The sequence below is a fragment of the Varanus komodoensis genome, unplaced genomic scaffold (assembly GCF_004798865.1).
Source record: "Varanus komodoensis strain SLA01 unplaced genomic scaffold, ASM479886v1 scaffold4, whole genome shotgun sequence".
NCBI lineage: Eukaryota > Metazoa > Chordata > Lepidosauria > Squamata > Varanidae > Varanus > Varanus komodoensis.
In genome coordinates this window covers 57,883,669-58,027,847 of record NW_025335941.1, presented here as the reverse complement: position 1 = coordinate 58,027,847, position 144,179 = coordinate 57,883,669, and positions in this window count along the sequence as shown.

Genomic DNA, 144,179 nt, shown 5'->3' with positions numbered 1-144,179 from the left:
CAGCTTTGTACACTTTTTTAAAAAAATGAAGGATTCCATTGTGAGATTCAGAGAAGAGCTAAATTTACAGGAAAAGTGAGTTTCAGTTCATGCTTAAGTTCAACACTGAGAAACAAGGGAAGGTTTCTGAACTGAAGGAATGTCTCCCTCCCACTTACACAGGTTCTTCCTTTGGTTCACGCACTGAACCAGGAACACATCACTTTGTGGGTGAGCTTTAGAACTGCATCCTGGAACATCATTCTTGGCAGTAAAGGATTCTTTGGCTTTGGATTGACCCTGCCCACCACAGGGAACATTGGACCTTCCTGGGCAGGGAGGATTTTAAAAGGCTTCCTTCTCTCATGGAGACTTCAGGTGAGCAACAGGACCCTCCTGTCTCTGACGTGCTTTCGTTCCGACTGCTGGCTTGGTCCCCTGGCTCCCACTCCTGGCTCACCTCTAACAGTGCAGGCACAGCGCTACCACAGCATGTCCACATGTGCAGCAGGTCCTACCTGGTACTTAACGTGGAGTGTAGCGTAGCACCTCTTTCACTTTATGCATCCACACTGAATAATTGTGGGTGTCAGGGATGGGACTTGTCCAGGGGTCAGGGGCAGGTAAACTCTTCCTGCAGTAGTTCCACTCCTACTGGATGGCTGGATCCAGAAGCCGGTGATGGGGGGTGTTATGCTTCCCCTTGGACTCTCCAGTACCGGGGTCCTCAGGGGGTTGGTCTTGTCACCCATCCTATTTAGCATTGGCTGAAACCACTGAATCGGACTATTTAGAGGTTTGGAGGGCAATATAATCAGTAGGCACAGCTCCATCTCCCCTTCTCTTCTTCAGCAGGTGAAGTTATGGATGCACTACGCTGGTGTCTGGCCACAATGATAGAATGGATGCCAACCAATGAACCAAGCTCAATGCATACAAGGCTGACATGCTGATACTTCTGAAATGATGGAGGAAATTCAGTCTGGGTGGGGTTACACACCTCTTGAAGGAGCAGGTGTGTACCTGAGACATCCTCCTTGAGCTGTTTTTGTCATTTGAGGCCCAGGTGGCCTCAATGGCTTCTACGAGCTTAGTCTGGTGGCCCAGATAAGGCCCTATCTAAGCAGCAATAGCCCAGTCTCACTAACCTACATTCTGGTAATCTCTGCACTAGATTACTGCAATGCCATTGATGACAGTTTAGAAACAGTGGCTTGTGCAAAATGGAATATCCAGTTTAATAATGGGGACTAGAAGTCCTGAACATGGAGCACTAATGCTGACCTGCTTGGATTGGCTGCCACTATGATTCTGAGCCCAGTTCAAGTCCAAGTCTGAGCCTGATTTAACCTACAAAGCCCTATTTGCCTTGGGATCACAGTGTCTGCTGGAATGCTTCTCTCTGCAATAGTCTAACCAGACACAACAGTCCAGATCTGAAACCTGTGTCCAATTGCCCCCTCTGAGAGACACTTGGTTAGTGGCAAGAAGAAGCAGGGCCTTCTCAGTGGCAGCCCCCCCCCCCCACTCACACACACACTCTGCTGTCATGGGACAAGTTACCCACTGAAGCTTGATTGGCACCAACTCTAATATTTTTTCCGGGGCACATGCATACTAACCTTTATGATAGGGTATTTAATAAGTGTTAATATTATATTGGGGAATTATATGAGTTTCTTAACAGTTCTTGTGATTTAGTCTGTGTTAGCTATTGTAGCTTTTAAAATTTGGCTTTAAATTGTGTACTGTAATATTTATGATGGTTTTACTGTTGCTTGAATTTTCTATTGTAATTTTATTGGATTTTACATGCTGCTGTAAACCACGCAGAGAGATTTAGCTATTGGGTGGTATGGGAATATAGTTAATAATACTAATAATAACACCAAGAACAACAGATCAAAGCCTGAGTGTGTGCGTGTGTGTTTTTTTCTTTTTTAAGAAGGTGAATTTCCGTTGTAGCAGATCGATCCTTGTTTCATTTTATTTCCATTCCCCTAGGGTGCTGGTGTCAAGAATGTCTTTCTCAGCCCTCTTCTTTCTGGAATTAATCCATATTTTTTGCAGGGAAGATGGACACACTGGAAACAGTCCCTGAAATGAGCTGTCCTGAAAAGCTACTAGAACTGCCAGCTTCTGTCCAGGATTTTCCATCTGAGAAAAACCAAAACAGAATCTTCTGTCTAAGGCCAAGAAACCAGTTGGACTCCTTGTGTAGCTCACTGTAGAATTTCACCCAGAAATTCTATTTAATGAATAGAAAATTACACAGAAGATGGAGGGTTTGTGATAAGCTGGGCTAAGCTGATTACACTCACCTCCATTAGAGTCGGATATGTTGATTTGAAAAAAAGAAAGGTATTCTGAAAGCAAAATAGTTTCATTTCTTTAAAAAATCTGAAATGAAAGCACAAAGAGGAAAATCTTCCTCCAAAGTAGAGTCTGGAGTAAAATCAATTTCAGTATAAGCCTCTTATTAAACACTATTTTGGCAGCAACATCATCTGCCCCCTTTCCCCCCTGAAATAGGACACCTGCTTATTTTAATCCTGCTGAAAGGGAATTTTCTACATGGACTATGATCTTTCTGAAGAATTAAATTGACTTGCCATTTCCAAACCAACATCTCCTCAACTGGGTTGCTTGAAATATAGGTATGACATGCCATGGTGGCTTTTTCCCATTGCTGTCCTGTTGTGCTGTCTGAACCCAGTGATGGTATTCCACTGTGGTCAGTTTGAGCTATACAATAAGAAACAATGGTTTGTTCACTGTTTGTCCATACCACCATGGCTTGCCATGCTCTCCGAACCCAGGATTGTGGTTTCCACACTCCTGATTTGCAAGTAAATTCTTTGGAAAGAGCATCCGCTCTAGGAGCTGCTCCAGTCAACCAGCCTCTGAGTGGAGACCAATACGAAAGGGTCAGGCAACATAAACAGGAAGCAGTGCAGCTTGAAATTAAATTCCAGGCAGAGTGACTGATGGCATATGTGCCAATAAGGAGGGTAATGACTGGGAAGAATGGAAACGGAACCCATGGTAAGGTAGAAACCACTTGATCACCTGTCAGTTTGATCATGGTAAAAAACTGTCAACCATGGAAACTACTGGAGGTTGCTCATCATGTGACATGAACTTAATCCCAGTGTTGATGTCTTGTTTTGAAGGTTCAAAGCCTCATGTACCCCAGTGCCTGCAGCTCCCTGCAGCATCAGGATCACAACTTTGTATGCTTCTTCTTCTGCTCCTTTGCCCTACAATTTCTTGCCTGTCTTCGGACTATGTCAACATTCATACCACTTTCCCAACCATCATTTGGCGAATCGATTGTAATTTCTTTCCATATTATCTTTGGAAAGGATAACGTTCCTTGTCACAATTTATGATGCGGAAGAGGGGATGAAGATGCAGCAGATTCCTCAGGCAAGGAACCACATTTAAGTTCATGTGGGCTGCCTGAACAAAATGCAGTTGGCTTCAGATGAGTCCCTATTGCACTTTGGATACATGATATACAATTTGCAAATCACAGTGATATACACTGTGTATATAGGATCTCAGTGAAATCTGATATATTTATTGATCTATCTAGTGATATAAAAGAACAGATTACTGGAAACCAGGATGCTGGTGTAATTTGGGCTTTGACTCAAGGGGCTGTAATAAAGGCATGGGATGCAGGATGATCAAACAAGAAGAGAAGAGCATATCATAAAAGCAGGCTGGATTCAGAGCATCTAGCACAGCATTTACAAACCACTCAAGCACGCCCGGTTTGCAATCCCAAAATCAAATGCAAACAGGAGCACGTGTTTTCCAAAACCCTTCACAAATTCCTGTCTTTTGTTCATGCTCCCCAAACTGCTTATCTAGTTTCTCAAAAATTGCAACTTTCTCAAAGAAAGCCAAATTTTAAATCATCAGGCGAATGTTTGCAAGTATGGGATGTTCTGCAAATGCAGAAGTTGTTTGCTTAACTTTCATACTGGATAGCTGTTTGTTTGGTGCAATGTTTCCATTTGCCCAGAATAACGCTGATCAGAGACACAAGCGCAAAGGGAAAAGAGATGCACAGCAAGATGATGTTTGGAGAACTTCAGTAAGTTCAAACATCTCTGGTTTGCCCATCCTTGGCCTTCAGTCCTTTAACTTCCTCAAATGTTATAACACCAGTAATATAAAGATTAAGAAAAATAAATGCATAGAAAATGTGCACATCAGGGAACATTGTAGGACATTCACCTTATGGGGAAACAGTGTACACAAAAGTTCATTAAAGAAGAGGCTTGCATAAACAAATCTGTATTAGGGAATATTGTGAGCAAAACTGTTATGAAATTCTGTGTGCTGAAAAGGTGCACAAAATGCACATGGACTTTAACATTTTACAGAATATGGAACAGAGAAATTCATGCACCCACTGCATTGCTTGCTGTTCTTGTAGCAAGTGCTCGGCCTTTTGGCTAAGATCAAGTGTAGTGTGTGTCTCACAAGTGCCCAAAATGGAAGGGAAATTGTTTTCCTTGATGTAACATATGGCTTACTCCTTAAGGGTGTTGCCACAAGCAATTCAAGCCTGGAGTCAACTAGATTGAACACAGAACACATTGACTGGTCTGAAGCCTTCACTGTAGAGCTGGTCTGTTCCACACCACCATTGCACTCTGTAACCATGTCCAGAAATTGTTCTATGGCTGCTAGAAAGTGCCTGCATTTCTAGGTTCCTCTCCACATCTATAGTTGGGGACAGAGCTCCATCCTTAGAGAAGGCGTGACTGTAGATGTCTGTCCCATTCAACCTCACCATCCCATGACAGCTTCTTCTCCTTAAGGTGAGACTGTGTTCTTAGGAAAGCACAGGATGGATGTGGGCCAGAGGACAGGGATGGAAGAGACCATGGATCCTCTAGACTTGTTCCCATGCTTGCAAGGTTAGGCAGGCTAGATGTTATAAGAAGTGCTATTTTAGAGAGCAGAGAAGCAAGACCAGCCTACTTCAGTTATCACATCAAGGTGGCAAGATCCTGGAAGGTCTTAGGACTGATGAACCTTCCAGCATCTGATATTGGGACCTTCCTTCATGTGGGCATGTAGCCCACAGCATCGTGTCCACAATCAAGTTGGACAAAACCAGATGAGTGCCTACGGTCTTTTAGTCTACATACTATTTCAAAAAGTCTTCACTTCTTCAACGGATCAATATTTTTCCAATCTGATAGGAACTGATCTGATTGGCACCACCTAGATGAATATGTACACCATAATTAGCTCTCCATTGACTATTCCAGTTTCAAGATGTTCCAGCTTGATTCCCAAGACCCATTACTCTGCGTATTTTCAGAAAAAATGCAATTAGAAAACTACATTTTAATACATGGCTTTGTATCTTTTGAAAAATCAGATTAATGTGAATATAGGAAAGAACATACCAATGTGTAGAGGGCTGTGGAAATGATGCAGATTCCAAATATAAAGTTATGTCCATTCCTAGCTGACACTTTATCAACATCTTTTTTCAATGTTTAGCTTTAGCATGTTTTCCAGTAAAATAGTCAAAACCTACTTGCACCTTTTCTTTCCATGGCCAGGGCACAGTGCTTTTTGTTCCGTTTAAAACAATTTGCTCTCTTGTGTTTTTTTTTTTTTTGTATCCCAAAAGAACCTTGAGACTTGGTGTGAGAAGGTTCTTTCTATTCTGAGTTCACAATTTCTCGTATTTTCATCCACACTTTAAAAAATCAATTGGCTCAACCCCAAAACCTGACTGGAAGAATTAAGGCCTTAATCCACATTTAGAATGTATTGATACCTCAGTTTGTTACGGCCTCACAGACAACTGGGGAGTTACCTCAGGGAATGGCCTTCACCGCCAAAACCCTGTCACATTTTGGCTGTTTACAATCTTTCTGAAGGCAGATTTTATCCGCCAGCCCCCTTCCCCACAAAGATAAATTGATTCCTACGAATAAACCCAATTCTACCTTTGTGATCTGTTCTGTCAACTTTTATTTAGCAGTATGAAATGCCTTCCAGAACAAAGTGAGTTTGACAAAATGGCTTCATGTGACTCAGAAAGGACCCTGTGCCCAGACTAACATTTTGCTCAAGGACAGCTACTTTGAAGTGTTTGTATTATCAAGAATTTTACACATTCCCCCCTGTGTAGCAATCTAGGTGAATGTTCCCTTTAGAGCTGAGGAATGAGTCTGGATGTTTTATTCTTTATTAAATGTGGTAGTTGGATTATATGGTTGCTCTGAGTAAGAAATCTGGGTGCTTCCTTTGAAAGGAATGCTTTTGCTTCAAAATAATCACAATGTAATTTAAAATTGGAAATAATTTGTATCAAAACTTGAACCAATAGTCAATAAAACAACTCCAAAGGTGGTGGTGAGGGGGACAGGAGTTAGAAGAAAGCTCAGGTACTTTCAGGAAGGCGTATTGTGGATATTGAGACCCCTATCCTATGGCTTTTCAACAGTGCCTGTAGGTAGAGATGCAAGGCATTCTTCTGGGAGTGGGAACCCATTGGATTTCTTGGGCTCAGCTCCCTGGACTCTCATCAGCTTTGTAGTGGTCCTGAGTCCAAATTCCCAGTAAATATGGCTCGCATTTCTGGGTTACTTGCCAGGAATCCGGTTCCACATGCCCTACAAGGAGTACCATTCCTGGTAGCAGCAAGTAGGGAAAAAAGTTGGCACCCTGCATGCAGTTCCTCTCTCTTGCAACCTGCAGCTTCTCCTGACCGGAAGGTGCTGGTCACATGACCACAGGTCTGCAGGTGTTTGCAGATTTCCTCTCAGCTAGGGTTGTTTTACAAGACTGGGCTGAGGAGCAAGGCAGAAGAAGCAAGTCAGTGGGTTATGGAGGAACAGATTCCAAAAGAGTTTGTTCCAACCATATTTGTGGGGCCATAGCATTGCTTGGAGTCCCAGTGTTGAGGTTCTGTGACACCAGAGTGGGAGATCTAATGAAGAAACCCCTTTCTATCCCTCCATAAGTGGCATGGAAAGAAGCATAGCAGCATCACCCCTGAAAGGTGCAGCTGGGCCTCAGAGGGAGAGGAAAGGTGTTGTGAGGCTGGCTTTCCGTGATTGCCCTTCATCTCCGAAGCACCAGAAAGACTTTTTGCAAAGCAGATCTTCACTGGCACTTTCCAGTTTCAGGATGAAGTAACTCTAAAGGCCCTCTAGTAGGCTGGACCACCTCTGCACATGTCAGCAATGATTGTAGAACCTTCTCTCCAGAACCCATTCTTTCACTCACTCTAGGTGGCCTCCACTTTTGAAGGAGTAGCCAGGAAGAGTGGCACAAGAACTCTCCAGGTTGGAACCTGAGGGTAGAGACCTGAGGGAGTTTCAAAGGCCTGTGCTTCTGCCTGGTCTCCCAAAACTCCCATCTCTGCTGTCTCAAGGTCCTCTTCATCATTCCAGCCCTGATGTCCCTGCAAGATCTGCCAAGAATGGTGATCTATTCCACTCACTACCAAAGGGGCATGGTGGGGACAAGGTACAGAAAAGTCTGGGCCCGCAGACTTAATCAGGTTCCACTCAGCAGCCCATCCTCCTTCTCTGCCCTTTTCCTGAACTGAAGGTAGATGGTTAAAATGGCCACCTAGGGAAAAGTCCCACCTTGAGGTACCATGGTGAGGAAGATGCCTGCCGCTGCTTCCTCCCCACATCAAGGCCATGGGACATAGACCTGCAACCTCAGGCTGTTTTCACAATGGCAGTTACAAGACCAGTGAGATTTGAGGCCTAGTATTATGGAACAACCTTGCAGTTCGAAAGCATGCAAATGCAAGTAGATAAAAACGTACTACTTCGGTGGGAAGGTAACAGTGTTCTGTGCACTTCAGTGTTTAGTCATGCCAGCCACATGATCACGGAACCAGACAAACGCTGGCTCCCTTGACTAGGAAATGGAGATGAGCACCGCCACCTAGAGTCAGGCATGACTGAACTTAACATCAAGGGGAAACCTTTACCTTTACCTTATTATGGAACAGTATAGATAGAGACCAAGACACTGAGTTTGCTCCTGGCCATGGAAGCATCCCCAGAGCAGAGTTCTGTTTGTAATATTTTTCTGCCAGCTGAATAAGGAGAGGGATTGAGATGCAATCCCTCCTTTCTACCTCAAATCTGTGCCACAGTCCCTCCAGGAGCTCCACAGTTCCTCCAAGAACTCTAGACTACTTTGGAAAGGCAGATGCCTATCATGGCAATCCTCATAAGCTAACCATACCCCTAAGAGGAGTCTGAAAATGCAGAGAACCAGAGAACCTTCAGCAAGCCCTTCTGGATTAGGCAAGGGGCTGTCTACTCCAGCATTCTTCTCATACCATGCCCAACCAACATGGGAAACCCACAGAAAAGGACATCGCATGCCCCTGCAACCTGTGGCACTGGAGCTGCCATGGACCCATCACATCTGGTAGCGATGGAGAACTTTCCCCCCCATGGATTTGATCCATCCCCTTTCAAAGCCCTCCAAATGGGTGGCCATCACTACCTCTTGTGGGAATGAAGCCCATCATTGAACTATGTGTTGTTTGACAAAGTTCTCCCTTTGGTTTATCCGGAAACTCCCACTAGGCTCATCCATTACCTCCACGCCAAGCATAATTTTGTACACCTCTGTCTTGTCTCTCCTCACTCCCCCATTTTTCTAAGTGAAGCAATCTCAGCTCATCCAAGTGACTCCAAGCCCTTGATCCATTTAGTTGCCCTTCTTGGCACTGCAGTAGCCATTTAATGTATGGCAGGGGTCTCAAACTCGCGGCCCGCGGGCCAATTGCCGGGATGGGCGGGGCACGCGGCCTTCAAGGCACCAGCGGCGCCCAGGCCGGCCTCCGAATGAGCGGCCGACCGCCACCACGGTGGTGGAATACTTGATGCGGCCCAGCCGCACCCAGACTCTACTTCCAGCGGCCCCCAGGTAAGTTGAGTTTGAGACCCCTGATGTATGGAGATGGGGATTCTATATTTTGAGTGTGATTGCACCAAAGAGAATGGATTGATCCTTCTCTCTCTCTCATCCTTTCTGTGCATGTCTGTTACAAGAACCAGGCAACTGTAAAAAAATTGCTCTCTCTCTCTCTCTCTCTCTCTTTCTCTCTCTCTCTCACACACACACACACAGATTCACACACAACACAGGATTACTTCTTATGTCATATCCTATTTTTTTCCTGCAAGGAACCCAAAGCAGCTTCCATAATCCTCCCCCCATGCCTGCCCCCCACCCCCGACACACATTGCATTTCCACAAAAACCTTTGGGCTATCTTAGACTGAGAATCCTGACACGCCAAAGCCTCCCAGTGAGCTTCACAGTGGACTGGGAACCAGAACCCGGATCCTGAGCTCCAGGCCAACACTGTAAGCACCCTGCCACACCGGCTCTTATGCTCACCTGAAAGCAATAGAAGAGCGAGCTGACAGGGAATTCTGAGGGGATCAATGAGGGAAGTGAGATCATTTTTTGCTCATCAAAATGACTGAGAGCCAGTGTGGCGTAACCCAAACCTCTCCTCCATAGAGGCTCTTAGAGCCTTGCGATATGCTGTTTCCATCTTTCCTGGTATGGTGGTCATAAATATAGATTTTTGACCAGTTTGGATCAAATTAAAAACACAGATATGCCTTGTGGTAGAAGACATGGATTCATACTGTATGAAATGAAGGGATGTTAAAAAGATCATTTTGTTGACATTGACCTCCCTGAAGATAGGTAAGATCAGGTTATAGCACCTTCGCTTCATAAACAGCACACACAAACTCTGAATGTGAGTTTGTAGGTGATTAACCTAGGTAGCTAAGATCTAAGTAGTGCCCATTGAATGGAAACCATTAATTAAAAGCAGAAGCCATTAAATGGAATCCATGTATCACATTCAGAAAACCACTCAGTTTGCACAAATTGTTAAAGCAGCACTTAAACAAGGTATTTGCAACTCAGGATCACGCCGGTGTAAATGAGAGTGTTGCATTATCTGTAGTTACCTCCATGAAATGGCTTCATTTAGGAGCGCAGTTATTAGCAGAACTTATTGCATTAGACAATCAATAACATGCACTTCCACTAATGTGATTTATTTAATTGAATGCAAAACAAAACAAAACACAAAGCACATCATACACAATATGTGCAGCGGGGTGGGGTGGAGGACAGGTCTACAGTGGACCTAAGAAAAAGATCCCATCAACTCAGATCTGTGATTCTAACCTGATAGCAGCTTGATTTATAGCCACGAGGACCTGATCCAGCCAAGGACCCTTTGATGCAAGGATCCTTGGGAAGAAACAAAAGCTTTCTAGCCAAAGATGATATACAATCGATTGAACGCAGAGGTGAAATGTGGAATATAAGCAGAGTATAAACAAGGAAAAGAGCCTCTGCCCTTCCCTTTTATGTGTCCTAATAGTTCCCAGAATAGGTCAGGGGATGCTCTGCCAGCATCCAAAGGTGCCTGGCAAGAGATTGTTTCAATACCTTTCTCTAGGCTAAGAATGAAGGAGAATGCCTCTTGCCAGGCATTCTAAGCCATTCCTCTTCCCCACTCTTGCAGTCTCTGGGGATGTACAAGGTTCTCTCTCCTGTCCTGGAACAAAGCAGTTTCAGTAAAATGAACAGCACTCTTCTCACTGGAAAAGCAGGTCTTCTTCACAGAGTTGTTGGGGAAGGCAACTTCAAGGCCATGATCTCAGGGGAACTCCTGAACCAGTTAAAGGCCAGGAGGCCTTGGCTTGCTTTTGAGAAATTGACTTTAGGACACTGGGGAACTTCCTTACACCCCTGTCAAGTCTCCGTACTATCTTCACCATGCTGCCATGAACAACCTGAATAATACAGGTTATTGTAAGACAATTTAACCCACCTGCACATAGTCACCCAGATTTACTGCAGATTCCAGTTGAACAAACAAAGGGCACTCTCATGTTGACAGAAACCAGTACTTTTGGGTCAACCGATTCTGGAGTCCTGCTGCATATGCCCTTGAGAGCCAGTGTGGTGTAGTGGTGAAGAGCATGGGACTGGGACTCAGATGACCTGGGTTCTAGTCCCCGCTCAGCCATGGAGCCAACTGGGTGACTTTGGGCCAGTCACAGACTCTCAGCCCAACCTACCTCACAGGGTGGTTGTTGTGGGGATAAGATGGATGATGCAAGCTGCCTTGAGCCCTTTGTAGGAAAAGGCAGGATATAAATTGAAAAATATAAATAAATAAATAAATAAATAAATAAATAAATAATCTGGAAGAAAATTTGTAAGCTTTATTCCACTCTCATCTCTGGATTTTTCTCCTTGGTAATTTTCATTTCCCAGCATTCCAAACCACCATGGATGGCATCCATGGAATATCACAGCCACCCATGGGGATGCAAATCAAAATGTTTAGCTTAAATATATTTTAAATTAGCTTACTGTTAGTCTGTCATTCACACACACACAATTCCTTATGACTGAAATCAACAAACATGTAACTGGATGGATTCTCTGACTATCCCCCCGGTCCACCCCCTAACTATGGGATACATCATCCACAGGAAGAAAAAGATCCCAAAGCAAGGCTGATGCTTTCTGGGTACACATGTGCTCAACACTGAAACTTTGTGTGAAAACAGGAAGTGTTGTGGGAACACAAGAGCATCCTTCTTTCTAATACTGAAGGGCTCTGTCCTCATGGTGAGATTTCCAAAGTCTGTGGTTTGGGCTCAGGATGCTTAGCTCAGATCCAGTACTATCCCTCAGTCTTAGCCAGTTCCTCTCTGTAAATTTGGACATCTGGAAATAGCAACTTGGCTGGATAACTGTACTGGTTTTAAATATAAAATAAAATAAAACCTGTCTGGTTTTAAAGAGAAAACACGAAACACATTTTTATGGCATCCTAGATTTCCAAACGAGCTTGTAGGACATTACTATGATGAGCCCAGCACTATAATGAAATTCAGAAGCATAGTCAGCAGAATTGTCCCTTGCTCACGGCTGCAAAATGCATTCATATGGAAATAAAAGAGAATTAGCCCCCACTTCGCTACTATGTGAAGCTTTTGAAAACAAACAGATGCTTAACAAGCACAGTGCAAACAAGGACCAGAGGAAGTGACTTTATTTCATTGTGAAATTGTCCCTGTTTTTTGTGATAAAAGGTCTTAGGAGATTTATGGAACAATGTGCCCAAGGCTTTGAATGAGCTCAATAGGGAATACTATGAGTGTAATTTAGCAATGTATAGAGAGTTTGTTTTTGCTTGCAAAACATGCCATGTTTGCCACTTGGAGTGTGATTGTGATCATGAACATGTTTGTCAAAAATATCTGCAAATTGCTGAATATGTGCTTGTATTTGATTTGCACCAATTTCCTAAATGTATGCAAATTTCCTCTGTAGACCAACTCAGCCCCCCTTCAGTTTATGGAAGAAATTTGCGCCAAGGTAGGAAATTTGCACAAATCAGATAGGAAAAAGTTGCATAAATGTCATGCTGAAGCACTGCACAATTGATGCATCCTTCCTGTTTGCCAGATGCAAGCAGTGATCCCAAATGCAAACAGGAATTGGACAGTAAGGGGATGTTTGGCGAATCCTGGAGATTTGAAGCACAACTCATTTGTTCTTCCCTAGTAAAACTTAGTTACAGAGTAAAAAAACCAATCCAAGCCCAAGCCCAAGCCCAAGCCCAAGCCCAGCGCCCAGTGCCCAGCGCCCAGCGCCCAATGCCAAACCCCAAGGCCCAAGCCCAAGCCAAGCCAAGCCAAAGCCAAAGCCAAAACACAAAGTTGCTCCTGAAAATAGCATTGCAACATTGAGTTTTCCCTTGTGATGTGTTGCCCACCCCAGGACCTATGCAAGAAATTATGAGATGGGATATTATCCACACAGTGAGCTTTGGGGCTTTGCCAGCCAGTGATGTGGTATGGAGAATCTTCCTGTGCAATAATCCCTGACCACGTTGTTCTCTGGGGAGACCTCGATGTTGAGCTCCTGTTTTCAGCAGCAGCTCCGCGTCTTCCACAACAGGGAATCTGAGCCTAAATGTCAGGGAAAGCTTCATGTGGGTCTGTGGAGAGAATGGAATGAAACTATTGCTTTTTCTTACACAGACTGTCCAAATGGCACATCACAGTACAGAGCTTTAGAACTTCTTGGGTCAATGAAGAAATCCTCAAGATCAGAATATGAGCAATAGAGCAAAAATAGGTTTTCCTTCTATAGAGCAACTCTGAATAGCAATGTTCTCTCTCTCTCTCTTTCTCCCTTTCTCTCTTGTTTTGTAAATATGCAAAGTAAGAACTTGCAGAATAAATCAGTAATACTAGAATGGGCTCCAGTTCTATCAGCATGGCAAGGTGGCCTCCACCAGCACAAAATTTGTCACAAAATTTAGTGTCGGTCAGTCATGTAGATGATTAGGCTCCAACTGTTACAAGGCCATGGAACAAACAGCACCCTGTGAACATGTCTGCAGCCAGCTAATCTTTGAATTTATGCACTGCTTTTTATATTTTATCACAAAGCCTTACCTCACACAGAGAGCCTGTTTTCTTCCTGCCAATTCCTAATGAAAGAACTCAGTGTGGGAAATGTTGCTTCAGTCTCTACTCCTTACTGAAATCCACTCCCCAGACTCTTGCATGTGGAGCCAAAAGCTGATCATGGATAAACAGCGTCTATCTCAGGGATTAAAAAGATTCCAAATTGCACAATGCAGATATTGAGAGAATCAGACCATGCAAGACTCATCAATTGAATGTGATTGCAAGTCCAGGATAATATGTAATGATTGCCTTCTACAAGGCATGCCCCCACTAAGTGCTATTAAAATCTAAGGTAAGGAGGTCTTTCTCAAGTGGCTTCTTGAATCAAGACAAGGAGCTAAGAGAAACAGGGACTTCTCAGTGGTTGCCTCTCATGTGGACATTTTTTCTGGCAAGACAAATTATGCTACAACTTTCCCAAGGAAATTATGTTTCTGTCAGTATGATCATGGACATATCTTCTCAGAAATAATGTCCTTGGGGTCCATTGCAGCTCACTCCCAGGTAAACCCAGCCTCAGATGTGCTCCAGCTTTCTTTATATGCATTCTTCACTAGCTTTCATGGTCTTTCTCATTGTATTGTATTGTCTGGACTGCTGCTTACACCATTTCTGGGCCCTTTTAGCTACAACAGGAATCCTCAACCTAGAAGCATCCAGGAGATTTGGACTGCCTCTCCCATCATCCCCAGCTGGCATGGCCAAGGGTCGCAGATGATGGGATCTGTAGTCCAAAACATTAGAAGAGTACCAGGTTGGCGAAGGCTTGATTATAATATGACAAAAATTATTTTTAATAAAATTAATTAAAAAGTCATATATTAGTCTGGGTGTTAGAATTTTCAGAGCAGAATACGAAATTTTAAAAGAATACGAGATTTTAAAAGAAATGAAATGAATGCAGGAGAAGGTCAAAATGGCAGATTCCTCTATCTGTCATTTCCTTTTACTGTGTTCATTCCATTGCATTCTATACCATCCAGTGGCTGAAACTCTCTGAGCAATTCACAACAAATTGTAGCACATGCAAACTAATAAACATAGCTAAAAATACAATATTTATTTATTTATTGTAGAGGTTTATACAAAGGCACCTCGGTCCACAAACACTGCAGTTCACAACCAAATCAGGTTGCAAACAGAAATTTTGGAAAAATTTTGTCTCTGTTCGCGAACTCCGCATGGGGTGATTACCATGATTGCGGCCATCTTCCCTGCATGAGCACTCCAAACAATAGCGTTCTCTCCGCCCAACACAAGTGGAAGCCATGAGGGAGCACTCACCTCAGTCGAGGCCTCCCTGGCTCCTTGCCGCCACCCTGCTTCTGAGCTGGAGGAAGGTCCCCTTGCAGGGGTTCCCCCGGCTCTGGGAGGGTGGGCAGGTGCAGGGGGCCGGAGGGGGGTAAGGGCTGCTTTCCACGGGCCGTGGAGAGGGGAGGCGAGGGACGGGGCCGCAGCTGACCAAGTGGGGCGCCTGTCGCCTCTCCCTGCCGTGGGGGGAAGAAGCCTGGGGCTACTCGGAGACAGTGGCTTGCCCTGAGAAGCCACAGCAGAGGCACAGGAGCTGTGGCCCCACTCCCGCTCCACCGTGGCCAGTCTGCCCCTGGGCTCTGTGAGGCGGCTGTGGCTTGGCCCGCAGCCCGGGGATGTGGCTCATATTTTTGTCATTTTTTAAAAAAATGTATGTATGTATTTATTTAGAACTTTTATATGTTATCCATTACGTATAACATAAAGTTATGGTTCAGAATGGATTAACCTTCTTTACATTGACCCTTATGGGGAAATTTGACTTGGTTCATGACCAATTTGGGTTGTGACCCGAATCGTGGAAAAAATTAAGTTCACGAACCGAGGTATCACTCTGTACTGTTCCCTCTGAGCATTGCTCTCAGAAAAGGTTATAGCTCATTATAAACATTAAAACAAGATAACAAGAGAATAAAATACTGCATAACATTCTAATATACAAAATATTTTGAGATAACTAAAACCGGACCTGTAAAAATGCCTGACACATCCCATCATATGCCATGAAATACTTGGGAGTAGAAATGACAACCCTGGTGCCAGGAGGGCTTTGGAGGGGACACCATTCCATAATACCACTGAGAAGTTGGATGGGGTGGATGAGGGCCAATAAACTGAAGCTCAATCCAGAAAAGACGGAGGTCCTGTTGGTTGGTGGATCGGGCTTCGGAGAGGGTGAATTGAACGTAGTCCTGAATGGGGTTGCACTCCCTCTCAGGGACAAGGTCCGCAGCCTGGGGGTGCTCCTCGACCCAGAGCTTTCATTGGAAGCTCAGGTGACAGCGGTGGCGAGGAGCACTTTCCTTCAGCTTCAGCTGATTCATCAGCTGCACCCCTACCTGGAGTAGGACTGCCTGGTGACAGTGACACATGCATTGGTGACTTCCCGAATTGACTTCTGTAATGCACTCTACATGGGGCTACCCTTGAAGATGGTCCGGATACTTCAATTGGTTCAAAATAGAGCTGCCAGGCTGCTGATGGGGACTGGGCGTTATGGTCACATGACTCCAGTCCTCCGTCAGCTTCACTGGCTTCCCATTGACGTCCAGGCCCAATTCAAGGTGTTGGTGATGACCTATAAAGCCCTAAACGGCTTGGGTCCTGGTTACCTGAAGGAGCGCTTACATCCATATATGCCCAGCCACCCCCTGAGATCGGCGGGAGAGGCCCTTCTCCGGGAACCCTCCGTGAAAGAAATTAGGAGGATAGGTACTCGGAGGAGGGCTTTCTCTGTGGTGGCGCCCAGTCTATGGAATGCGCTCCCCAGAGAGGTCCGCCTGGTGCTGTCATTATTTGTTTTTCAGCGCCAGGCAAAGACCTTTTTATTCAAATGTCATTTTAATTGTTAATAGTGTTTATTCATTTTATTCTTTGGCCAGGGTGACTTAATTTATACTGTCAATTTATATTAATTTAAGGAAGTTTATTTATGGATGTGAGCTGCCCCGAGGCTTCGACGAATGGGGCGTCATAGAAGTCTCCTAAATAAATAAACAAACAAACAAACAAACAAACAAACAAATAAATAAGTGCTTCTGCCTTGTTGGCACCTTCAGAGTCATGCCAATTTCTCTTATACTCAGGTTTCCAAGTCCAAATGTCTCTTTGTATTTGGAAAATCTGTAGCTGTTACTACTTCTGTGTCATATCTCCACCAGTTTTCCACAGAATTGGATCAAACCTGGGAGGATTATACCAAACATGGGCATTTTTCAAAGGTGTCCTTTGGTTAGAAGAAAATCTGTGAAGTCCTTCTGTGCCTTTACAAAGCACATGGTGAGAACGAGCACCACAAAGACAGCTGTCTGAATGTGAGCTTCTTTATATCTAAGATGCATGGAAGGGGCTGAGTTGTGCAGGAGGAGGATGTCAGGCTAATGCTATCACCTTGCGAGAAGCTGAAAGAGAGAAGTTTTTGAAAGAAACCTTGATCTAAATTTAGCCAGATGCCCCTTGTTCCCTGTGCAAAGTTCAGCATCTAGGGAGAAAGTTTTTAAAAAGGAATTTTCCTCTCAAGCGCTTAGGAGAAATAAAAAGACAAGAGAGAGAGAGAAAGCAGGCAGGCAGGCAGGCTGGCAGGCAAGACAGACAGACAGACCGACAGACCGACCGACCGACTGACTGACCGACCGACTAACCAGAAGGATAACAGTGATTTGTCTTTGTCTGTGGTGAACCAGCCACTCACTTGGAAATGCGAAATCCATTGTCAGGATTATGTTTGAGGGCTACAATCATACTTTTGAGGCAACTGACCAGGAACATTGGGGATTAGGACAATTAAGTGGGCACTTGTATCCATTCATGGAAATGGGATTTGTGTGTGTGTGTGGGGGGGGGGGTAATGCCCTCTTTTTGTCCATGTCCTCCTTCAGTTTTCCATATACACTCTCTGTTGTGCTGTACACAAAGGGAACCATTCACTTAGGCATGAGAGAGGGCAACTTGGATTTCTTCTGCATTCATCCAAATCCTGAGGTAACTGTTCGATGTTTTTCATTAATTCAGATCAAAATGGCACTCTATTTTTTTTGATTAAAAAAAAATCAAATCCTAATCTGAACATTCCTGAAGACTCATGGTTCGGAGGAAGAGAGTCACGTTCGAAAAGCGTGTGCTGCCATTACCGTCACCAAGCATGGTGGTGAAGAAATCATGTTTCATGACTGGCTTTGGACTAGGTCTGAAAGAAAAGAGCTATTTTTGAAGTTTGGGGAGAAAGCCTTGGGGAGTTTACTCATCACACACCCTGAGTTCTTTTGTTTTTAGTCACATTAAGTGCAGTACTGATGTCAGAAGAATCTTGCAGTTATTTATTATTATAATTTATTATTAAATTAAATAAATTTTATTTAATGCTGCTATTATTGTGGTTGTGGTTGTGAGTATGAGTATGAGTATGAGGAGTATGAGTATGATTACTATTGTTACTATTATTATTAAATACATTTATATTTCACATAGAAACATAGAATAGTAGAGTTGGAAGGGGCCAAGAAGGCCATCAGGTCCAACCCCCTGGTCTCACCAATTTACACCGTCCCACTCAGATGGCTGTCCAGTTTCTTTTTGGATGTCTCTAGTGTGGGAGAGCCCACCACCTCTCTAGGCACCTGGTTCTGCTGTCCTATTGTTCTGGCAGTGAGGAAGCTTTTCCTGATATCTAGCCTAAATCTGGGTTGTCACTGGTTGAATTGGTTATTTCACGTCCTACACTCTGGTATCAGCAAGAAGAGATCTTGACCTTCCTCTTTGTGACAGCCTTTGAGGTACTTCTAGAGGGATAACATGATCCCCCTCAGTCTTCTCTTCTCAAGGCTGAACATGCCCAGTTCTCTCAGTCTCTCCTCATAGGGCAGTGCTTTCAAACCCTGGATCATTTTTCTTGCCCTCCTCTGGATGTTTTCTAACAAGTTAATAGTCCAACAGGACTCGCTGAGCAGGTTACAAAACATACATAATCAAAACAGTAAGACAATAATATATGTGATGTGACAATAAATCAATAGTATAAAACAAACACTACTACTGACATAATTCATAACAATATAATGTACAGCTGAGAGTTTATACAGTAACATGAGAGTCAAAAACAATATAAAGTTAAAAGTCTAAAACATTCTAAAATATAATTCCAATTAAAATTTATAATTTACATAAAATAAAATCAGTTATTGAAATATCTTGAAAATAATGTTGCTTTTGGGGCTGAAAAGGTTGTAAAGAAGGTGCTAGATGAACTGCTGTTGGAAGGTTATTTCATAACTGGGGGCAACCACTGAGAAGGCCCCTCTTCTGTACTCGATCCCCCATACCTACTTGCAGGATGCCTCTGAACCCAATCTTAGGGGTTGGGTAAGTACATATGGGAACAAGCAGTCCTTCAAATAACCTGGACCCAAGCCAGGTTACTTGTAAAACAAACACTTTTGTTTGACCCAGGGATCAACTGGCAGCTAACAAAGTTGGTATAATATTGGTGCAATGTCAGCAGGTGAGCTTGCTTGATCAGCGGCTGCTTCACCTTATTTTGTACCATGTAAAGTTACCAGATTGTCTTCAAGGGCAGCCCCACATGAAGTGCATTGCAGTAGTCCAGTCGAGAAGTTACAGAAACATGGGTGACTGTGACAAGGCTGTGTCTATCCAGGTAGGATCAAAGTTGATTAATTAATCACAGCTGAAAGAAAGTACGCCTGAACTATTTTAAAGAACAAGCCCTCACAAAACTCATTTTAAATGCATTTTGATATGCTTTTTGGGGCACATAGGTGGGTAGATTAACTAGGCTAGTCTACAAGGCGCAGAACAGCTCAGTTTGTTTTCCCAAGTTTCAAAATGCTTCAGCAACCAGATTCCCAGAGAACTTTCATCAACTGTGGTTCCTAAATAATGCATTTTCTGCAGTTTGCCATCAAAAACCTTGCCTACAGATAAATTCTTCATTTCATGTTTGTTAGTTTGATTTGCTCTTGCTAATTGAATCTCTTTCTGTCCACACTGTTGTAATTTTTTATTGAAAGTCATTGTACATTCCGACTGACGGGCGAGTTGTTCTCTGTTGAGGCCTGGCAGCATCACAGAGAGTGCTGGGAAACTAAACAATAGCCCATCAGCCTTGTAAAAAGAGAATCTTTATGTGGAACATGCAATCATCCAATTGAGGAAATGCGGAAGTCAGTGACAGGCATTCATTGTGTCAGCTTTTCAATCTACAGACAATTGTCAATCATTCCATCAGAGTGACAAGTCTGGGATCAAATTATGACACAGCCAAACTTTGGGGAACCCAATTTCATTCTGCTTAACTTTGAAGTTACATCAGAAATAAGATTACAGATAGCGATGGTTGAGAAATGTGTTCCACTTACGGTTATCACGGTTGTTTCTCGTAGTTACCATATATGCCTGGTCATGCCACCAAATTTCCTAATTAGTAGGCTCAGTGGTCAGGTTAACCATTTTTAATGCTTATCTTTGCATTTAGTTTGGCTTGGTGCATTGCACTAGAATAATAGATTCATAGAACAGTAGAGTTGGAAGGGACCAGATGGCCATCAGGTTCAACCCCCTGGTATTGCAGGTACCAATTTACACCAACGCACTCAGATGGCTGTCCAGTTTTGTTTTGTTTTTTTTTTTTTGGAATATCTCTAGTGCAGGAGAGTCTACAACTGCTCTAGGCAGCAGGTTCCACTGTCGTATTGCCCTGACAGTGAGGAAATTCTTCCTGGTGATTACTCTAAATCTGGTTTCTTTTACCTTAAGTTCATCGTTCTGTGTCTTGCACTCCAGAATGAACGAGATCCTGTCCTTCCTCTTATGATAGCCTTTAAGGTACTTGCAGAGTGCTATCCTGTTTCCACTCAGTCTTCTCTTCCTGACCCTGAACTTGCCCATTCCTCTCAGTCTTTCCTCATAGGGCTTTGCCCCCAGTCCCTGAATCATCCTTGTTGCCCTCCTCTGTAATCTTCCTAGCTTTTGCGCATCTTTTTAAAACTTAGGTGCCCAGAACTGACACAGGGCTCCAGATAAGGTGTGAATAGTGCTGAGTATCGTGGAACTAGTACTTCTCATGTTTTGCTGATGATGCTTCAGTTAATGCAGCCCGAAATAGCATTAGCCCTTTTTGCAGCTGCATCACCTTTCTGGCTTGTGATCTACATTGTAGCACATCCTAAATTCCACCCCTAAATTTCCAGTTGTCCCACTGCCTAGACAATCCCCTCTTTCTGGTAGCTTGCAAACTTCACATGACATCAGCATGCAGACAGGCCACATGAAAAGCAACCAGTCAGCAAGGGCTGCATAATGTTCTGACAGATTACATCCTGCCACTCTATGTGAATCCAGACCATAACTTCTAGGTATCATCTTGAAATTGTGCATGTACAAAGACTCCAAAAAAAAAAAGGGACAAAAATTCATAGGAATGAAGATCTTTTATTGATCACATAAATTAAAACATGAATCTGTGTAAATAATGGATTCACTCATGGTAAGTTTATTCATCACTACATATAGAAATTATTTATTAGTTAATTTCTGTACTGCCAAATAGATGGGTCTCACTGGATCATTTACAACAACAACAGCAACCGTATCTTGCAACCCCTGCTTTTTTTAATCAAAAAGCCAGGAGAAGTTTGCATTCCAAAACCCACCTTTTTGCAAGTTTTCCAATGCAGCTTGTCTCAAGGAAAGCACTAAAATGTTGACGCAGACTGCACAAAATCTGCCTGTTTGAGGAAACTGCACAAAACAATGTTCCAGAAATGTCAGTATTTACAGGGAAATATGTCTTTTAAGATACACACAGAAATCCATGCATTAATATGTACATCAAGCTGTACATTACAACATTACAAGAAGCAAGAATTTCTGTGTTTTATTTTTTTAAATCAAACCTGACAATCTCAGAGAGGTGAGATTGTCAGAATTCTCAATCAGTAATCACACATGTCAAAAGTGCCTAGATCTGAAAAATGTATAGAAGTGTTTAAATTTGTCCCTGGATAACACCTGAGTTCTTTTAGCCTGTTTAGCATTACTACATACTCTGTAACCTCCTGTTAGGATTATTGTGAGGTGTTACATATAAAACTGTTTTTGCAAATGGCCCAGAAACTTCACTTTGTCTGTAAAGATGCAGATGAATGGCTAACTGAAGCTGGCCCAGGTGATCAAATTGTGTCGGAAACTCGCCTATTCCAGAACCTGGTTGGAATGCTAGCTTTGCTTCATTATTTAACGCTACCTGTATTACCCCATTTTTCTGCAAGTAACACGAGTTAGCCCATATAAGCCCAGTTTTATGCCTTGTTTTTTCATGTCTGCATTTTGTGTTTTAAACGTATTGCACACCATCCAGAGGCCTTTAGTTATTGAACAGGTTCAAAGTAAAGTAAATACATAAACACATCAGAAATTCTTGGTCAATAGCATGAATTACATAGAAACAGAGCGAGTCAGAAGGGGTCTCCCGGGCCATCTAGTCTGACCCCCGGCTCCAGCCGGCTTCTCTCATGACATGACCACCATGTGCATGTCTAGCCTATCTTTGAACACCCTCACTGATGGGGCCTCAACCACCTACCATGGAAGCCCACTCCATACCCTCAGGGTCATAACTATCAGGAAGTGCTTCCTGGCATCTAAATTGAACCTTGGTTCCCTGAGCTTTGCTCCATTGGAGCTTGTCCTGCTCTCCTCTGCAGGGAGAACAGGTCTTACCACCACATCAGATTTTGTCTCCAACCTTCTTCTTCCCTGGAAAACTCCAGTTTAGGTTTACATTCATATCAGTGCTCATTTGGAAATGTGGGATGCATTTCAGTTCAAAAGAGGCACTCCTGTCTTTAGGGCACATCCACATTTGAAGTGGGATCTGTTTCTTCAGCCCTCACAGCAAACACTGCTTGCAGTCCTTGCTTAGACCCCGAGAACAATAACGCTGCTAGCACTCTCAGCAGGAAGGGATTTTAGAAGTGTGAATTGTGCTTGCATGGATGAAATAAGATGCTTTGAAACATTGCAGTATCGAAACAATGCTGCTGTCTCACAGGACCAAACAATCAGTCCACACGGCACCCTGGGATCCATGCTAAATAACACGGTGGACATGGATACAGCTCTCTGGCGTACTGTTATTCAGCATCCATATCATGAAGTTGCTTCACAGGAAGGATATGAAAAATTAAAGGGCAAAGCCAAAGTGAATTTCCTGCTGATTCAGCCTCTGAGTGGATTACCAACACTGGCAAAACTGACTCCATAGATGTACAAATAGCTGGGCAGAGAAATCATCTCTTCTTTCAATAATAATTTATGAAACAACAAAAAGTTGATACTCTGAAGCTCAGTAATTTATAGTGGAAAGTCTGCTATAGCATGGTACATTTTTGCTGCCTAAAGCATATGTCATTCCCTGTAGGATGGATTTTTTTTTTAAAAGACAGGGAAGAGCATCCAAACCAGAAGAAGTTTTGAAAACACAAATTACAGCTTCAACATAAGCTCAGAGAAGGAGATTCAATCACAATTGTGTAAATTTAATTCAGGGCAACATAACATGGCTCAAAGAAATTTCAGTTATCAAAGGCAGTTCCATCAAAAAAAGGGGGCTACAGGTTTTTAAAAAGATAAGCCCATTTTTCAAAAAGTCCAATTTGACTATCAAAGCCACATAGAGGTATTCTATAATTAGGGACATGCTAGTATAAATAAGAAAGTATTCTCCAACTCTTGTCAGTCATTATGTAATCCAGATTATGGACTCTTTCCTTCAGAAGAAGGAAGTACCAAGAGAGTCTTCCTAGTACCATATATCTATATATCCTTTTGTTTCTCAGTACAATCATTCAAAGCATGTACTTCAACTAGGTTTGGGACAACCCTCCCTGGAATCTTTCCCTCTTCTGTCTGGCTGAGTCCCAGTCCTGAACTCTTAACCACCACACCACACTGGGTCTCCATATTTGTCTCTAATTTTGTCCTCAGTAACATATAAAAAGAGTTGTGAGACTTCTTGTCAATTTCCCTATTTGCTTCTTGAATATCACACCTAATTTATAATATGTAAAAAAGGGAAATAGGCCATTTCCTATAATAGCCATATGTTTATGGACTAATTTTCCCAAGAATGATTACCTGACTGTACCTGGTTCCATCACTGGCATCTTTTTGGTACCAGGCCAAGAGGTATTTATTTTTTTCAGGAACTTGTACAAAGAGGAACACTGAATCCTGGCTTAGCTGTTGTGGATTGCTTTTGAAGACCATAAAAGCAGTCCATGACAATTGGACCATGGGCAATGTCCAGATCTTCCTTAGGAGAAAGCATTTCAAAATAAGGGCCTGCTGCAGAAAAAGGACACTTTTCAAACTGATCCACACCTCCCTGGCCCCACCGCCCAGCTTCTGTGGGAAGGGACATACAGAGAAGGACTTCAGGTATCCAGTAAAGGTCATGCAGAGATAATCTCTTCTTGAGGTGTTCCATGGCATTTAGCTGACTCTGAGGGCAGATGGATGTGATCCAAATTATGCCCCCCAAGGCCACCAGAACTGCATTCTCCTAATCACCACCACCATCCCCATCATCCTGCCTCTTCCCAGAGATTCTCAAAGAAGTGTCTGACCGCTGCTTGGTATCCCAGAATTCTCTCTCTTCCTTTTCATGTTTCCATGTATTTCTCCAGCATCTGGTGGCTCCCTTGCTTGCCTGAGGTTGGTTTTTTGTGGGGGATATTTCTAGGACACTGTTTTCTGCTCTGCACTGTCTTTGACCAATTCAACCAATGTAGAGAAAAAGGAGGCAGAAGAGAAAGAGTCGCACTCTGACTCTGAGGTGGATTCCCATGAACAGAGACTTTAAGCACAACCTAAATGAGTATGGCTTTAGATTCCTTGCCAAAAGACTGCTAGCCCAGCACAAAGGGGTCGTGGGAATATTACTGGGTGAGCTTTTTTATATGGAAGCGGAGATTCCTCATGGGAACTAAGTGTACACTCTAAAAATGGCTAAGAATCCTTTGCAATGGGAAGGAGTTCCACATTCCTCTTACATAGTTCGATGGACAAATCTCTTAATTTCAATTTCTCATTTTTGCATTCTTAAGTTCAGTTCACCTCCAAACTTTGTTTGTTTGCTTCAAATTTAAGCTCTGTTCATCTAGAACATTCCAGTTCTTTAAAAAAGCATGAAATATGTATTTTTCCTGATGCATAGATTTTAGTACTTTTCCTACTGTGCACATTTTGTTTCCAGTTTTACTAATATGTGTTCTACTGTTATGCATGTGTTTTTGTGCACTCTTCCAAAATGTATAAATTTTTGTACGCATTCTTTTATTGGAAAATAATATTGGGAAAATTGTAGAAGTGTTTCGGTTCACATTTCTTGCAAGTATAGGTGATTTTGCATTCAAATGCAAGCCAAACAAATGCTTTTCTTATCCTGAAGCAGAAAAGCTGACAGAGAGAGGGTCTCCTGAAGAAAGGATGTTTGGAAACTACTGCTGTAGGATTTAACAAACTTATAAACACACAAACATACGCTGAACTTTCCAAACAGAGAACAAGCTGACCATGAAGGACGTTTCACACTGGTGGAAATGGTCAGTTATGACACCCTGTGCCTCCCAACTAAAAATTGGCTTTGAAACAATGATGAAGGGTTCTTTTGTTTCCCTTCGAGTTCACCTTGTGACCTGTGATAAAGGTTTTTCTTTTCAATCCACTCTCTAATACAAAAAAGCACTTTGGGGAAGCAGACTGAGCCAAGGAGTTGACCTTTTGTTTCGGCTGCTGAGGGAAACAGCAAAGAGCTAGAAGTAGATGCTTGCGATCAATGATAAGGACCAATTTGCTCCCTGCAAAAGTCCTGAGCTTTCCTTCTCAGCACTGAAACTGGAGATTGAAATCTTGGAACTGTTGTTTAGAAGAAAAAAGACAATCTTCTCATTCGGCCAGCTGAAGAAACATATTAAAAAGAAAAGAAGAACCTTAGAACCCATCTTGAAGAACATAAAACATAACAAAAACAAGTTTCAGGAAATCAAATTCACAGATGACCTGTAGGGCTCCATGTTACTGGAGCATTTAGAAATAAAAGGATCACCTTGTAGCATTAGTGTTAAGGTCTATTTAGTCTAGCATTTTGCTTCTAGCACATGCATCCTAAGAAAGCTATAAAGGAGAAGGTTTTGCCTACAGAATTTTGCATTCATAGTATATGACATCTGAAAGGGAAACTTCCAATTAATGAGGGTTGAAGCATGGAGAAGGGATGAGCTTCCCAGAACTCAGAGTTCTCAGGGGTATAGTTCATGGTGCTGTCTTTAGCCTCAATTCCCTCTGGCTCAACAGAGATCTCAGAAGATAGTGAGCTTTCATCTGGTAACTCATCATCTACTACTGAAAAGCTCTCTAGGCCTTGTATGTAGCTTTGTTGTATTCCTTAGTCTTAGAAGGCAAGCCTTCACTGGAGTCCTAATTGCTTCCATGCTGCAGGACCTGGCAACAATACAGTTAGTCCTGTTCTATTCCTGAGAAAACAGAATTTGTTTTGAAGCCAAATGTGTCTGTAAGTTGGAACATGTATAGTCGGCTGTCCACATTCGTGGGGGTTAGTGGTGCAGGATCCCTGCAAAAGTGGAAAACTGTGAATATCTCTGGTGCCTACCCACCCAAATTCACCAGCACCTCCTCTTTGCAGCAAGGAAATGCCAAAGAGATGGATGGCGCAGGAAGGCATGCTTCGGAGGCCTTTCTCTCTGCCCTTTCACTTCCTCTCTCTCTATGATGATGACCATTTTTCAGTGTTAATCATCATCATCATAAATAGGCTTTAGGGCAATTTATTTATAAGTGTGTTGTTTGTAACTCAGATGTTTGTAACCCAGGGACTGCCTGAAGTTCTCTTACAAGTTGACAGTTCCTCAGAAAGGGAGGAGTTAATGGCAAGCCCAGACCTGCCAGCCTTCTCAAGTTGCAGAAGGCATCTGACCACTGCTGTGACAGCAGCTCTTTGTAACTGATCTTCAGCCATTGGACTGTCCAGGGTCCTACAGACTGTGCCTGCTGGGAATCTACATTGCTTGACCTACCTGACCTGGTTATATCATTGGGTAAGTTAACTTGCAATGATTTGGCTTTTCCAGCCAAGAAACTGCAACCCAGTCTTGCTAGGACAGAACTGATGCAACCATGTTAGATGAATTTGAATCTTGGGTCTACTTTAAAGTAAAAGATGGGAAAAAACTCATAGCTGCTACCCACAGAGTTGCAGTGTTTTGGTAATCATTTGTCTATGTGTCATTTAATTTTGTCTGGGCAGTTCACGTAGTCAGTCGGCAAAAACTGTGTTTTGTTGAAACAGGTCAAACACACGCTACAAGTTTAAGCCTATCCTAATCCATCCAAGCTTTCTAGACATGCCGGGTCTTGGGTAAGAGGCTGAACAATAGACAAAACCTGTGTTAAAGATATAGATTAAGAATGAGGGTACTTGGAGGATGAGTTCCAATCTATTTCTCTTGAATACCACAACAGACGTGGCTATCAGCAGATTCACACATGAATGTTGAATTCCTTGGGAGCTGCGATATTATGCAATGATTTAATGCCCAAGTGGACTTCGCCAGAACAGCCAAAATAAAAGTGTCATATCACTTCACACAACATGCTTTTTAATTGTTCACACATTCAGCAGTTACTGGGAAATTCCAGCTAATGGGCCGACTGAATCTTGCCTTGAATTTCAATATGGACCATCCAGGGTGAATGAGCAGAAGGCCAGCTCATCGAAGTTATCTGAAATCTATCTTGAAGCTTGTTCCTACTGTAATATGTATATGATTGTGAATTTTGGTTGTTGTTGTCTTTGCAAGAAAATGTGTACCTGTGCATGTGTATTTCTGAATGTCCTCATCAGTTGTGCACATCTTTAAAACAGATCCATTCTTCTCCATGGGTTGAAATGTATTTGCGTGCATATTTCAAAAGTATTCCCTTTTCATCCACAGTTCCAAATGTGCACATGCTGTTGATTGCATTTAATTTGTTTTAGACCACAAAGTGCAATGCCCACTTGGAAATGGACGTCCTTTGTAGTATTTACATGCTTTCTTTCTGAAGCTGACCCTCTGTGTCACATGGCTGAAAAGTTTCTCCCTGCTGATGTACACTTGCTTTCTATGAACTTCTTTGAAAACAAAAGTAGGAAGTCAGATAGACATGTTTTAGCAAAGGGATCAACAAATGGAATCATGTTGGTATGGACCTTGAAAGCAACCTGACTTGAAACTGCATTCCTGTTGGTGCATCGCAGCAAGATGAGTTGCTCCAATTTCTGCAGGGTTTCTTATCCATGCCAGATGTTACTCTGAACTCAGATGAGCTATCCATGGCACTGGACCTAAGTTGAAAGATCTAGTTGAGAACCACGGTTAAAGTTCTGAGTGGAATCCATTTGGTGCTTAAAGACCATTGTGATGTTGGATCCAATGACCTCCATGGGGGTTGTTCTGCCCATTGTTTTGATTCCTTTTTATATCTGTTTTGAAACCCCACACATGCCATAATGCTGAAATAGGATTCAGGAGCAGAATCTAAACAAGAACTTAGATACTGCACCTGCAGAATCTTCTTTTTCTTAATAAGAATCTAATAAGTACTCTAAATAAAAAATGTAAATTTAGATTGAGTTAATTTGAACTTTTAATGAAATTTTAAGAGTATTTTAAGAGCATTTCTTTCTTTTTATACCTAAAATCAATACATAATGCAGGTATATGTTTTTAATGTATTTACACAGAGGGTGCTTTAAATCAGCATTCCTGAGTTTTGGGAATGTAGCAATTTAAGTGGAAAATTTTAAACAAAATCTGAAATATTCTGGAATGAACCAATTATTTGGATCCATTCCAAACCTGGTTTAGGCCTAGTTTAGAGCAGAAACAGATTGGGTGAGTGACTTACCCTAGAGAATGGAAATGCTGTTCATTCCTCTGACCATCTCAGCCACGATTCATATTGCTGTCTGCATAGACTAGATTCAGACTCCAACTTGGCACTTCAGAAAATAATTTAGTCTCAAGCACCAAACAAAAAGAGAAATTCAGATATTGCAGACTTCATGCCTTCTTTACACTCTCATAGGGGGAAATGACCATAACCTGTTAGATATGGTCAGAATTGGATAATATTTGCAGGGCCATTAGCTATTTAGAAGGGGGTTCTCTCTCCTAAATTTCAGAAAGGTAAGCTCTGGGTGTGTGTGCATGTGCAATGTGTCTCTATATTGTGGTTCATGTTTAGTTTTATTTTGATAAGGAAACTGCTAGTAACACTTTTAATTATTTCTTGGCAGACTTAAGATGAAAATTTCAGGTTTGTTTCCTCTCTGCAGGAGATGAAGCTTGCCAAATTTCAGGATGATAGCTGCAGGGGGTTTTGTGCAAGAGTGACCTTGACATTTTGAGAACATCCCAGAGAACCCAAATGTATCTTCTCTGTGAATAATTCTTTCTTGTGGATTATCCTTCTGAAAATAAGTCAGTCTCACACACACTTAACTAAGAAATACGCCGTTTCAAAAGATACATGCAACACTTCATGCAGGATTCAATTTTCCTTCCCTCTTTCTTTCTTGTATAACTTGTTTAAAAGTTTAAAGTTTAAACCCAGTTTGAAGTGTTTTTCATAGTGAACACTGATGATATTGGAAGAATGGTCTGTCCTTCCACTCCTTCAAAACATAATGATTGTACAGTCCCTGGTAAAATTTGACCTAAGATTAAAATGTAGACCTGCTACCCACTCTCCTTCTCTTCTGATCTTCATTTTGGAGACCTGAAATTAAAAGTAGTCTCTAAAGAGGAGACAGAATGTCTGTCTTGAAACACAACTTGGTAGCAAAACCCCATTTGAGGTTAGCACCTGTCTACTACCTACAAAGGAAAGTCTGCTTTTCCTCAGGAATTACAAAAATAGTCAAAATGGGCCACAGTTATATATGTTCTGCAAGTGACTGCTTGACTTTCGCTATGTGATATGTATTTATTTATAAAAAGCTTTTCTGTCCTGTCCCCCACTAGCACCTTGGGACAGATTACAATAAAACAAGTAGAATCAAACAAAATACCACAGCATCCCAATATTGAAATACTAAAACCCCAGTTAATTAAACATTAAAATGACTAGAAGATGAAAAGGTTTTCACCTGCCATCAAAAAGAATATAATGTCGGCATCAGGCAAACCTCTCTGGGGAGCATATTCCATAGTCAAGGTGCCACCACAGAGAAGACACTCCTCTGGGGAGTCGCCCTCCTAATCTCTTTCAAGGAGGGCTCCTGGACCAGGACCTCCACCTCAGATCTCAAGGGGTTGTCATTAACAATAACCTAGAAACTGCAATTGGTTTAAAATAAGGACACATGACTCTTACTGTAATTGGGACTGGGCATCCCAAATATATTAACTACACTTGCTTCCAACCCATTTGCAGGTTCAACTTGCATTGCTGGTGTCATCTATATGGTTCTAAGCAGCTTGGGAGGAGAGTACTAGAAACATCAGAATACAAACTGAAGATCCTATTTGGAACCTTGATTTGTGTTTCATCACTAAGAGAATGGAGGCTGGCAGCGTCCAAAGGGAGGTCTTCACTGTGTTATCAGCCTGACTTTGGAATAGCATCACCAAAGAGGGTCACCTGTCACTTCCTTTTAGCACCAATTGAGCACTGAGTTTGCGAATCAACACAATAGGAATCAATTTTGTTCTACAGTTTCTACTATGAAGCTTATTCCACCTCATGTCTGTATAAAATTGTGACTTTTGGGAGTGGAGATATTTCCCTTTTGTTGTATAAAAACAGGATAGCGATTTTATTTAGATATTAACATATCCAACTTGGCACTTTCAGACCGATACATGTGCAGAAATTTAAATATCATTGAACATGTTCACTTCTCTGAATTTTGCAATGGAATTCTCTAGTCAAATTATGCATGCCAAATGCATAGGTTAGAAAATATAATGTTCCAAAATGCATCATATGAGGAACATCACCTGAAATATATATATAAGAATATATATATTCCATGAAGAAAAATTGAGTGTCTTAGGAGTTATACATGCAAAAATGCTCACAGATTTTCTTGCATGCTTAAAAAAACCCCTCAATTTGGGGGTAGAACTTAACATAAGACAAGGAAAAAAACAAACTGAGAGAACCTGAAATGAACCAATTTGGATTACCCTAAGTCCCCTCACTATACTGTGAAGAGGGAAAGAAAAGTGAGCTGAAGGGCACCCATAAATCAAGGGATGACCAGAATGCTTGTAGTGGAACAGAAATGCTTTCTGTGGTTTCATTGCCACGACAACAAAAGAAAGATGAACTGGCACCAACTAAATGCATTCTTGTTGTTAGTGACAGAACCGAGAATGGGGAATGGCATGAGAACTCCTCATCTGTTCTCATTACAACTTTAAGATGCTCATTGCTGGTGTCTTCCTCCATTGGCTCTGTGAAGTATTTGCTGCTCTTTTGGGGGTTATTTCAGGCTTCACTCCTCTCCTCTCCTCTTGAGTACTTAACATGCAGCAGGAGAGGGTCCCTGTAACATTTAGACTTTCAGAGCCAATCTCTCCTTCTTCTTCTTTTCTTCCATCTTCAGCAACCAGCACAAGACCTTATTTCATAATGACAGCTATAAGAAATTCAAAATAGATACTCAAAAGCAGAAAGAGAGAAAAATAGGGCAGGGGGCAAAGCAAGATAAGTTGCACTAAGGCCCCTCCTCCCAACATACCAAGCAGGTCAGTTTACAAAAACAACAAAAAAACAAAACAGTGGGGTGAAGGTGAGGATGAGGGACTCAAAGAGGGTCACCTCCAGTTTCCTACCTCAGAGGGACCTGCTGGTTTAAAATCATCATCATCATCATCATCATCAGCAGCAGCAGCAGCAGCAGCAGCAGCAGCATCTTCCCAAGGTTCCTGCAGCATCTTTCCTATGAATGATTCCCTTTCATTAGAATCTAGCCTGGTTCACTTTTTTCTCCTCTCCCAATTTCAGAGGCCATGTTCCCTCTCACAATGACGAGCCCCTTGACAGCTCAGTGGGGAGGAATAGAAGAAGGAAGGGGAGTGTCAAAAGCAGATGACTAACAAGGGTGAGCCACGCCAAAATGACAGGTAACAGTAGCTGCACCCTCTGGGAGCTGCGTCCATATTCATAGCAGGCCCGCTGCTAAGGTGGAGAGACCTGCAGATAAATGACACCGACTTGTATACATTTACTTGGGAGTAACACTCCCCCAACCCCAATTTGATGGTGTTATTTTTCATAGAAATCATCATCATCACATTGCCTTGTATTGCACTTATATTTCTTTTTATTTATTTATTTTTCAATTTATATCCTGCCTTTTTCCTACAAAGGGCTCAAGGCAGCTTACATCATTCTCCTCCTCCATCTTATCCCCACAACAACAACCCTGTGAGGTAGGTTGGGCTGAGAAGCAGTGACTGGCCCAAAATCAGGCAGTGAGCACCATGGCTGAGCAGGGACTAGAACCTGGATCTCCCAAGCCTCAGTCATGCACACTGGTTCACCACACCACAGTGACTCTCTATGATACAAGATTGCACTGTTCATAGATCATTCATTTGCGCAGAAGTGGTGTTATTTGTTGTAAGATCCTGAGTGGAGCACACAACACTTCTTTTCAGGGAAAGATGTCGTATTTTCTTTGTTTCTGAGTTCTGTACTTCTACCGCATGGGTGGGGAGGATAAACTGTACAGCGTGTTTCTGATTCCATCGTAGATGAATTAAATTACTTTTTGCAGGTTGCCTTTTATCTGCACATCAGCTCTGGGCTGAAGTAAACAAGGCCAAGGGGCAACATTAAAAGGAGAGCATGGGTCTAAAATCAGTGGATGCTGACTTTTGTGTTAATAGGTGCAGGCAGACGAAGCTTTTCAGGTGCAAGGGGACAGAAGTTCCCGCCTGTGGGAGCCATGGGGCCAAATATGATCATAATTTTTAAAATTCTGCATGTGTGCATAGTATAAGCTAAGAATATTTCACTATTAGCCAGTTTATGAAAAAAAATCTTGGCTGTCAAGTAATACACATGTTGTTGTGGCTGTTTAAGAAGCACATCACATGATAAAAGAAACATCTTAACAACTTTAAAAGACACCCACTCAACATCCAAATACCAAGTCGGGCAGATTTTTACGTTAATCCAAGAAAAAATTTCTGTTCAATCAATCAGTCATGCAGATGGTTAACACCGGAGCCCATGAGTACCCATGTGTCCCGGCATACTTCACCAGGGACCCACCAGGCTCCCTGACCCACTGATTTTTATTTGAATTTATAGATTAGTTTAAAAGTCTTCTATGTTATGCTATTTTATGCAGTATTTTAAATTGATTAAATATTGGGGGTCACATTGTGTTATCATCTGTCACCAGAGTCAATGGCCCAGGAGGCCCTGATGTTTCTTTGTTTCTAATGCCTCCATGTCCCATGTAGATCTTGGAAAATAAAATTGCTGGGTGGTTGCAGCCCAGTGGTTCATTTTGAAGGATTCCCAGTCATCAAAATTGCCCCAAAAGGAAGGAAGGAAGGAAGGAAGGAAGGAAGGAAGGAAGGAAGGAAGGAAGGAAGGAAGGAAGGAAGGACAGGCAGATAGGAAACATACAAGAAAAAAAAAACAGACGGACGGATGGACGAGAAGGAAGGAAGGAAGGAAGGAAGGAAGGAAGGAAGGAAGGAAGGAAGGAAGGAAGGAAAAGGCAGGCAAGCAGACCGGCTGACTGACCGACCGACCGACCGACCCAGGGATTATAGTTTGTCTTGCTATGTGCAATCTATCACATTGTCTGGAGAGCATGTTAATATTCTACAAATGCAAGCACAAATTTACATGCATTTTTCAGTCATATTTCTCTGGGTGCAAATCAGACTGCACTCTTGGAAAGCAGGGCTGGTTGTGAGGAATCTGGGCACTGGTGTTGTGCAGCAGTGAGAATGCTGGAGTGGGATTTGGGGGATGAGGGTTTTCCCATCACCGACTGTTCCTAAGCTATCTAGCAGAGAGGTTGTTGTTGGGAGGACAGAATGGAGCAGAGGGGGGAGGCTATGCACGCTGCCTGGGATTCCTTGCATGCTATACATATAATTAATAAATATAAGAAATACTGATCTGGGAGTGAGAAGAAAATTCACTGCGTTCTGTTGACCCAGACCGATGGATCCCATCACATCACCCCTGTGCCAGCGCTGTCTTGGTCTGATGCAAGCCGAGCCAGTGCCCCAACCTTTGTCTTTAAGCAGACCATGATTTCTGCTTTGTCCAGTATTTTTAAGGCTGGGGAAATCCAGGCTTCTGCCCTGGAAATGTGCGTAAACTGCGGAGTGGCGTCCCTCTGAAATTAAATCTGAAATTTCATGGGGATGTGCAAGGAACCTGTTTGGAGTGGGGAAAATTCAGATTACCTGGGCCTGGCTCCCCAGATACAGACTGCTTTGCAGCAGCCCAGAATCCAAAATCCGGATGAGCATTCCCAGTATTCACTGGGCACTTGCCAGAAACTAGTCCCCATATGCTGTACAAGCAATGCTGCTTGCACACCCACTACAGTTGCTTCCAGTGGCAGATGTTGGGGAAGAAGGTTGGTCACTGGGAATGGTGCCTGGCACACCCATTTACAGGGCCCCTCTTCCACACTCCCATTTCTGTTACCACCAGCAGTAGGTGAGGAAGGTTGTCATTTGCACAATCAGGAATCTGCAGGAGTTCACAGGTAGGCATGTCATGAGCAGAGCTGGCTGGAGCCAGGGGTCAGACTAGATAGCCCGGGAGACCCCTTCTGACTCGCTCTGTTTCTTTGTTTTCCTCTTGGCTCCGCTCACTTTGCAAGACTTGGCCAAGCATGAGCAGAAGGGAAAGACAGTTCCTAAAGTGTTTGTACTAACCCTAACACAGCACAAATCTGGATTTAACTGTCAGATCATTCAAGATGGTCAAGATGAAGAATGCAGGGAGAGGAAGATGCTTCCAAGATGTTTCCTTTATCAAGGTTGCAACAACGATAATTTGAATCTGATAAATCAGGCCCGATTCACACAAAGTACACTAGATATATGCAATTCCTGGCTCCAAATTTGCACAACATGTTTGAGCAATTTTGCAGAAGCTGATAAAAACCCTTTGGTTCACTCCATTTTCTACCATCGTGTAGAAGATCAACTGCAGCCAAATGAAATGCATTTCCCAGTATCACACATCCCTGTATGAACATACAAATCTCTGATCACAAATTACTTTCGGGTTGACATTAGTTTCCAAGGATCGCAAATTCAGAAGCTCATACAAATTTATGAACCTAACCTATTTCTACTGCACATTTTGGGGTAAATTTTCCAGGGCTGAAGATGGAAAAGGGGTAAAATGGCCTCCTTACCTACTTATAAGTGGGGTTTAGTAATAGCAGTAATAATAATAAAACCTTTTGGGAAAGAGATTGGTTGAAGGATGCAGGAAAACTCACAGGTGTTCTCACAGTTCCTCTTGGCTGACAGCCACCATTTGCTCACCCTAAAAGCCTCAGAATAATATCACAGCATATTGTTATTTTGAGGAGTTTTCAAGGGGGGAAATTGAAGCCACTGGGAAGAAAAGCTGGAAAAAAGCATTCATCTGTTTTTAACTCTGCTGCCCTCAAAACCCACTCCACCTGCCCCATATCACTAACCATATTGAAAGAATTTTGCTTTCTTTCCAAGCATGCACCGTGCAAATATACAGTACAATGCAGAAAAGATCTCGGCTGGATCTTCTACATTCTTTGTGCTCTGGTAATTTTCCCGGAAAATGACTTTTGTCCTGGGGACAAAAGATGGATACACCAAGGCTGGGGAAGGGGACATGTGTCCCCCAGATGTTGTTGGATTCCAACACCCACCACAGCTTCCCCACCCCTTCACCAGAGGTTACATTTAAGGTTATATCCAGGGTGGGGTAAATAGGTTAGGATGTATTCTTGTACCTATTCATCTGAAAGCAAGCCCCACTGAACTCAGGTTTACTTCTGTGTAGACCTGTGTAAAATTACATGAACAACTTCCTTAGCCAGAGCCCTGATTAACCCCAAAGTTCCAAAATCACAGGCTTTTAAAATGTCTTACATGAGACTTTTCCTTTTAAAAATGAGCATTCGTTTTTAGAAAGGAATATTTCTGGCAGGTTTTGTTTGTATTTGTTTTTGATTTTAAAGAAAGAACAAAATAAGTGAGGGTTTCTTGTGCCCTTCAAACTATTTATTTATTCAATTTTATTCTACTTTTCAGCCAGCTGGTTCCCAAAGCAGGTTACAACAATAAAATAATCAAATTAAAATGCAATAAAACCACAATTAAAATTACATTTAAAATCCATCCATCAAAGCAATTCAGAATAGAAGAAAGACAGATCCATAGGTAATTGAACTAAGGAGGGGTAAGTAACCCCAGCTGAGTGCAATTAATAAATCCATAGATGCTGGTCTAGGGTATGAAAACCTTTGTAAGAAGACTTCCCATCCATCAGTGCTGACATTAGTTTGGCAAACATTCCTCCATAGTCACCTATCCAGTGATGCTCACCCTTTGACAGCACAAGGTGGTTTTTCAGCAATATATGAATACTGATGTGTGTCAACATATCAAATGACATTAAAAGTTCATAGAAATTGCACACAGGCATGTGTGCTTGAGGGGAGCATTGGTGTGGGGTGGCATGTAGCAAAGCAAACAGCTGTAACATTATGCACACTTGGGTGAGAGCAAACCTGATTTCAAGCAGAGTCTGACAGCATCTGAGCTAGCAGTGGCCAGGCATCCTGGGGTGATGCTGGACAGCAATGAAAATGCTGACCCAGCGTGCATCTGCCATGGAAAAGAGCAAGCTCCATTTTAGGTATAATTAGGAAAGGGGTTAAAAATAGACCTGCCAAGTTCACCCTCCCCACATCCAAATCGAGGATGCAGGCATGCTGAAGCTAAGCATGTCTGAAGCTGGCCTGGACTTGGAGGGGAGACCACTGGGGCACCGCATGTAGCCCCCTTGAGTTCCACAATGGGAGAAAGGTGGGATATAATATAATCGCTAAGTCAGTATATAAACAAATAAACAAACGACATCTATGTGCTGTTAGGTTACTGTACCTAAAAAGGATATTGCAGAGTTGGGGGAAAGTGCAGAAAAGGGCAGCTAAAATGATCAAGGGGTTGATACATGCTAGATCCCAGCATGATCCTGCCACGCTGAATGGAGGCTAATTCAGGACAGAACAAAGGAAGGACATGTTCTCATAGTGTCTTGTTACACAAGATGCAGTGATGGCCACTAGTTTGGATGGCTGTAAAAGGGGATTGAAGAGATTCCTGGAGGAGAAGATTCTCAATGGCTGCTAGTCCTGATGACTTTATGTCATCTGCAGTAACAGAGGAAGTGGACCTATGAATTCCAGCTGCTGGAGAACATGCGTAGGAGGGTACTATTGCACTCGTGTCCAATTTGTGGACTTCCTAGAGAAATATCAAGCACATTTTGAAATGCTGGAGGGAGAGAGAAGCCCCCCATATCTACATAAATGTGTCCCTGTATGGTTGCTGCATGGCTGTATTGATTAACGCCTTGCTTTCCCATGCTCTTCTTTCCACCAGACCTCTTCCTCCATCACAGGAGCAGCTGAGCAGGCTAGTGCTGGCAAATGCAGATGCTTCCTTCCAGGGCCATTGCTATTTTAGCATTACTACCATCATCATCATCATCATCATCATCATCATCATCATCATCTTATGATGATGGTAGTAGCCAAAGCTCAATAGCCAAAGCTCCCTGGCCAGTTTTCAATTGCAATGAAATGCAATAAAAATACAAACAATGTCCTAAAATTTGCAGTACAGAATTCCAAAGTTAGATGTAACACCAATTTTCAACAGCTAGAATAGCAAATCCAAATTCGGTGGCCACACTTGTTCAGTAGTTGACATTGTTTAGGGGCTTCAGAAGCAAGATGACGGCTTGTTGGCCATACCGTCGCCAGCAGTCGGCTCCCTTCTCCACGGGCTTCTCCTTGGTGGTGTTCAACATAATCACATGGAATCATCCCCACTCTGGTATTTGGGAGGTGGCAAAAGCATTGGGCTTAAGAGTCCCATGGAAGACCCATTTCTTTACCATGGCCTTCCAGAATCACGTGTAGGGCCTCATCTGTTGCTAATTATAGTGCTGTTTTGATACATGTTAATGTTTTCATTGTAGTCATGTTTTAACAGTGTTTATTTATTCAGTTTCCTTTTAATGTAAATTGTATTCTGCAAACTGCTGAGAAATATTTTGAAATAAATTCAGTGGTATACACATGTATTAAATAAGAGAGTAAAGAAGATATTAGGCCCCTGGGGCGTAACATGTAAATGTGCTAATTTAGATCTTTATATTCAGATGAAGTAATAACTACAAGGTTTTGTTCAAATTTCACTGAACACAAAGCCAAAGAGGGCACAATCCCATTGCCCTCACAGCAGATACGCAGCCCTTCTTATACCATGCCTTCCGAGCTTCTGTTGCACAGTGTGGGCCCGGTAAGGGCTGAATTCTGCCACTGCTGTGCCTCATACCCTGCATTTTATCTAGACAGCTATTTTTTGGCCACCTATATTTAGACCTGGTGATGGAGAAGGGAGGGACTGGGGACTGATCGGAAATTGCACAACTTCATGGGCTGCGCCTCCTTCTCTCCCTGCACTCTGGCATGAACCTTTTTCTTCCCTCCTTTCCAGAAGACCTTGCGGAAAAATTCTCTGTTCTCCCAGATAATGCTGGTAGACCATATATGGAACCTTATGGCTCATGGAGCAGGATAAAAATCTAATAAATAAATACATAAATAAGTGTGTTTGTCCCTATTTTATCATCCAAATGACTTCCTTTATTGTCACCCTCCTCTGATCACCCCAGATCACTTTTGCTTTTGCTTCTGCTTTAAATGCATTTTAATTGCAATAGCAAGAACAAAATAAAGAATAAAGCGGACTTTTCCATGAGCAGTTCATGAACTTGCACCTAACAAGGACAACATTTGCACCCAAGTAAAGTTAAAACCATGGAGTGCTGATCCACCATGGCAGAGGAAGGGTTGCTTTCAGCCCAGAGTGCTTTCGGCCCACTGTCAAAATCACTTTGAATCTTTTGTTTCTGTTTCCCAGGGTATTGGCCATCCCACCCAGTTTTGTGTCATCTGCAAAGTTAATAAGCATTCCATCCACCTCTTTGTCCAAGTCATTAATAAAAATGCAGAACAGCACCAGTCCTTCCCCCTGAACTGAGAAGGTGCCATTAATGAGCACTTCAATTCCGTAGCCAACTGTGGATCCACCTGATAGTTGTTCCGTCTAGTTAGTCTGTTAATCAGGATACTGTGAGGCACTTTGTCAAAAGCTTTGCTGGAGTCAAGATAGATGATGCCCACTACATTCCCTTAGTCCACATGGAAGGTTGTCTGAGAGGGAGAGAGGGAGAGGGGGGGAGAGATCAGATTCGTCTGGAAATAATTGATAAATCCACACCGGCTTCTCTCAGTTAGCAAGATATACCTCACAACAGTCACTCTTCAATGAAGATTGAACTTAACTTTTCCGTGTATACATTGTGTCCCCATTAGGCATGTCCAGTTATAGGATAATAAATAACTACAGGATGCAATTGTGCTCAACACTACTTATGCTGTGGCTTGTCTTTCACGTTACCTTTTGAATTTGAGTACAAATATTTACTCAGTACAAATACCGTACTGCATCTCCACATTGTGGCTCCCCCTTAAAATCACCTCCACACATGACAATTAAGGTCAGGAAAAGTCCTCCACTGGCACAAATACACACACAGGTGTTGGGAGGGGCAACCCATGGCTCCGTGGAACAGACCTACAACCTGGCTCAGCAATGCTTCTCTATCAGGCCATGCTGCCATAAAACACCTTGACTGAGGGAGACAGGACATTCCTTTATAAGTACCTCAAAGGCTGCCACAAAGAGGGAGGTCAAGATCTCTTCATGCTGATGCCAGAGTGTAGGACATGGAATGATCAGTTCAAGTTGCAACAACACAGATTCAGGCTGGACATCAGGAAAAGCTTCCTCACTGTCAGACAATATGACAATGGAACCAGCTGCCCAGAGAGGTGGTGGGCTCTCCCACACTAGAGACCTTAAAAAGAACTGAACAGCCATCTGAGTGGGATGGTGTAACTTGGTGTCCTGCAACAGCAGGGGGTTGGACCTGATGGCCTTCTTGGCCCCTTCCAACTCTCCTATTCTATGATTTTATGAGCAGAACCCTTCGAAAGATCTTTTGTGCAGCCTCATCTACTTCAGGACTTGGTCTGAAGGTTGCCAGCTGTGTAGGCCCCGTGACATTGCCACTCTTTCTTCATCTTATCTCTTACATTTAGACTTCTGTGATTCCCCATTTCCACTGCAGTGGCATCGAGTCAGTTTATAATGGGGGCAGAAGTGCTAATGTAACATCCAAGCAAAAGACTAAAGCATCAGAGGCAGTGTGGCCCTGAGGGGTGGGCGTGGGGGGAGTACGATGCTGGTCTAAAGTGTAGGAGATGCCATTCATCTCAACCTTTAGCCATATTCACACATTTAGCTGGCAGTCATCAAGTATGCATTGATCAAATGTAGAGTAACGGAGCAATGTGTATGCATGTGTGAAGCGGCCACTGTTTCCTAGAATCAATTAGATTACTTCTCTGTTCTCAGGATGGGAAGGAAACACAGCTTGCTAGACTCCTGTTTTAGATTATTCTTATTCTTATTTTCTTTTTCTATTGCCCAAAAAGTCCAGCAATGTGACTAGGCTGCTTAATTATTCCAGCTGGTTTTATGAAAATCTCAGAGTTCATGGTCAGCCTGGGCCTCAGTTCTATTTTTCAATTTTAGGCTTATAAATATTCTAGCAGGTCATTCCCAATTCTCAAAAATCTAGCAGGGACCGTGAATGCTTCATCAACTGGAAGCTATCAGGGGATGGAGCAGTCCGTCTGGAAGCGTGGATATATCAGGTTGCAGCAGATAGGACATGCAGAAGTTAACAGAGGGAGTGGAAAGGCGATGGGGAAGAAGGCAATATCAAAATACGAGAGTGAGCTTGTGCTTCTCTCCAGCGTTCGGCTGAATGGATCTTTGGCCTAGTCCAGCATGGCATCCCTTTTATTCTTATGCCCCGGTCCCTTATGTATTCTCTCCACCATGGTCACCTGCTGCCCTTGCTCTCATCCCCTTTTGCATTATTATCGATGCTTGCTTTCTGGACAGGTGTAGTAACATCCACTGTTCCTCTTTCCTGGCATCAGCACCAGAAAGGAAAGGAGAGCAGGAAGTCAAGGAAGGTCCTTGCCAGTGGGTCCCAGAAGGAGCTTCACTCCTCAGCAGATGTCCAGCTGTGCCTCACTTTGAGCATTGTCCTGCTTTGCTCACAGCTTTCCATGGCAACCTTGAACTAGTTCAGCATGTTAGCACACCTTACTCTGGTCCGCCATGCTGGAAAGCTGGGTCTGTTGGCTGCACATAGTGGTTCAAAAGGGCAAAATTAGGCATATTCTCAATATGCTGCAACCTGAACTAATATGTCCCCTTGAGCTCCTTGTATGGGAGGAAAACAAATATGTTGGGATGGTGTAAACTGGTGTCCTGCAACAGCAGGGGGTTGGACCGGACAGCCTCTGTGCACCTTTCCAACTCTACTATTCTATGATTCTGCATAATGCAATGGAAATATTGTTGCTCCAGGCTCATCACCACCAGCCAGGGTGCCTGAGGAAAGCCCATCAGTGCTAGGTCAAAGAACCTTCCTTGCACCAGAAGGCCAGAACAGAAGCTTCAACCTGTGAGAGCTTCCTGGGTCATTCTTCCCACTGATCTAAACCACCAGCAGGTTTTGCTCTTGTTTCTCTGTTCTGATTGCAGTCTGCCTTTGCTTTGCCTTGTCCTTGCAAAAGTCACATCAGAAAACAGGAGACAACTGTAATGCAGTGGAGTCTGTATTTCTCTAATGAGTCCTAATTGAGCAGATGTGCTTCAGACGTAGCACGACATGCAAGCCAAATGCTCCAAAATGCCAGTAAGTACTTTGAGGGTGCTATTTCTACAACAAATAAGATCCATCTGAGCAATAAGACACAAAACAGGTTATTTGTACTTGCTCTGAGTGCCTAAGGAAGCAGGATCATCTATTTGGAAAACAGAAATATCTGTTCCACTGCCAGCTTTGGGGCAAAATTTTCTTCTCAGCTACATTGATCAATGAGTACGGCTATATTCCATCCTGAGCAGAACATGGTCTCTTCTTATGCATGCTTCTAGTACTTATACCTCTGAAATGGGAGAGAAAATAGTCCTGGTAGTTATCTAGGGATTGACTAAAATAGGTAGGTGCCAACTTGGTAATCTTCAGATGTGTTGGACTCCCATCAGCCTCAGCTACCACAATTCATGCACAGGAATTCTGGGAGAAGTAGTTTAAAATATTTATGTATGTATGTATGTATGTATGTATGTATGTATGTATTTATTTAGAAGGCTTCTATGCCGCCCCATTCGCCGAAGCCTCGGGGCGGCTCACAATAATAAATAAATAAACACAGTATAAAACAATATAATATAATTTGAGTCGACCTGGCCCAAAAAACAAAATAAATAAATAATATTAACAATTAAAATAACAGTTGAATAAAAAGGTCTTTGCCTGGCGCCGAAAAACAAATAACGATGGCGCCAGGCGGACCTCTCCGGGGAGCGCATTCCATAGATTGGGCACCACTGCAGAGAAAGCCCTCCTCCGAGTACTCACCCTCCTAATATCCTTCACGGAGGGTTCCCGGAGAAGGGCCTCTCCTGCTGATCTCAAGAGGCGGGCAGGCATATATGGACGCAAGCGCTCCTTCAGGGAACCAGGACCCAAGCCATTAAGGGCTTTATAGGTCATCACCAACACCTTGAATTGGGCCCAGACTTCAATGGGGAGCCAGTGAATGTTTGGAGGACTCTAATAGCTTAGTCAGGTGTGATTCTGACATGGCATGTTTTTTGGCAGAGTAGGGACATTTACATGCTCCAACCTTGAATGATGTGTCCATATCTGCCTTATTTTATTCATTTGTATGCAACTTTATACAATTCAAAAAAGGGAACTTTCCAACTCCAACGGCTGTGTAAATTTGCCTAAAGTCTTCTGTTTAAACTATGAGCTATTCCAAACCATGTGATCTGAGTCTGTTTGCTAATGTTTAATAAAAAGAAAATGAGGAAAGGAAATAGTTTGTGGTAGAGCTGTTGGGAAGGATCCCAACAGAGTTCAGTTGAAGTCATACAAGAGAAGGGCCCTGCCAAAGTTCTAGCTAGTCCACTCCCTGTTTCCTGCAATGGCTGCCTAGATACCACTACGGATGTATAGGGAATTCATTTCAGCTCCTTGCCCAAGCCCACTGCACAAATCAGAATTTACCCAGTGCCTGGACTGAATACAGACCCAGAGAAACAATCTATGCTTGATGTTTGTACTTTCCCGAATTTGCAATCTGATTCATGGCCCACCAGAATTGTGCATGAAAAATGTATACACAAATAGCAGAAGTGCCTACAAGCAAGATATGATAACAGTAATTCTTGCTGTTTCTCCCCACCAGCCGGAGTTCTTTGGCATGCAAGCCCTGAACCTGGAAAAGCAGATATTCATCAAAACTAGCAACCACTGAAAGACTGTTCTCCAACAATCTCTCTAATCTGCACAGCAAACTCATGGTCATCACTAGCCATTAGCTCTACCCACTTACTTTTTGCATTCACAACATGACCTTCTTGGGCAGGTTCTACTGAAGTTTGAAAGAGGGCCATCCTGACAATGAACAAGAAATGTAAGTTGCCACATAAGTATTTGAATGTGTGGTTTAAGATGTGTGGCTCAGAATCTTCTGTGGTATGGAACTGTGCTGTTCACATGTCAAATGATGCCGTACATAGAATCATAGAATAGTAGAGTTGGGAGGGACCAAGAAGGCCATTGGCACCAACCTCCTGCTGTTGTAGGACATCGGTTTACACCATCCCTCTCAGATGACTGTCCACTTTCTTTTTTGAATGCCCCTAGTATGGGAGAGCCCATGACCTTCTAGGCAACTGGTTCCACTGTCATATTGTTCTGACAGAGGAAGCTGTTCCTGATAGCTAGCCTGAATCTGGGCTGTCACAGTTTGAATGGCTTATTCTGTGTCCTACACTCTGGTATCAGCAAGAAGAGATCTTGGCCTTCTTCTCTGTGACAACCTTTGTGGGACTTAGAGAGTGATATCATGTCCCCGTCCCCCCCAGTCTTCTCTTCTCAAGGCTGAGCATGCCCTTTTCTCTCAGTGTCTCCTCATAGGGCAGTGTTTCCAAACCCTGGGACATATAGTTGTCTCCCTCTGCTGTACCCTTTCTTATTTACCTTCATCTTTCTTAAATCTTAGTGCCCAGAACTGGGCACAGTATTCCAGATGAGCTCTGACTAATGAAAGGAATAAGGAAATTATAACTTTTCATGATTTGGAAGCAATATTTCTATTAATGCATCACAAAATAACATTTGTCTGTTTTATGACTGCATCATATTGTTGGCTCTTATTTAGCTTGTTGTCCACAGTAACTCCAAGGACTCCCCCCGCCACCCCAGTTCTGTTGAGCCACATATTCCCCATCTTGTATCGATGCTTAGGTGGAGGACTTGACACTCATCCCTACTGAATTTCCTTTTGTTTCTTTCAGCCCAGCATTCAATATCAGCGTCACCCTGGATCTTCATTCTGTCTTCTAGGCTATTCGCTATTCCACCCAATTTTGCAAATTTGATTATCTTTCCTTGTACTTCCTCATTTGAATCACCAGTAAAGATGCTGAAGAGCACTGGGCCCAGGACTGAACCCTGCAGCACCCCACTAGTTCCCTTTCTCCGGTCTGAGAAGGTGCCATTGATGAGCACTCTTTGTGCCCAATTTAGCAGCCAATGTTGGATGGACCTAATAGTTTCTCTATCTAGCCCACTTTTTGCTAGTTTGGTTATCAGGATGTCATGGGGCACTATGTACATAATTATGTACAGCTTATGCTGTCTTAGTTTGTCTTGGCCTGCACACAGAAAAATATCAGCAAGGTATTTCAAAACACTGTCCTGCTTCTCTGCTATTCCGCTTTCCCCCACTTCCATAAATAAGTACATCCTTCACTTACTGGAAAATTACTTTTCTCTTCAGAAACTCGCTGTTTTATTTATTAGGTATCAAGGAATGTTGTTTGCTTGCACTGCAAGCAATGAGGAACATTAATAAAGCTTCTGTTCAAGAAGAGCTCTCTGTGGTGAACTTCTTTCACTCCTGGAAAAGTTTTTGGTTGTTGGAGTAAACACTGCTCCATGTATTTAAAAAGCACTGCACATTGTCTTCTCCAAAGCATAACACCAACTCGCATGTACGACTTAGTTGGGTCTTACTCCCATGGGCACCACAGATCATAGGTCTGCAGCCCCCCATAATGAATACCATTCCTTGTTTTACCTATTAGAACTACTAATATTTAAATAATATTTAATTATGAGGCAATCCAAGTAGGTTGACCAGTAGGACTTATAGGATTCTGGGCATCCTATGAAGGGCAGAAAGATCACGGAGACGAAGAATGCCTTTATACTTCTCCCACTCTGCAGAAGGCTTAGAAGTTATTTTGGCCATCTGAACATGTTGTCCTGGAGAAGGAAGTCAGAAGACTGAGGTGATGTTAGGATACCAGCATGGCGGTGATGCCTGTCTCCTTCCCTTCACCTTATTCACCTACTCCCTTCCATGACCCCTTCTTGCCTCCCTCCCCACTCATAAAAATACACCTTTCCATGCCAAAGGGAGGGTGCTGTGAATTTGGAGTCTTGACTTTAACATTGGAGTAAGTTTCTGAGGTTGGAACTGTGTCTCTGAATAATTCTATGACTATCTAAACTCTGACTAGCAACATTCATAGATTTATATACTGCTGAATGTACTTAAAGTAGTCTCTAAGCAACTTTAGTGCTTGTGTTAGTCTTGGCACTGACAAAACTACAAAATTATGCTTTCCTCTTGTATTCCTTTTGCATGCACAACAGGGGTAGAAAAAGAATTAACAGGGTTGGAGAAAATCAGAGGACCATGACAGTCCCAAAAGGAAAGGGTGTCCCTTATTTTGTGCTGAGAATGTGCTATAACAACAACAACAACAATCCCAAAGAGAGCTGCTTGGCAAATGCATTTCATTCTAATCTACTTAGGGGGCACTCACATTTCATTACTAATGGCAAATTGTGTGAATGTGTCCTAATTACAAGCCCAAGCAAGATAATGAGCAGATACACAATGATTAAAAAATTTATTTTTGTTGTCTCCTGAACTTGAGCTTGTTTTTAATAATGAAGGTATTTCCCAATAGGAGAAAAGAAATAGATGCTCAAGTTCATAAATGTGATCAAGATGAAATAAACTTCATGGAGGAACTCAGTAAGCTCAGACATTACATGCTCACCTATCCTATTCCTTCATCCTGGGGATCATGGACATTTGATCTGTGATCAAATTAGAAACAGTTGCTTCTAATTCTGGTAGAAGCTATTGCTTACATCAGCTTGCTAAACCCCCATTCTTGCACTTGCATCAGCTAAGGGGTGTGTGAATGCAATGTCTTTCATGCTATGATAATTTCTTTAGGAGTCTTCCAAATTTCTAATTGCTCCCTTTCCTTCAATTAAGAGTCACCTGCAAGGAAACTCGTCCCGTTACACCCCCTCCCTGTAATCCAGAGGCAGGACACTCAGGATGGCTGCAGAACAATGGAGAGGAGAGTAATAGAACAAAAGAAGAAATAGAGCAGGCACGTGGCCACTTTGGAATGAGAAGGTAGGATACAGACCTTGTTTTAAGCCCCTAGCTTAACAAAGCAGCACTGGTAGGTCCCTCTATGGGACCACATCAGTCATCTTAATTTGGTTTTGGACCTGCAAGTACATCTAGTCTGGGATAACAAGGTCATTTCTTCATTGGTAGCAATATAGGAAGCTGCCACACATTGTGGCTGGTGACTCCCATGTCAGTGGGGCTCCTTATTGTTGCAGATTTTATGCTGAGTATTATAGGTACTATCCATGCTACAGGTCCCTATCCCCGGAAGAGGTTCACCACCATGGAGCACAAGCACCATGGGACTCTCTAGCCCATTATTGTCATTATAGCACCAGCTTCCAGGTTTTCCAGCAGGATTCTAGCCACACCTTAGTTGGAGACGCCAAGGATTCAACCCAAGCCCTTATGCAAGCAAGCTCGTATCCTAACACTGATCTACAGACTGTCTCATTCACTCATTAATCCATTTGGGCTTTCCCTCTAGAACAGAGTGGTGCTGAAAGAGTAGAAGTATTTACAAGTGGCTCAGCTGCCCTTTCCCCATTCCCTTTCATCACTTTTATTGTAGGCATATTCTGGTCCAGCATCCAGGAACATGAATGATCCCATGTCACAAGCTGCATTGGCTTCTTGTGTGGCCAAGCATTCCACTGAGACACCAGCTAGCCGCACTCAGCTGGGTGCCTCACGTGGATAATTTGAACCGTTCCTGAATCAGTGCATGCTGATGTTTTGTGATCCAAATGCTGAGATGAGAGCAAGGAGAGAAGCCACAAGAAGATGGAGTGGGGTGGCACGCTGAAATATAGCTCCAGTGCGATTTTCCCTCTCTCCCCTGTCCTTCCGTTCAACTTCAGGAATTGTAAGTGATATGGCTTGAGACTCCATTAAACCGACTCACATATCAAGGGATGAGCAGTGATGGTCTTCACTTGCGCAACCTTTCTCACCTCACAAACTGGCTCACACCACTGAACATATGCTTTAGGAGAAGGCACTGGGATCAAGAGTGAAACCGTAAAATGGCAAAAAGACAATTTATTTCCACAAAGCAGAGATTGGAGTTAGGACAAACTTCCACCACCCTTTCACAAATGTCAGGTGCATGACCAAACACTGAACATTAAAAAGCATCGGAAAGTAGTGAAGAGGTTTCTTCTTTTTCTCCCTTAAATAAGAGCATTCTAAAGAACAGCATGCTTACAAGTCATGGGGGAATTCCTAGCAATAGAGTGGATGGAAGACCTTCTCACACACAACTGAAGGGAGGTCCAAAAAGGGAGGTCTGGGTTATGAAAGTCAGTATCCTAGAGGATTTGTGTATTACGACAAAGGTTGTCCTATTGCATAGACTAGACCAACAAAGCAGTCCTTGTCAGACATTCTGGCTTAGGAAAGGACCGCAGCTCAGTAGTGGAGCTTAGGATGGGAGATATTCCAGATCACCAGGATTCTCCACACCTCAGCGGACTGTGATGGCCTGATGCCCATTCACTTACGTGGTCACTGGTAGCTGGATATGAATGGAAAACTTGTTGCATATTCAAGCAGCAACCAAGCAACTGGTGTCAGCAGGTTTCCCAGATAATTCCCTCTGTGGACTAAGGTAAGGCTGATTCAATTGACCAAGGAAATTTGCTCATTGAACTGGAAATTGGGAGTGAGACAAATGGGAGCAGAGGTTCAACACCGTGAATATTTTTGGTAGTCGCTCTGGAAAGGAAACAACATGGCTTCTACAAAGCTTAGTTCAATTGCACCAACCTTTTCAACTTCGTTGGGGTATCAATAAACATTTGGACAGGACAATCCAGTAGAGACTTTGTACTTGGAGTTGGACTTAGGTATCACTGTTTTTAATTTCCATCATCCTTCCTTTTTCCCCAGCCAACTTTTTACAGGTTATTTATGCATGAATTATATTTATATTCTGACTTTTTTTCATTTCAAGGAACTCATGGTGATACTCCTCCTCTTCTTAATCTTATGTTATGTTGGCGACATTCAGGTATGTGAGGGGATGTCACATGGAGATGCGTAGAGACCTGTTCCCCCCTTCAGAGGAAGGCAGGACGCACTCCAATGGAGCAAAGCTCAGGGAGCCAAGGTTCCATTTGGATGCCAGGAAGCACTTCCTGACAGTCAGGACCCCGAGGGTGTGGAATGGGCTTCCACGAGAGGTGGTTGAGGCCCCATTGGGGAGGATGTTCAAGGATAGGCTGGACGTCCACATGGTGGGCAAGTCGTGAGCGGAGCCGGCTGGTGCCGGAGGTCAGACTAGATGGCCCCGGAGACCTCTTCTGACTCGCTCTGTTTCTATGTTTCTATGTTATCCTCACTACAACGACCCTATGTGGTAGGTTGGGCTGAGAGTCTGTGATTGGCCCAAAGTCACCTGTGAATGGCCCATATTACCAATGTCCATGAGCACATAAATGTATTAAAACACCCAGGATTGGATTCATATCCATATGTCATGGTTAGAGTAGAACTATTGACATCAATGGGACTTGTTAGTTATGACCAAATGAAGTGTCATTAATTTTAGTGTATCCACTCTAAGTATGACATCATCTGAATCAAGCCCAATATACCAGAAGAAATACAATGGGAATGGGAATATGAATATCTATTTTTATGCAGAACAGAGGTGCAAATAAAGTTAATGCACGATGGTTATGTTATGAATCTAGTATGATGACTTGAATGATTAAATGAAAAGATTAGTCTGCCACTTGATCCATCTGAGTAGGATGTTAGTAAATTATGAAGTGAATTGGTATTGAAGGAGATAGATGAGAAGCATGGTAGTAAATCACTTTTAAGTAAGTTGCTGAAGTGGTATTTATATTGTTCCAATGATTAACTTATTGTTAAGACAGTATTAGACATTTGGGATAAAGGAAGGAGCAAATTAGCTCCCATCACCATCGGCCTCAGTTATAAATAATGGATTATTTCATTTCAACTGGCGTTAGCAGAATTCTGTGTTATAGAAAAGGCATGATTTAGAATGAAATTTTTATCTGGTTGCCAGAAAAGGGAGAGGGTTATTTATTATTTATTTATTTCCACATTGCCCAGCAGAAGATGCCCTTGGGCAATTCTCAGCAATCTGCAAAGTGCAAAACAAAGACACAGTAACAACATCCGGTATAAAGTTCAGATATGATAAAATACTGCACAAAAATTAAAATACTGCACATTTCAGATAGTCGACTGTTTACACAGCCATAGAATAGATTGGACTCCCATTCCAATCCTGGAAATGGGAGATCAGAGCTTGGACTTTGCATTTTCAGCCAGTGTGATTGTCTCTACAGGCTGGGCCCCTGCAGTTGCTTGTGCTTGTGCTGGTGTGTGTGTGTGTTTGGGGAGGAGGGATCATTCTGGGAGACAAGGGAGTGGGGAGCGAGACTCTGCCAAGATGTGAGAAGTCCCAGCAGTACTGCAGTTCCTCGTCCTCGTGAGCAGACATAGCCAGGCCAAATCAGCCACCTGTGCCTTTTGCATAGTGGGACAAGCTCTGCTGCCATAATCTAGATTTACAGGCTAATGGGGTACCACAATGGATGGCACCTAAATAAATTAAAACATCAGAGGTGTCCTATCATAAGAAGCAAACTGTGGTGTTCGGGAAAGAGATTTTATTTGAATCAGCGTTCTCCATTTTCTCCCTCTATAAAAACATGAGCTTGCTTATGGCTGCAAGAACATAGATTACTACTACTACTACTGCAATACATTTAGACCCTGCTCTTCTTCCTCTTGCAAGGAACCCAAAGTGGCATATAAGGTTTTCCTCTTCTCCATTTTATCCTCATAACAACATCCCTGTGAGTTGGGTTAGTCTGAGAGTCAGTGACTGGCTCAAAATAACCCGATGAGCTTTGCAACTGCATAGGGACTAGAACTCCTGAGACCCAGGCCAAAACTCTGACCACTACACCACACTGTCTTTGACATATATTACTTAGATAGAATTTAAGAGAAATAGTACTGTGAAAAGAGGAAAACACAGAGCATCACATGATGCTTGTTAAACAGATGGAATGGATTATATCATATATGACAAAAAGGAATGGATATTTGAAGGTTACTCAAGTAATATTAACTTTCTAGTTTCAAGGTCTGACTTCTCATCAGTGAAAACTGTTATAAGATGGCAGTGCAATGGCATTTATTTCCTGGGATGCTACATTAAGATATAGACTACTGATAAGAGTAGATGCTGGCACTGAAGGGGAAATACGAGCTGCATGTGATGGTTTTGCAACAGGGCTTGAATGTTTTTGGGAAATATAAATATAAGAAACATATGAATATAAGATACATATGAATATAAGAAACGTATTTTTTAAAAAAAGTTGGGTGATGAAAAGGTCATCTTAGTTATGTGAAAGTGATGTCAGCAGGAAGCATTAAGGGAATCCTGGACACTCTCAGAGTCATGTACCCACATCGTTCTTTGAGAGTGATCTGGTAGACACTTAGACCTCCAAAAAACATTTGATAGCACCTCTCACTAAAGGCTCCTGAGCAAAGTCCTCTTTTGGGTCAGTAACAGGTAAATGTTAAAAGAAAGGCCAATAGGAACAAATGGTAAATTCTCCCAACAGTATTACAACAATACCTTTCAACTTTTTCATAATTCATCTGTAATTAGGAGTGAGCTGATCAAGTTTGCTCATGACACCAAAGTATTACATGTAGTTACAAAAAAGGAGGTATTGCAAAGAGAATGGGAGAAATGAGAATCAAACTGGTGAATGAAATTCCATATAAGCAGTTGGAAATCAATGCATATTGGGGCAAGAAGTTCCAACTTCACATATACGCTGAATGGGTTTTGAGCTGGCAGGGATGGATTTCTTGAGGCTCTTGGACTGCTCAATGAAAAAGGAAAAGTCCACATTAGGCATTAGAAAAAGAATTAAAAACAAAGCTGCCAAGATCAGCATTGCCCTCATTCAAACTGATGATGCAACTGCAGTTGGAATACGGTGTAGCGTTTCAGGCACTACACCTAAAGAAGCATATTGCAGAGATGGTAAAAGATGAGAAAAAGGCAACTAAAATGATCAAGGGGCTGAACAATTCCCATATGTGGAAAACATCTGGAATTGTTTAGCTCAGAGATAAGGTAAGTGAGGGGAGACATGATAAAGGTGTACAGAATTATGTATCTAGTGGAGAAAGTGGATATGGAGAATTTTTACCACTCAAGCTGACTGGTGGGAGATGCAGGATAGACAAAAGGAAATACTTCTCACACAGCATATCTAATTTATGCATTTCCATAAGATGTGGTGATGGACACCAATTAAAAAATGTTCCTCGCTTCTGCAATGTATACGTTACAGGCTGATCCAAATATTTCCAGCAAATGCATCTCTAGATTCTTGGCTATTCCAAGTTTGTAGGAACACTGAAAGGCCGCAGGAGAATTAAATATAAGTAGGACACCTGCAAAATGGTGCAGTGACAAGTGCTCATATTTAGGCCAGAAAGCTCACACTTTTCCAGTGTGCTTTGCTACACCGCCCCTTTTAACATTTCCACCCATTTCCATTTTTCCATTTCATGCCCATTCAACCTGGCTTGGTGTCTTGCACACCCACACACACATTATAGTTTTACTTTTCTTTTTTTTTTTAAGTTGAAAGGGTATTAATTTGGAGGTGGACCTCTTGAAACGTTGAGGGTTGCCCGAGCCTGTTCCTGCCTCCCTCTTATTGTCTGACGGAGCCATCCTAGCTGCATGAGTATCAATGCTCAGAGAACTGATTTTGCTATCTGCTTTAGCACGATGGTGACTTTTCCCCCTGCAGGATCATGGCATTACCATGACCACAGTGGATATTAAAGAGAAACAAACCGTTGTCTGGTACTTATCAAACTCTTGCACTGGAACACTGCATGCTGACCTACCTGGGCCAAGGATCAGACTAAGCCTCTCAGCCTGGCCAAGACATTCTGCTGCCTGAGGTGAAGAACAAGGTGGCGCATTCCCTGGACAAACCTGACTGAATGACAAGCTGAGTATCCTTTCGGAATCTTCTGCACTCACATGGCAACAGTTAAGCTTAAGGAGTACAGGGCAGCATTCAACTCCATCCCTTAACACCTTATTGTATTAATTGTATTGTATTAATAAACCTCCCATCATCTGCCCCCTGAGGCAAGCACTTCACTTAACCTAATGGAAGGGCTGGCCTTGACAAACAGAAATATTTAGTTTTTCCACAAGTGTGCACTGGCAGCAATTTTACTGAGAAAGCCTAGAGGCAGATATTCAGGGAGCAAAGGAAAGAAGTCATTCAAAGGATCCCACCATGTGATCTCCATACCGTCTTTTTCAAATACACAGCTAGTGTTTAAAAGGCTTGATGGGTTAGATGCCTAATTGGGAAAACTATCATTCAATAAGAATAATGTATAATAGTGCAAGATTAGTGCTCCAGACAGATACATATTAGATAGATAAATATTACTGTATCCCTAGATGAAGTTTTGCACATTGCGCTGGGTACCTCAGGCTCTGCCTGTGAAGGCAGGCTAAGCAAGTCTTGCGGGAAATGATAATGATGCTCGGGAACATCTCTCAGCCAAGGATCAATGCAAGTTTTGTGATCACTCCACTCTAAAGACTGAGAAACCGCAATGCTTGGGTGAAATCTTGCAGCTAGACTGGTGAGCCAGTGTCAACATATACACTCATTCCTGCAGTCACAAAAAACAAATGAACAACTGCAGAGTTCACAGTGGATGTAAGCAAGCTGCAAACAGTTCTCCTGTTCATTGTGGCCCATGGTTCTGCATCTTTAAAATCAGCTTCTCTCAAAGGCAGGCTCCAGCCTTCATATGCGGGTTCTTCTCTGATCTCTGCAGAGAAGGGAAGGACCCTCCAAAGTCATAGAAGGCTTTTAGCTAAAATGTCCAATTCTTTGGTAGCAACAGTAGATCAGCTCCAGATGAAGAGCAGAGATTCGAGTTGATCAGTTTCTGGCCAGGAACGATCCTGGATTTTGTTCAGTCTGCATTTGGGACCAAACTGAACTGATCTCATTTCCCAAGCGAAGGTGCAGATCAGAGCACAGTGATTCTTCTGAGCCTTCAATTTTGGAGTTTTCAAAGGAGCAAAGTACATCTAAAAAGCATATTTTTGATAAAATACATATAAACATGTATATTTTACATTAAATGCATGTACAATTTTATTTTCCCATAAAATGTATACAAAACTGCTTATTTTACAAGAAAATACAAAGCATGCCAAGCTTATACAAATCCTTTAAAATGCAGAATATTGATGGAATATGCTGATTCAGCTTTCCTGGCTGTGATCCTCACATAAAGCACTAAAAATTGCATGTGGGAAACAGCATGATAACCTGAAACTGCTCTCACTTCATTTGAACTTTTCCTGGCGCTTTTATTTTGATTTTTGGTCAGGTTGTGTGTATGTGCTGTGACCAACTGCTTTGTTTATAATGCATAGCCATCAATAATATCTTGAAGATTACTTCTGTTTCATGCCCTGTTTTATGCAAAGGGAGAGAATGATATAGGATTCTTTGTACCTGTGTGCTGCTGTCCCACGCAGAGAACCACTGAGCTAGGCAGCTTAATATCCGCAGACTCTGGACTGACTCCTTCCTCCAAAACTGGGCTCAGACATTTTGCTGCCTGAACAAAAGACAAGATGGTACCTTCCCCTTTTCCCTTACCCTTGAACAAGAAAGCTGGAACAAGGCAGCTAATGGGAACTGTTAACCCCACTCCACCTGCTGTTCAAAAACCCTTCTGCTCCAACAGTGGAAGCTGCATTTGTTACCCAAGTGGTCTGCAAACAGGACTTTTCTTTCTTTCAGGGTAGACCATTGTTCCTGGGTTGACTTTTGCTTCTCAGTAGACTCTGATCCAAAGTGCCTTCTCCAAGGAGGACTCTCACAGCTTCCCAATTGGTCCACCCCCTGTGCTCTGAAAAGACATACAACAAGGAAGGAGAGTCAAGAAGCCAAAGAGTGCATGGGGTGTGGTCCACAAAGTTTTTAGGGGCCTCAGAGGATGCGGCTCTGCAAAAATGATCTTCAGGATGACCCCTGCCATGCTCTGCTTGTGAGCTGGCGAACACCTGCATATAAGCCTGTTATAGCAACCTTAATGTGAAGGGGCAAACCATCCTCCATTCTCAAATAGGAATCATGAGTAACGGTGCTGGAAAAAGCTACAACAGTACCTTAAAGGCTGTCAGAATGAAGAAGGTCAAGATCTCTTATTGTTGATGCCAGAGTGTAGGACACGGAATAATCAATTCAAGCAGCAACAACCCAGGTTCAGGCTGGACATCAGGAAAAGATTCCTCATGGTCAGAGCAATACAAGAGTGGAACCAGTTGCCTTGAGAGGTGGTGGGCTCTTCCACACTAGAGACATTCAAGGAGAACCTGGACAGCCATCTGAGTGGGATGGTGTAACATGGTGTCCTGCAATAGCAGTGGGTTGGACCTGATAGCCTTCATGGCCCCTTCCAACTCTACTATTCTGTGATTCTGTGATTCTATGAATAAGCCTGAATTTTGAAAAATTCGACCTGTGGAATCTCCAGTGGACCAGCTTTTCCTGAGTTGCATATATTCTGCAAAATTGTGGCCAGTTTTTTCTGATTTATGTAATTCTACTCAAATTTAGTTACAGTAAAAAAAATTAATGTGCATTTCTTATTTATTTATTTATACATTTCTATGCCGCCCCATTCGCCGAAGCCTTGGGGCGGCTCACAACATTCCCCTAGGTATAAGCAAGAATAGAATATTTTTCAGGAATTTATGTGTTCGGGCAGAGGGGGATTCAAACATTTTCAGGAGTGCAAATTTGGGCAATTCTGAATTTGTGCAAATGCTTATGCATGCAGTTAGCCAAACTGTAATTCCAATAACCAGCAGAAAATGGGAAAAAAGCACCTGCAACCTGCAAAACATACATGGTACAGAGTTTATAACAACCACATATCTCTTATCTTGAGACAATTTTGCACGGCTCACCTATCAAAGTGTCTAAAGATGCTAAAATACTGATGGCAATACCGGTGAGTCTTCATGGACCATGTGGTCATTGCAACAATTAATCAAAAACAGATTTAATAACTTGCAAATTGTATTTTGCAAACTCCATTCTATGTAAATGGACGCCCACTCCATTATTGTGATTTTCTCCTTCTCTTCATGTTCTCTCTGACTTTTCTTATGTGATAATTCAAGGAGCTCCTGAGACTCTTAGAGATAATTAGGACTATTAACCTGCTTCTCAAGGTTACAATGACTATAAAAAATTATAACATAAAATTTAAAAAACACCACCCACACAAGACTTCATAGGCCAGGATGATATGTTATTTGGCTCCCAAAGAAGCTAGGAACTTAGAGACCTCATTATTTTGATCCAGTATGCACTTCCGCTCTCTCTCTCTCTCCCTCTCTCCCTCTCCCCCAACACACATACACATGAACACATGCATGAACAAACATAATATGTTTGTCTAATTATTTGCCAAACTTAAAACACTGCCCTTACAAAGGTTCAAAGCTAGCCAATAATTAAAATCTAACACCATAAATTGAGATGTACACACAGAAATGCAAAATGGCACCTCAATTTAAAACAAATCTACTAATTAACTCACACTGACACGCACAAATCTAATCAACGTATCTCTAAAGCAGCCATTAGTCACCAAAACTGATGCCATATTGTGAAGGAGTTTGATTATTGCTGGATTTCTACTCCGCTGTCATCTTCATATTCTTCTTCATCATCATTGATTACATTTCTATACCACCCGTGGCTGAAGCTCTCTGGGTGGTTCATGAGATTAAGTCACCCATCCAGATTTCAAGCAGGCCCCACCCTGCTTAGCTTCCAAGATTAGGCGGGATCAGGCACTACAGGCTATATGGAAGCTATCATGAATATTGCTGGTGTCTTAAGAGAGTTACATAAATAAAAACAGACATGCATTTTGCTCACCCTGACCCCGAGGAGCTTGCAACATAAAACAGACAATAGGAACCTGTGGATCAACTGGACCGTGGATCCACCTAGCTCAGGATTGTCAACTAGGAATGCAAAGAGGAGCCTGGAATTTGGCTCTCGTCTGTTTTCTGTTCCATGTTCAGCCCTGACCTGGAAGCAAATTGAGTTGAGACCAAGTCTGCAGAAGCCTGAGAACACCAGTGGCTTCTTTGCACAAAGTAGGCCAAAGGTGCGACTCTTTGGGCAAAGTACACAAGTAACTTGCACCAAAGCAGAAATCCACTTCCACAGCGGGTGTGAGGGTGATGTGTGTGCGTGGCACATGGATTTGTGTGGACTCACTCCCTGCCAGTTGCTAACATGAATGCTCAGGCTGAGGCAGATACAGGGCAGAGAAAAAGTTGGCAGGAGCCCAAAAACTACAGAAGGAGGAAGAGAAGATATCTAGACACCAATGGGACAGATCCAGATATCCATCCATGGAAGAGTGAGGCATGATTATGATTTCCCCACAGGCTCCATTCCAGTCTAATCATTACCATCTTCAGAAAACCAAATCCAAACCCTTCTGTTTGTGTTAGAGGACCCTAAAGAATATTCTGGGCAGGGATGGTCTTAATGCGAAGTAGGCATTCATGTAAAAGTGGGTAGACAGCTTTTTTTGCAGGCACAGAAGGAATGCCAACTGATTTCCAACAAAGCCCTCCCTTTTACCTCCACCCATGTGCCACAGCCACTCTACAAGATTCCTTGGCCCTCAGAGAGCAATGCCCACGGGGGTTCACTCATTTCGTTCTGTGGGAGGATAGCTGGATCCAGACCCTGAGAATGAAACTGACCCCATGCTCTGTCAGATCATGGACAACTTCCTGAAGCTCTCTGCTATGTAGCCCCTCAAGAAATGCCATCCAAGCCCCCTCCCCTTTTCTTTAATCTTGAAGGGCTACAGTAGATGTGAGGGATTTTGAGGAGATTATGAAGCAGGAAAAGATTGTGAGGGAAGTTTTGGAGGAAACAGGGAAGAAGAAAAGACCAAGACAGAAAAGAGAAGGTCTGAACACGCTAAGAAAAGAGAACGTTATGCTCACTGTGCAGTGATCAGTCTGTCTACAAATGCTAGTGATTGAAGCCTGTAGGATCAGTTAAATGTTTGTTATGCTTGTTGTTGTACTGTGCTCTCAAGCTGCCTCTGACTAAGGGGCAATCCTGTGAATGAAAATCCTCCAAAATGCCCTGTTCATGACCCCTTAATTCAGTTCTGTGGATACTGTGGCTTCCTTTGTGGATTCAGTCCATCTCATACTTGGTCTTCCCATTAATCTTCTCCCTTTGACTTTCCTTAAATCCTTGGAGAGGTCCTGGCTGATCATTGCAAAATTATTCTGTTGATGTTGATGTGTGCCATCAAGTCATCACTGACTTACAGCAACTGTACAAATGAAGGCACTGCATGTAAGTTTGGGATAAGCATGCTAATTTGGGACCCACAATCCACTAGTATACTGCAGTTTCTACTATCCTATAGGGTTAAACATAGGGAACATGGAGTTGTATCACTCATGATTCCACCCATGTTGGGAAGAAGAAATGTGACCATTTGCAGAAGCATTATGGAATTAAACCAAAGCCCCCTTAATTGGTAGATTCTCCAGCCCTAGCAGAGGGAAAGAGTTAATCACCTTTTCTACTCTGTTGTGATTTGGATCAAGGATTTTTTAAGGATAATTTATCGCTCCCCATGTGATACCATCACACATCTCATGCATTTTGGCCTTAGGAAACTAATGAGTGACGAAGAGTGAGAAAAATACTGATTAAGATATTCAGGCGACAGGATTTCAAAGTTATGAAAACTTCAGGAGGATAGATGGCTCATAATGTGTGAGTTTTTCCTGCATCTGGCCATAAAACACAAGATGACATAAAAGTAACCTTGATCTTGCTGTAAGATACAGTTGCCGGCAGAGAGATAATTACTGCCAATGTACTCACTTGATATATATGTTATTCTGCATTTAGTTTTCAGTGGCATTTTTCCTCTTTCTGGGGGTGAGGGGGATAGTTGCTTGCAAAATAGGAAGTTTGCAATAGCAGTGGACAGTGTGACACCTCTTCTTCATATTTTACTAAAACTCAAAAGTATAATTGCTTCTGGCAATGAGATGTCTTCGGTTATTCGTCTTTCTAAGAAAAGGTCTGGAAGACATTTTCTTTGACAGATCAAAACTGAACCATGCATCATGTGCAGGGCAAACTTTGGCCGTGAAGCATAAATGAAAAATGGGAAGCTCTATGGGGATATTAATAAGATATCCTGTGAAGAAAGGATAACAGAATCAGTAAGGTTGAGTTCACTGAGGGAATCTGAGTTGCATCTTAAAGCTGTATTTCTCTTCTTCATCAGACCGTCAGAACAGCCATGCTGAATGGGAAAGGTGTGCATTTGAGTTTTAATTGTTTTAAAGTGTGCACCCAAAAGTGTACTTTTCAACCATTGAGTACTATATCAACATGTTTTCCCCAAAAAATGCATTTTTAAAAGTGTGCTTTTTCAATCAGTGTACTTTGCAAAAGCAAATGCAAGTTCAAGAATATGAGTGGATATGAATCCACAAAATGAACCTACAATAGCTTTAGGGTACAAACAGAGCAAGTTCTGATCAAAATTGGAAATTTCCAACAAGCTCCAAGAAATGAGCCTATCACATGGATCAGCAAGGGCAAAACCTGGCTGTATCTTAAGGAGAATAACTTCAGCTACAGAGTGAAAGAAGGGATAGCTTTGTCTTGCCAGGTCCTACCACTGTTCCAGCTTCCAGGAAACCCCTGGCCCAGATATAAAAGGGACCATTAACTTGTTCTACTATCTAGGTGACCCTTGGAGGCCTTTGCACTGGGTCACCTGCCACCACCATCCAAGGTAAATTGGACGGTAACCAGAGTCTAGGACATCTTATATTTTGGTGCCCTATCTTTGGAATTCCTTGCTTAGGCTATTTGCCTGGCATTGTCTTTAATTACTTGTTGGAACCAGATATCATCCTTAAAAAAAGACGGTGGTTCTATGTGTGGGCAGTTCTTCTGCCAAATGGAAGGTGTTCAACCTGTTCTACAGGGAGTTACAATACCCCTTTGTCAGGAACTGGGATGCTCTGGTGGCCAGAACCAGAATGACCACCACCATATTTGATGGTGGACCAGTCCCCAGCTCTGCTGGAATTCTCTGATGAAAACAGCTGGGAGCCCTGGGGGAGGAGCTAGACAAGAGCAAGTGCTTCCCTCCAGACCTGCTGTCTTCAGCGGTTCAGGTCCTCCTGATGACTGTAGCACCTACATCTTGCCATGTTGCCTCAGCAACACAGCTCTTCCTCTTTGCTGTAGTGCCTGTCCCTTGCTGTATATCCTGCCCTGCTGTGTATCTTGACTTGCCATCTTACCTCAGCAGTGCTGGACTCTTACACTGTAGTTCAGCCCCTGCACTTTTCCTGATCCATCCTGTGTCTTCTGCCTTGCCATGTCTCCTCCCCAGTTATCCTGTCTCAAGGCATTCACACTTCTGTTTGTCTTCCTGGTTCTTGATGCTTGGATTGTTCATAACCATAGAAACACAGAAACAGGGCGAGTCAGAAGGGGCCTCCCAGGGCATCTAGTCAGACCCCCGGCTCCAGCCGGCTCTGCTCACGACATGCGTGCCATGTGCATGTCCTCATCCTGTCTGGATATGTTCTTCTGGTACCTGACCCTGGCCTGTTCTGTGACTCCATTTCGGACTAGCTCTTGCACTTTGGTTTTGGACTTGGCATTTGCCCCAGATTCTGCTGGACTGGTCCCAGTGCCTCCGTCTTGTCTCTGCTGCCCATGCCGCCATGCTGACACCTTGACGGAGCTGGTTCCTAGCCTGACAGGGACCAGACGATGTGAACATATAACATCAATTCTGCCCTGTGTGCGTTGACCACCTACATATGCCCCTGAGCCCAATTCAAGGTGTTATGAAGCAGTGGTCCCCAATCTTTTGGGGACCAGAACTGGTTTCATAGAAGACCATTTGTCCATGGACTGGGGTCGGGAGATGGTTTCGGGATGATTCAGGCACATTACATTTACTGTGCACTTTATTTCGATTATTATTATACAACTCCCCATAATGAGAATCAGTGGGAGCCTTTCCCCAACCTGCACCCTGCAGTCCAGCTCCTACTGCTTCCCAGTTCCTTCACCAATTGCACACACCTCCCCGGCTTCTCTGCTCCACTTGCCCCCGGCTTCTCCTGCCACTGCCGCTGCCATCCCCTCCTCCTTTCAGAGCCAAATACCCAAAAGGACCAAAATGGTGATCTGTATTTTCAGCTGATCCCCAGCAGTGATCCTTGCACTGGGGAGCAGCTGTAAATACAGACGAGGCTTCCCTCACCCATCCGCTGCTCACCTCCTTCTTTTCAGCCCGGTTCCTAAGAGGCCATGGACTGGTATTGGTCCACAGCCTGGGGGTCAGGGACCCCTGCTATAAAGCACCATGTGGCTTCAGACCACAGCACCTGGCAGAACACCTCTCCCATCTACAACTTACCTAGACGGTATGATCAAGACCTGATTGCCTCTAATTGCCACCTCCATGGGAAGGTTAGTTGGTAGCAACACGGAAAAGGGCCTTTTCAGAAGTGGCCCCCCATTATGGAACAAGCTCTGTGCCGAGGCTTGCCTCGAACAAACTTTAATATCATTTCAGTGCCAGACTGAAGCTGTCCTCTACGACAGGGCACTTCCTTCATTTACTATTATAATGTGGCTCATGTTAGTTACTTGAGCAGGTCTTATGGTTTAATTTATATAAGTTCTTGAAGCTTTTTACTTTTTTTTTTACATCTGGTTTTCAATTTTGTATGGTAGCTTGTATAAAGTTTTTATTATTGCCTGTATTTTATATTGCATTCTCTGTGTTGTTGTAAACCACCCAGAGAGCTTTAGCTTTTGGGTGGCATAGAAATACAATTAATGATACCAATAAAACAAATTGTGAGAATGCAAATAATACTAGTAAAACAAATAATAAGAATTCCCTTTTAGTTTTGGATTGTGTTATCCTGCAGTTCATAATTGCTCTCTTTGATTCAAGTTCTTGTTCTGTATTCTGCTTATTCTGTAAGCTGCTTTGTCAAGTACTTAACAGATAACTGCCTAGAAGGCTTTGGTTGTGGTACAGAAATGATACCACCACCACCACCACCCCCTGAAGCCAGGGGTGTTGAAGCCCAGAGCCAAGGGCCAGACCTGACCTGCCTGGGTCCCAATCCAATCCTCCCAGGCTTCTCAAAGGGAAATGCCCCTCCCACTGGCTTCACCTCCATTTGCTTGACCACTGACCATTTGTGGTTTCCAGGTTTTTTGTGTTGCTTTCCCCATTCTAAAAAAAGAACAAGAACAAGAAACGGCTCTCCTCGAGCTTACCTAGAGGCAGCAACTGCTTCAAGCATCCCGTTATTTCTGGGGTTTTTAGCTCTGACTTTTTTCCTTTGGCTGCACCTCTCTTTTGCCTTGAACCGTGCAATGAGTAGACGAGGCTCCCCACCTGGTGATGTTCAGAATGCGAATTTGGTTCTCAGGATGAAAGCAGTTCAACATCCCAACTTAAACCGACACTTCCAGCAGGGGTTTTACCTGGACAAGATCCAGATTCTGGCTTTGTGATTCTGGCGCTCTGATCTTGCTCCAGACCCATTGATTCCCAGATCTATTTGCCAGCTCAAGATTCTCTGGACAGGTTTATTTTAGGTGATTGCTCTTTCCCTTTTCAAGGAAAATGCAATAAATCAAGGACAAGACAGTGATGCAAGCCTTTGCTACTTTCTTAAAGACAACAAGTCAGACTAGGGAGGAATGTGTGAGAAAGCTCTTTCCAAGCTGAGAGTCCATCAGATTCCCTGGGCTGATCTCTTGGATAAGCTTCATGGCTACACGTCTGAGTTCCTGGGGAGCACGGCCAGCATTCACACATTGCTCACCAGTATCACACTGCACACAACCAAAGAGAAAACAGGATCCTGTTTCCATTCCTTGTGCTGCTATACATGATGTGGGAGAAGTTTGCCAGCTGTGCAGCCTTCCATGCACAAGTGTTTGCAGACTGCCTCCTCCTTGGCTTATGTTCCAAGGCTGGGCAGAGTGTGAGAGGAAATGCTAGAGGGACAGATTCTGTGGCACTTTGTCTCAGTCCTAAGACTAGGACAAGGACATGCTTTAAAGGGCATAATGCAGAACGTAGATATGCACGTTTTGGGCTTCATCCCCCAGGAATATGGCCAATGCTAAGGCCAGTTTTTGCACGGATGTCTCAAACACCTTTGGACATACCAACCAGGGACAGCTGCAAATCCCATTTTTTTCACATTCTTCCAGGGCCACACATGAGCAGTGGGTTCGGGGCTACAATGAAGGACAAGACCCTCCTCATTCTATGCACAGGATGGGCTGTTTTATGTATTGCATTTTTATACTGACCAATAGCCAAAGCTCTCCAAGCACTTTGCAAAGGCAGAAGTCTTTAAAATCCAATATTATATGTAGCATGCAAACATATAAAAAGATGAGCAGACAGCATGTGCATGGGCATACAGATATCTAAGTTATGCTGAACAGTAAAAAAAATGTGATTGACATCCCTTCATATGCTGCCCAGTGCCTGAGAGAAGAGAAAGGTGATGCTGATGCTGAAAACCTAGTGCTGTTCTTGGCAGGCCTCATGGGCAAGATCACTGGGATTATTTAGTAACTGGGAGGGGGGCACCACCAAGAAAACCATCTCCCCTACTGCTGCCTTGTCAGCTCTCCTCTGAAGAGGCATCTGGAGGAGAGCTCCAATGTTAAACATGATGTGTGAGCTGGTTTATACTGGGAGAGATTCTCAGGTTGAATCCTTCTTTAACACTGGTCTTGGGGCACCATCCTCCACCACTCCTGAAGGATGCAGGCTAATTTATGGGGTTCCAGTCAGGCAGTGTGGCACACTCAACAATATCCTTCAATATCTTGTTGCCACCCCCAAAAACTGCCAGCTGTAGCGGCTACCTCACTCTGTCTAATGGTATGTATGTATGTATGTATGTATGTATTTATTTTGCACACTTATATGCTGCTCCATGCGCCAAAGCCTTGGGGCGGCTTACAAACATAATTAAAACATACAGTTATATAAAGTCAGAGACATCCTGGCCAAAGTTGTTAAAAGCAATAAATAAGATCAACAATTAAAATGACGTTTAAATAAAAAGGTTTTGGCCTGGCGCCGAAAAGCAAATAATGACAGTGACAGGCGGACCTCTCTGGGGAGCGCGTTCCATAGGTTGGGTGCCACTACAGAGAAAGCCCTCCTCCGGGTACTCACCCTCTTAAGGTCCTTCATGGAGGGCTCCTGGAGAAGGGCCTATGCCGCCAATCTCAAGGGGCAGGAGGGCATGTATGGACGTAGGCACTCCTTAAGGTAACCTGATGCCAAGCTGTTAAGGGCTTTATAGGTGATAACCAACACCTTGAATTGGGCCCAGACTTCAATGGGGAGCCAGTGAAGCTGACAGCGGACTGGAGTCATGTGAACACAACGCCCCGTCCTCGTCAGCAACCTGGCAGCTCTGTTTTGCACCAATTGAAGTATCCGGACCATCTTCAAGGGCAGCTCCACGTAGAGCACATTACAGAAGTCTAGTCGGGAAGTCACCAATACGTGTGTCACTGTCACCAGGCAGTTGTTCTCCAGGTAGGGATGCAGCTGATGAATCAGCCGAAGCTGAAAGAAAGTGCTGCTCGCCACCGCTGTTATTGAGCTTCCAGCGAAAGCTCTGGAACGAGGAGCACTCCCAAGCTGCGGACCTTGTCCTTGAGAGGGAGTGCAACCCCATTCTGGACAAGGTCAAGGTCCCCTTCCCCGAAGCCCGACCCAACTACCAACAGGACCTCCGTCTTGTCTGAATTGAGCTTCAATCCAGGGTAGGGCTGGCCCTTTTTTATTATCTTCCTCTCTCTTTCTGCCTCTCTCTTTCCTCCCTTTCTCCTGCTTCTGGATAAACTGCCCTTGCTGAAATTAACCCAACAATCTCATGAAAACAAGCTTAGGCCACAGGGTGTCCCCACCCCTGAAATTAATGAACTGATTTTACATCAGTTCGCTGTCATCACTATCTCTCAAGTTCTTGGAGATTTTCCCCTAGGATACTGAGAGTTCTCTATTACAGACCTCTTCCTATCCACCCTCATCATAGAGATGCAAGGCTCCCTAGGTTGTGGCAATCGTTATTAAGCCAATTTAATTTGGCAGGATTGATGTGCCTCGCAGGTGGTCTTTTACCATCTTGTTGCAATTCAGCAGAGGACAGCAGAAGTACCTTTTGAAATATCTATCCCCACCACCCATCCAGAGGTCCCTTCCTGTTTCACACAGGAGATGCATACACTTTGAAGAGTAAGCGTGACCAAGTTTGAATCTCAGAGCGAAAGTTCCTTTATTTTCCCTCATGCTTTCTCTGTATACGCAGTGGCTCACATACACCACAGTTGTCTACTTGTGAGGATGCTCAGCTCACACAGGATCAGAGCTACATCTGGCAGCAATTTGTATGACTGCTGCAGATGGAGAAATGGCTGCATGTCTCTTGCAGGATTATTCTTGGCCAGTTCATGAGCATTCTGTCCACGTAACATGTTCTGCTTTTGTTTATTTGTTTCCCATGCAAAGGTGTGACTGAATTGCAAGATCATGCCTCAGGATTTCTGTTTATTGTGCTGAAGGAAAAAAAGGACTTGTCTTTAGTGTGTAATCACTTTGCAAACAGTATTTATTGCCTCATATACTTCACAAGAGGCCTGGATCAAATTCTAATTTCTTTGCTGTTTTAGCATGGTCAACACAAAGTCAGTGATCAGAACTACAAAAGATTGATGCCAAGAATGAAAAATAAAAGAACTTATTATTAATTGGGAGTTATATGTTCCTAATTCATAATTATGACACCTTGAAAAATCAATCAGTAGTACAAACTCTTAGTAGCACACTCAACAGTGTAATGCATTTAGGCAGTAAAGGTATGAAGATGATCATCACTGATTATAGAAGAATGTCAAAAATTTATTTATTTATTTATTTAATTTATTTTCCGATTTATATCCTGCCTTTTTCTTACAAAGGGCTCAAGGCAGCTTACATCATTCTCCTCCTCCATCTTATCCCCACGACAACCCTGTGAGGTAGGTGGGTCTGAGAGTCTGTGACTGGCCCAAAGTCACCCAGTTGGCTCCATGGCTGAGCAGGGACTAGAACCCAGATCGCCTGAGTCCCAGTCCCATGCTCTTAACCACGACACCACCCTGGCTTTCAAATTTGAGATTAACACATGTGTGTGTTTGGAAAAAAATGAAAAAGAAGTTTACACATTGATAAAGGCAAACCTTGTAAAGATTAATTATTGATGTGTTGTTTATTAAATTTATACTCCATTTTCTTCAGCTCTGGTGATGGGACAGCATTCTCCACCACATCAAGCGAATTGAGGGGACTAAGGTAAGGACTCCAAAACCTTACACCTGTCTGTCAGCATCTTCCTTCAGGTCACCGCTACACTATGCATAATGGTACGGCTGGTCCTGGGTGGGTGGGGGGCATTGCTTCTCTCTGCCTCCTTTTTCCCTTTGGTTTCCCCCTTTTCTATATTTTTCCCTCTCCATTTCTCCCCCTCTGCAGAATAAAGCTGAAGTTGCCCTTGCAGAAGGTTGAAACTGAAACACAAAAGACTTTTAACCTTATTAAAGATAAAGAATGCTAAGGTGAATGACTTGTGAGTTATTTATAAAATGTATACCCCACTTTTCCACCAAAAATGTTGCTGAAGTTGATTTTGAATAGTAAGATATTGTTTTAATTAAGCCATAAACAAGCAAAACACAGCAATCATTGCAAAAAAGACATAAATAGTGCTTGACCAGTTAAAAGCTCTTTCAACAACAGAACAGTCTCCTTGCCAAAACCATCTTTGCTGGCAGGAGGACAACAAGGAGGGAATCGGCTTAAGCTCCCTTGGCAGGGGGTTCAAAAGTCTGCGAGCTGCTGAGGATCCACCACACTTTCCTGGCTTGAAGCAATTCTGTGCAGAACCATCCCAAGAAATGATGCTGCCAAAGACAAAGAACAAGGCTGCACACCACTCCTCCCGCCCTCTCCAGCTCCATCTACATAAACCAGCCGCTCTTTAAATCCTCATTCAGCGTTGGCCATGGGGCCACATCCCTTCGTGACACAAGAGAGCAGGAGGGAAACTCAGAGCACCTCTCTTAGCACAGAGGTCAAATTCAGAAAATCCCAACTCCAAGAATGAGCTGATGGGAGCCAAGCTGGCAGTGACTGAGAGGGAAGGGATCTGGCGGAGGGGGTGGACAGCTCAATGGAAATGTTGGCCCAGTACAAACTCCATGCTAAGCATCATTAGCCTTGGAACTGCCAAGATCGTAGTCCTTTATAGAAATCTTTGGCGTGGCTGCATTTAGAAGATTGCATTCAGTTCTGGTCACCTTACCTGAAAAAAGGACATGGTTGAGTTTGAGAAAATACAGAGAAGAGAAACCAAAATGATCAGAGGACTGAAGAAGCTGTTGCATGAGAAGCAGCTACAATGACTGGAACTGTTCAGCTTAAAGAAGAGGTGAGTGGAGGGAAACATGATACAGGTGCTTAAAATAATGCATGTGGAGAAGGTAAAGAAGGGAATTTTTTTCTTTCTGGGGGCATCCCATGAAATGGATTGGCAGGTGTAGGAGAGATAAAAGGAAGTCTTCCTTCATGCAATGGAATGGAAGAGGCATGGGAAGCGGTGATGGCCATGCATTTGGATGACTTTAGGAGGGTATAGGACAAAATCACCAGGGAAAAGACTATCCGTGGCTACTAGTCCAGCTGAATATGTGCTACCTCCTTTACTAGAGGTGGCTTTCTTGCATGCAACAGTGAATGAGGAGCTTGGCCAGGAGGAGATCTTGCACCCATCCTGCAGGCAGCTGGCCTGCCACTGTCTGGACAGAGCGTGAGACGAGGTGGACCTAGGGTGGGATGCAAGCATGGCTTCTCTTGTCTTCTTGTGCTCTTACTGTGGAGAAGTTGTAGGGGGTGGCCAAAGGCAAAAGAGGTGGACCAAAAATACTAGCATGTTTGAACTTAAAGCTATTATTGTCAGAAACCAAGACTTTGGAGACCCAATTCAACTTTCTAGAATGGGAGAGGATGTGCAAAAGCCAGGCAGCTGCTATCTGGCTCACTCAGTTGGCTGCAGTTTGCCTCATCAGTATCAGTTTGCCTCATATGTATGCCTCATGCTTGCCTCATGAAACTGGAACAAGTCTTCTCCATGAGAATTGTCTCCTATTATTATTATTATTATTATTATTATTATTATTATTATTATTATTATTATTTCACTTCTGTCTCTCATAGCTGAAGCTCTCAGGGCAGTTTGCAGCAATGATAGATGGGTGGATGGATGGAAGCATTAACAAGAATGAAAAAATTAATTTAAATTAGCATAACAACATTAAAAAACAATGTTAAAAGACCCTGCCAAGAATAAGAGAACAGCACCTGGCTAATTGTGTAAAGCTCCTGAATAACCAAAGAGGTCTTTAAAGACCTCTGCAAAGAACTGAACTCGCTCCTCCAAAGCAAGAGGCAGGCTGGATGCCCAAGCAACTTCATTTGGCCCCCCAGTGTGGGGTTCAGTGCTCCTGGTTTAGCTGATGAAGGGCAGGCTACTTCGTACATGCAGTTATGTCTTCCTATGACTCATGCTTTCCCTGCTTTTGGACCTGACATGGTCACTTCACCCAAGGTAGAGATGTCCATTCCTGGAGCAAGCAGTGGCAATGTGTGAGGAGACAGGAACAGCAGGGCGGTCCTTCCCCTCTACCTTCTGCTTCATGCTAGTACACCTGGACTCAGGACATAGTGCGTGGAACCACTGGGAAGGCTGCATCTTTGGAACCTGAATACATCGAGCCTACAGATGGCAAATACCAGTAGGATGTGTTGATCGGTGTGTTGGACCAAGGACCGTTAAGAGCTGGGATTTAGTCCTCACTTGGTCATATAGCACACCAGGTGTTTTCGGGTGAGTCGCTCCATCTCAGCCTAACCTACCTCCTAGGGTTGTTGTTGTGAGGAGAAAATAGAGTGGAGAACTATACAAGCTACCTTGGGTTCCTTGTAAGAGGAAGAAGGTGGGATATAAATGCAATGCAAATAATAATATTTATCATTCTTTACTGGGGAACACTGGGCATGCTGATCAAAAGCAAACTTAGTGGGATGCTGGGAATTTATAGAACCAGCTGTCGTACTGAGTGGAACCTGATGGATTCTCTTTTCCAAAGTTGAATCCTCTTACTTGTTCAAGGCAGTGACACTCCACAGGAATCATGCTGTCAGAAAGAAGTCTTTTTGCAACCCCATAAGAAAAGGGGGCTTATTTAGGCACTTCTAGGTAGTTTTCTGTCTCGCCCAGCAGCTCACCTATGAACTTTTATGGACAGCATGGAGATGGGTGTTCTACTCGGGAGGAGATGGTTATTTGAAAGACCAGGAGCCTTGTGAAGATGCCACCCAGCAAGATGACTAGGTGCAGTGCAAGGATAAATTTGGAGTAAACATGGATTACTTTGCTGGTGCTCCTTTGGAAATGTTCATGTGAACATATGAAGCTGCCTTAGAGTGAATCAGGCAGTTGGGCCAGGTGTCCTCCTCCACATATTAGTGGATTCTCCAGGGTCTCACCTGTATTTTATTTTTCCTCAGCAGAAGAAAAGAAGAGTTACTTCCACCCCACACCCCAATGTCACTGTGAACCCCCAAATAATACTTCTTAATGAAAAAATGATTGTGTAATGGGATTATGCTGAACAGGTTTTGAAAAATATCTTTGGGGAGTGAAAGAATATTTCAGGTAGATATACAGCCCTCTTCAGAGACCCTCCACCAGGTGTGCCTCTTGATAAAAGTTAGGCAGGTGGCTGCAGGACAAAGAGAGAAGGTTTTCTGGTTAGTTGTATTCCATTTAAGGACACCCTTTCTGTGACATCTCACTTCACACCTACATTGTTGACTTCTTGCCACCAAAAGTCCTTTCTTTCCTTTATTTTTTTTAGCTGTTGATGTCTGTTCATTAAGGATGGCTGAGCAATTTGCTACAGTTCATTTTTGACCATCACTTTTCCAAGTCTGTATGTTCTGGACTGAACATGGACCCAGACACAATCCATACTTGAAAGTCATAAAATTTCTGAGCTTGTGATGTGATTCACAATTTAAAACAAAAAATGCTTCACAGAATGTGCCTGTTTGAAAAGTATGAAGAGGGAAATGCATACTTTTGAAAGAATGTGAACTTAAGCACTTTAAGCAGTGTGAGAAGAATCATGCAGTTCAAAGATACACAAAATCGATGCACAAATTATGAAAACAGCCATAAAGATTATTGTGAAAATTAAAACCAAGCTTGCAATCTGATAAATGCCTGATTCGAAATGAGATTCCAAATTTGGAGAATTTCAACATACTTGAGTCTTGCTGGTTACCTCATCCTTTCCGTTCAACACATTTTTTTATTTAGTTATTTGTCATTTCATATTCTATCATATAGATAGGTTTGTTTGTATTGTACTCCTGTAGGTACTGGCATTGCAATTTATTTTCTTAACATTTTGCAATGTACCCAGAAAATGCTTGTTGTAGAGGAGATTAAAAATATAATGAATGTGTGTGTGTGTGAAAGAGAGAAAGAGAGAGAGAGAGACAACAGCTGAAACAGTTCAGTTCACTGGAAGGACTTGGTTGTTAATGTGCTGTTTTAGCTGCAGCTATCAGAATAAATTAGGTGAATACTTTCTGACCCAGAAAAATATTGTTTTGAAACTGATTGGGTCTAATACATGTCAAAATGTATCTTTCTCATGGAATGTTATCCTGAAATATAATTTTTAAAAGAAAAAAGAAAGAGCATGCACAGGATGACTCTTATCTTTCCTCTTGTTTGTTTTCCAAGTTCTTTCAGTCACAATATTTTGGACTGAACAATTAGATTGGAAGCCATGTGTTAAGAATGTGGGGCACTTTGCTAACATTATAGAAAAAGGGGGAAACACACACTCACTGTATTTATTTTAATTATTTGTTTAAAATTTTTTTAGATGGTTCCATTACCAAAGTCTTGTGATGGTTTAACAATACAAAAGGTAAAAAAATTAAAATCCAGCATCCAAAAAGTTCAATTAATACTAAAACCCCAATTAAAATTAGTCAGGTCTTAAAACATTGGGAAAATAAAAAGGGTTTGGCCTGCCACTGAAAAGAATAAAGTGATGGTGCCAGACGAACCTCTCTGGGGAGCAAATTTCACAATCAGGATGCCACCACAGAGAAGGCCCTTCTCTGGGTAGTCACCCTCCTAATCTCCTTCAGGGAGGGCACCTGGAGAAGGGCATCTGCCCCAGATCTTAAGGGGCAGGCAGGCACATATGGAAGGAGATAACCAGGCCCTAAGCCATTTAGGGCTTTATAGATCAGCATCAGCACCTTAAATTGGGTCCAGGCTTCAACTGGAAGCCAATGTAGGTGGAAAAAGACCGGCATTATATGTTCATACCTGCCTGTCCGTGTTAATAACCTGACAGCTCTGTTCTGGGCCAGTTGAAGTATCTGTACTGTCTTCAAGGGCAGCCCCATGTAGAGCATGTTATGGTAGTCCAATCGGGAAGTTAAAAGGGCATGGGTCGCCACTGCCAGGCACTGCCCATCCAGATAGGGGCTCAGTGGGGAATGGCATGTTCTTTGGGGTTCTCCATCCCAACATATGTAGCACCTAACCACATAATGTACTGTTCATGTATATTTTTCCACAACATCTACTTTTTTACTCAAATCTGAGGTGCACATGTTTCCTGACACAAGCTGCATCAGAAAACTTGCAATTTTGGAATGCAATTTTTCTCAGGTCACTGAAAGGTTCAGGAAGTGAAAGTCTGTAGAACACAAAGAAAGCCAAACAAAACAAAAACCAAATCTTGAAAAATCTAATTTCTCACCTGTCCTTAGTGAACTCAGTGGGATAAGTTTCATTGAACACCCTCACTTTCTCCAATTCTTTCAAATTCATGCAATTAAGCTACTTGAGAATTGTATGTCCATTTCATAAAATAGCAGTGGAACTTTTCCTAATGCAAATTGCTGCCTGAATTTCAATTTAGGGGCTTATTTTAAAAAGGTGTGAAGTATATGGAACCCTCACCCTGTTACTGATTTACTAGTCTCTTTAGTTTCAAAGTGCGGGTTTCCTGTAATATAAACCTATTTTCTTTCGCCTGCTTTGGATAAATTCATAATAGATGTACCTATAATTTTTCCATTCTCTCTGAATATACTTACATAAGCCATATGCTATCCCAACCGTGAGGATTAATTTACTGGGCACTTTTTAAAGGGTTCCTGGCTTTTAACACATTTCTCTTTTTCAAAGTCTTTACTCAGTTTTGTTAAAGACTTCTCTCCCAAGCTTTTTAAAACCCTGCTTCCAACTTTCCTCTCCTTTCTAGAAGTCAGATCATGGAAACATAGAAACAGAGCGAGTCAGAAGGGGCCTCCTGGGCCATCTAGTCTGACCCCTGGCTCCAGCTGGCTCCACTCTTGACATGCCTACCAAGTGCATGTCCAGCCTATCCTTGAACACACTCACCGATGGGGCTTCAACCACCTCTCATGGAAGCCCATTTCATGCCCTAGGGGTCCTAACTATCAGGAAGCACCTCCTGGCATCCACCCTAAATCTTGTTACCCTGAGTTTTGCTCATTGGAACACGTCCTGCCCTCCACTGCAGCGGAAAAAGGCCATCGCCCACCTCTGCATGGCACCGCCTCATATACATGTATGTTGCTAACAGGTCCCTTCTAAGTCTCCTCCTCTCAAGGCTGAAAAGACCAAGGTTGCTCAGTCTCTCCTCATCATGCATCCACAAAACACTTAAGAGAACTTAAGACAAGCCAAAACCAAGACCTCTCTGCTCCAGCATCCTGTCCATATAATGACCCAACAACTGGCCACAGGATCCCAGAAGAAGGATATGGGTGCAACCACACTCTCTTGCTCAAGATCTCCAGCACTGGCATATGTTGCTGATGCTGGAGATGGCATCTAGCCTGCACAACCAATAGCTAGTTATAGCCTTCTCTTCCCCTCCCCTTTTAAAAGCATCCAAATGTGTAGACAGAACAGCATCTTCCATTGCCTCATTCTGCACTGTGTGGGGAAGTCCTCCCTTTGATCTGTCCTGAATCCCCATCCTGATGGATATAGGCTACCTCTGGTATCAGAGGCAATGTGCCTGTGCATTCCAGTTGCTGGGGATCATGGGTAGGGGCGTGCTTATGCACTGAGGTATTGCTTGTGGGATCCTGTAGGCAGCTGTTGTGGTGTGAACGGTGATCTGTGGTGTGAACGGTGATCTGTTGTGGTGTGAACGGAAAGCTGGACTAGATGGAGTCTTGATTTGATCCCAAATGTCACACCTTATATTCTGAAGCAATAACTGAGTATTAAGAGAGAGGGAGACCCTTATCTTCCCATAACTGCATGCACTTCTCATTCCGGGTGTGAGAAAGAGTGAGCTTCAAGTGCCTTGGTCCTCACTTTCAGAAAATTGCATGAATCTAGCGTGCAGCCATTGTTCAGATTTCGTCCTTCCCTGCATTTTGCGGTGCAGTGCTCAGTTTGAGGGAGATCCAGAATGAATAAAAACGAATGAAAATTTCCTTTTCTTCATTGAAGGGTCAGCTCTGCAGAATGACCCTTCTGAGATAGGTTGGTCCTCCATGCCAGCACCATTTAGGCATGTATTGAAATTGCACCTGAAAATGGGTGTACTTGCTCAATGAAGCTATTGCCTGATCTATGCATCTGTGCCTGTCTAGTTTTCCTTGTGGCTTTTTTAGTGACGGCTGCGAGAGGACAGGTGGGCGGGTCAGAGTTCTGATTCTTCGCTCTAGAGGAAGAGCAGCATCCAGCCTTGTAGCTGCCACTTCAGACAATGTCTAGGGGCCATACAATCACATTCCCTAAATAATGGATCTGGATGAAAGGCATATTTTGGGTGAAATCCCATTCAGAAATGCCTGGTTTGTAAGAACAGATGAGCATGTATTTCAATAAGGAGACTCGTGTTGATCGAAAGAATGTACAGATTTATGCAGACATGGGACAAAATAGACACATGATTGAATGCATCCAGAAGTGACCCTGGCAGAAAGCAGACTGATTAGGGTCCCAGACCTATAGAATTGGTTATTTATTTATTCATTACATTTGTATACTGTCTTTCCTTCAAAATGCTCAAGGTGATTGATGCTTTATGGCACACTGATTGAGTACGCTTAAAGTCATCTTTCCTCCGAGATGGTCCAGGCAAGGAGTATGCCTGGTTTAAACAGAGCAGTTGTGACAAGCCCAAGTCTTCCAGAAAAGCTTTGTGGCTGAGTGGGGATTTGAACCTGTCTCCCCAGTCCTACTTCAACTCTCCAGCCATTACAGGAAGAGTTTCCGTGTTTGGCAATAAGGAGAGTTCAGGCTGCCACAGCTATTCTTGTAAGCATATACATTCTTGTAAATATGTGCATCATTTCTTCACTGGAAGAGCACAATAAATAAAGATATTTGGCTTTGTATTTCTGAGAGTTTCTGGGTTGCAAGCCATCCGCTACAATCCACAGTCAAGATGCCTGATGCATATAATATACTGTATATGCAGAGACAGGGAGAGACACAGGCTCACAGCTTTGCTATATATATATATATGGACAGATCCACACTGGGGACCATACACAAACCCCTGTACAGAGGCTTTTCCAAATACTGTACTAAGGCTGGGATCTGGCTCCAATTTGGAGCTCTGAGCCCTTGAAGTCTGGTCCAGAATGAAATTGCAAACCTGTTCCCTTAAGTGATATATATATATATATGAGAACACAGGCAAAGTGATGGACTTTCTTCTTCCAGTATTGAGAAAAGCCAAATGACTCCTTTTGTCTGCAGACCCAGTAAACAAAAGATCTGCCCTGGTGGCGAGATGCATTCCACATTGCTGCTAGACCCTCCAACTGGCCAACTCTACATTGTCATAATCTGCAGGATTTAGAAATATTATTCCTTCTACTAGGAGCAATAGTAAAAAGCATCTGTTTTTCCCCCCATTCCATGTAAGTGGACAACAGAAATGAATGTTACCTCTTTACTCCTCTAAATGGCCGAATCCCCAGTATTATAAAATAAAGTTATGTAGACGTATGTTTCTCCTTATTCCCCAGAGAAACTAAATCTAGGCAGATGCAACTTCTGAGCCTCTTTACCTGTGCCTCTGTTGTTCTCCCCTGTTGCCTTCCCTACTCTTAGCTCCTTGGAATGCAGACCTCCCTCTTTGCTTATGTTGCAATTTGCCAGAGATGTGCATCAAAGGCATATGGTGTTTTATCAGCCAATCCAAATGAATGTCTCCTCCTTCTCCTTTTCCTTCTCCATAAAAGAAGTGATTCGAGTCACTCAGGAGGTGCAGTAGAACATCTGGAGGCCCAAAACCTGAGAGAGCATACAAAGGATCGTTGCCACTCCAGCAGCTGTACCTTCTAAGAATGAGGAATAACTTTCCAATAGTGCAAGCCATCTGACAGTGAAGCAGGCTGTTTTGAAAGGAGGGTGAATCCCCTTTCTGAGAGGATTCAACTCAGAGGCTGGAGACCCGAGAGCCAAGACGATGAAGTAGTGGGTTTCCTGCAGTGGCAGGCAAGCATGAGGACCAGACGACCCCAGGGATCCCTTCCACCCCCTCAGATTATGAGCTATTCAGCACCTACACAAAGCATTGCTATCCCCCAAGGTTTGATCAGATTTCCTCTCGTTCATTCCTGTATTCTTCCATGGGCCAACTCTGCTCCACATTCCATTTTTCCTAATTACACGGAAAGATGAGCTATCCTGGAGCAGGCTAAGAGTCCATCTGGTGTAGTGTTCTGCTTATACAGCCAGCTGTCCAGGCAAACTCCACAGGCAGGATACATGTTCCGGTTGCACGCTCCGGCCCATGTTCCCCAGCAACCACCACACTACCTCTGTTACTCGTGGTAGCAGCATATAGCCACCCAGAGGAGTAGCCATTGCTACCCTTCCCCTTATGGATTTGTCCACGAAGCCATGAAGCCATGAACACGTATTGCAGATGAGACACCCATAGTCTGGCTATGCCTGGCATGAAGAAGTGCTTGGTTCTATTTGCCCTCAATTTCCCACCAATCTTCATTGGATGATTTCACTGGGTTCTTGCGATATGGGGTAACCGAAGTACATGAAGCTTGCTGCTTTCTCTCTATCTTCACTTCCGTGTCACCAATGCACCCAGTGATGTTGCTTACAGTACCGACTGCAGCTACCTTGATGTCACAGCGAATGTGATTGCTCCACATTCTCTTTTTGTGCAGGGCTTTCGCTGAAGTTTGGATAGGCTTTTGTTTTCACAGATCTGCTTTAATCAACCAGAAAATCAACCTTTCAAAAATGTGCACATTTTGGAAAACAGGCAGGGAAATGTGTTCATATTTTTGTACAAAAAGGGGAAAAAGAACAAATTTCACAAGCTCCTGTGGGCATGAGTTTCAACACACTTGGAGGTGGAATTTTAGAAGACATCAAAGAGTTTAAATCCTGCTGATCTGCAAATACCTAAAAAAAGAAAGACCTAACACCCTGAACAGAACTCAGCTGGACATATGCGTCCATTCTTCACTGCATCTGTTAGGAACTGAATGGGAACAGTTGTCTTTGCAGAATCATTTTTGCAATCATTTCGTCCCTTACAGTGCATTGTGCAAGATGGAACTGAACGGGGTCTGGTTCCATTGCAGCTTTTTATGCCAGTCATTTCAACCACCTTGCTATTTATCCCCCATTGACACCTCTTGACAAGGCTTATGAATCGACCCCCCTGTGCTCTTCAAACAGCTCATTTCCCTGGAGAAAAGGTGATCTTTGCTTCCTGCAGAGCTGAGAAGGTCACTTCCTGCTGGACTGAAAGTGCACCCTGGCTTGAATGAAACCAAAAAGAAAATCCTCCGAGGCTTCAAGGGAGGTGTACGCCGTGCACCATCTCTGCAATGAATTATTTATTTGCATTATTAATTAAATAGTATCATTTTTAGAAGCATCTCTTTGCAAGTTGGGTTTGCAAAGCAGCCCCTGCTGTATCCTTGAAAGAAGAGGCATGGGCTCTTTGTCAAAAAGCCCCCAGACCTTTCCAAGCAAATGAAAATGTGAGGCCAGATAAATGTGGTTTGCATTAAGTGATTGAGCTGGACCATTCCACAGCTGGTCTTGATTTGGGGGCTTTAAAAGTTGCAGGTTACTTGCTGTCTTTATTTTGTTTTATAGCCTTTATTCTTCCCCAATAGGACTCCCCCCACCCACCTCCACTTTCTGGATGGGATTTAAGCGACTGAAGGATTAAGGATTTGGAGCCTGAACATGTAGGAAACTTGCATACGAATAAACACATGATCTAGGAGGAGGAAAAGATGTAATATTTTGTTGGATGAATGCATCAAGAGAAAATTAGTTGAATATGGGGTGCTGATTTGTTGAGCTCCATCAGAGGGAGATTACCAAGTCTGAAGGACAATGTTTGATGCTTATTACATCATTATTAAAGAAGAGAGAGATTCTCAGAGTGAAAATAAACAAACAAACCATGTGACTGTGTACATGAATAACATACTTGATTCTGTAAATCTTACCTGAGTGTGGTCTTGCTTTTAAGTGAACTCCTTACCTGAATATGGTCATTTGGTCCTGATGCCTCCACACCAGATTTTTAGGGTCGTATGAGAAATTCATTTCACCTTTTTTACGAACATAATTTACCTGGCTTGCACCTCTCATACTCAAATGCAAATTAATCTATGACCAGAGCTTGTATGTTTCTGCGTTTGTGTACTATTTGGGATAGGAATGAGAGGGTGCAATACAAGGCACACATTAGTGAAAAATGCATGAAAATGTGTGCTTTGTAAAGGGTGTGCACAAACATGCTTTAATCAATGGGAGAAGGCAGAATACTTTTGAATGTACATCTAGATATATAACCTGGTATGTTCCCAAGTATTTCATGACTTTTATGGGGAAAAAACCTAAAAACTAATAAAGACATAAGTTAGTTTGCAGTTCAAGATGAACGTCAGAGAACTGGGGACCGGATTGCATTTCATTAGTGCAAATCATACCAAGTCAGTGAAAACTAGGTTCTGAAGTACACACAAGAGGAGAATCCGATTAAGTTACATTTGTGCATTATTCTTGTCCAATGCATTCTGCAACCAGGTTCACATTATGCTTGAATCACCCATTGTGCAAAGACTTAGAAACATAGAAACAGAGCGACTCAGAAGGGGTCTCCCGGGCCATCTAGTCTGACCCCCAGCTCCAGCCAGCTCCACTCATGACATGCCTACCATGTGCATGTCCAGCCTATCCTTGAACACCCGCACTGATGGGGCCTCAACCAGCTCCCGTGGAAGCCCATTCCATACCCTCGGAGTCCTAACTGTCAGGAAGTGCTTCCTGGCATCTAAATGGAACCTTGGTTCCTTGAGCTTGGCTCCATTGGAACATGTCCTGCCTTCCTCTGCAGGGGAGAACAGGTCTCTACCCACCTCCAAGAGACACCCCCTCACATACCTGTATGTTGGACTTGTGCATTATGCTTAGGCAACTTGCTGCAGAAGGACAGTGCAGTATTGTTTTCTCAACAAGAAGATTCTGCAGTGTTCTTTGAACATTTTAGCTTGCAGAATGCCACCATTGCATATTGGCTTTTCAGGAACAAGTTTGGTTGCTTTGTATGTCCTTAGCATTTTCAAAGCGAACTGATCAGACTCAGTCTTTCGAGACAAATATGGAGATCAGAACACAATCATCTCTCAGGTCCTGCAGCTCCTCAAGTGCATTTTGCAATACAGTTCTTGTTGAAAAAGTCCATACAAAAACATTAGCAAAGATAGCTGACAAAAATGGCATGATAGGGAAAGGTGTATATTAAAATACATATATAGATGAAAGATGAAACATTTAGGTTCATTATAGGAACAGTTGAGAGGGTTCCTATATTCCTACCTAGAGGATTGAAAGGGTTCCTAATTCCTACTTAGAGGGTTTTTAATTTTTTTAATGGATTTACCCACTTGGTATAGCCAGGAAACAGACACAGGGTTAAATGCAATTTGCAATGAGAAATCTGTATATTTTCAAGCTTGTGATACATTCTGTGAAACAACAACAAAGACAGGGATGTTAATAAACACACGTTCTAAAATGTACAAAGAAAACTACATCTATTTCTAAACTGCATTGACAATGCTTCAAGCAAAGGGTGCGTGTGTACAAATAGGTGTACACTGGGAAACCATCTATTCATTTAAAATGTGTCCCAAAACTATTTTTGGGAGGAGGGGAGCATGAAAAAGAATGGGACTGGAATAGAATGCACGTGCCAGTGGAAACATGGATCCCCTGAAAGGCCTGATTAAGGTAGCACTCTGCATCCTGAATACGCAACCGCACTGGGGCCTTCTTTACACATTTGGAAATTCCTTGTGTGTACAAGATGACCAAAAAGCCTTCCTAGCAAAGATAATAGAAAGGTCAGATATTGACAGAAGACAATACTATTACTGCTTCTTGGCTTGGTGCTTTAATGAAAAACAGGACCGTGGGCCCAATATTAGAAGCAGACTTCCACATTTCTCCAGAGAGGGAGAAGAAATACTACAGGAAACCTTCACCACACCAGAAAGGATAATCAAAAGTAATCCTTGAAATCATGCAACCCCCAGCTTAAAAAGGAAAAGAAATTTTAGCATGTGCAAGTTTTACCTCATTGGTGAAGACAATAAATTCATGCAAAAACAAAGCAAAATGGAAAATGCTGTGTCATTTATGAAAAAGAGATCACTTCTGCCGGGCAGTGAACCAGCCAACTTCCTTGTTCATTTGATGGAACAAGCAGAAAAACAAGCAGATGCGTTTTACATGAGAATAAAGCTGCAATCCTATACCGTTGTCATTTTTATCACTATTGTTATTACATTTATATCCCACCTTTTTGTATTGCAAGAATCTCATGTCCAATTTACATGATCTTTCCTCATTAAAACCCTGTGAGGCTGGTTAGACTGAGAGTCACTGGCAGATCCAGAATTATCCGGTTAGCTTAATGGCCGAGTGGGAGACAAGAACCTGGCTCTTCTGTGTCCGAGTAAGTCCAGCAATTCACACATGGACTTTCACATGCAATTATAGTCAATATATATGTACCTGGAAGTAGGTCCCATTAGAGGGACTCACCTCTGAGTTGACTATGAATGTCCCTAATTTTAAGGAAATGTGATTTCGAGTTTTAAAAAAATGAGTGCCTTTCACTATGGTTTGATGTGCAGAACCAGGTGAGGTTTTTTGCAGCATGGTCACCACCATTAACATTTGCTAATGTTTGTGCACCAGGTCGTTGTGAAAAGCAAAGCTATAATTTCCTGCTGAAATACTGACTCTCTCATGATTAATTAGAGCTGGAATAGTCTGGCTTTAGCCAGAGTGCTTTTGCCATGGTGTGGTATAGAAATGAAATTAATAATAATACATAAATAATAATAGTTCATCTAAATCAAAAAAGTACCACAAAGAGTATCTCAGGTCACTTCTGCTTTACTTTCAGCTAGATTTTTTTTACAGCTCAAATGGGGAAAATGCACAACTTGAACAAGAGATGTGTACATTTCTGTACATGTTTTTCAAAACTGGGCATATTCCCTGAAAAGCTAAATTGCAAGAATGCACAGCTGGGAAAAATGTGCATTTTTGAGTGCCCAGTTCAAAAATGTGCCTTTTAACATGTTCAGAATTGGGGAATTGGCATGGATTTCTTTTAAGGAATGTTCCTGCTTGCACTCATCTTCAGGATTGCAAATGGGGGCATGGTTTGCAAAACAGAATCAACATTTTCCTGCATCTCTAGAGCTTAGTTACCTTCAGAGGTACTTCCTTTGGGAATAGAGGAACCTCTTATCACCAGTTCTTGGGATATATTAACAGATGGGCATTATTCTGCACCTATTATCTTCATGAGTTTCTCTGGTTAGCCACTATAGGGAGCAGGATGCTGGCCTAGATCAGATTTTTGGTCTCCAAGTTTCATAATCCCTTAGTCCAAAGCAATGTTTGATATTAACCTTAAAAACAAAGCAAGCAGCAACCCTTTCTCCCTCTGTTTATAAATGTCCCTAATTGTAATTTAAGATGGAGAAGGACTCCATTGCCTGGTGCAAATGCAGTAAATTTAAATGACAGGACAGGACAACGCAATTGGTAAAGATCCAGATCAGCACTGCCAGTCACGAGTCTCCCAGCTTTCTTGGTTATCTTGTCCCACATAGTTTGTCTGATCCTGTGGAAGCCAAAGTCAAGAGCCAGCTCAAGGGTTTCGGCACTGGCCTTATAACACAGACACTGCTCAGTCTTCAGAACAGGCTTTGAGAAGCTAGGTCTTTATGGCCCTTGTGAGCAGGATTTCATGGCTGGGGGACCAACTGACTGTGCATGAGTCTGGGAAAGCACTGAAATCTAAATGGCACCCTTGAAGCACAGACTTAACCCTACTAGGTTTGCAGTGGAAATGAATTGTAGGCAGTAGAGGAGACATCAAAGTTGGTTTTTGAGAAGGCCCAGTTTAAGACCCCGTTCTCCACCCCTGGTTACATGTTGTGAGTCTGGCTTGGACCACAGTTCCCAAGGTGCGTGTTTTGCTTTTGTTTTTACTTTGAATCTCAGCTATGCACAGGCCTATCTTGTCACAGTATTTTGCAAACTGTGAAATAAATTAGGGAAAAAATGTTTTGAGAAAGAAAAAGAAACTCTTTTCCCTGCAGAAATCAGGCATTGTGAAAATCCAGAGCAGTTTATTCAAAGAATCGTGCAGAAACAAAAGTGCCAGGCAGAAAGAAAATGAAGTCAGTGTCACTGCAGCTGAATGGAAGCAAATTCCAAATGTTTAGGGATATAGAGAGATAGAAGTCATAACTAAAGGCAGAAAATGTGTTTGAGAACAAATGTTAAGGCTGTGTTGAAAAGACAGCTTTGATAGGTACAAGCGATCGATGGGGGAAAGGGCTGAGGTGTAGGAGTGTGTGATTAAACTGACTCTTTTCCTTTGGGTGGGATCCAGATCAGCAGCCTAGCAGCTGCTCATGTTAAACAATACTCCTGATTAATAAAGGAAGGAGGAGAGCCAGGTATAATAATCTAGGTCTTGCATTATGAATGCATAAATTGGGGATTGAGAAAGAACATGGCATACACTGTGGAATTGGTTTCAGGTGCTGAGATAGTGTCCCACTCATTTGCCCCATTTTGCTTGACTGCACCTGGCCAATGCACTTCCAAACACATCCGAAGCAGTGCTTGTTGCAGGCTCCCTGACAAGCGGAATGAGGATTATAACCCAGAAATATTCCAGTGGCTGCTTGTAGGATGAAACCTCGTGGATTGCACTAGGGCAGGTGCTGAGGATCGCTGCTTCTCCTGGGCAGAGTCAGTCCTCTGGCTTTCAAATGCTTTTCCAGGTAAGCACAGATGCGAGACCCAAGGCAGAAAAATAACATGTGTGGGGTGAATGTGAAAGCATGTATCCAAGGAGGCAGTGGTCATGAGCCATATGACTCACAGATACAATGTGTCTTTACCTCTAGTCCAACAAACTTAGCTTTGGGGACAGAGGCAGTTTTGTTGTTATGTGCTGTCAAATGATCTCCAAGTTATGGTGACCCTAATGAAAGCTGTCCAGAATATCCTTTCCTTCACAGCCTTCAGCTCTCATCAATTCAAGGCTGTGCCTTCCTTTATGGGGTCAGTCCAGCTCATACTTGGTCTTCCTTTTCTTCTACTGTGTTCGACCTTCCCTAGCATGATTGTCTTCTCCAGGAAGTCTTGCTTTCTCATGGTGTGCCCAATATGACCGCCTCTGTTTTGTCATTTTGCTTCTAGGGAAAGCTCTTCCTGGATTTGACCTAGGACCCACTTGTTCTTCTTTCTGTTTGTCAAAACTCTCCCCCAGCACCATGTTTCAAACACATCCATTGACTTCCTGTCAGTTCCCTTCACTGTCCAGCTTTCACATTCACACATGGTGATTGGGAAAACATGGTCTGGAGGGTCTTAGCAGCAGTTAAGAAAGGCTAAATGGATATAGGTTTTGCATGATTTATGTTTAAGGCCAGATATGCAAGAACATCATTTCCTGTTGGGTTGCATGGGATTTGCAGACTTTCCTTGTCTCTCAATTCAATATATTGGAATATTCAGGCCTTAGGAATGAAGCCAGCAAGCTCTCTCCCATTTCCACTGAACATTCCTCACTACCTGTCACCTCATTTCACAAAAAGTTGGCAGAGTGAGGGTGCAGGGCCTTGCAGGAAGACCTGTGGTGGCAGCCCGAGTTTTGGAGGAAAGATGGGCATGACTCATGGATTTATGAAGCTAGGCAGTGTATAGTCCAATATTTTCTTTCACTGCTGCTTTTTTTGTGCTAATAATTCCATCAGCTGCAAGGATTTGCGTCACACTGCTATGGCAGCAGGGTTGGTTGGACAAAATTTCTGACCCAAACATGGGTTGATGGGTTTGTGTTTGTGTGTCGAACCTGCAAATTCTTCCTAACTACCAGCTTCTCCTCTCCTCTCCTCTCCTCTCCTCTCCTCTCTCAACAGCTGAAAGAATATACAACTTAAATCTATATAACGATCCAGTTAACTTTCAGCTACTTCACTGTTTCATTGTATTTCACATTTTACGCTTGCATTTTTGTATGCTTTTATTTGTTAGCTGTCTTACTTAGGACAGCAAGGATCTTTCTGCCCTTTCTGAAAAGCTACATTTTACCGCGCTTTTTCATGGTGCACCCTTCTTGTACTGAAGAGTGAAGCAGATTCAGTGTTCTTTCCTCTGTGCTCATATTTTAAAAGGTGTTCTGAAATTCCCCATTGGCTTCAATTATCTGATTTTTTTTTTTTAAGCACAGAAATATTTCCCCAGTGGCCAGCTCTCCATATATAAAGTCATACCAAATAAACTACATCGGGGATCCTAGTCTGACTAGAAATCTGCTCTGTGGCATATCTAGTAAAATATGTAATCTTCCCTTGGGCACACACAAACCACAAATATAACCATCGACCGAGAAGTCAATATGCTAAAAACTGACTACATTTTGTTTTTACATTCTTTAAGTTGCCAAAAGCTGTATGTTATTTGGTTATTTAATGCACCTTACCACACACACTCACACATCACTCTTAAAATTATGGGAGAAATATATATTCCCATGTGCCACAATCCAGCCAATATATACACAGCTGTCATTCAGACAGACACTAAGGAAAATAGATTCTCTTAAGGGGTGAATTCTTGACCACACTGGCTGAATAATTCCATGCATGGTTCTTATGTCAGGTACCACAGCCCTCAAGGACCAGGTTTCAAAGTCTAGGCTCTGAGACCCCTCCTCCAAGCCATTACTGGCTCAAGCCCAGTCTGCATGAAGTTGAGAGAGGAAGTTTTCATGCTTTCCTCAGACAGAGAAATGCTGTCCAACCTAGAAAAATCTAAATGTGTGTAAATTTCACTTCAGTTCAGGTTTTGCCACAATTGGTGAAGTTCTCCATAATGGGGAAAAAGGAACTTTGACAAAAATGAATGCAAGACAACCAAAAGGGTGAGGTTTGCTCCTCTAGGCTGAGGTCTTTGAGAACTTTGCTTAAAGGTCATAATTTGAATCTATGTGTATAGCCATGCTAGTACTGTTCACAGCAGGGTTTGTTGTTGTTATGTGTCGTCAAGTCATCAGCAACTTATGGTGACCCTATGGATGAATCCTGCATGATCTGTGCTTCACAGCCCTGCTCAGTTCCTGTAAATTCAAGGCCAACATGGTTCGTGTTGTGCAGCATCAGACTTTCGCTTTGCCTGTCAACCGCTACGCTTCCTTTCAGCTTTGTTCTAGCCATTAGTGACAGAACTATTTGTACTTGTCCTTTGCTGTTCCCAGTAGCTAATTGAGTGCCTTTGGATCAAGGGGGTCTCATCTTGATTCATTTTGGATTGTTTCATCATGAGGTTTTCAAGATGAGAAAATTCAGAAGAGGTTTGGAATTGCCTTCTTCTGAGCAGTACCAACCAGAGTTAGCTCGAGCATCGCTGCCTTTTGTCCGTGAAAGAACCTTTGCCAGTGTTGCCTTCAACCGCCACTCCTCCCAGGTTGCTTCATCCCCGTCACTATGTAAGCCATCCTGAGCGCTTGCACAGAAGGATGGGATATAAATGTTTGTAACAAATAATTAAATGAATAATAAATCACCATTGGAGAGCTCCATTCTCTTCTGTCGATCTGACCGCTGCTTCGGAAGAGGGTGAATGCATCTCAGACTGGTGCCTCCAATCTGACCATTCTGCTTTGGGTAAGCCTTCTGGAGACCAGCCTAGTGAGACACTCTGGACACGGTAGGATTGCCACAGGTTTTTTGCATTAGTTTTGTTTTCCGGTGCACTCCTCTTTAGCAACCACACAGAGACAGCTACATGGTCCTCCCCATGCTGGGAATGACCATACAAATATTGAAGTTGGCAGCTGCGAAAGAATGAAAATGGTCTCAGTTCATTCTTGACAAGAACTTACCTACATTTGTTCAGTTCTTCATGTTCAAGAGAGAAAGATATTTTAAATACTCTGAAAATGGGAGAAAGACAAGCTGACAGATTCGCCCATCTGTACATTGTTCTAAGGTTATCAAAATCAATTTAACTGTCCTCAAAATCTCTACAAAGGGTTCACCTAGAGAATCTTGACACCAATTAATGTCACATCACCTAGACTCATTCTTTAGTAAATTTATATCCTGTCCTCCTTCCAGCATGGAACACACAAAGCAACCTCATGTCCAGTCAGTGCATTGTCCACCTAACCTGGTATTATTCATACTGACAAGCAAACGCCTTCCAGTTCTCAGGCAGGTGTCCATCCTTGCCATCCTGAAGACTGAACCTGGGGTCTTCTGTCTGCAAAGCATGGGGTCACCCACTGGGCTGGGCTTCTTCCCTAAAATCATGGAACTCAATGCACTATACATGGATACCCTGGTATGTCTCCCATCCATTCATTAACCAGACCGAAAGCTGCCTAGCTTCAGAAAGGCAGAGCCATCAGGTGGCCACAGGCTGTGTCCTGGAACTTGTACTCTTGGGCTCAGTTGTGTGAGTTTCAAGGTTCTGCTAAGAGATGAACAATATACACTCAGCCCTCTTCTCCTCCAGCTTGGAGTGACTGACTGGAGCAATTGCATGCACAACACTCCATGCAGATTTTGGAAATAGAATAAGTGAACAATGGAGGAGAATCACTAATGCTTCGGGTTCCTTTAAATTTTCTTCTCCAGATGCAAGACCAAGTAATGCTCGGTTCCAAAACAGGGAGAAATCCTGATAGGAAAGATCCTTGTTTCACTATATTACTGTGGATTTCTCTTCTCTGTGTTACGGATTAGACACAAGGGAGTGGGATTTTTCCTCAGCCCAATAATTTATTCACTTCTTGTTACTTTATTGGTAAATGCACTTTTCTTTCTTTTCTCTCTTTCTCTTTTTTTTCTGGAATAAGGGGAAGGATTGAACTTTGCTCCCTGCTGTGGTGATCTTTGCCTTTCATATTTTTTCTCCTGTATTATATAATACAGGTCCTTGATCTGAATCAATGAAGGTTGCAGATATGCTGACATCAAGTAGCTATCATCAATAAATAAAGGTGAACTCATCCTGGATTAAACGTTGAATAAAAGAATGAGGAATTTCTGACCTGTGCTGTGAGATGCGCTGGCAGCACAGCCTGTTATGAAACTGAAGAAAACCATACAAGCCTAACTTATAAAACCCATTTGTTGCCCCTTCCAACCACCCACAACATCTCCACTGGACTGAAATCAGGTTCGTGCTGGCAGTGAAACTGTTGACTTGCTCCATTAAGGTTGTTTGACTGCTTGACTCAGGGCAAGCCTTCAAGCGACAATTTGGAAAGTTAAAACTGACAGGAAACTTGAAACTGTCCCTGTCTTTTCAGGCATGACCTACAAAACTTTGTTCCTGGATGCTACATCTAGTGAGGTGTGAGGAGCCCAGTGTGGTGGTGGGAATCTGCCTGTTTGGCTTCCTGGCTCCAGCACACTTTCTTGCTGCCCTTAGTCCTCTTCATGCAAAGTGTGCGTGTGGGTGTCTGGCAGAGAGTGTAGTCCAGGAGGTGAGATTGTGCACACTCATTGTGCACACTCATCCCAAGTGCCCACTGTGCAAGCAGAGTTCTTCTTCCACACACGTGACTTTGAATACTTTGAGTACTTTGTGCAAAGAATTACGTACTTAGCAGACTTTGTGCATGGGAGCTGCTAGTGGTCGCAAGCGCTTGTGGACTTGATCTCGTTTGCCTTGCGTCTTGGTCAGGAAGGGAAAGAGATTCAGCAAGCACAGGACAACCAGATTCCAGTCTGGTCTTCACATCCGTGGTACATCTTGATGTGGATGGTACAAGAGTAAAACTGTAACATAAAACTGTGGACATTTTTAAACCCTGATATGGTTACTTTTTTTTCAATACTCCCCTACTTTGATATTTATCCTACTTGAAAGTGAAGCTCGTCTTTACAGTGCTTTCTGTAAAGAATAATATAAATACTTCTATCAAACAGCAGGAAATTCAGTGCAAGCAGAGGATGAGTGGGATGGTGTAATCTGATGTTCTGGACTAGCGGGGGCTGAACTGATGGCCTTCTAGGCACCTTCAGCTCCACTGTTCTGTGATCTGCAATACTTTATGTTGCTGTTGCCCCAAACATCCCCAAATGTTTGTCCAGGCAAGATGCTAACATGAGATGTTGCTGAATATTTTGAATGTGCATAGGGTGCTCCCTACCAGACAGTGCCTGTTATGGGTTCTTGAAGGCCATGGGGGAAGACTTCTCCATGAGCCCAGCTTCTCCCTGCCATGGTCATCACTTGCTATTGTTCCGCAGCCTCATCACCGATTACTATGATTACCGTTGGAAACTGCCCAGAGAGCTTTGACTATGGGCAGTATGAAAATGTAACAACAATAACAATCGCTGGCCTGCTTGACATGCACCGGGCAAGGAAGTGAGTCTGTAGTGGCAACTGCTGTCCCTCCTCGCCACCACCGTTGTCCAGGCGGCACAAGAGGCAGGTACACAGGTAGGGTGCCATGGTGAAGAGGAGATTAGATCCAGGGAGCTCTTGTTAATAGGACCCTGCTTGGGGATGGGACCTCATCAAGTGCCCTAGCATGCCTACCTTTGGCACCAGACCAGTTATCTTAGCACTGATCCTTGAGGATCCTTTCAGAGATATGTGTGTTCTGTCCCTGAGCTAGAACAGGACTTGGTTAGGGATTGCTTGTTGGTTGGTCTGTCCAAAATTTGGGGAAATAAAATAGCAACACATGAGATGCTTGCCATTCCTCTTTCCCTGCTTTTTGGAACATGTGAAAGGTCTCCACCAAGTGGGAAAGCAGTCATGCCTCAAGCCCAATCCACAGAAACAGCAGGCTCTTCCTGTATAGAACCCCTTCAGACTGCAGGTAGCAGGGACTCTATGACAGAAGCATGCAGACTATCCCTGCACAGAAACAAGGCCAGACAATACATAACTCCCAAACTTGGGGGAGAAAAATATACACAGAATTTCAGAAGCAGTCCTCGTCTAGACCTGACCTAAGAAAAAGCAACACTGCTTAATGTCATCCAGACCAAAAGATTTAAAACTTACCAACAGATTTAAAACTTGGCAAACCCAAAAACTTGTGTGCATGGAAGAGGTGGGGGATGCGGAAATTACAGCCTCCAAGCCCACACGGACTTCTGCAGTCCTAGATTCAATCACTACTAATCTGACAGTGCAAGAGTTATGCTCAAAACGTACCGATCTCTTCGGTCATCTCAGGCTTACAAATGGGGAAGATTTCAGCCTGAACCCTCCTCCATCAAGATTTCATTCTGAACCCCTCTCCTCCGTGATGATTAATAACATCTGCAACCCAAAACAAAATCAGCTGTGGTATAATAAACTTGGTATCAATTTTACAGGTCACAAATAACCGTGTAATGCAATAACTCTGCACATTACAGATTAACATGGGCCCATATGGTGCAAGGGGGCAATAGTTCAGGCCGCTGAGAAAGGGGAAGTAGCTGGATTCCGCAAATCCCTGGATGCCCCTGTCCCTCCACCTCAATGCTACCTGCTGCCTGGTTAGTCCATCTGGAATTGTCAAAGGATGTGCAGGGTAAAAAGGCTGAATTACAGGCTGATAATGGTGGCTGAAGATGCAAACGGGCAAATGTTTAGAGAACCCTAAGTCTCCCAGCATGTCCCAGCCAACCATGCTAAGTGGGGCATGCTGGGATTCTCAGGCATTTTTTCCTGTTTAAACATGCATGGGATTGCACCTCAAACCAGTATGGTGTGGTGGTTGGAGTATTGGACTGGAGACCTGGGAAATCCACTGGGCTATGAAGCTCACGGAGTGACCTTGGGCTGATCAGCCTAACCTACCTCACAGAGTTGTTGTTGTGAGGGTAAAAATGAAGCTATATGAGGCAGATTGGGTTCCTGACAAGAGAAAAAAGTCGGGGTATAATGACAAGATGATGATGATGATGATGATGTAAAATCATTGCTAAAGATAGAAAGAAAATCAATTTCACTTTATCTCACATTTTGTGCTCCTCTGTCAACTGGCTTATTGAGGTTTCGGTATCTAGATTCTTTGCAGGAATAAGAATGGTTTCTTTACGCTATGAAGGGAGGGAGGGAGGGAGGGAGGGAAGGAAGGAAGGAAGGAAGGAAGGAAGGTTGGTTTTTTCTTTCCCTGGCTCTCTATTGATAGCATTCCATAAGAACAAGGCGGCACTGCGCTGGAGCAGAATTGCAAAAATACAGGAGATTCGCAATGTGGGATCAACTGATCCCTTCCAGATTATACTGCACCTTCCTTGCTGAAAATGCTTGGAAAGCCTGCTTACACGATCCTCCTTCACTGCTTCTTTTTATCCTCACAACAACCCTGTAAGGTAGGTTAGGCTGAGAGTCCCTGACTGGCCCAAAGCCACTCAATGAGATTCATGCTGAGTGGAGGCTTGAAACTGGTTTTCCTGACTCCCAGTCCAGCATCCTAACCACTACACCACACCAGCACCAGTGGCTCTTTCTCTTCTCTCTTTCTCTGCTTTAGACCTTTCCTATAGATAGAGTCTTTGAATGCTTATCTGCTATATTTGGGGTGGGGAAAAGAAATGCCTTGGAATGGCTTTGATATTTACAAACTCTCTGAATGTTCAGGAAAAACATGTTGAAGAGTTCTTCCTTTCTGCATCTCACCTTGCCACAGGTTTATTTTTTTAAAAAAATATTTGCTTTAGTTTTTGTTATAGTCAAAACTTTCCCAGCTTTTCAGTTTGTTCCTGAGTGAGCACTGAAAAGAAGTTTATGCACAACCTTGCTTTATATTCAGAAGCTGAGAGTGAAACCGGTTTAATGAATGTCTCAGGGAGACAAAGGGTGAGTCATCCTGCTCTGGAACACTGCGATGTGGAGGAATCCACATTCTCAAACAGCTGATTGTAAACACTGACAATGTCACTGGGTATTTCTTTCCTGTTTTTCCACCTGTTTTTCACCGCTTCAAGGGTCAGCGAGTCTACGAATAGCAGCTGCTGTGCAGCATCTAAGAGACTGAGTGACAAGATGCAGCAGGAAGAAAATTTAGTGGAGAAGTCGCTGACTGCAGATGCCTTCTTCGGATATAGATCTGCTATATTTGGGGCCGGGGGTGAGGGAAGAACCTGGAGAAGTGGGTCCAAAGGAGAAATGATGGGAGTGGAACGGCTTAGACCTTTCTCCACCAGTCCTCCTCGTCAAAAAATGTGCATTCCAATGCACTGAACTGTTCCCACTGGTTTCCTGCAGTGAACTGGAATAGTTGAGTGGAATGCCACTGGATCGTTCCATTGCACACTAGCTAACTATTTTGCTTGCAGAACTGATTGAGCAAGAGAAATTCTTTCAGATCATCAATTACAGAGGAAATCGGGGAGTCTGTATTCCCGTGGAAGAGGGAAGCACCAAAGGGAAACACCAAAATTGCCAGCGTCTTTTAGCTTCATACCCTTATGGCTGGTAACTAAGCCTTTACAGATGCAATTTAGTCTTTTAGATTTGGCAGGTGAAGTCTAAAAGTGCACAAAAGTGAATAAACTATCAACCTGTCAGTGCTTGGGGGGAAGGGGTGAGCCAGGGGAAGGGGTGTGGCCAGTTTAGGATGGCTGGGCGGCTAGTTTGAGATGCATTTATATGCAGTTAGATGAATATGTACAGCGCAGACGTACAGAGCCGTGCGAATGATGTCAATGGTATATCAAATGCAAGTAGCCATGGAGGGTGGGGTAGAGGCAGGTACGGACAAGGGGTGGGGAGTGGGGATTATTCATTTCTGAAAAGGATTGGTCTGGAATAGGGAATGAGGACTAAAGCAGGTCATGCAAGGAAAGCACCAATTCACAACTGCTTTAGGTGCTGCTGCTCACAAGAAATCATATGGGAAAGAAATGGGGAAAGAAATGAGGAAAGAGGAGTGAACACACTGCAACAGTTTTGGATTGTGTGTGTGTGATACTCCTCCCAGAGCATTGTGACCAGAGTGGCACTGTGCTAGGCCAAACTCTTCCCCCGCTTCCGTGCATCATTCATTTGGTAGGGGGGGTTTTTTCTGATATTTTTTGCTGATCTCACAAATGCAGTGAAGAATTCTTGCATTTGACTTTGCCGTGGTGTGGCTGCATGGGGCAGAGAGGTGATTGCCCTAACGTTTGTTACACAACTGCCTGCACAGCAGTTTGCTGTTTCCCCGATTTCTCGTGGACTTTCTCAAATAAAGTTCATGAGAAATAATTCTCAAATAAGGGTGCATGGGCAGCAGGAACGCCATCCTATCTGGGGTGCAAAATGGAGCCCAGCTCAGGCAGCTGGTGGGGGAAAGTGGCTGACCGAAGCCAGAGCCTGCACTGGCTCATCACGACCTTCCCTTCCTATGTAGATTCTGCTCCCTCTGGTCTCTCTTCAGTCCGCACTACATGCCATCCTGGGACCTTGCCAGAAGGAGTAGCTGGGTATCCTTCCAATAAACTGTTGAGACTGAGCATAGCATCTTCCATGTGAATCCAAACGTACATTCTCCTGATTCTGCTAATGGAGATTTCCTGACACTATTTAAAAATGACTGAACATTAAATTTACATGTGAGAGAACATTGGCACAAATGCAGCAAAGAAGAATTGTTGGACCAGAGAAAGCAGCTGGATTTGTGATCATCAGGCCGCAGTTTGGAGGGGATACTGAGCAAGACTCCTCCAGCTCAGGGATGCTGCGTTAAGCCGTGGCTTGGGGTGGCCTTCCATGTCTGATAGACGATGGAGTCATCTAGTGCAGGGATGTGCAATCCAGAGCAATGCTTTTCTTCCTCCTCCTCTGAACAGGTGAAAGAGGAACACTTTTGCTGCTACTCAGAGCATTTGCTGAAAAGCTGCTCCTTTTGGCTCCGCTCTGATTTTGAATCCCCCAGATATGTTTTAAATTTTAAATATTTTTAAGTTTTAAAGTTAGGTCTTGGTTTAATGACTATGAAGATTTAGGGTCAGAGAAATGTGATTTGTTATGCGCTGGTAGGGAGGTTGCAAACCAGTGGCAGGAGGGGGGACACCTAGTTCCAACATATCTGGAATGAATCGTTGCAACTTATTTGCTCAGCTCTTTTCAACATCTTAGACAGTGTGTTGACACTACAAACACAGGAAAAAATTCTTGAAAGAAATATTTATCCTCTGTCTTAAAAAAATAAAAAAGAATCCTGAACAGCCTGTCATCTACCATATCCCTGTCAACTGTACTAAGTTCTTAATGTTTCTCAATTTATTTATTTCTTGCATTTTCCTGGGACAGTCAGGACTGATGGCAAATTATTTTTCACAACACTTAAGACTCTGGTGTGTGTATGTGTGGCAAGCCCTAATCCCTAGAGAGCATCTTTGCTTTGAACACTGCAGCTTGCGAGATGCACTGATCGTCTATGCAAGAGCAAATTGGGAAGAAAAAAAATGGATGCTGTGCAACAGAATATCAAATGGAGAGATAAAAAGCATGCTGCATCAAAGCAAGCCCCCCCCCTTCAGAAATCCTTTCATCAAATTGGGGGGAGAGAGGGGGGACTTCGTAAATGTTTCGTGATCCCATGAATTATATATGAATGATTAGTTAATTGCACTATCTACGGATAATTATCCAAATAATTAAGCTAGAATCCAGGGCTTGCTATTCCCATCTTTTGTCCTTTAAAAATGAAAACAAAATATATTTTGTTACATTGGCTGAGAGCCAAGGAGCTTGCTCAGGCATGCTCAAGGGTATTCTTTACTCAGGACCATTGGTGCAATCCCGCGGTTTTCAGTGCTTTATTTCACTGCATTCGGGACAGCAGCAGCTACTGCCATAGCATCTCCTTCTCCTGAAGGTCTTGGGTTGGCGTACTGGGTGAAGTTTGCAGTCCTGGTCTCCCTCATCAGTTGAATGGTATAGCCAAAGAGTCTGGGACTGGCTTATTTCAAAGCTCAAGGAACCAGGCTTCAGGTTGGATGTCAGGAAGTACTTCCTGGAGGTTAGGACCCTTAGGATATGGAATGGACTTCCAAGGGAGATGGTGGAGGCCCCTTGCGTAAGGGTGTTCAAGCAAAGGTTGGACAACAACATGTTGGGGATTACATGAGCGGAGATGGCTAGAGCTGGAGACCAGACTAGATGGCTCGGGGGACCCCTCTTGACTTGCTTTGCCTCTATCTTTCAAGGATCATCTTCTCAGTATGAACCTGTCCAAGTATAAACATAGAAACAGAACGAGTCAGAAGGGGCCTCCCGGGCCATCTAGTCTGACCCCCGGCACCAGTCGGCTCCGCTCACAACATGCCCACCATGTGCATGTCCAGCCTATCCTTGAACACCCACACCAATGGGGCCTCAACGACCTCCTGTGGAAGCCCATTCCATACCTGAGGGGTCCTGACTGTCAGGAAGTGCTTCCTGGCATCCAAATGGAACCTTAGCTCCCTGAGCTTTGCTCCATTGGAGCGCATCCTGCCTTCCTCTGCAGGGGAGAACAGGTAAGATCTGGGAGAAATGCACTTCTTTCTGCCCGGTTAGTTATCAGAAATACATTTGGTAGGGATATGAGAAAAAACTTTCTCGGTGGGAGGACTCAAATTCTGGAACTGCCTTCTGGAGCCCTTGCTAGCCATTCTTTGATGTTTTCCACCAGCACAGAAATCCCTAAAAGAAAGTTTTCAATCAGGTTGAAGTGGTTGTCCTTGTCTCCCCCAACCCCACCTTTCTGCTGGTAGCTTATTTTTAACACCCCGTGCCATTCTTTGAGGCCATCTATTAATACTTTATTTAAAAAAAGATGCTCTTTATCTGTGATGCTGTTGTACATGTACTTTTTAAATGGGAATTTTGAATTTATCATCTTAAGTTTTGTTGTTGTTGTTTCGTGGAAAGTCAACTTAGGCCCTCCAATCATCTTTTGGGATCCTGATCTGAATGCTCACACACAATAAGGTTCATTGGTTGTCTGCTCATGAGTAGGCCTTTTCTGTGGTACCCCCACAATAGTTGCAGGTACTCCATAGAAATTCTCACTTGGTGCTAACTTTGTTACTCTTTTGGAGCCTGGCAAATGCCATTTTTCTTCTCCCAGGCCTTTAAAAAGAATCTTTAATGACTCCTCGCTGAATTGTTAATGATGCATGGAACCCTGCATTTGAAATCATCTTTGTCTACGCTTTAGCTGCTTGTGTGAGCTGGTCCCCTCCATCCTTTCCTTTGGTTCCAGAAACTGAAGACAGCCCTTTGAAAATGCAGTTCTTTCATTTAGACTCCACAGATAACAGAACAGTTTGAGCTATAAATGGCCTTCTAGCAAGGCTGAAAAGAAGCCTCTGCTTATGTAAAGAGTTGAATCCAAGCTTGAAACTTTCCCTCGATCCCTCCTTTTCCTGTAAGACTTCTGACTTCATCCTTGAAGCTTAAGGGCAAGGCAGTGCCAAAGGCCAATGCCCTCCAATTCAGCAGCTCAGTTCTCTTAACACTTACCCACGGCATCAAGGACTAGATCTAGCACCTGCATTTCTTCCCCTCCTGATAACTCTTCCTCCTCTCGCCAAACAGGCTGATGCTCATGCTTGGCCTAAGAAACTTTCCTAAGCACTGTTAAAAGAGCTTCAAAGGCTTTGCTACCCTCCTGCTCCTCTTCGTCCTCCTCTTCCTCTTCAAAATCCTCTGATGACTCCCACTGAACATTCTACAATGTGTGAGAGACGGGCTGAACTCTCTACAACTACTACATATACTTACACATACATACATGCACATACATACAGTCATGCCTCACAATAACTGAGGGTATCTAGGAGGTTTAGAGCAGCTGCTAAAACAGGACATTATACATTGAAGACAGCCAGAAATGCTTCCAAGTACAACACAATATAAATAAGAGCACAATCCAGGGTTCCTGTAAGCCTCTGAGTATTCATGTACATGCTATGGTGGCTGGAGGTATACAGAAGAGAAGGTCCTATTTGCCCCCTGCCCTATGTGAAGCCCTTAGCCAGCAATACCAGCTGTCACCAGGGTACTTCATGTGCTGCTGAAGCCTGCCTCTTCCCTGCTCATCCCACAAAAATTTGCCCCTGAGCTCGCTCTTCCGGCTTTGGAGCCACACCTGGCCTAGTTCCTTTCACACGGGCTGCAAATGTGGTAAGAGGACACCCTGACTTCAGAATCCCAGACTCCAGCATTGCTGCACATTTCTGAGGTTGATGCTGAGACTTCAAAAAATCTTGTGACTGCCTAGTCGTTGTGCTGAAGTAAATAATTGAATATATATACAAGAATAGCTAACTAGATTCCTCCCTGGCAGGCTATGGCAGTGCTGTGGACCTAGTATATCTTGACTTCAGCAAAGCTTTTGACAAAGTGCCCCATGATATCCTGATTAGCAGACTAGCTAAACCTGGACTAGATGGAACAACTATCAGGGCATGCACGGCTGACTTACAGAATTGCAGTCAAAGGTTGCTTATTGATGGTACCTTCTCAAATGGGTGGGGTGCCACAGGGTTCAGTCCTAGGCCCAGTGCTCGTCAGCATTTTTATTAGTGAGAAAGATCTTGGAATTGTTGTGGATTACAAGCTGAAAATGAGTCAGCAATGTGATGTAGCTGCAAGAAAAGCGGGGGGGGGGGGCAGGAACAGCAAATGGTATTTTGGGCTTCATTAATAGAAGTATCACTTATAAATCATGTGAAGTACTTGTTCCTCTCTACTCAGCACCACTTGGCCTCATCTGGAGTACCCTGTCCAGTTTAAGAAGGATACAGGCAAACTGGAAATGTGTCAGAGGAGGGCAACAAAGATGATTAGGGGTCTGGAAATAAAATCCTATGAGGGAGGAAGAATTGAGAAGACAGAAAGGAGATATCGATAGCACTCTTCAAATACTTTAAACGTTCTCACAAAGAAGAGGGCCAGGATCTCTTCTTGATTATTCCAGATTGCAGGACATGGAATAATAGGCTTGGGTTAGAGGAAGCCAGATTCCAGGTGAACATCAGGAAGATCATGAAACCAATTACCTGGGAGTGAAGATGGTTGTTACATACTGGAGACTTTCAAGATGCTGCTGGACAGCCTTTTGTTAGGATGCTGTGATCTGGAATCCTGCACTGAGCAGGGGCTTGGACCTGATAGTCTTTCTATTCCTTTCCAACTCTATGTTCTGTGGTCCTATGACTCTAGGAACTACTGCAACACAATGGCTGCGACACAGCTATGCATCTGAATATTAGAATTACACAAACAGACTCCAGTGTAAAATGCTCTGTATATGTTCCTTGCTACTGGCAGTCCCAGCTGACTAAAGAGCGCTTTCATTCACAGTTGGTGACATTGAGCCAGGCAGATTACTAATAGCTTATGTGGTAGATATTTCATTTTATTCTTTGGTTTTATATTTGATTAGTTGTTATCTAATATACAAACAGAAAATCAAGTCTTATGGAAAGTAAATTCATAAATAACATTGCTTCCTAAATAAATAAACACATTTATTTGGCCCTGAACATTTTCCCAACAATAGATTACATACCCACTGTCATGTTTATTCAGCGTCCCTTTAGTAGTGTGAATTACTTATGTAAAGCCCTGAAGACCTGAAACTCAGTTCTGATTACTTACATTTGCCTGCAAATATTTGAACAGAGCAAAGCTTCCCCTTTTCAAACTTTTAAAGATCAAAGAGCCCTTCATCACATGTTTACATCACTTTAAAATCAACTGAAACAGTTAATGAGGAATCTTTACTCCTGAAAGTACTATTACACCCTGTCAAGGGTTGGGGCACAACTCCACAGAATCTGTCCCTCTTGCATTCATGGACGTTCTTGAGTACTCTGTCATAGAAAGCAAGCTGAGCCAAGGAGAAGTCCATGGATTCTTGCAAAATGAAGCTTGTGCTATCAGCAACAGTCTTCCACACTGTACGCAGCAGCACACATTTCACTGCATGTGATGTGAAAGAGGGATGTTGCTTGCACAGTGGTTGTGCAGAGCCTGATTCCTGGCACATTCTGCATGAACTTTATTTATTTATTATCCATTCAATTTATATGCCGCTTCACTAGTCAGAGTGCTCTGAGTGGCTTACAGCATGTTAAAGTTCCAAGGAAGATGGAACAACACAAAGCACAATATTACACAATATAGAGAGCAGCTGCAAGAGCTGCTCTAGCCATCCAAGGTGGGATTGCATTTCAGGTGTGATGGCTGTTGAGATACTTTCCAACAGAAGGAGGACTGAGCAAGGAGGGTAAAAACCATGCTGGAGTAGAAACCACCTAATCATCTGTCGGACACATCTAGGCAAAAACTAAGCATCATAGAAACCATGCAGGATTACCCGTCGTGTAATATGAACTCAGCTAATGTCTCTTTGGAGTTTAGTTCCATCACAGGTCAGTGGCTAAGTGGATAGTGCATTCCCGCTCATGCCCTGTTCCCACCTTTACACATTTTCAATAACAAGCAATCATTCAAATTTCTGCTGTGATTACTCTCATTATTATAATGAGAAGTTAAAAACACACACAGAAATGCACCTTCTTAGCAGAGAAAGGCTGAAACGTTTTATGTGGTTTTAGTTTAGAAAAATGGAAACATGATGTTGAATTTAAAGCTATGAGTGATAGCTAGATTAAAAGGAAAATATATCTTCATTTCTCATAGATTTTTTGATGCAGTCCCATTTAGCCAAACAATCTTTTCTCAAAAACAATCTTTTTCTCTTTGCTTTCCATAAGGCACAGTGCTTGTTAGGCATCCAACTAGAATAAAAGAAAGATTGAATCATAGAAGAGTAGAGTTGGAAGGGACCAACTTACATTCCACAACTTACATTGTGGAACTCAGTAAGTCAGAGCGGGACTGAAATGATGGCTGTTGTCACAAATATTCCCCTGAAGAAGGGAGGATTGTTTGTTTGTTTGTTTAAAGCTTTTATATACCATCCCATTACTGACATCTCGGAGCGGTTTATAAAAGATCAGAACTATTTCAGTAGAGATATAGCAGCAACCCATTATGCATTCTATCCAGTCAGGGATCCTGCAGTGAATAGGATGACATCACAAGGCAACATAGCCAATCAACTTTCTCTATGTGATAACATTGCCTAGGAACTATGCACTTTGTAAGGAGAAAGGGAAATTCAGCATTTCCCCACTGATTAAATGAATACTTTGGGGTCCCAGGCAGAGATTGGTTGCTTTCCTGCTTTCCCTTCACAAATGCCTTCCCAATAGTTCTCTCTTATTTGCAATAGCAAAAAGGGAAAGGGAAGGGGAAGAAACAAAACAGCAGAAAAGAGAGTGCAGACAGTTGGACAGACATGATAGACAAACTGAAAACATGTTCTTTATGTTAACAGACACATTTAATTTTCACAAGAATAGTTAGACTGCCCAAAATGTGTTGGTATAGCTTGCTACTTTGTTATATGGAAATCTTCTAACTTCCTACTGCAGTCTTCTCTTTGCATTTCATTATCTGCAGTTTTTGCCGGTCCTGCGACCGCACCTGGCATCCGCGCATTTAATACGTGAGGACAAACTCTGAAATGATTGCTCAGCACTTAATGCTGCATGCAGCACTTAAGACAAAGGGGAAAACAAAAACAACCACCACCATTCATTTACATATAGAGTACAGAGTAAATCGTAATTAAGCCACTCTCTACAGATGCACTATAATACAAGAAAATAAATACAAAAAGTGGAGAGTGGGGGGAGAAACAATTACAAGCTGGCATACTTATAGCTTCACATTTCAATAATAATGTGAACTATTAAGTAAACCAAGGGATAATGAGCTGAGGTTCATTAACTTATCTTACTGTAGGAGCAGTGCTGCAGTTTGGTATAATGAGCAACTTGGAAATCAGCAGGAAAAGTGCATGTAAAGCGTTGCTTAGCTTCTCCTACAGACTAGTGAGGCAGAGTCAGGATCAGGGCCTGGGTGACCCTGCAAGTGCCTGCAGAATCACGAACCGCTTTGCAGGTGCTTGTAGGCAGCAGCTGCGGGGCAAGGATGCCGTGCAGCTGGAAGCCCTGGGGAGCAGCATAGAAGACTTCACTGTACTGTGGCTCCTGGCCCAGCAAACAAGCTGTCTTGCTGGCTACCTTGTGCTCTGGCTGCCTGAATCCTTCTCCCTGCCTCCCTCCCATGCAGACTCCAGTATGGAAATCTCAACTACAGGCCATTAACAGCCAAAGTCAACTACCCAGACACAATCCAACGCAACACTACAGATACTATTCATTGGCCCTGGACTAGAGCTGACTGATGCTAATACAATACAATTGACATGAGTGGTAGAGTTCAGCTGGATACTGCCTCCTGTTTTTATTCCTGGAAGAAAAGCAATTTCCGTACCGCAGAAAAGCTTCAAAGGTTAAGATCACATGTCATGAGAAACCACAGTGGTTTCTGGCACAGGTCTGTCTTGGCATCTGATCTGTGCAGCACCATTCCAGCATGGTATGCTTGGTTTTCAGAAATCGCAATAGAAAACTATGGTTTGTTCTATGGTTTCCATGCTTCACCGTGGTTCCTCCAGTTGTCTGAACCCGGCATTGTAGTTTCAGTGATCGTGGTACACTGCTACTACAGAGTCCCCTGGAAACAGCGGCAGCCAAAGTAGCTGCTCCAGCCATCCAGTGTGGGGTTGGATTTCAGGTGTGATGGCTGATAGGATACATGCCAATAGTAGAAGGAATGAGCAGGGAGGGTGGAAACGCTGCTAGGGTGAAAACTGCTTGATTATCTGTCAGTTGCAAAAAATGTTCCTCGTGGAAACCATGCAGTCTTGCTTGTCTTGACATGTGAACCCAGAGAGACTATCTCAGGCCTGGAAATCCCAGTCCAAAGCTGACTGCACCAAAATAAAGCTCTCATAATCTATGGCAGCCTCCAGGCCCAGATCTGGTATCCTCTATTCAGGCTGACAAAGCCATGGCAAATCTAGACAGCATGCTAAAAAGCAGAGATATCACCCTGCCAACAAAAGTGGGTATAGTCAAGGCTATGGTTTTCCCGGTTGCAATGTATGGCTGTGAAAGCTAGACCATAAGGAAGGCTGAGTGCCGAAGAATTGAGACCTTTGAATTGTGGTGCTGGCAGAGACTCCTGCGAGTCCCTTGGACTGCAAGGAGATCAAACCGGTCAGTCCTAGAGGAGATCAACCCTGACTGCTCTTTAGAAGGCCAGATCCTGAAGATGAAACTCAAATACTTTGGCCACCTAATGAGAAGGAAGGACTCCCTGGAGAAGAGCCTGATGCTGGGAACAATAGATGGCAAAAGAAGAAGGGACGGCAGAGGATGAGGTGGCTAGATGGAGTCACTGAAGCAGTTGGTGTGAGCTTTGGTGGACTCTGGGAGATGGTGGAGGACAGGAGGGCCTGGAGGAATGTTGTCCATGGGGTTGTGATGGGTCGGACACGACTTCGCGACTAACAACAACAAATTCAGACTGAAGTCTTCCCATGTTGGCAAACTGTGCCTTAGCCTGGGTCGAAAATGGATGGGTTAAGGATGACCAGTTTTGGGGGTTTTTTAAATTCTTTCTCGAAGCAACAGACTAGGAAAAGTAATGCCAGGAGACTGGAACAGGAATGTTCATTTTCAGGCAGGGGGCCATAACATTTTGTGGTGAGCAAAAGATGAAAGATGGACATGCCAAAAGGCTAGTTCCTTTCCATGGGGGATTTTAAAACAGCGTCACGATGCACCTTCTCACTCACCACTCAAAGGCTTGCAGCAGAGGCAGCAGGCAGAGCAATTGGTCATTTTGTTAACGTTTACAGTTTATGGGGCCAGCAGCATAAAACGAGTCTTCCACATTCCAGGGTGCTTCCTCTTCCCTGCTGAGGCTAGCCACTTTTTCGCCACAGCTGAAGTTCTAAGTTTCCTTGCATTTCACCAGATTTCCTAATCCCCTGCTGTTATTTCCCTTGAAACACTCTACTGTCTGCTTGCTGATGCACTAAGAGCTTGTAGAACCAGGCAAAGCATAGAGAGAAGCAAGTCCAAATAATAGCAGTGATGAATTGTTCGTTTCTAAGCAATCTGTAGCCATCCATTCTCTGAAGATATTGGTCAGACAATTGCTGATGGCAAATATTTGCTGGAGAGGAGGGGGATATGTACATGCGCACGCAGAGAGAGAGAGACACACAAACACGTCGTTTGTGAACAATTAGGTTAAATTAGCGAAATAAATTATTCATTGAGAATCCCTCACTCAGCTGTAGCCAGGATGCTACAGAATCCCAATACAGCATCGCATGCAAAGCTTTCCTGGGCATTTGTTTTCCTTCACTGCCCCCAGTAAACACGTTCAATAGCTCTTTCACACATCATGAAATCGGCAGAGAGTGGTCCAGCCATGGTGCCGCCATGGCCGACATCATTGCACGTCAAAGCCATGGAAAGAGGAGGAATTCAGATGGCAAGACAAAGATAGGCTGAGTCAGTATTTCCCCACAATACTTCTTGCTCTAGTGAGCATCTTGCTTCCCACCACCCCCTCTCTCACGCACAACTAAATAGCCTCGCAAACAGAGCCATGCCATGAGCTCAGGCCTCAGAGGATGAGTGCTCCAGCGTCGGAGCCCTTCCGGCTAAAGCCTGGCAGTGGGAGAAAAGCTACAGAGCATTTCATCCCCTTTCCTTCCTTTCCATGTTTAGACACAAAACTGTCCTCCAACAGCTGGCATTCCTTAGTCAGTCATGCTGGCTAAGGATCGCTAGCTGGGAGAAGAGCTTTCTTTTCTATCCAGACCTGCACAGGATTGTGACTGAGAAAGTATGTAGCTCTAACTAGGACTCTGGGCCATCTAACATGTTTACCTGGCAGTGAGCAGGGATAGAACAGAAAGACCTGTGGATCCAGTAGAACCAGAGACTCCCCTTCCCATCTCCCCACCCTGGGCACCCAATTTCCACCCATCTCATTGTCACCTAAGGAAGCAATAGCAACCTTGGAATAAGGGCTACCACAGAGTTTTCCATGGAAGCCAGTGGAGGAGAGGGCTGGGATGAAACTTAATTGAATTTGGCCCTCCAGTATTTTCAGGCTTCTTCTCATGCTCAGACCACTTTTACAAAGTGAGCCAAACTGAGAGGAAGTCTGAAAATTCTTGGGGAGCAAAGGTTGCTCAGTGGACAACCTTCTTTCATGCCACCTGCAGCAGCTCAACAAAAGGCTGCAGAAGGCAGAGAAGATGCTTGTGTATCAGCCGGTGCTTGTGTCCTGGTGAGTGCTCTGTGGATGCTGGGCGTGCTCGCCAAGAACTTGGAGTCAAGGCTGTGACAAAGCAGACTGGAGTCCAGGGAGTGGAGTGGAGCCCAGGGAATACAATTGATTTCCACGCCAAAAGTGGGTTCTTCACACATCCCTAGTGGAGAAATTGCCACTTGGATTCCCCCACTCAAATTTCTGGCTATGCCTACATCTCGGGGAAGAGGGAAATTTGTTATATCCCATGGCCCCTGGGGCACCATTATACAGACAATAGGAGAACTTGGTAAATAGTCCTGAAGTTGCTTGTTTTAGTCTTGCCCCAAAATCTCACCTAGAGCAAAATTTCAAGGGAAGGGCAGTGGCTTCCATTCAGAATGGCTACCTGACTGATATTTTAAAAGAGGCAAAGTATTTTTTTCCAGAGAGTTTGCACAATCTGTCATTTGTGTAGCTGCTCGGTTTCACCAAAATAGCATTCAGGTGTCAGAAATGTGGGATTTATGTGAAACTGTGCTGTGTGGTGACTTACTGAACTTCATGTGGCCTTCTCCTCGGTGATGCATTTTGAATCTGGACCAATTCAGTCCACCTAGAGTAGCTACTGGATTCAACTGTCTGGAGGGGTAGAAGCCGACTGCCTTTTCTAGCTTAGCCTTGTTTGAGCAACGGAGTCTGGCTTCTAAGCTCTGGCTTGGTCTATTTTTGCATCTTTTGCTATTCTTTTGTCCTGACTTCTGCCTTGCTTCTTGATCCTGCCTTTTCATTTGTCCTTCCATCATGGCTTACCCATGACAAAAAATGTGTGAAAACATTGTTCAGTTCTCATCTTACTGTGAACTTATCTAATTCACACTTCTTGCACCACAATGCAAGTCTGTTATCCTTCAGCATTCACACTTTCCTAAATTCTGCAATGCAGTTCTCAGATCTAAAAATGTGGACATAATGAATATGTAAGGGGAAAGCATGCCTGAGCATGCATATATACATGGAAGTAACATTAAGAGGTGTTATTCTGGAAAAAATTTTTGCACAAAAAGTGTATATTAGGCCTGCATACAAAACTATATATAAGCTTTGCACAAATTTTTCCATTAGGAAAAATGGACATGGAAATGCATACATACTTATATGCCCACTTAAAAATGCACAGCACGTAATGCAGAAATGGGACAAGATATATTGGAGATTGGGGGAAAATAGAAATGGAGAGAAAGTGTCCATCCCTTCCCACTCCCCTGTCTTGCCTCAAGATGGCCCCATGCTTCTTGAATACTTTTAAAACTATAATTTGAAGCTGAGTGACGGACTTGAAATACAGTAGGATCAATATACACAGTTCTGTGACTGAGAATTTTAGGCAAAATGGGGCAAAAGAATTGGATTCTGCCCCACCAAGGTTTGGAGAACCCTAGAACCAAAGAATTCCAATCTGCCAATGGAGGTGGGTCCCATTTCTCTTCATGCGCTGGAACACAGGAACATAGGAGTCAGACCATCTGGCCTAGTGCTATCAACACTGACTGGCAGTAGCTCTCCAGAGGTCAGGCAGGAACTTCAGACCTTCTTTGCACAAAACTTGTCCCACAGTGCTTCAACTCCTCAACCCACTGAAATGGCCTTGCAGGAATGATAGGTTCTGAAATGTTGGTTTGCAATCTTCTGCCATTGCTTCAGAACATAGCCAGGCCTTGTGAAATCTTTTCACCTCCCACCAGTTACACTGGACTTTGCCCCACATCCTGTTCCTGGGGCAGGGCAAATATTGCTAACCCCCTGGGTCACAGAGCAAATATTGCTAACCCAAGCCAACACTCCAGCCAGAAATCTAGAGGGGATGAAATATAGTGAAATCTAGAGGGGATGGAACATGGCCAACGACTTCAGAGAGCTTCAAATGTGAGACAATTCTTTTGACAGTGAGCCACATACATTCAAAGCTACAGCAGGGTAGAGAATGTCTCCTCAGAGCAAGATGAGGCACCTGCTCCTTACATCTGGCTCCACCAGGGATGCTCTCTGGAAGAGAAAATGATAAGCAATGTTAGCTGGAACATTTGCACAACCACCCTGAATCCTCCTTGCCTGGTGAGGTAAGTGAGGAAACTCAGGTGACAGTGGAGGTCCAGTCTGCTGCCGCACTGATGCAGTGATTCCAGATTGGCTGCTTGCTCTCAGCCTGGGAACCTTGTTGCAAGAGAGTCAAAGACATGTTGGGTCTGGCTGTCTAAGGGACCGTCTGCACCTCTATGTACCTAGATCAGCTCAGGAGGCCCTTCTACGAGAACCTCCCCTCAGGGAGGTGAGGGGGGTGGCAACCAGGTGAAGGGCCTTTTCTGCTGCTGCTCCCCATCTTTGGAATGCCATCCCTAGGGAAATTCGCCTGGTACCATCTTTATTTTCCTTTTGGAGCCAGGCAAAGACATACTTTTTAAGGAATTGTTTTAACACTCAGCCTGAATCCTTGTAGCCCCTTTTGTATTGCTTTCATAGATGTTTTAATTTGTTGTGCTTTAATTGGTTTTAACGTGTTTTACTTTGTTAATATGTTTTATGTATTGTAGGTTGCCAAGGAAGGCCTCGGCAGTTATTGGCAGCCTATAAATATGTGTATAAATAAAATAAATAAATGTTGGTTGGTGCTGCCAAACATTTGATCTTTGGCACGCTCCTGAATGGGGTAACTCTAGCCCTGCAGCTAGTCCTCATGTGATAACTGCCTGCCCCTGGGCTTAGCAGTCAGTGGGCTCCAGTGCACATCACGCTGAGCATTGCATTCATCTTTTAATGCTCTTACAACTGTGACTGACAGGAATGTGTCCCCAAGGATTAGGTCCATGGGGCAGGAGGACAAGGGGACTTAACTCTCCTGAAAGGATTCCTTCTAGGTTATCTCATTAGGTTATTGGCCCTTAGGAAGCAGGTTTAGCTGAGAGGAAGTGAATGTCCCAAAGTCACCCATTGAGCTTCATAGCTAAGAGAGAATTTGAGCATAGAGGCAACTGCTCAGACTCCAGTACTCAACCACACTTTCTATAATTGAATGCATTATTTTCCTTCTCAGCCATTGCCTGATCCATAATTCAATTAAAACGCTTTCTTGATAGTGTTAACATGTGCGAAAATGTTAGACCCAACAGAGTCTTTAAAGAATCAGGCATCCTCCCCACACACTGACTACTAATGTGGAGTGTTTCTCCAACATTGCTTCAGAGACTTCATGTGTAAATGCATCAAGCAGGGTTCTGAGGTCCCCAACATTGTCACTATGGATGTGCAAATCAGTCACAATTGAGCTTGCCAAAGTTTTCTTGAATTTCATCTCAAAACTTGTTCTGACTCAAGTCCATTCCAGAGTACAACCACTTTTTAACCTCTTTGCTTCACAATCCATGCTTCTTTTTGTGCATGTTTTTTTTTTTTCTAAATGTATGCATGATGTACTCATTGTTGAAATACACTTGTCTTTTCAGCATGGAGAAGAGGAGACTCTGAGGGAATCTGTTGGTGACATATGGGTACATGAGGAGGTGTCACACGGAGATGGGTGGAGACCTGTTCTCCCCTACAGAGGAAGGCAGGATGTGCTCCAGTGGAGTGAAGCTCAGGGAACCAAGGTTCAATTTGGATGCCAGGAAGTACTTCCTGACAGTTAGGACCCCGAGGGTATGGAATGGGCTTCCACGGGAGGTGGTTGAAGCCCCATCGGCGAGGGTGTTCAAAGATAGGCTGGGCATGCACATGGTGGGCATGTCGTGAGAGGAGCCGGCTGAAGCCGGGGGTCAGACTAGATGGCTTGGGAGGACCCTTCTGACTCTCTCCGTTTCTATGTTTCTATGTCTTTGAACTGTGCTCATTTTAAAAACAGAATCATTTTTTAAAATCTCTGCTCATGCACTGTTTAATGCTGTTTTGAGGGTATACCAGTCACACTGCAATCTCAAGAGAACCCCAGAAGTGTCCCTCTGGATCAGACCAAGGGTCCATCTAGCCCAGCATGCTGGTCATGCCATGGCCAACCAGTTGTCCACAGGAAACGCACAACAGGGTTTCCTGCAACAGTACTCTACCACCCATGTTCCCCAGGAACTTGTATACACAGGCAGCTGGAGATGTTTAGGCATACTCAGAAAAGTTTGGATTTTGGCTGCATTTTGTATCTCAATCCACGTTCATTCTGGAAATTGCAAACTGACTAAAGCCCCAGTCAGTCATTTCTCAGATGTTCTAGTTACCACATGCTACTGAAAATTCCTTTATGGTGTGTATGTGACAATGTGCATGTGGCACAGTAGCTGGTGTGCTAGACGGGGAGTCAGGAGGCCCAGGTTCTAATCCCCACTCATCCATGAAGTTCACTGGCTGATGCAGGACCATTCATAGACTCCTAGCCTCACCTCCCTCAAGGTAGTATTGTGAGGATACAATGAAGAGGAAGAGGCGATTATGTCAGGCACCCTGGGTTTCTTGCAGGAAGAAGCAGGATATGAATATAATAAATAAATATACGTTAAATAAGGTATAACCTGATAATGTTAAAGGTAAGTGACAGACAATTTCATCAGAGTCCAGCAAATTCAAACCTCTGACACACACACAACATTTATTTTATCTGTAGTTCTCCTAATTTCTCTTTCTCCTTCTCCTTCCTTAACAAGGCCTTAAATGGTTAGGCACTTGTTTCCATAAACTCTAAGATGTACAGTAAATAAAATAGGGATAGTGGGGAGAAGGTGAATTTTGTGAGATTCAGAATTGCCTGCCGTATATCCATCATTATACTCTGATGCCAATCAGCAAAACACTATTGTTTGTCTGTTGAGCATTTCTTTGATCTGCCACTATAAACACTGTGTTAAACAATTACAATATTATTATAAACATGCACATCAATTCATGGGCAGACCATTCAAATTCAGACACAGCTTTCCGATTTTCTGGGAATATTAATGAATCCATTAGATGACTGTGATTAAAGCCTTTTGACACTTTATTTTTTCCTGCTATGACTAGTGGAATAGAGTATTTGAGAGTCCTTGTTTCAGATGACACATTCTAATCTATTTTCTCTCCCACCCACCCGGCTTGGAACTGTTGTGTTGACAAAGCAGGGATTCCTGCTTAAAACTTATAATAAAATAGGCAGAACCATTTTTCAGATGGAGCTAAGCACATTTCATGGTGATTAACCACTTTTCTGATCCACTTGAATATGGTGTAATGGTGTTACATTGTAACTCTGAGTTAAGATATTGGCCATAGTATTAAAATAATTACCAGCTAACTTTAATAATGGTGAATTGGAGTATAACACAATTGCCTGGATTCATACTGCAGAAATCCAACTGGGATGCCCATAACCATCCAGACTTGTAGGATTATGGGGCATCTAATGTAGGGTGAGAGGTGCACAGTAAAGATTTCCTCTAGTCCTTTTCCTTGCAATTTTGGGCGTCCAGCTGGGTCACCACAGAGCACATAGAAAGGAGGCTGAGGAACTGCCAGGATATCTTCTATCATGGCAGAATCAGTCTCTTCTGTTCCTTGCACCTAATCTGAGATGGAATTGTTTCTGAGCTGGCTGCAAGAGGGTGAGAGCACTCCGGCTTTCAAGTCTGAGCTCTTACCTCAGAGTGAATTTCTGAGCAAGCACCTGAGGCTCCAAAAAGTCTTATAGCAGTAAAGGTGCTTCTAGTAGCTGTAGGATTGTGCTGAGAGTCAATTATCATGCACAATTTACAAAGAACCTATTCACGCTTCATCCAGCATTAAAATAAAACATTTTATAGCATTAGTTGCATGTAGGGCCATTTTGTTACCCCAGACAAAACTGTCCTGGGCAAGGTAAATACTGCTTATGAAAATGTCCAAAATCCTAATCCAAGATTTAATCTTTCCTACAGCTATGTTGTTGTTAGTCGTGAAGTCGTGTCCGACCCATCATGACCCCATGGACAACATTCCTCCAGGCCTTCCCGTCCTCCACTAGCCCCCGGAGTCCACCCAAGCTCACACCAACTGCTTCAGTGACTCCATCTAGCCACCTCATTCTCTGCCGTCCCCTTCTTCTTTTGCCAACTATTGTTCCCAGCATTAGGCTCTTCTCCAGGGAGTCCTTCCTTCTCATTAGGTGGCCAAAGTATTTGGGTTTCATCTTCAGGATCTGGCCTTCTAAAGAGCAGTCAGGGTTGATCTCCTCTAGGACTGACCGGTTTGATCGCCTTGTGGTCCAAGGGACTCGCAGGAGTCTCCTCCAGCACCACAATTCAAAGGCCTCAATCCTTCGGTGCTCAGCCTTCCTTATGGTCCAGCTTTCACAGCCATACATTGCAACTGGGAAAACCATAGTCTTGGCTATATGCACTTTTGTTGGCAGGGTGATGTCTCTGCTTTTTAGTATGCTATCTAGATTTGCCATAGCTTTCCTCCCCAGGAGCAAGTGTCTTTTAATTTCTTGGCTGCACTCCATCTGCAGTGATTTTGGAGTCCAGGAAAATAAAATCTGTCACTACCTCCATTTCTTCCCCTTCTAGTTGCCAGAAAGTGCGAGGACCAGATGCCATGATCTTAGTTTTCTTAATGTTGAGTTTCAAGCCAACTTTTGTGCTCTCCTCCTTCACCCGCATCAAGAGGCTCTTTAGTTCCTCTTCACTTTCTGCCCTGAGAGTGGTATCATCTGCATATCTGAGCTTGTTGATATTTCTCCCAGCAATCTTGATTCCAATTGGTGATTCATCTATGCATGACAACAAAACCTTCCTAACAATGGTTGGCACATTTATCTTTAATCTGCATAACAATAGTTTGGTTTACAAACTTTAAACTAACAAAAATTAAACAGAGCTTTCCTTAAATGGATTTCAGTTCTTTTTGCTGGAAGTCTTAGCTCAGACTTATCACTTTCAGAAGAGATTACTCTGATTTTTGTATAACCTCCCTTAGTGCCTCAGAATGTGTTTTTTGTTTGGGATTATGGAAGTACCCCATAGAAGTATTCTTATGCAAACTCTGAGATATTTTGTTAACCCAGGGATATTTTGGTTTATAAAAGTAAACTATCAAAGGCAGGAAGCTGAAGTTGGCACTATGCTCCATAGGCTGAGCTTAGTGTTTGAGTAGATAATGGTTGGTCCTAAGCCATGTAAGGCTTTATAGGGTGAAACCAGCACCTTGAATTGGAAACAAAAGCATACAGGCCACCACTGATATTGGGCCAGAACTGGTTTTAATAACTTTTGGGCTCTGTTTATGAATCTGGCAGCCATGTTCTTCTCCAGCTGCAGCTTACAAATGATCTTCAAGGGCAGCCCCATGAACAGTGATTTAATGATGAATGTACAGATTACTGGAGTGTAGATTACTGAAGCCAGCCCATCCCTGTCCAGATAGAGACATAGATGGGCCACCACCTGAAGCTGGTGAAGGCACTCTGAGTCACTGAGATCACCTCAACCTCAAGAGGTAAAGATGGAAGAAGGAGCACCCCATGTTATGAACCTGCTCCTTCAAGGGGAGTGAAACCCCATCTCATTATTTACTAGCTATAGACACACACACAAACACACCAAAAAAATAAAAATAAAAACTCAATTGATAAAGAGCACAACAGCGCAGTAGTTCCATCGGTGGCACATGCTAGCTTGACTTCAATGGTGCTGAAGTGGCTTGCTCATCCACAATGCTGTTTCTACAATGAGAACATGTCTTCAAATCAAAGGTACATGACTTTTTTGAGAAACAGGTGCAAAGTGCTACTAGTATATTTTATTCCTTTGGTATTTGGGTCACAGACTCTCAGCTCAACCTACTTCACAGGCTGTTGTTGTGAGGATAAAATGGCAAGGAGGACCATGCAGGTCACCTTGGGTTCCTTGCAAGAGGAATAAGTGTAACAACCGCAGCAGCAGCAACACATTGCTTTTATACACTGCTGCTTTTCTTCTTATGCATTTATCAAGTGAGTCCTTGATCAAATTAAGGCAAAGATTTACTTGAAGCAAAAGTGACAAAACCAAGGCTGTCACACATTAGGCACCTCATGAGAAGGCAAGACTGCTTGGGGGGCGGCAACCCTGCTAGGGAAAGTCGAGGGCAGAGATGAAGAGGTTGACCACGTACGAGATGGATTGACTCCATTAGGGAAGCCACCACCTTGAGGTTAGAAAAGCAGGGATGGATAGGGCATTTTGGAGGGCTTTCATTGATAGGGTCACCATATGTTGGAGGTGATTTGATGGCACATGACAATGGTAGGCATGTCATGAGTAGAGCTGACTGGAGCCGTGGGTCAGACTAGATGGCCCAGGAGACCCCTTCTGACTCACTCTGTTTCTATGGTTCGAAGAGCAGCAGCATGAGGAACCCAAGGCAACTTACACAGCCTTTCTTCTCTCAATTTCATCCTCACAACAACACTAGCCTGTGTGGTAGAGTAGACTGAGAGTCCATGACTGGCCAAACTAACCCAGTGAGCTTAATGGCTGACTAGGACTAGAACCTAGGTCTCCTGAGTCCCAGTCTGGCTTTTTAACCATGACACCGTAACTGGCTATAGTGCAAATCGAAAGTACGAGTGGCATTCTGAGGCAGTGTACAAGGGAAAGGGTTACTATAGACAGAAATATTTGGAAATAATATAGGGCAAAACAACAAGAATGATGCAGCCTGGCCGTATGTACCAGTGGCATAAGTCTTCCACAGGACAGGGTCTCAGAGATCAGGCAATCCAAAGCAGGGCATGAAAAGGGCAAAATAAAACCAGCCAGAAGCTAAAGAGAGCTTCTTATCCTCCTGGTTTCCACAAAGCTAAGGGGATTCCTATTCATCAGTCACATGCTAGCTGAAACAGTCTTCTCAGGGTTTCTGGGACATGAGGTGGTGAGAGGTTGAAAGTTTCTATTGACATCAACTGAACCTGTTCAGCCCAATCAGTGAAAGCTCGGCGTTGACTTTGAAGCCAGGGGAGACACAAGATAATGCTCACAGATGATTTAATGAATATGGGCAGGCCCAGCCTTACCGAATAGAACTTTTGCAGGCCACAATGGCACGCAAAGAAAAGGGATTTCTTGACAGCATCTCAGATCTGAGCAGCAGATTTCCAGGCTTTGAAGCACTCCAGATCCAGCAAAACAAAGGAGCTAGTTCCCTTTGGTTTTCCTAGGGTGCAATTTACACAAAGGTAGGGGAGAAAAGGCCACCCTGCCATGGAGCTCCTGTCAATCAGGGGACAGGCTTTTGCCCCTACCTTCAGTTTTCTTGGAGGTGGCAATATAAAGCAAGACATGGAGTTTCTATTTATGCAGTACCAAGGTTGTTGTTGACCGTGTTGGCATCAGTGGGGAATTGTGGCTCCAACATCAGTGGGAAGGTGTCCACTCCAGGTTTCAGTCTGAAATTTTGAAGAGCTGACCATGGTGCAAAAATCACTGGGAGCCCTGTTTCAGCACCATGGATAGCTCCCTGAAAGTTCAGACTGAAGCCTGGAGTGGATATAGCATACCACTCAATTAGTTGCTAACCCCCAACCCATCCCAGCCAATCCTTTAATCTAGGTGAGCAAGGCCAAGTTCACCCATGTCTACCTGTACAGTTAGCTTGACATTCCTTTAGACACATTGCTAGATGGACATCTTGGCCTTCTTAGAAGATGCCTGACTTTATTTTAATTGGCTTTCTACAGGCATAATATTTCAGTGCAGGCGCAATCTTAATCACCTTCTAAAGATTCACAAACTCTTACTGATGCTGCAAGTCCAGCTCTATACATCATGTTTAAGAAAGAAAGACCTTTCCTGCTGTTTTCTCTGCCAGATCTGGAATATATTTTCCCAAAATCTGGAAGCAGAATTGCTTTGGTTTTCTCCAGCTCTTCTTTCCAAGAGGGTTCTGACCCATGATCAGTGAATCATGATCATTGGAAGGGTCAGGTGTAGTCCTAGCAATTAAATGAAAGCTCAGAGTTTCACCAGAAATTATTTAATCTCGCATTGTAAACATAAACGTTCAGCAGTACTTTAGGGTAACAGCACATCAGAAAGAGTTCTTCTTAATGAACTGCTTGTCCCCAAATCAAAATAGGATCGGCTGAGTTTCTTTTAAAGGTCAAAACTCAAATGTGTATCTAGGTGATATTGGTATATGGAATACCTAAGACACAATTACTGAGAAGGTGGTCTTTAAAAATATTGTCCAAGGGCCCATGGTTTTAGTTTTGTTTTCCCCTCACCTGCTTCTGCAGTGGCCTAGGGCAGATCATTGATACATGACATTCTTTTATTAAATAGGTTCAGCTTCACCTGAGGAGCATAAGACATTTGTTTGGGAGAGTTCCCTAAGAATTACTAGATAGGATGGATGCTTGATGTGATTCTTTACTGGACTTGGCAGTCATGACATGTTCTGAGCAGGGAGCTACAACTTCTAATGGCTGCATCATTCCTACAGAATCAGAAGAAGCATGACTCTGAATATCAGTTCAAGAACAAGAAAGAGGAGTTATTTCCCTCGTGTCCTTCTTGTGAGATTCCTGGAGGCACTCAGCTGGACATGAAGGAAAAATGATAGGTCATGTATAACTCCAGAAAGATGGCTCAGCCAAGACACCTCTCTTTGGATTCAGGGTTAATCTGGATTTAAAAAAACACTTGTGAAACATTTGATATACTGTCGTTATTTGTTTTTCGGCGCCAGGCAAAGACCTTTTTATTCAAATGTCATTTTAATTGTTAATAGTATTTATTCATTTTATTCTTTGGCCAGGGCGACTTAACTGAATTTATACTGTTAACTTATATTATTTTAAGGAACTTTATTTATGGATGTGAGCCACCCCAAGGCTTCGGCGAATGGGGCGGCATAGAAGTCTCCTAAATAAATAAATAAATAAATAAATAAATAAATAAATAAATATTGAAGTCAGTGTGAGCTTAAGCGGACTCTGGGGAATGATGGAGGACTGGAAAGCCTGGAGGAATATTGTCTATGGGGTCGCAAAGGGTCGGGTGCGACTTCGTGACTAACAACAAAACGAAACATGGATGCAAGTTATCATTAACCAAGCAAAAGTTTGGGTGGAATAGGGGGATTCAGTAGCATGAAAAAATACCCCACTAACATACCCTTTAAGGATGAAAATTAAATAATATTATAGGCTTTATTAAAATGAAATACTGGGGTGCTTCAATATGTGGTCCAGTTGTACAGTTCCTGTGTCAATTGTAGCTTCCAAAGAGGAAAAAGTCTCAACACCTGCCATTTACACTAGCATTTATCCTTGAGTTAGAATGTTAAAACCTTCCTTTCCCATGGACTGATTCAGATCTAACCACAAATAAAAATAGACAGGTCCACCTTTTTTTAATCCATTACTATGCAATTTACCCCATCAGTTGAACTCAACCCTCTAGAGATAATTTTCTACTGCGTGGATATGGCCAACTCTTCATTCAGTATAGGTCAACCTTCCACAGTCTGATACCATCTGGAGGAATTGGACTACAACTCCCATCTTCCCCTGACAGCACAAGTATCCTATCTGGAGAATGTTGGGAGCTGTAGTCCAGCTCATCCAAATGGCTCCAGGTGGGGAAGTTTGATGCAGCTTTTGTGAGAACTGTATCTGAATGCATGTGCATGAATAAGGTAAAGATGCCTTTGGCAATCCTTATGTGACTTAAATTTCCCGTATTCTGAAAGAGCAGTGGGAGATCATCTTCCTACTATCTCCCTTCAGTGGTAGTGGAAGTAGAGCAAAGGCAACTGCCGTAACCACAGCGTGCGGCTCTTTCAATGTGTTTGGCACCATTTACATTCCCAACCCTATGGCAGCCCCTGTTGGGGCACAGGGCTAGAGAAGGAGACAGCATTTGTGGGCAGCCAGGCAAGCACACCTGCAGTGTTAGGGTATAAGTGAGGCATGGAGGGCCATATATGCCAGCCTCCGTTATAGGGGTGTGCTGAGCTTCTCTGAACCCTAGTTTGCGCCTGCCTGTTGGACTTCTTCTAGTGCGTGTCCTTCTCTGAGGAAGAGAGATAGAAGTCTGCAAGCATTTGAAGACTGGCAGTGGGACAACCGGGCAGCTTGCCCTGCTGCCATTTTCGGCCACCAACCTCCCTCCCAGCTAACCACCAGGGACTGTGGTGCACAGGAAAAGGGGCTCCCAAGTGGGCACAATGGCCGCTATTCCCAGCAGCCAGGCATGGAGGGCTCAATTCTTGGTGAGTGCGAACCTGGGAGCACACACCTGGAGCTCAGACTCCAGGATTCCACAAAGCAGACGAGAATCAGGGAAGCCAAAAACCAGGGAAACCAGGGAATCTGCCCAAAGCGGTTTCTTCACACATCCCTACTCAGCTACCTACCTTAAGACCTGCCATTATGCTTCCTACCTACCAACCCAAGTTGAGGTTAATACAAACATGCTAACCACCCTGGGCCCATCAGTACTTCTTCCCTGCACACCTAGATTGGCTGAAACTTAACATTTTACCACTTCCCAAGTACTGGCTCACCTGGGGAGCAATTGGCATTTCATGGGCCAACACCAACTTAAATTGTTGCACCTGCTCATACCTGTTGGCAGCATGGGTGGGACACATGGAGAAAGCCATTGTTGAGGCTGCTTTAAAAGGAAAGGAGTCAATATTGGTATGTATTATTAATAACAGAACTATTGGTGTCACTTGGTCTGCATGTAGGATCTTGGAGTCCAAATGGGTATGAATTTGCGTAACTGCCCAGCTGCACAGATGGATCTGAATGTGCTAGTGCAAAAGCCAGTTGCATTGGTGGGCAGGCAATGGAACAAAGAGCATCTGATAATCCATGAAACACAGATGAAATGTGTTTCACAGCTTCCATCCATCACTAATCCCAACTGCCTAAATTGCCTGGGGCCAGGTTATTCCTGTGAAATAGTTGCATCCGTACCTACCTGTCCGGATCCTATGACTGTGCTCAATGCAGGAGACCTCTCCAATGGAAGTAAGTTTGGTGGCCACAGCATCGATGACTGAGCAGCTTGGCCAGGTGGAAATGATGTACCCTTCCTGCTGGTATGATCCTGGTTTGCCACTGTGTGAACAGAGTTCTGGACTGGATGGACCATTGATCTGATCTATAATAGCTTTTCTTAAGTTCTCAAGAAAAGGGCCTTTTCTATAAACGTATGTAGAAAAGATGGTCTTTTCTACTCTAGCACTTGTTCTGCGGAATGAGCTGAGCAGATAAGGCTCACCTTGCCCCTATTTTGGGCTCTTTCTGGCACCCAGTAAAGTCTTTCCTATGTTTACAGATATTTTTGTCTCCTCATTTTAAATTGATTACTGTATTTTAATCTCTGATTATACCAGACTTCACTTTTGCTTTTACTTTGGTACACTGAAGGTTTACATCTCTAAGCTTTTATACTATAACTTATATTGTATGACTGTGTTATACTGTATATTACGTTGTATGGTTTTCAGTATTTGGAACTGCCTTGAGATCTTAGGCTTTTGGGCAGTATAGAAATGCAGCAAATATATAAATACCTCTTCTTTATACTTTTACTTAATACGTTGACATTTGGGGTATTTTTGGCCCTAACTCTTTTGATTTTGTCCCCTAAAAGCTTTTCTGAAATCCAATTTGGTCCTGAAAGTCCTTCTCTACCTTTGGTGCTTTAGCCTGGTTATTTCTGGCCATATGGTTGCACTGGTTACAATCTATTCCCCTGAATTAAAAAAAATGGAAGGATAAACCAGATCTTTTCCAAAATTGCCTTCTCAACTGACCAGCAAGCTGCAATTACTCCGATTTTATCATCACAAGTTGGTTGTAATTTCACAGATGTACCTTGAATTTTCATAATATTATTTTATTTTATTTTTACTTTTCACTCAGAATGGTGTCTGCCTGAACCCCAGTGCCTTTTAAACACATCATAATGTTCTGTTGGTTTTTAAGGCAGTAGTGCAATTTAATTTACTTTTGGCTTCGGAGGGTTCCATTAGGAACTTTCTTAACCCATGTTGACTTGAGAGAGGCTCCAGTGTTTCAGTCTGGAGTCTTTCTGAGCCTTCGTTTGAGGTGACATGGATGGAACCAAGGATATTCTGCATGCAAATAACATGCTATACCACTGGGCTGCAGTCTTTCACCTAAATAGTTGCAGGCAATGCTAATGATCTACCTGTTAATGATAGTTACATCAGTGGCCATCTTCCTCCTCTTCTTCCCTATGTTCCTGTCTATGGTCCACCTCATTGGTGTTCTTCCACTTCCTAGTCTTTGCCAAGCCCATAGTACACCCTAGACATGATACACCTGTTAGATGGCAGTTTTGTCCAGCTACCTGCTTCTGAGTAGACGCATCTAGGATTGTGCTCTAGACCATGCTTTCTTCCGGTCTCTATAGACTGTCCGAGCCAATACAGGAATTTCCTGGCTGTCCATGTTTCCTTTCCTCATGTTCATCTGTGCCTAGGGAGACTAGAGGAATTCAGCCTTCGCGAGCTGCCATACAAACTGATGTGATTACACCGCACCTCCACAAAACAAATGTACAGATTGAAATGCAATTATCCTTCAGATTTTGCACTTCTCTGAATGCACTTCTCCCCGGTGAAAAGAGAATGAGCAAAATGTGCTTTCAAATCTGTACTTTAGGATATTCAGGATATAAAGGATATTCAAAATTGAAGATATTCAGAAATTTGTATGTTTCCAGAGAAAATACAGTAGAAATTAGTGATTTGTGAGAGAAAATACCCAGCAATAAGTATTGAAATGCATATTTAAATGTTGGGAGTGAGAAAGAGAGCTGCTTTGGCTGCAAATTTTTAAGGGCTGATGGCTGGTTTTCAGAAGAGGAGGCGGATGAGGAAGAAGAGATGCGGGACAGGGGCTGGGAAGGTGAACTATCCTGAGATTCTGAGATGAGAGAAGCAGAGATGCTCGTCTCCAGACCAGACTCCCTAGATGGGCAAGCAGCCTCTGGGAATAACAAAGGTGTGCAATTGGTGGGAGGGGATTTGGCGCAGGATGAGGTGGGCACGACTCTTGACTGTACGGCGCAACATCAACAGTGGAGGGTGGCCCAATTAGAAGAATGGGATGCAGAGAAGAGGCATGCTCATTTTCAGAAAGGATGTGAGGCATATTCCTGGAGGGAAATACTAGACTGGGTTAAAGGAACTGCTCTGTGTATACTCAGAGGTTCATTCTGGGTGAACAAGAGGGTTTGACAGTCAATTATGGAGGATACTTCAGGACCCTTCAATCATGTATAAACAAGACATGCCATTATCTTCTCAAAGCTGTGTAATATTACTAAGTCCCGGAGCTTGATAAAATGTAAAATGTATAAAATAATACATCCTGCAGCGATTTTTCCTTCTGAATGGACAGAAACACACCCACTGGGTGTAAATATTATACAGAATGGAATGAAATGGATTTTTCAAGTATAGTCTTTAAGAAATCCATCTACTGGGTGAAGAAACTATTCATGTCTACTGTTCCCATTTCATAATAAGGCTGGCTCTCACAAGTATCGTATTCAAATCTTCATTTCAGACACACACTACCATTCTCAATATTTACGAGGGAGAGCCAGTGTGGTATACTGGTTAAAACTGCAGGATTGGACTAAGTAGATCTGCTTTCTAGTCCCCACTCAGTCAGTCCCTGAGAGGCTTCGAGCCAGTCACTACCTCTCAGCCTAACCCACCAGGCATGGTGTAGTTGTGAAGATAAAATGGAGAAGACAACCTAATTTGTATTGGGATCCTTGCAAGAGGAATAAAGACAGGATATAAATCCAAGGTAAGAATAACTGGCACGCATGAAGGATGGCAAAAGGTCTTTTTTCTTTGTATTAAAAAGCCCTGGTTAAATTAGCAGAATGTTCTTTGGCTCTGCTTTCCTAGTAGACATGTCTCCAGAAAAGCTGATAAGCTCTGCACACTGGATGACCCCTGACATTACATCTCTGACACTCAGAAAGCAGATTAATGCCCTGGAGAAACTTTCTAGCAGTACAATTCCAATTTCTGGCCAAAGCTTTGGCCAATGTCATGCAACAAGGTAAACTTCCCCAGTGCTGCCCATCCTCACCTGGATATCATGGGGACGGTGTTCCCACAAAGGGAGCCAAATGCTGAGCCTCTGACTTTCTTACAGCTTACTTCCATGCAGGTTAGCTAGCTTTGCTATTCCAGTTGGTACCCAGTCATTAAAGAAGTAAGAACATGGTTTTTCTGTTGCCTTAGGCGTTTCAGTTGGTGCTAACTGATCACTTTTCAGCAACAGATGCTCCCAGGGAAATGTATATTTTAATGCCAAACCAGTTCTTCCTCTTCTTTTTTAAGTGTAACCTCTACTTTCTCTTTTATACAAATACTTGACGAAGCCTCAGCCACTTTTGTGGAATCTACTCTGGTATTTCATTGTAGAAGTTTTCTTGATACACAATGGGCAGGTTCACTCAACACCACAAGCCACAGTGGCTTCTTGTGCAGGATAGTCCAGCATGTGTTCCAAACCATGTTATGGTATTTCATCATAGTACATTTGGGTTTTAGAAACCACCCTAAGAAACAATGGTCTGTTTGATGGTTTCCATGTTTCACCATGGTTTCCCTGATCATCTGAACCCAGCATTTTGGTTTCCATGGTCCTGTCACAGATTCTCCTGGAAGACCTGTTACAGCCATTGAATTGGGATTGAACTTTAGGAGTGGTGGAAGATGGGACACATGCCAACAGCACTTAGTCTGTAGGGTGAAAGTCACACTAGCATAGAAGCCTCCCAGTCATCTTTTGGGCCCCCAAGGCTTTGGCAAGGGGCAGCATAGAAATGTAATCATCATCATCATCATCATCATCTAGGCAAACAAACCAACCTGTGCACACAAGGTTGCTAATCATGCTGTGTGAACCCAGCCATGTGTTTCAAATCCCATTTAACTGTGAGCCCCTTGAGAAGAAACCAAGCAAAGCAATTGTTCAATAGAAAAGCGATGGTTTGTGCATGATTTTGGATAGACTCCTAGTTAAGGTGAGTACACCTCGGTAATCAGACCCATCAAACCTCCAGTTTGCAAATGCAAATAAAACCCACCCTGTTTCTGCTTCTTTACTCTCCCATTGCTTAATATAACCATTTCTTTCTACTTTCCCTATCCCCTCTTAAAAACATCTTATCCCAACAAACCTTTCCTACCGAATAATCTTTTTCCATAACAGCTCAAGTGATTTCCCCAAAATATCAGTTCTCACTGAGGGCTTACTTACATTTGAATTGCAATTTTTCTATCAAATTTATTTTAAATTTGTGTCTGCAATTAATAAATATATAAATTGCTTTTCTAAAGTTTGTGTCTGCACACGTCTGGGTATGCATCATTTCAGATTGCATTGCCTGCTGTAGAAACTCTATTTCCAATGTTTAAAGGTACATTTTAGATAGCTACTACTTCCCTAAGGACTGCAGGTGGCACAGTGGTTTAAACTGCTGTGCTGCTGGGCTGGTTGATCGGAAGGTCGCCGGTTCGAATCTGCACAACAGGTTAAGCTCCCGTACTCTGTCCCAGCTCCTGCCAACCTTGCAGTTCGAAAGCATGCAAATGCAAGTAGAGAAAAAGGTACCACTTTGGTGGGCAGGTAACAGTGTTCCGTGCACTTCGGTGTTTAGTCATGCTGGCCACATGACCACGGAGACTGTCTGTGGACAAACGCTGGCTCCCTTGGCTAGGAAACGGAGATGAGCACCGCCCCCTAGAGTCAGGCATGACTGGATGTAAAGTCAAGGGGAAACCTTTACCTTTACCTTTACTTACCTATAAAGCACATAAGTTTGTACACACATAGGGGAAGACATGCGGTAACAACACTGTTAACACGAACAGCCGGTCAGGCCCAATGACCCAGGGAAGTTGTGAGTTCTCCAACACTAGAGGCATTGAAGATGCAACTGGATAACCCTCTGAGAGGTATGGAGTCCTGCAAGGTCTTGGACCTGATGACCTTCTTGGTCCTTTCCAACACTACTCTATGATTTTGTGACAGAAATTGGGAGAAGCATTTCAATGTTTTCTGACAAGCTGAACAATAGCTAGGAAGCCAAGAAAGGGTCTCAGGAAAATTAGGGGAAGAACACAAAGTGCTTAGAGACCCTCATTGGGAGATTTGGAGGTAGATCGCTTTTGGCTTCGAGCCTGGGTTCAACACCCCTGCTCTACATGCTGGAAGCAGCTTTTCTAATCATTCCTCCTTAAAAGTGAGATATCCAGATCAGACCATCTTTACCTGAGAAATCACTTGTTTTATTCAAGCAGTATCCCTGATTCAGAAATAGCCTCAAGGCTTCCTTTTATACCAGACCCAGGAATAGTATTTAGCTTCAGAAGAGACACCAAGCATGAACCCTTTCACCCTAAAAATAGACTCATACAGGGAGAACTGAGTGTAGTTTATAAATAGTCTCTCTCTTTCACATGTGCACTCACACACACATGCACAGTCATCTTTACAGCTGATAACCAATTTAATGCATGTGAGAAGGGCCAAGGGTACAAAAAAGAGGAATCATCTCCCTTAGGAGTTAATCATTTCATGCTGGCCGTGATTTGATTAGTGCATTTTTTAATTACTCTGCCTCTGGCTGAAGCCTTGACTCTGCTGATTTTTCTTTCAGTTCCTAAATGAAACATTAAAACCTCTCCAGCATCCTTGGGCCATTTCTCGGAAGTGCTCATGGAAATTCTCCAGTAAGGGCCTTTGCAGTCTGCATCTTCCACTACAGCTTGATTCCAAATTAAAAAGCTGAACAAAGTAGTGAGCTGTTAATAGTTATGGCAACTCCATTTTAACTGATGTAGCATCATTTTCTGGCCATTAAAAACAGTATCTGATGGGGCAATTGTCCTTACCTAAACATATTTACTTGGAATTGAGGATCAATTCAGATGAATCAAGTAGCTCCCGAGGAGGCTGGGCTTCCTAATTACCTGGTTGAAAGCATAAATGTCTCCAGCTTGAATGGCTCAGAAGTATCACAAATTTACTCCTATTTGCTTGAGAAGTTATTTTCTAGCCCAGAATAGAGCACATGATTCAAGCTGACCAGGTTTCTTTGGAGGCTCATGTGCAAATCGATACAGAGGTGTACATCCATTTTTTAAATGACTGGAAAATGAAACAAAATAGCCCCATTAGTTTCATTTATTTTAGTTATGAAAGTGAAAGGAATTGAAATGAAGTTCTGGATGAAAATGTCTTCATTTTTCATTTGTTTCCTCTGGGATGAAAAATTGAAGCCGTCTGCAATGGTCTGTGTAGATTATACGAAGATTACAGGAGAAGCAAGAAAGAAAGAGCTGTGAAATTGATAGATAAGCAATGGGTTCCATTGGAAGGGGAAGCTTTGTGCACTGTTTGTGGGATTTAGCAGGTAGGATGCCAGGGCAGAGATACAAAAAGCCTAAAAATGTGATATTGGGGTGGAAACACCAGTTGCAAGCAGAAGTTTGTTTCTCCTCTTGAAAGAGCCCCCAAATGCAATGAACACAATTAAATAGGGATAATGAAATAAATGGAACTTCAACCAGAATCTATGGAGAGATAACATTTTTTTTATCGTTGTTGCTGTGTATCCCAAACTATGTTCTCTGAAGAGGACTTTGAGCAGCTAAGCAAATCACATGCGCACATAGAAACAAAGCGAGTCAGAAGGGGTCTCTAGGGCCATCTAGTCTGACCCCTGGCTCCACCTGGCTCCGTTCATGACGTGCCCACCATGTGCATGTCTGGCCTACACATATGCACCTACACTCCAGGAACATGTGAGAAATTAATTTCAGTTCATTTTGTATCAGGATTACCACCATCTGTACCTCCCAGACGGAGCGCAGACCCCATCTGCAGTCAATGTCTGTATATGTTGTGTCTATGTCTATGTTATGAGTGGATCTGGCTGGGCTGTCGACCTTTCGATCAACCAGCCCAGTGGCTCAGTGGTTTAACGCACTGTGCCACTGCATTCCCCCTGGTCACCTGTAGGCTAGTATATAATGCCTCAAAATTTTAGCAAACTGCCTTTCCCAGCCTTCTTTCCCAAGCATTCCCAGGGACAAGAACTACTCCTCCAATCTACATAAGAATGGGCAGCTGGGGTATTTCTTGACCCCATATATTTGGGACACAAATGGAGGTTAGCTGCAGGTCATCATACTTCACATTACATGCCAGGAAGAAGAGCAAACCACTTCTGTGAAAACCAACCAACCAACCCTGAAATCTACTGGGGAAAAACATCAGACTGGCTTACAGGGCAAAACTCCCACCATGCTGCATGGGGGTTAACAGAACTGGGTGGTACCATGCTGGTGTACAGGAAAGATTCAGTCTGAATCATCTATAGTAGCTGAAACCTGAAATCCATATGGATGCTGATTGTGACCTCTGTGGGGAAACAGCCAGTTGTTCAAGGGGCTTTCATAATGGGATTTAGCTTCACTGGAGGCAGATTTGTGTCCGAGGTCTAAAACTACCCCAGAGACAGTGAACATTAGGATTTTTAAAAAGAAAGATGAAAGTCCAATCCTATATGTTTAGACAGAAATAATAATAATATTATTAAATAAACCCCTGCATTCTCCTGACAACACAGTTACACAGCTAGCTAACGAAAGCCACAAATTGAAACAGTTTTTCTGTCCAAACAAGCATAAGCTAGCACCCTTAATGTACTTAGCTACGATTCACTTCTGTGATGCATCCCTCTGCCCCACATGGTGTTTCAGGTCATGTCTTGAGTATTGTTTCCGCTTCTGGCCACCACACTTGTAGACTTGTAGAAGGATGTAGACAATCTAGAGAGCATTTGGAGGAGAGAGACAAGGATGCTCAGAAGTATGCTAGCAAATACTTATGGGGAGAGATTGAAAGAACTGGGCTTCTTAGGCAGGAGGAGAGAAGACTGAGGGGAGATGGGATCGCTCTTTTCAAATACCTGAACATCTATCAAACGGAGGAGGACCAGGATCTCTTTTTGATCATCCTGGGGTGAAGGACACAGAAGAACAGGCTGAAGTAATAGAAAGCCAGGCTCCGGCAGGACATCAGGAAGAACTTCCTGGCTGTTAGAGCAGTATGACAATGGAACCAATGACTTAGGGAAGTTGAGGGCCCTTCCAAACTGAAAGCATTCGAGATGCAACTTGGCAGCCATGTGAGAGGGAAGGTTTAATTTGGAGTCCTGTGCTGAGCTGGGGGCTGGACCTGTGGACCTTCTAGGGCCCTTCCAACTACTATTTTATGAGTGGATGATTCCATGACATATGATCATTTCTCAAGAGCATTCATTGCTCTGGCAAGTTGATGGAACTTCCACCCCGAGTGATTATTGTCATACAGAACCAGCTGGGCCTGTGAACAAAGCAAATGCATATATGGTTTTTACTTATAATAAAAAGGTCACTCCTTGACATTTGTTGTCATTTCAGCTTTGGTGACATGGGAAGATATTTAGAAAGGTTTAAAGACCTGCACACATTCAAGATTGAATGGCATTAAAATGCCTTTGAAGAGCATTGATTTCATCATTCATAACAGTTGAATGAACCTATTCATACTGGGGGCTGTGCCTATATTTCTATCTCATTAATGGTACTGCAGAGTCATCAACACCAGCTAGCTTCCCTGCACTTGGTACCCTTCAGCTTGTTTGATCTATAGCTCCAATGATCTCTGAACATTGGCCATGCTGGCTGCAGATGATGGGAACTGTAGTTGAAGGAGCCCTAAGTTGGGGCAGTTGTGTCCCCCCCTCCAGCATTTATACAACCTTTCACAAAGTGAACTGAGTTCTCACTGAACTGGGTACATATCAATGGTGAAAAGGGGGCATTCTGTCTACCAGCAAGAAAAGGATCTGTTCAGAGCCACAGGTTCACATCTCAGCTGGGAGTTTCCTATGCAATTCAGCAGCAGCATTACTCTTTGGCAGCATTACTTTCCAGCAACCCTGGAATATCCACTTTTGCTTAAAAACAACATCCAGTGCATCATTCCAGGAATCCTGTTCCTGAACCCCACCTAGCCTTCCCTTTGCGCTATCTATAGGCAACCTGCTACACAAATGTGATGTCACCAGGTGTGCAAGTGTAATGTGCAACCTGTTGCACATTGGTTCAAGTAAGCATAAGGCAGACCAGGCTGTTTGGCCAATGGCAGAGACATAGCATGACCAAATGTAGCTGTAGCTGAATTCTCCTCTTGTGCAAAATTTCTGGGAATGTAGCACGACTGGGCTTTCTTTCCTCTGCTGCCTCTTGTGGGTGCAACAACCCAGGTAATGGTAGCACTAGCCTCAACCTCAGAACTCCAAAATATGAATCATTGGTCTGCTGAATCTCTAGTTGAAAGTGCCTTTCTGTGTAGGAAACAAACACAGGAGTCCAGGATAAGGATGCTCAGGGGGCAACTGCCTGCTGGAAAAAGGTGAACAGTGGGATCTTGATCTGTGCACTTTGGAACATCACAAAAATCACCTTAATCAGACACCCATTTCCACAAGAACCATGTCTTGTACTGGCTGCACATAAAGATATGAGGCTATTCCCCAAAGATACAGCTACCACTGCAGTCGGTTTTCAAAAGCTCCTCATCAATAATAGCTATAATTTTCTCCTGCTTTATTAACTCCAAGCTTACAAAAAGCTCTAGAGGTTTTCCTGAGAACAAGAGGGCTTCCTTAAAGAAAGATTGGGGAGGGAGGATGCTTTGTGCCCCTATATTGGGTATGAGAAGATGTGGAGTCAATAACCCCCTCCCCAACCCTGATTTCATTTCAAAGTGTTTTGAAATAAATCAATGCCCTCTTCACCCCCTGCAGCAGCTCTGAATGGTACAAGGTATATTTGGGCCTATGGATAACATGAGAAATGTAGGCATCTAAGGCCTGGATCCCGTGTGCAATTCCTGCCAGGAGGGTATGCAAAGATTTCATTCAATAGCATTGTGAAGAGTAGAACGTGCCCCCTTTGCACATCCAAATGCAGTGCAAACACAGATCTGGTTTGGAGCAAAACACACATATTGCTGATCTTGCAACAGCATTCATAAAATGTTGGTTAGAAAAATGTATACTTGAACAATGCCCATTTTGAAAAAAAACAGCAACAAATCATGCTGTATTCAGTAGAGGGATACTCATTTGCTGATTGCTTTAAATATGTGTCCCAAAGGTGTATTTTTGCAGTCCCTCGCAGCTGGGAATGGGACGAACTTCCAGAAGCAGGATGAAGCATGGGAAGAAAGTTTCCCTGACTTGATTCCATCCCATCTCCCCTAACACCAGAGCTGGAAGCCAGTGGGATCAACAAGTGGGCTTGGTGGGTAAGGAAACCTGCACTTCTCCTCTTGCTTGGATTCTGATCCAAGCAGGGGAAGACCTATCATCAGGTCTGTTTTGTTCATAGTGTGTAACGTTCCGCCCATCTTGTGTGCATTTGGAGGTTTAGATCATCTTCTGCCTTGGCAATATCAGTGCTTTTCAACCACCAGTCCACACACTGGCACTGGTGCGCCAACGCTTCCCGCTGGTCCATGAAAGCACCGGCGTCATGCGTGTGTATGGCAGCCGCATCTCACTCACTGGGACCAGCACGGAACTACTGTGCATTCACTGCCAGTTGGATTCCCCACCTCTTCTGGTTCACCCTCTGGGCAGGGCCCCAAAGACCCGGCCTTTTTCTTTCTCTACTGGGAAGGGAAATGCAGAGTTTTCAGCCTGAGCTGAGAGTGTTTTCTCAGCCAGTCTGGGCTGGGGTATATGGGGGTCTGAGTGGATGAGTTCATTGTGTTTCATTATTTAACATTATGATTATTATAGTACTAAGTCACTTGGTTTGATTTTGTATTGCTTTGCTGTTAATCTTGTAAATGAATTTGTATTTGCTATGAGCATAGTATTGCATTTATATTAATTTTATATTTTGATATTGCAAATTTTTGATCAGGTATTCTTGAAAAGAAACAACAGCAGATTTCGCAGTAGCCTTATTTGAGTTACATATTGCTCTCTAAAAATTTCAGTTGTATTATTACATTTAATTTTCAATAAAATTTTATTTTTTTCAATATTTTATTCTTCTGGTTATTTTAGAGAATGTTCATTTTTGGTACTATATCTCAAAACTAATACACAAAATAGTATATTATGTATATAATGCTTTTTATTTCTGTCTCAGTGGTCCCTGAAAGAAGTTTCTTATTATTGCTTGTCCCCAACTGTAAAAAGGTTGAAAACCACTGGTCTAGATAACATCTTTAAGCTGGGAGTTTTTCTGTGCGGCTTAAGCAGCTAAGTGCCATCATTGAATAAATGTGCATGTACATTCTGCATTGTAGCTTGTATATCTGGACTGAGCAACAACTGAGCCTTTGCTTGACTCAAAAACCATGTGGCACAATCTAGGTCATAGTGCAGAGAAACACAGCTTGCAGTAGATTAAATGAATACACTGATTTACACCCAGGAAAATCCATCTTTATGTGCAGAAGCGGATATTTCAAGTATAAATCTTCAATCCAGCAAAATGAGCCAAAAATAGTATATAAAATTAAGACGGGTGTTGCTGCTAATCTTCATTATTAGTTGTAATTATGTAATTTGTTACTTCGTAATCAGGTCATCGAATCATAGAATGGTAGAGCTGGCAGGGACTCTCGGGTCCATTCTCTGGCCAGTGCAGGACTCCATCACTGGACTGTCACAGGGATGAGTGAATGAAGTGTCTTGCGGCCATTGAGATTCTCCAGACAACTCATCTCATACCAAATGCCAAGCCACATTTGCAATCAGTGACTGCTGTATGCAAACAGGAAACTTGTACAAATCAAGCAGCAATTGAACAGGAGATTTGTGCGGGGTTCCTTGCAGACACACATTTCCCCCGTGGGCTGATCTAGTCTACAGAGGAAATTAGGAAATGTGTGTTAATTAAGACTAACATGAATGTGTGCTTGCAAATTGAGGAACACTTTCTGTGGAAGCAGGCTTGTCCATGCATCCAGGGCATCAGGCAGGGCATGCTTGCATGCTTTGCAAGCAAACAGAAATTCTCAAACACCCTTATGCCCACCATTGTGGCTAGTCTGGATCCATGCAACTAGTTCAGATTTGGTTGCAGAGCGAGATCGCTTTGCCTTGAAAGAGACTGTTTCTGATTTCTGCCCATATGTTGAACTGGTGGGTATAACTCTTGAATGATGCAGTTCTTCTTTCTCTGCTTGCCTCTTCAGTGTTGCTGCAGAATGGATCTACTCCCCCTCCCTATAAGCTGGCAAACAGCAAGTCCATAAGAACATAATAAACAGCCAAAGGTCCATCTAGTCCAGCAGTCTGTACACATGATAGCAAACCAGCTGCCCACAAGCAGGATGGGTGCAAGGCCTCCACCTGCCCATGCTCCTGAGCAACTGAGCAACCCAAACGGCTTGGGTCCTAGTTACCTGAAGGAGTGCTTACATCCATATATGCCTGGCCACCCCTTGAGATCTGCGGGAGAGGCCCTTCTCCGGGAACCCTCCGTGAAGGAAATTAGGAGGGTGGGTACTCGGAGGAGGGCTTTCTCTGCAGTGGTGCCTAATCTATGGAATGCGCTCCCCAGAGTGGTCCACCTGGCGCCGTCGTTATTTGTTTTTCGGCGCCAGGCGAAGACCTTTTTATTTAAGCGGCATTTTAATTGTTAATATTATTGGATTTTATCTGGCCAGGGCGGCTTATTTTATATTGGTATTTTTGCATTTTTAACTTAATGTTTGTATTTTTTTTTTTTAATTTAATGTTATAATTATTTTTTAACTTAACGTTGTAAGCCACCCCGAGGCTTCGGCGAATGGGGTGGCATAAAACTGTTTTAATAAATAAATAAAATAATTAATAAATAGTGTGCACAGGCATGCTGCCTTTTGTAAAGGAGGTGCCACATAGCCAGCAAGGTGAGTAGCCACTCAGAAACTCCTCCCTCTTGAATCGGTCCAATCCCTTTCTAAAGCCACCCAGACTGGCTGCCATCCCCACTTCCTGTGGCAGGAAAATCCATCGTTTAACTATATGCTATGTGAGGAAGGACTTCCTTTGATCTGTTCTGAACTCCCAACCATCAGCTTCATGGAATGACCCTGGCTTGAGTACTACGAGAGAGGAAGAAAAATGTCTCCTTCTCTACTTTCTCCTCGCCATGCATAACTCTCCTTTGCCCCCTTACTCACCTATTTTTGAACAGCCCCAGTTGTTGTAACTGCTTCTCACTGGAGAGCTGCTCCAGCCCCCTGATCTTCCCTTTCCATCATGCCGACAGGCCACATGAAAGCCACCAGCCAGGAAGCGGGCATCTAGTGTGGTAATGCATGATGCCACAAGGCACGGCATGATTCCTAGCAGAGCCTATCACAGTGGGTGATATGAAACAAGATGGCCATTTGGAGTGGGCCTCATAGAAAAGGAACTCTTTTTCCTTTCTTTTTTTAACAAAAAAAATGTGTTATGAACGTGAATGTATTAAATACAAACATGTCAAATACAATAATTTTTGTAATGCTGTTTTGGTGTGTCTTCACCCTTTGCTATACCAAGAGGGCCTCAAAAATGCAAATGACCCAGACCTCTTTCACATTTGTATGTCTGATTCCATCTTTAGCTCCAAAGATGCTCTGTGATAAGCCACGTATACAGAAATCCTACACACCGGATGAGATCTGATATTAAAGAGAACTCTTGTCCAAGCTCACATTTTTTAAAACCTTGCGAGAAATAAATTCACTTGGGGTGAACTTGTCCATCACTAGTAAAGAGCAATGAAATTATTTTGTCTCCTTTGCCTTCATAATAGTCCATGTTGCTGATTGTCAAACTTCTTACCTTCAGGAAATGTTTTCCCCTTGGACACAGTAAACTGTAACAGAGACTGTGGTTATTGAATCCTTATCTAGCCAAATCACACCATCAACATATAAAAGGAGGTATCAGCAGACTTGGAAGAACCTTCAGTTGTGCAGAAGTGGGGTTTCTTAAGGATGGGGAACCCAAAAGTGGCTTGATGAGCCCGAAGACAGCTCATGTCTTTAGTAAATCATGAGAATCCATATTGTTCTGTAACAAGTTAAGTTCAAAAGAGGGCAACAAAGATGATCAGGGGCCTGGAACGGAGAGGCTGGAAGACTTGGGCATGTTCAGCCTCGAGAAGAGAAAACTGAGAGGAGATAGATAGCATTCTACAAGTTCTTGAAAGGCTGTCACACAGAGGAAGGCCAGGAACTCTTCTCAATCATGGCAGAGTGCAAGACATGGAATAACAGATTCAAGTTACAGAAAGCCAGATTCCAGCTAGGTAGCAGGAAAAATTTCCTGACTGTTAGAGCAGTCTGGCAATGGAACCCATGACCTAGGGAAGTTATTGGCTGTAGAGGTATGCAAACGGCAGTTGGACCACCACATGCCAGGGTTGCTTCAACCTGTGGTCCTGCATTGAACATGGAGTTGCACTTGATGGCCTTATCAGTCCCTTCCAACTCTACTGTTCTATGATTCTAAATGCCAGTTAAAGAACTGTCCTTCGCATTTTTTGTTCTGAATTTGATGAATAGAAGGAAAGAAGGACAGGACCAGCTCACGACATCCAACCTTCTTCCCTCCATATGCAATGTAGCACTACTACATGGTCTGAGTCAGTCATCTTGCTACCTTCCTACCAGGGTTGGAGGAGCAGGAAGACAACAATCCTCCCTCCTTGCATGGGATGTCAGAAATCCCCCAAATGTGAAGGCCTTTGGGCGTTCCTGTTGGATTGCACCCCAAAGTGAGCTGTCTTTCAGGACAGCTTGGCCAACAGTAGAAATAACAATGAAGCCTTTGTGAGTTTCCAGGTATGCCCTTGGAACACAGTTTGAACAAGCCACTGGTCTAGATACCCTGAAATGGCTTGATTTTTTGAAGGGGGAAAAGGGAAACAACCTCACATGAAATGAAGGAGAGAACAAGGAGACTGCACTGTGAAGCTTACAGAAAGGGTTTCCCACTGGGGTTTTACTGCTTCTTTTGGAAAGGAAGCCATGCAACTCTTTTCCAGGTGTTGGGTAATAAATGAAACACTTTGCCATCCTCATTCAAAAGATATTTCAAAGAGACTGTGCTGAGTTCAAAGCAGCAGTTAACATATGCTAATAATGCTAATTCCCTTTTGCTGTTTCTTTTGGAGGAAGCTGAAAGGTCTGCCTCTGAAGTCAAAAGGGAATTGTTCTGTAGGTGTGCCTTTGCTAAGCAGGATCTCTGGTTTAATTATATGGAGGTGCTAGAGCTTATGTTCCAGTTTGTTAAAATGTGCCAAGCTACAAAATGTTTCCAAAAGCCCAAGTGTGCATTCCCCAATCACCTCGCAGTGCAATTAGCTGCTAGAGTCACTCTGCAATTTGGCGTGCAGGTGGCTTAAAAGACTGGGGATGGAGGATGCCTTGTGGAAGAAACCACCACTTTTGAATTTGGTTTTGATCCAAACTTGCCTGGCTCTGCGGTGACAATCTGGTAACTTGGTGAATAGCAAAAGGATGTACCCACTGGATGGACAAATAGGTCATTTGGGGCTTGTCCCAATTTCTTAAGCTTGGTGCTTTTGAAGTTTAACCATTTTTCTCTAAGTTCATATGAACATTCATACACATTTTTGTGCATTCTTCCTAATCTGCATACTTGGCAACTCATTTTTGCAGAATACAAATCTTTTTCAAAGCAAATATTATTCCTAATATAGTGCATTTCCCCCTAATATATGCAATATTTGTACAGAGAAATTCCATTGCAAAATGCAGAGAAAGGCACATTTCAGAGGATACTGGAACCTTTGTTCCAGTATTGGTTTAAAATGGCAAAACTAGTTATGTTCACACTCAGATCTAAATACATTTCTATCCCACCACTGGCTTTTAAACCTCACAGCACACATTTCATTGCCTTTACGCCTTGCCTTGGATATGTTTACTCAGAGGTTACAACATTCAATAGGCTGTTCTCTCTAGGAAGCATGTTAGAACAGCTTTAGGATCAAAACCTTTCTCAGTTGTGAAGCTCACTGGGTGATCTTGGAGTGGTCATACTTTCATCCTCAATGTCCTCACAGGCTGTGAGTCAGAATTCAAAGAATAGGGTGGCTTGGATGAGACATTTTGGTCCTACCGAGTGCCATTTGTGGTGCTGCAAGGGCTCAGGTCTCCACCATCAAGGTGTCAGGAAGCTTTGTTCTATAAGCCCCTCTCAGGGCTACAAAACTCTGAATGGGTGAGATGAGTTGACCTCGAAGGTAATTCATAACCCCCCATCAAGCCCAGGGCCCCTGGGGGAATTCCATCAGGCGTCCCGTTCTCCATAAGGATGTCTTATTCAACCTTAAACCCATTAAATCTGCCCACATTGACCAGATACGCAGATGTGACCAAATCAACCCAACATCCAGATTAACCTAAGCAATCCTTACAAACCTATTATGCATTATTTATTATTTATTTTATTTATTAAAACATTTTTATGCCGCCCCATTCGCCGAAGCCTCGGGGCGGCTTACAACAATAAATTAAATAATAACAATCATAAGTTAAAAATGTAAACATTAGAATAAAATACAAACATACAATATAAAATAAGCTGCCCTGGCCAGATAAAATTCAATAATACTAACATTTAAAATGCCGCTTAAATAAAAAGGTCTTCGCCTGGCGCCGAAAAACAAATAACGACGGTGCCAGGCGGACCTCTCTGGGGAGCGCATTCCATAACTTAGGCGCCACCGCAGAGAAAGCCCTCCTCCGAGTACCCACCCTCCTAATTTCTTTCACGGAGGGTTCCCGGAGAAGGGCCTCTCCCGCCAATCTCAGGGGGCAGCTGGGCATATATGGACGTAAGCGGTCCTTCAGGTAACCAGGACCCAAGACGTTTAGGGCTTTATAGGTCATCACCAACACCTTGAATTGGGCCCGGACTTCAATGGGAAGCCAGTGAAGCTGACGGAGAACTGGAGTCATGTGGACATAACGCCCAGTCCCCGTCAGCAGCCTGGCAGCTCTATTTTGAACCAATTGAAGTATCCGGACCGTCTTCAAGGGTAGCCCCACATACAGCGTGTTACAGAAGTCAAGAAGGGAAGTCACCAGCGCATGTGTCACTGTCGCGAGGCAGTCGTACTCCAGGTAGGGGCGCAGCTGATGAATCAGCCGAAGCTGGAGGAAAGCGCTCCTTGCCACTGCTGTTACCTGAGCTTCCAGTGAAAGCTCCGGGTCGAGGAGCACTCCCAAGCTGCGGACCTTATCCCTAAGAGGGAGTGCAACCCCATTCAGGACAAGGTTCAATTCACCCTCTCCAAAGCCCGATCCGCCAACCAACAGGACCTCCGTCTTGTCTGGATTGAGCTTCAGTTTATTGGCCCTCATCCAGCCCATTACCTCAGCCAGGCACCGGTTCAGTACAGCCACTGCCTCACCTGGATTGGTGGAAAATGAGAGGTAGAGCTGGGTATCATCAGCGTACTGATGGTTCTGCAGCCCACACCTCCTGATGACCTCTCCCAGTGGTTTCATGTAGATGTTGAATAGCAAAGGGGACAAAATGGACCCCTGCGGTACTCCATGGCATAACTGCCATGGCGCAGAGCCATAGTCCCCCAGCACCACCTTCTGAGACCGGCCATTGAGATAGGAGCGGAACCACTGCAAAGCAGTGCCTCCGACCCTCAATCCCGCAAGCCTATCCAGAAGGATACCATGGTCGATGGTATCGAAAGCCACTGAGAGGTCCAGGAGAACCAACAGGGACGCACTCCCCCTGTCCTTCTCCCTGCACAGGTCATCGTACAGGGAGACCAATACAGATTCAGTACCGTACCCGGGTCTGAAGCCGGACTGAAATGGGTCCAGATAATCAGTTTCATCCAAGGGTGCTTGGAGTTGTCCCGCCACCACTCGCTCCAACACCTTGCCCAGAAACGGCCATCTCTGGATCCAGTGACGCCTTCTTCAGGACCGGTTGTATTACCGCCTCCTTTAAAGGGGCAGGCATCCGACCCTCCCTCAGAGAAGCGTTAACCACTTCCAAGATCCAGGTCCCAATCCCATGCTTGGAATTATTTATTAACCAAGACGGGCAAGGGTCCAAAAGGCAAGTGGTGGAACGTACTCATCCAAGCACCTTGTCCACATCATCGGGCCGCAGTAACTGAAATTCATCCAATAATTCTGGACCAGACGGAGGCATTGGCGTCTCCCTTAAAACCTCTGAATCAATAGTGGAATCCAGCTCGTGACAAATCTGAGCGATTTTCTCCCTAAAATGCCTGGCAAAGTCATCACAGCGGGCCTTTGAGGGTGGGACTAGGTCTTCTTTCGGACCTGGATGAACCAGGCCTTGCACCACTCGAAAGGGCTCCGCCGGACGGCATTGTGAGGAGGCAATGGAAGCGGGAAAAAAACCTCTTTTTCGCTGCCCTCACTGCCTCAGCATAGGCCCGATAGTGGGCTCTCAAGTGTGTTCGGTCAGATTCATCCCATGATTTCCTCCACCTACGCTCTAGCCGTCTCCCAACCTGCTTCATCGCCCTCAATTCAGGAGTACACCAAGGGGAAGAGCAGGCTCTGCCCAGTGGGAGAGGATGCTTAGGAGCGATCGTGTCCACAGCCCTGGTCATCTCCCCGTTCCACAGTTCGACCAGAGCCTCGACAGGAGCACCAGTCTTGTCAGCCGGAAACTCCCCCAGGGCCTTCAGGAATCCATCCGGATCCATCCGGCTCCCGGGGCGGACCCACACAATCGGGTCCGCACCCTTACAGAGGGAGAGGTCGCTCTCAAGCACAAACCTCACCAGGAAGTGATCTGACCATGACAGGGGAGTCATGCATAAATTCCTCACCCTCAGACCACCCTCTTCCTGCCCCATTGAGAAAACCAGGTCCAGAGTGTGTCCACGTTCATGGGTCGGGCCGGTGACATGTTGAGACAGCCCCATGGCCGTCATGGAGGCCATGAAGTCCTGAGCTGCCCCGGTCAGACCAGTCTTGGCATGCAGATTGAAGTCCCCCAGGACCAACATCCTGGGGGTCCTCAACACCAGGTCCGAGACGGTCTCTGTCAGCTCAGGCAGGGAGACTGTTGGGCAGAAGGGTGCACGGTACACCAACAGAATCCCCAATCTGTCTCAGTCGCCGAACACCAAGTAGAGACACTCCAGCCCTGGTCTCGAAGGGACAGGAAGTCCCGTGAGAGAGATGGAAGCTCGGTAAACCAAAGCGACCCCCCCTCCCCTCCCCTCCGGCCGTGAGCAGTGCTAAACCAAATACCCGGGCGGGCACAGTTGGGAGAGGGCCACATCCCCCCCCTCCCACCCAGGTCTCCGTTATGCAGGCCAGGTCGGCCCCCTCATCCACAATCAAGTCATGGATGAGGGAAGATTTGTTATTGACCGACCTGGCATTAGGCAACAGCACCGTCAGGCCCAAGGGGCGACTGACAAGACTCCCTGGAACCCTCTGGCTGGGGGCAAAACCAGAAGTAGGGACAGGTATCAGCCATCTGTCCCTCCTTCTTCTATGCGGACACATTAAGCTCCCACCGCTGTTACATCCATTGCCCATAACCACCCCAATGGCGGCATCCGTGCGCTCCCCAGGAAACACAAGCGGCAACGTGGCCAGGGACGACTCCATAAAACAGCTTAAAACACAATAAAATTATAAAAACAGTTAAAAACTCACAGCCCAGCAGGAGGGCCTAACACAGCCAAGTGAAAGCCCCGTGGCCAGCCCAGCCCCCCGCTCGGCCCGGGGCATGTCTCCCATGCGTGCAGGGGCGTGGCAGGGCAGTCAGGTAGGTGGTGGAATCGGCGGCTTGGGCGTTCGCGGGCGTTCGCTGCCGGCGTTCGCGCAGTTGTTCCTACAATCTAGAGTAGGTGAAAAGGCATAATACTAAAGTTGAATTATTATTAGCATGCAGTCAAAACTCAGATTTGTCAAAGGTTTCTCCAAATCCCCTTCAAAGTAATTTCTGCCTCATATTTATTATTTCTGCCTCTTAATGTAGTCCTTTCCCATGAAAATTCCTGCATATTTTGGGCACATTTTCCCAAAAGTATCCATCATAAGTGCACACCTTCAAAATGTGCACATATTCCCCTCATTCATTAAAGTTTGTGCACATGTGAAAAGCTTGCATTTTTCATGCACATTTTTCAAATATACTCAAGCTGTCCAACACAGTTTTGGGACCCACAAAGAACAATGAATGCTCAGAAATGTACATACAGCCTTTGCCTGCAGGTTGCATCTGAGCTTGGGCTCAGCTCAAGACATGTGACCCAAGTAAATCCTGCCCCAGTACACACAGAAATGAATTTTTCATGTGTCCCTGAAGTGTACAACATCTCTTATATATTCTCTACTTTCCCACATCTTCTTTCTTTTGAGTGCTTTTTTAATTCTTCCAATAAAGGCTGAAAACAGGTAAAAGTTGGCCTTTTTATTTTGAAGAGGTTTAACCTTTGAACAGTCCCTCTTAGGAGAGCTCAAGAATCCTTCTGCAAGCAACAATAATATCTTTGCAATAATAAAAGTTTTCCGGCAGAAACACTTCGGAATAAAGGGCCTTATGCAACACAGCAATTATGATGCCAAGCAAAAGCATACATTAGACATTCTTAATATTATTCAATGGGGGGATGACAACTGACCTCTCTGTCTTGATCAATTATATACTACCACTGAAACCAACAATACAGCAGCTCTCTCACTCGCTCGCTCGCTCGCTCGCTCTTGCCTGCCTTTCCTCCTTCCTTCCTTAGGTGTTTTTTTCTTTTTCTTTTCGACTGCGTCTGGAAGTGGGAGAAGCAACAAACAAGCATATTGACTGCTTGGTCGCTGTTGTGCATGCATCGTAAGGCCCTCAGCCCAGCAGTGTTCCTGGGCATTGTTTGTGAGGAGGAGTGGGGGAACAGCACACTTCCCCACCTCCCAAACCCACAGATAGCAAAGAATATTCAGAGAACATTCTGCAAAGTGACCTTCTTTTTCTGAGGAGTAAGAAAAAGGACGCCTTCATGGACCCCTGCCTTGCTGTGGTGAAAGGGCTTGTGTAGCACAATGAAGCTATGAGCTGTGCCGTGCAGGGGCACCCAAGAGGGACAGGCCATAGCAGAGAGCTCTGACAAAAGGGATCCACTGGAGTAGGAAATGGCAACCCACTCCAGTACCTTTGCCATGAAAACCCCATGGCCAGTGTCAAAAGGCTAAAGGAGAAGAGTCCTGAGAGTTCCTTGGACTGCAAAGAGATCCAGTCACTCAGTCTTCAAGAAAATCAACCCTGACTGCTCTTTAGAAGGCCAAATACTGAAGATGAAACTCAGATACTTTGGCCACCTAATAAGAAGGTACAACTCACTGGAGAAGAGCCTAATGCTGGGAACAATTGACGGCAAAAGAAAAAGGGGACGGCGGAGGATGAGGTGGCTGGATGGAGTCACTGGGGCAGTGGGTGTGGGCTTGGGTGGCCTCCGAGGGATGGTGGAGGACAGGAGAGCCTGGGGGAATGTTGTCCATGGGTCATGATGGGTCGGGCACAACTTTGCGACTAAACAAAAGCAAAAGAAAAAGAAAAATCTTCAAGCTATTCCCAGTTAAAAAAGGAGATTTGGAAAATCTTGGCTTGGCAACTGATACAGCAGGATGAACTACTTGTTACATACAACTGCAGTCTGGAGTTCAGGACTTAGATGGATAAGACCTAGGTTCAATGGTGTGAGATACACTGGCTGATCTTGAGTTGCAAAATTTAATCATGAGCAGAAGATTGATAAGGGAAGGGTCTCCTTAATCATGTACCCTTGGGCAATCCCCTTGGAATTAAGTTAAAATAAACCAAGTTTAGACTAGTCACCAGGCAGAATTTCCTGACTGTCAGAGCAGTATGGCAATGGAAATGTAGAAGAAATTATGTATCACATAATGGCATGTTTATTCTAGCTCTCACTATGTTGCAATGAATTGCAAGGACCATTCAGTGGTCTCTTGGTCAATTTACTCCATTTTAACCAAACCTGCTACATGGAATTGTTGTAAAGCAAAGTGAGATATCCACCTACATGTTGCCCCAGGCTCCCTGGAGGCTGGAGCAGATAGAAATGCATTGCATCTGCCTAATTTTCTTAGCATTCTGCCACATTCTTGTATGACCAGGGAATTTAAGATGAAGCCGTCCATGGAGGCAAGGGCAGGAATGGCAGATACTTTGACAGCCTGCACAACCCATGTCTTTGCATGTTGGGCTGGATAGACCTCTGAGCCATCCAGCTGGCTCAGATGGTTGTGGAAGGGTGCCAGAACTCAGAGATGCGTGGATCAGCTGCATCCGCATCCTTTCCTCTCACAACACAATTCACCACCCACCCCAAATAGCCATTTTCTCCCTCCCAAGGCTGCAACACCAACCCAAGAGAGGTTGCTTCCACTATGGACCATGTTGGCTGGAAGTGACAATAAATCTGAGCAGAGATTTTCTTCCCTGCCAAGTTCAATCCTTTCCTTTGGCCTTGGAAGCTGAATCCCAGAATCCCACAGGCAGTGAGACCGTACTGAGGCCTCACAGGATTTCTCTCTGAATAAATGCGATCTGAGAAAGTTGGGAAGTGAAAATTCTGAATGTATAAACCAACATCTAATTTGTATTCATGCTGCGTTGAATCCCTGTATGCGCTTTCACAACCTCTTCATCTCCCTGTGAAAGAGGTGCCATTTTACTCCCTCTTTTCATTGAGAAGCTGAGCTTAGAATCAGAGAAGAGCAGGGCTGGAAGGAGCCAGAAGGCCATCAGGTCCAAACCCTGCTGTTGCAGGACATCAGGTTAAACCATCCCACTCAGATGGCTGTCCAGATGCTTTTTGAATGTCTCCAGCAAGGGAGAGCCCACAACTTCCCCATGTAATAGGTTCCATTGTCATACTGCTCTGACAGTGAGGAAATTCTTCCTGGTGTCTACTCTAAATCTGGTTTCTTTTAACTTTAGTCCATTATTCTGTGTCCTGCATTCTGGAATGAGCAAGAAGAGATCCCGCCCTTCCTTTTTGTGATAACCTTTCAAGTTCTTGCAGAGTGCTGTCCTATCTCCCCTCAATGTTCTCTTCCTGAGCCTGAACATGCCCAGTCCTCTCAGTCTTTCCTCATTATTATTATTATTATTATAATATTTCTATGCCGCCCCTTGCCGAAACCTCGGGGCGGCTTACAACATGATAAAATACATTGAAATACAATAGTACATAATAAATTACCATTAAATATAAAAATACAAAAATACATTGATTTACAAATACAAAATTAAAATTATCAGTATAAAATAAAAATATAGGATGAGAAAGAGAAGGAAGAAGAAGTTGCCCAGGCCAGATCATATGTTTTAACAATTGAAATGATGTTTAAATAAAAAGGTCTTTACCTGGCGCCGAAAAACCAGTAACGACGGCGCCAGGCGGACCTCTTTGGGGAGTGAATTCCATAGGTTGGGCGCCACCGCAGAGAAAGCCCTCCTCCGGGTACTTACTCTCCTAATTTCTTTCATGGAGGGTTCCCGGAGAAGGGACTCTCCCGCAGATCTCAAAGGGCAGTCGGGCATATATAGGGCTTTGCCTCCAGTCCCTGAATCATCCTTATTGACCTCCTTTGTACCCCTCCTAGCTTTGCTTCAGTTTTTTAAAATTTAGGTGCCTAGAACTTCTCAGGGTGCAAGGCTTCAGTGCTTACAGAAAGCGATGGCGGGGGTGAGGGGTTGCACTTTCTGTCAGCATTTTTACCATGTTTTGCTGTTGCCCTTTGTGGGCGGCTCAGGCTTCCTGGAATAACTGGAGGAGAACTTAACCAGGGCTTCCTCCCTTACAACTTTCCAGTGCTGATGTCTGCTGATACCTGACATTTGGGAGAGAGAGATTTTTGGCTTCGCTTTGTGCTTGTTAAAGATCCTTTGGGGGAAGGGGAAGGGGTCCCTACCAGGCATTCAGCAGGCAGCATCCTTGGGAAAGCCCCAGGGAAAGAGTCCTAGCTAAATTCTTGGAGGGCTTACCAAGAAGCTTAAGGAGGCAAAGAGTCCGCCATAGCAAAATGGGGAAATGGCAGAAGACACGTCCCTCCTACTCCACCCCTGCCACTGCTATTGCATTACAGTAAGATAAGCATTGGAGCCTGCATCCTGAGAAATTTCTCAGAAATTCTCACCCATTTTGGGGAGGGTGTGCTTTCTTTTCACTGGCTGAAAATACATTGCTGAAAAATTTGGCACATCTATGTGCACAGCCCAGTGGCCAGTAAAACAAAATCATGGTTGGAAGGATGGGGTGGAGGACTGAGCTCTGAAGAAGCATGTCCTCTTGAGATCAATTTTCTCCCTTGCCTTCCTCCTCCAGCAGAAATGCTAAGCCAGTTGGAACTTGATTCACCACAGAAAAAAACTAGGAATGGATCCTGGTGCCAGGAGCTGAAAGTAATTACTTTCTATTTTGTCTGAGCTTGGAGATTGGAGAATTAACACTCCCAAAGCTCCTTGCTTGGCAGTCTCCACCTAAACTGATTATTTTCTTAAAAGCAAATTTGTTTCTTGGCTGGTTCTTCCTGTCTCCCATGCCTCCGCCCCCTGCCCCACACCATCAATGGAGTTGCAGCTCAATAACGGTGGACTTGCCAGAATAAAAATAACTTCTCTGCCCGTGATATAGTTGGACAAATCCATGCTACTGCGAGCCACATTAACTCTCAAAATGCAGACGAGTATACACATTTGCCCTAGATCCCATAACCCTGATAAGCAGATTTAGCCCAAATGTTTGGACCTTATAAGTTGTATATGTTGCTTCTTGTGCCCCGTCATTAGTGCCAGTTCCACATTGAGGTGCCCTTTGGGGGACCCCTTCTGTGCCTCTGCATTTCCTTACCAGATTAACTGGAGCTGGTGCTGGCAATACTGGGCAGCATGTGAGTCTAGCCACTGCCATTTTAATTCCCCATAATTCTCTGAAGTGACACAACATCCATGGCTTTCTGGGAAATTAAAATTACAAGCTGGCAGTGGGGAAAAAATTGAGGGAATCCAGAGCACAAGGTCTTGGGATCTATGCAAGGACCAATGGCAAGACTGCCTGTGATCAGAGTCAGACAGTTGCTTAACACTGGTTAACATTTAACAGTAATCTTTTCTTAAGTTTGTCAACTAAGTTTTTTTTAATAACTCCATGCATTTAATTAGTATGTTGTTTTCATATGATGCCCACACACATCACAGCTGCTAACACCTTATGTTAGGAAAGGAGTGGAAACAGGAGCAAAAAGACTTCTTTGGAAGTGCTTAATAGCTAATATTTCAGAATACTTGTATTAAATGTAGTTGCATGAAACCAGCCAAGCAAGCCATTAAGTTACTGCTCAGTGAACTGGGAGGACAACCTTCTGTGATATGATGCCCACCAGATGTTCTGGACTATACCTCCTATCAGCTAGCCTCTTCAATTGCCTGGAATGATGGTCATTGTGGTCCAAACTGTTGTGAGGGCACCAGGCATGAGAAAGGAATGATCTTACAGGTAAAGCAGCTGGAAATTTCAGTTCTTGATGAGCGTCTTTGATTTTCCACTTCAAATTCCAAAAGTGAAGCCAGATCCTATTTGAAATTCATATCTTCAGGTTTGTGCAATATTTATCCATGTTGTGCTTTGTTTGGCAAGGTTTTTATCTTTCTTTTTCTCCTCTTTTTCTTTTTATCTTTCTTTTTCTCCTCTTTTTCTTTTTATCTTTCTTTTTCTCCTCCTTCGACCTACTTTATAATTTTGCCCTGCTTTAATCAGTGCTTTTGAGTAATCCCTGGCCATGTCGACGTTTATATATCCTGGGAAACACATGGGCGCTGCCATTGGCGTGGTCACGGGCAATGGTCGTTACAGCAATAGGGGCTTAACGTGTCCACGTAGAAGAAGGATGGACAGATGGCTGACACCTGTCCCTCCTTCTGGTTCTGCCCCCAACCAGAGGGCGCCAGGTAGCCTTGTCAACCACCCCTCGGGCCTGACGGTGCTGCTGCTCAATGCCAGGTCGGTCAATAATAAATCTTCCCTCATCCATGACTTGATTGTGGATGAGAGGGCCAACCTGGCTTGCATAACGGAAACCTGGGCGGGAGAGGGAGGGGATGTTGCCCTCTCCCAATTGTGCCCACCCGGGTATCTGGTTCAACACTGTTCACGCCCAGAAGGGAGGGGAGGGGGAGTCGCGTTGGTTTACCAAGCCTCCATCTCTCTCACGGGTCTTCCGGTCCCTTCGAGACCAGGGCTGGAGTGCCTCTACTTGGTGTTGGGCGAACGAGACAGATTGGGGATTCTATTGGTGTACCGTGCACCCTTCTGCCCAGCAGTGTCCCTATCTGAGCTGACAGAGACCGTCTCAGACCTGGTGTTGAGGACCCCCAGGATGTTGGTCCTGGGGGACTTCAATCTCCATGCCGAGTCTGGACTGACCGGGGCGGCTCAGGACTTCATGGCCTCTATGATGGCCATGGGCCTGTCTCAACACGTCATCGGCCCAACCCATGAACGTGGACACACTCTGGACCTGGTTTTCTCAACGGGGCAGGAAGAGGATGACCTGAGGGTGAGGAATTTATGTTTGAGTCCCCTGTCATGGTCAGATCACCTCCTGGTGAGGTTTGTGCTCGAGAGCAGCCTCTCCCTCTATAAGAGTGCGGACCTGATTGTATGGGCCCGCCCCCGGAGCCGGATGGATCCAGATGGATTCCTGAAGGCCCTGGGGGAGTTTCCAGCTGACAAGACTGGTGCTCCTGTTGAGGCTCTGGTCAAACTGTGGAACGGAGAGATGACCAGGGCTGTGGACACGATCGCTCCTAAGCGTCCTCTCCCACCGGGCAGAGTCCGCTCTTCCCCTTGGTGTACACCTGAATTGAGGGCGATGAAGCGGGTTGGGAGACAACTAGAGCGTAGGTGGAGGAAATCACGGGATGAATCTGACCGAACACACTTGAGAGCCCACTATCGGGCCTATGCTGTGGTGGTGAAGGCGGCGAAAAAGAAGTTTTTTTCCGCTTACATTGCCTCCTCACAATGCCGCCCAGCGGAGCTTTTTCGAGTGGTACAAGGCCTGGTTCGCCCGGGTCCTAAGGAAGATCCGATGCCACCCTCAAAGGCCCGCTGTGACGACTTTGCCAGGCATTTCAGGGAGAAAATCGCTCAGATTCGTCACGAGCTGGACTCCACTAATGAATCAGAGGTCTCTGGGGAGATGCCAATGCTACCGTCTGGTCCAAAATTATTGGAGGAATTTCAATTATTGCGGCCCGATGATGTGGACAAGGTGCTTGGACGAGTACGTCCCACCACTTGCCTATTGGCTCCTTGCCCGTCTCGGTTAATAAATAACTCCAAGCACGGGATTGGGACCTGGATCTTGGAAGTATTTAACACTTCTCTGAGGGAGGGTCGAGTGCCTGCCCCTTTAAAGGAGCCGGTAATACGACCGGTCCTGAAGAAAGCATCACTGGATCCAGAGATGGCCACTAACTATAGACCTGTGGCCAACATCCCGTTTCTGGGCAAGGTGTTGGAGCGAGTGGTGGCGGGAGTACTCCAAGCACTCTTGGATGAAACTGATTATCTGGACCCATTTCAATCCAGCTTCAGACCCGGGTACGGTACTGAATCTGCCTTGGTCGCCCTGTACGATGACCTGTGCAGGGAGAAGGACAGGGGGAGTGCGTCCCTGTTGGTTCTTCTGGACCTCTCGGCGGCTTTCGATACCATCGACCATGGTATCCTTCTGGATAGGCTTGCGGGATTGGGGGTCGGAGGCACTGCTTTGCAGTGGTTCCGCTCATATCTCAACGGTAGATTCCAGAAGGTAGTGCTGGGGGACTATGTCTCTGCGCCATGGCAGCTATGCCATGGAGTACCACAGGGCTCCATTCTATCCCCTTTGCTATTTAACATCTATATGAAACCGCTGGGAGAGGTCATCAGGAGGTGTGGGCTGTGGAATCATCCATATGCTGATGATATCCAGCTCTACCTCTCGTTTTCCACTAATCAAGGTGAGGCAGTGGCTGTGCTGAACCGGTGCCTGGCCGAGGTAATGGGCTGGATGAGGGCCAATAAACTGAAGCTCAATCCAGACAAGACGGAGGTCCTGTTGATTGGCGGATCGGGCTTCGGAGAGGGTGGATTTGACCTTGTCCTGAATGGTGCAACGCTCCTTCTTAGGGACAAGGTCCGCAGCTTAGGAGTACTCCTCGACCCGGAGCTTTCTTTGGAAGCTCAGGTGACAG